The 144,179-nt window shown below is 48.5% G+C and overlaps 1 protein-coding gene across 1 annotated transcript; it reads left to right on the top strand.

Moving 5' to 3' along the window:
- The first annotated feature begins 87,885 nt into the window (after window positions 1–87,885).
- Window positions 87,886–113,080, top strand: LOC147119976 (melanoregulin-like). The gene is made up of 6 exons (XM_085984188.1): window positions 87,886–87,907; window positions 91,756–91,915; window positions 100,342–100,504; window positions 105,760–105,850; window positions 109,114–109,274; window positions 112,740–113,080. The coding sequence occupies exons 1-6, from the start codon at window positions 87,886–87,888 to the stop codon at window positions 112,815–112,817; spliced, it is 675 nt and encodes a 224-aa protein (XP_085840314.1). The 3' UTR covers window positions 112,818–113,080.
- Window positions 113,081–144,179: the final 31,099 nt, after the last annotated feature.

Raw genomic sequence — 144,179 nt, 5'->3', positions numbered from 1 at the left:
ACAATAAGTAAGGCATAATTCCTCGTTTTCTGGATGTCTGTGTTTTTGGTTTGATATTTTTCTAAGTTTTTTCCTCATGTTATGGCAATCATGGTCAAACCATTTTTCATAGTGTTTTGTTTTGGGTTTGTTCTTGCGAGCTTTCAAGTTTGCATTTGTTGCCAAATTATCAAAAATATTGTTTAGTTTACTAACTGCCCGGTTTACGCCTTCTTTATTGTGAGTGTATATGTTATCCAGAAAGGTGTCTAAGAGAGCTTGAGTTGATGCATTGCTAATTGTTTTCTGGTATTTTTCCGTGTCATTTTTGGCCCATCTGTACGATTTTTTGGTGTTGTACAGTTTACTGGGTTGTGTTTCTATGTTGTTTGTTTCTGTCTTTTTGAGAAACATAGTAATTTGACTGTGATCTGACAGTGTTGTTTGTGGTTTGACTGTGAATGCTCTGAAAGAGGATGGGTCTAAGTCTGTAATCATATAGTCTACTGTGCTGCAGCCAAGAGGTGAGCAATAGGTCGATCTTCCTAGGAGGTCTCCTATGAACCTACCATTGACAATGTACAGACCCAGGTTTCGACAGAGCTGTAGTAGCTGTTTTCCGTTGGTATTTGACTGCTTGTCGCAGTTATGCCTGTATGGAAGGGAAGGGATGTCAAAGTGGTTATTCCCGAATACGTAATTGTTTCCCTGATTATTGGTGAAGTCTGATTCTTCGCCCGTTCTTGAATTGAGGTCCCCACAGATCAACACGTTCCCCTGGGCATGGTATTGGATAATTTCCCCCTCCAAACCCTGAGACTCCTCATCAGACCAGCACCCACACTCAGAGATACTTCATCAGATCATCACCCACACTCAGAGACCCTTTTCATATCATCACCAACACTCAGAGTCATCATCAGATCATCACCCACACTCAGAGGCTCTTCATTAGATCATCACCCACACCCTGAGACTCCTCAGCAGACCATCACCCACACTCAGAGACTCTTCATCAGATCACCACCCACACTCAGAGACTCTTCATCAGATCACCACCCACACTCAGAGACTCTTCATCAGATTATCACCCACATTCAGAGACTCTTCATCAGACCATCACCCACACTCACAGACTCTTCATCAGATCATCACCCACACTCAGAGACTCTTCATCAGATCATCACCCACACTGAGAGACTCTTAATTAGATCATCACCCACACTCAGAGACTCTTCTTCAAATCATCACCCACAGTCAGAGACTCCTTCATCAGATCATCACCCACACTCAGAAACTCTTCATCAGACTATCACCCACACTCACAGACTCTTCATCAGACCATCATCCACACTCAGAGACTCTTCAACAGATCATCACCCACACTCAGAGACTCTTCAACAGATCATCACCCACACTCAGAGACTCTTCATCAGACCATCACCCACACTGAGAGACTCTTCATTAGACCATCAGCCACACTCAGAGACTCTTCATCAGATCATCACCCACACTCAGAGACTCTTCGTCAGATCATCACCCACACTGAGAGACTCTTCATCAGATCATCACCAACACTCAGAGTCTTCATCAGATCATCACCCACACTCAGAGACTCTTCATCAGATCATCACCCACATTCAGAGACTCTTCATCAGACCATCACCCACACTCAGAGACTCTTCATCAGACCATCATCCACACTCAGAGACTCTTCATCAGATCATCACCCACTGAGAGACTCTTCATCAGACCATCACCCAAACTCAGAGACTCTTCATCAGATCATCACCAACACTCAGACTCTTCAACAGATCATCACCCACAGTCAGAGGCCCTTAATCAGACCATCACCCACACTCAGAGACTCTTCATCAGATCATCACCAACACTCAGAGACTCTTCATCAGACCATCATCCACACTCAGAGACTCTTCATCAGATCATCACCCACACTCAGAGACTCTTCATCAGACCATCAGCCACACTCAGAGACTGTTCATCAGATCATCACCCACACTCAGAGACTGTTCGTCAGATCATCACCCACACTCAGAGACACGTCAGCACGGTGGCATAGTGGTTAGCACTGTTGCCTCACAGCGCCAGGGACCCGGGTTCGAATCCGGCCTCGGGTGACTGTCTGTGTGGAGTTTGCACATTCTCCCCGTGTTTGCGTGGGTTTCCTCCGGGTGCTCCCGTTTGCTCCCACAGTCCAAAGATGTGCGGGTTAGGTTGATTGGCTATGATAAATTGACCCTTAGTGTTAGGGGGATTAAATACGTGGGGTTATGGGGATAGGGTGGGATATGTGTTGGTGTCGGGGTTACGGGGATCGGGTGGGATATGTGTCGGTGCAGGCTCGATGGGCCGAAATGGCCTCTATCTGCACTGTGGGGCTTCTGTGATTCTTCTGTGATCAGATGATCACCCACACTCAGAGACTCTTCATCAGATCATCACCCACACTCAGAGACTCTTCATCAGATCATCACCCACACTGGGAGACTCTTCATCAGACCATCAAGCACACTGAGAGACTGTTCATCAGATCATCACCCACATTCAGAGACACTTCATCAGACCATCAACCACACTGAGAGACTCTTCAACAGATAATCACACACACTCAGAGACTCTTAATCAGACCATCACCCACACTCAGAGAGTTGTCATCAGATCATCACCCACACTCAGAGACTCTTCATCAGATCATCACTCACACTAGGAGACTCTTCATCAGACCATCAACCACACTGAGAGACTTTTCATCAGACCATCATCCACACTCACAGACTCTTCGTCAGATCATCACCCACACTCAGAGACTCTTCATCAGATCATCACCCACACTCAGAGACTCTTTTTCATATCATCACCAACACTCAGAATCTTCATCAGATCATCACCCACAGTCAGAGACTCTTCATCAGATCATCACCCACACTCAGAAACTCTTCATCAGAACATCACCCACACTCACAGACTCTTCATCAGATCATCACCCACACTCAGAGACTCTTCATCAGATCATCACCCACACTCACAGACTCTTCACCAGATCATCACCCACACTCACAGAATCTTCATCAGACCATCACCCACACTCAGAGACTCTTCATCAGATCATCACCCACACTGAGAGACTCTTCATCAGACCATCACCCACGCTCCGAGACTCTTCATCAGGCCATCACCCACACTGAGAGACTCTTCATCCGATCATCACCCACACTCAGAGACTCTTCATCAGATCATCACCCACACTCAGGGACTCTTCATCAGATCATCACCCACACTCAGAGACTTTTCATCATATCAGCACCCACACTCAGTGACTCTTCATCAGACCATCACCCACAATGAGAGACTCTTCATCAGATCATCACCCACACTCAGAGACCCTGCATCAGTCCATCACCCACACTGAGAGACTCTTCATTAGATCATCACCCACACTCAAAGACTCTTCATCAGATCATCACCCACACTCAGAGTCTCTTCATCAGATCATCACCCACACTCAGGGACTCTTCCTCAGATCATCACCCACACTCAGAGACTCTTCATCAGACCATCACCCACACTCAGGGACTCTTCCTCAGATCATCACCCACACTCAGCGACTCTTCATCAGATCATCACCCACACTCAGCGACTCTTCATCAGATCATCACCCACACTCACAGACTCTTCATCAAACCATCACCAACACTCAGGGACTCTTCCTCAGATCATCACCCACACTCAGAGACTCTTCATCAGATCATCACCCACACTCAGAGACTCTTCATCAGATCATCACCCACGCTCAAAGTCTCTTCATCTGATCAGCACCCAAACTCAGAGAGTCTTCATCAGACCATCACCCACACTGAGAGACTCTTCGTCAGACCATTACCCACACTCAGAGATTCTTCATCAGATCATCACCCACATTCAGAGACACTTCAGCAGACCATCAACCACACTGAGAGACTCTTCATCAGACCATCAGTCACACTCAGAGACTCTTCATCAGATCATCACCCACACTCAGAGACTCTTCATCTGATCATCACCCACACTCAGAGATTCTTCATCAGATCATCACCCACACTCAGAAACTGTTCATCAGATCATCACCCACACTCAGAGACTCTTCATCAGACCATCACCCACACTCAGAGACTCTTCATCAGACCATCAACCACACTGAGAGACTCTTCATCAGACCATCAGCCATACTCAGAGACTCTTCATCAGATCATCACCCACACTCAGAGACTCTTCATCAGACCATCAACCACACTGAGAGACTTTTCATCAGACCATCATCCACACTCAGAGACTCTTCATGAGATCATCACCCACACTCCGAGACTCTTCATCAGATCATCACCAACACTCAGAGACTCTTCATCAGAACATCACCCACACTCAGAGACTCTTCATCAGATCATCACCCACACTCAGACACTCTTCATCAGATCATCACCCACACTGGGAGAATCTTCATCAGATCATCACCCACACTCAGAGACTCTTCATTAGATCATCACCCACACCCTGAGACTCTTCATCAGACCATCACCCACACTCAGATACTCTTCATCAGATCATCACCCACACTCAGAAACTCTTCATCAGAACATCACCCACACTCACAGACTCTTCATCAGATCATCAACCACACTCAGAGACTCTTCATCAGACCTTCACCCACACTCAGAGACTCTTCATCAGATCATCACCCACACTCAGAGACTCTTCATCAGATCATCACCCACACTCAGAGACTCATCAGTCCATCACCCACACTCAGAGACTCTTCATCAGATCATCACCCACACTCAGAGACTCTTCATCAGACCATCACCCACACTCAGAGACTCTTCATCAGACCATCAGCCACACTCAGAGATTCTTCATCAGTTCATCACCCACACTCACAGACTCTTCATCAGATCATCACCCACACTCAGAGACTGTTCGTCAGATCATCACCCACACTCAGAGACTGTTCATCAGATCACCACCCACACTCAGAGACACGTCAGCACGGTGGCATAGTGGTTAGCACTGTTGCCTCACAGCGCCAGGGACCCGGGTTCGAATCCGGCCTCGGGTGACTGTCTGTGTGGAGTTTGCACATTCTCCCCGTGTTTGCGTGGGTTTCCTCCGGGTGCTCCGGTTTCCTCCCACAGTCCAAAGATCTGCGGGTTAGGTTGATTGGCTATGATAAATTGACCCTTAGTGTTAGGGGGATTAAATACGTGGGGTTATGGGGATAGGGTGGGATATGTGTTGGTGTCGGGGTTACGGGGATCGGGTGGGATATGTGTCGGTGCAGGCTCGATGGGCCGAAATGGCCTCTATCTGCACTGTGGGGCTTCTGTGATTCTTCTGTGATCAGATGATCACCCACACTCAGAGAGTCTTCATCAGATCATCACCCACACTCAGAGACTTCATCAGCTCATCACCCACTCTCAGAGACTCTTCAACAGATAATCACACACACTCAGAGACTCTTAATCAGACCATCACCCACACTCAGAGACTCTTCATCAGATCATCACCCACACTCAGAGACTCTTCATCAGACCATCAGCCACACTCAGAGATTCTTCATCAGTTCATCACCCACACTCACAGACTCTTCATCAGATCATCACCCACACTCAGAGACTGTTCGTCAGATCATCACCCACACTCAGACACTCTTCATCAGACCATCACCCACACTCACAGACTCTTCACCAGATCATCACCCACACTCACAGACTCTTCATCAGACTTCACCCACATTCAGAGAGTCTTCATCAGACCATCACCCACACTCAGACACTCTTCATCAGACCATCACCCACACTCACAGACTCTTCACCAGATCATCACCCACACTCACAGACTCTTCATCAGACCATCACCCACACTCAGAGACTCTTCTTCATATCATCACCAACACTCAGAAACTCTTCATCAGATCATCACCCACACTCAGAGACTCTTCATCAGATCATCACCCACACCCAGAGACTTCATCAGCTCATCACCCACACTCAGAGACTCTTCTTCATATCATCACCCACACTCACAGACTCTTCATCAGATCATCACCCACACTCAGAGACTCTTCATCAGACCTTCACCCACACTCACAGACTCTTCATCAGATCATCACCCACACTCAGAGACTCTTCATCAGGCCATCACCCACACTCAGAGACTCTTCATCAGATCATCACCCACACTCACAGACTCTTCACCAGATCATCACACAGACTCTTCATCAGACCATCACCCACACTGAGAGACTCTTCATCAGATTATCACCCACACTGAGAGACTCTTCATCAGACCATCACCCACGCTCAGAGACTCTTCATCAGGCCATCACCCACACTGAGAGACTCTTCATCCGATCATCACCCACACTCAGAGACTCTTCATCAGATCATCACCCACACTCAGAGGCCCTTCATCAGACCATCACCCACACTGAGACTCTTCATCAGATCATCACCCACAGTCAGAGACTCTTCATCAGATCATCACCCACACTCACAGACTCTTCATCAGACCATCACCCACACTCAGAGACTCTTCTTCATATCATCACCAACACTCAGAAACTCTTCATCAGATCATCACCCACACTCAGAGACTCTTCATCAGATCATCACCCACACCCAGAGACTTCATCAGCTCATCACCCACACTCAGAGACTCTTCTTCATATCATCACCCACACTCACAGACTCTTCATCAGATCATCACCCACACTCAGAGACTCTTCATCAGACCTTCACCCACACTCACAGACTCTTCATCAGATCATCACCCACACTCAGAGACTCTTCATCAGGCCATCACCCACACTCAGAGACTCTTCATCAGATCATCACCCACACTCACAGACTCTTCACCAGATCATCACACAGACTCTTCATCAGACCATCACCCACACTGAGAGACTCTTCATCAGATTATCACCCACACTGAGAGACTCTTCATCAGACCATCACCCACGCTCAGAGACTCTTCATCAGGCCATCACCCACACTGAGAGACTCTTCATCCGATCATCACCCACACTCAGAGACTCTTCATCAGATCATCACCCACACTCAGAGGCCCTTCATCAGACCATCACCCACACTGAGACTCTTCATCAGATCATCACCCACAGTCAGAGACTCTTCATCAGATCATCACCCACACTCACAGACTCTATATCAGATCATCACCCACACTCAGAGACTCTTCATCAGATCATCACCCACTCTCAGCGACTCTTCATCAGATCATCACCCACACTCAGAGACTCTTCATCAGACCATCACCGACACTCAGGGACTCTTCCTCAGATCATCACCCACACTCAGAGACTCTTCATCAGATCATCACCCACACTCAGCGACTCTTCCTCAGATCATCACCCACACTCAGGGACTCTTCCTCAGATCATCACCCACACTCAGAAACTCTTCATCAGACCATCAGCCACACTCAGAGACCCTTCATCAGATCATCACCCACACTCAGGGATTCTTCATCAGATCATCACCCACACTCAGGGACTCTACCTCAGATCATCACCCACTCTCAGCGACTCTTCATCAGATCATCACCCACACTCAGAGACTCTTCATCAGACCATCACCCACACTCAGGGACTCTTCCTCAGATCATCACCCACACTCAGCGACTCTTCATCAGATCATCACCCACACTCACAGACTCTTCATCAGACCATCACCCACACTCAGCGACTCATCCTCAGATCATCACCCACACTCAGAGACTCTTCATCAGATCATCACGCACATTCAGGGACTCTTCCTCAGATCATTACCCACACTCAGAGGCTCTTCATCAGACCATCACCGACACTCAGGGACTCTTCCTCAAAGCATCGCCCACACTCCGAGGCTCTTCATCAGATCATCACCCACACTCAGAGACTCTTCTTCATATCATCACCAACACTCAGAAACTCTTCATCAGACCATCACCCACACTCACAGACTCTTCATCAGTTCATCACCCACACTCACAGACTCTTAATCAGATCATCGCCCACACTCAGAGAGTCTTCATCAGACCATCACCCACACTCAGGGACTCTTCCTCAGATCATCACCCACACTCAGCGACTCTTCATCAGATCATCACCCACACTCACAGACTCTTCATCAGACCATCACCCACACTCAGGGACTCATCCTCAGATCATCACCCACACTCAGAAACTCTTCATCAGATCATCACCCACACTCACAGACTCTTCATCAGACCATCACCGACACTCAGGGACTCTTCCTCAGATCATCACCCACACTCACAGACTCTTCATCAGACCATCACCCACACTCAGAGACTCTTCATCAGATCATCACCCACACTCAGCGACTCTTCATCAGATCATCACCCACACTCACAGACTCTTCATCAGACCATCACCCACACTCAGAGACCCTTCATCAGACCATCAGCCACACTGAGAGACTCTTCATTAGATCATCACCCACACTCAAAGACTCTTCATCAGATCATCACCCACACTCAGAGGCTCTTCATCAGATCATCACCCACATTCAGGGACTCTTCCTCAGATCACCACCCACACTCAGGGACTCTTCCTCAGATCATCACCCACACCTAGAGACTCTTCATCAGATCATCACCCACACTCAGGGACTCTTCCTCAGATCATCACCCACACTCAGAGACTCTTCATCAGATCATCACCCACATTCAGAGGCTCTTCTTCATATCATCACCCACACTCAGAGACTCTTCTTCTTATCATCCCCCACAGTCAGAGACTCTTCATCGGACCATCACCCACACTCAGGGACTCATCCTCAGATCATCACCCACACTCAGAGACTCTTCATCAGATCATCACGCACATTCAGGGACTCTTCCTCAGATCATTACCCACACTCAGAGGCTCTTCATCAGACCATCACCGACACTCAGAGGCTCTTCATCAGATCATCATCCACACTCAGAGACTCTTCATCAGACCATCACCCACACTCAGAGACCCTTCATCAGATCATCACCCACATTCAGAGACTCTTCATCAGATCATCACCCACACTCAGATACTCTTCATCAGATCATCACCCACACTCACAGACTCTTCATCAGATCAGCACCCACACTCAGAGACTCTTCATCAGACCATCACCCACACTCAGAGATTCTTCTTCAGATCATCACCCACACTCAGAGACTCTTCATCAGATCATCACCCACACTCAGAGACTGTTCATCAGACCATCATCCACACTCAGAGACTCTTCATCAGATCATCACCCACACTCATAGACTCTTCATCAGACCATCACCCACACTCAGAGACACTTCATCAGATCATCACCCACACTCAGAGACTCTTCATCAGATCATCAACCACACTCAGAGACTCTTCATCAGATCATCAACCACACTCAGAGATTCTTCACCAGATCATCACATACGCACAGATAACCTTCACCAGATCATCACCCACACTCAGAGACTCTTCATCAGATCATCACCCAGACTCAGAGACTCTTCATCAGATCATCATCCACACTCAGAGACTCTTCATCAGACCATCTCCCACACTCAGAGACTCTTCAGCAGACCATCATCCACACTCAGAGGCTCTTCATCAGATCATCTCCCACACTCAGAGACTCTTCATCAGATCATCTCCCACACTCAGAGACTCTTCATCAGATCATCACCCACACTCAGAGACTGTTCATCAGATCATCACCCACACTCAGAGACTCTTCATCAGATCATCACCCACACTCAGAGACTCTTCATCAGATCATCACCCACACTCAGAGACTGTTCATCAGATCATCACCCACACTCAGAGACTCTTCATCAGATCATCACCCACACTCAGAGGCTCTTCTTCATATCATCACCAACACTCAGAGACTCTTCATCAGATCATCACCCACACTCAGGGACTCTTCATCAGACCATCATCCACACTCTGAGACTCTTCATCAGACCATCATCCACACTCAGAGACTCTTCATCAGACCATCACCCGCATTCAGAGACTGTTCATCAGATCATCATCCACACTCAGAGACTGTTCATCAGATCATCACCCACTGAGAGACTGTTCATCAGATCATCACCCACACTCAGAGACTCTTCTTCATATCATCACCCACACTCAGAGACTCTTCATCAGCTCATCACCAACACTCAGAGACTCTTCATCAGATCATCACCCACACTCAGAGACTCTTCATCAGACCATCACCCACACTCAGAGACTCTTCATCAGATCATCACCGACACTCAGAGACTCTTCATCAGACCATCACCCACACTCAGAGACTCTTCATCAGATCACCACCCACACTCAGAGACTCTTCATCAGCTCATCACCCACACTCAGAGACTCTTCATCAGATTATCACCCACACTCAGAGACTCCTCATTAGATCATCACCCAATTCACAATTCACAATTCAAATCGCTTTATTGGCATGATAAGGTACATCTTATGTTGCCAAAGCATCAAAATACATTTATGGTTGAACACATAAACGCGGTTCTATTCATACAGTTTATAAATATACATTCGCCTTGTTTGTATATATTCTTGTCTTAGTTTACTGGTTGTCCCTCTGTTCATGGCAAGCTGTAACATAGTGTGCCGCCAGTGTTACACAGCTTCTCTCCTCCCCCAGTAGGAAAGGGAGTTTTTGGTTGTCATTCAGATTTCTGAATTCAGGGCATATTTGGGAGAATTTTTGGTAGAAATTCTCCCTGATGTCCTGATATTTTCCACAGGCTGTAAGGAAGTGCATCTCTGTCTCAACTACTCCCAGACTGCAGTGAGAGCATATCCTGTCTTCTCTTGGCAGCCTGGTTTGCCTGTGTCTGCCTTTTTCGATCGCTAGGCTATGTTCGCTAAGTCTGTACCTTGTCAAGGTTCTTCTCAGTTTGTTATCCTTTACCATGGTCAGGTAATCAGCTATGTTGTAGTGTCTGTTTAGGGCCAAGTAGCAATTGAGTTTGCTTTGGGTTTTTGTTGTTTCTGCCCAATATGTCAGATATTTTTCCTTTTGCTTAGCGACGATTGTGTTGGGTCGAATTCTTTGTGTTACCCTGTCACTGTCCTGGGACTGGTTATTGTTAGTATTGTTAGTAGTTACTTCACTGAGTCCCAGGACTAGTTGACTGAGGGTATTTTTCTTTATGGTCAGCTCTTGGCATTTCAGGGCGTCGTAGTGATAGCATTGGGGGTTGCTCATTTGTAGGTGATTCCAAAATTTGGTGGCTCTTTTTTGGATAGTGATTATTAATGGATATTGGCCTAGTTCCGCCCTGCATGCATTGTTTACTGTTTTCCTTTGAGTCCGGAGGATACTTTTACAGAATTCTGCATGTAGGATCTCAATTGGGTGTTTGTCCCATTTTGCAAATTCTTGTTGTGTTAGCGGTCCCCATACCTCACTGCCATAGAGTGCAATTGGTTCAATTACTGATTTGAAAATTTTGAGCCAAATGCTAATTGGGATTTCTATTTGGATTGATTTTTTGATGGCATAGAAAGCCCTTCTTGCTTTCTCTTTCAGTTCATTCACAGCCAGTTTGAAGTTTCCCGTAGAACTGATTTTTAAGCCCAAGTATGTGTAGTGAGTGGTTTGTTCAATTTTGGTTGTTCCTACTGTGAAATTTATTTTGGGTCCCTGATGTTTGGATCTTTGCTGGAACACAAGGACTTTGGTTTTTTGGGGATTTATTGTCAGGGCCCAAGTCTGGCAGTACGACTCCAGCAGGTCCAGGTTCTGCTGTAGACCCTCCTTAGTTGGTGACAGCAGAACCAGGTCATCTGCATAGAGGAGGAATTTAACCTTGGATTCATATAGGGTGAGGCCAGGTGCTGTAGATTGTTCAAGTAGTTTTGCCAATCCATTAATGTAAATATTAAAGAGTGTCGGTGAGATTGGTGAGCCCTGCGTCACCCCCCGCCCCTGTGGGAAGTATTTTGTTTGTTTTTCTCCAATTTTAACTGCACATTTATTGTTTGTATACATTGATTTAATTACATCATATGTTTTCCCTCCTACCCCGCTTTCGATAAGTTTCAGGAATAAACCGTCATGCCAGATGGAGTCGAAAGCCTTCTGGAAATTTACAAAGCATGCGTAGATTTTGCTTTTGTTATGGTGAACGTGTTTGTCAATTAGAGTCTGTAGGGTGAAGATCTGATCGGATGTTCTATAGTTTGGCAGGAATCCAATTTGGCTTTTACTCAAGACATTGTGCTCCTCAAGGAAGTTTATAAGTCTTTTGTTTATGATGCTACAGAATACCTTCCCCAGGTTACTGTTTACACAGATGCCTCGATAGTTGGTTGGGTCGATTTTGTCCCCACTTTTGTATATGGGTGTTATGAGTCCTTTGTTCCAGATGTCAGGGAAATAACCGACACTCAGAACCAAGTTGAAGAGTTTTAGGATAGCTAGTTTCATTTTGTCGTCTGCGTGTTTAATCATCTTGTTTAGTATGCCGTCTGTCCCGCAAGCTTTTCCTGGTCACAGGTCCTTGAGTTTTTCAAGAAGTTCTTTTTCTGTTATTATGTCGTCTAGCTGGTTTTGGTTATCTTTTATGGCCAATTCAAGCTTTTCCAGTTTTTTGCGTATTTGGTGTTGCTCTGGTCTTAGTGTGTTTTTCTGGTATAATTTTTCAAAGTGGTTTACCCATGTGTCCCCATTTTGAATGGACAAATCGTCGTGTTGTTTTTTGTGTAGTGTTTTCAAGTTGTCCCAGAAACAATTGGAACCAATGGATTCCTCCATGGAGCTGAGTGTATTCTTAATAAATTGCTCTTTTTTGGTTCTGAGTGTGTTTCTGTATTGTGTTAGTGTCTGACAATAAGTAAGGCATAATTCCTCGTTTTCTGGATGTCTGTGTTTTTGGTTTGATATTTTTCTAAGTTTTTTCCTCATGTTATGGCAATCATGGTCAAACCATTTTTCATAGTGTTTTGTTTTGGGTTTGTTCTTGCGAGCTTTCAAGTTTGCATTTGTTGCCAAATTATCAAAAATATTGTTTAGTTTACTAACTGCCCGGTTTACGCCTTCTTTATTGTGAGTGTATATGTTATCCAGAAAGGTGTCTAAGAGAGCTTGAGTTGATGCATTGCTAATTGTTTTCTGGTATTTTTCCGTGTCATTTTTGGCCCATCTGTACGATTTTTTGGTGTTGTACAGTTTACTGGGTTGTGTTTCTATGTTGTTTGTTTCTGTCTTTTTGAGAAACATAGTAATTTGACTGTGATCTGACAGTGTTGTTTGTGGTTTGACTGTGAATGCTCTGAAAGAGGATGGGTCTAAGTCTGTAATCATATAGTCTACTGTGCTGCAGCCAAGAGGTGAGCAATAGGTCGATCTTCCTAGGAGGTCTCCTATGAACCTACCATTGACAATGTACAGACCCAGGTTTCGACAGAGCTGTAGTAGCTGTTTTCCGTTGGTATTTGACTGCTTGTCGCAGTTATGCCTGTATGGAAGGGAAGGGATGTCAAAGTGGTTATTCCCGAATACGTAATTGTTTCCCTGATTATTGGTGAAGTCTGATTCTTTGCCCGTTCTTGAATTGAGGTCCCCACAGATCAACACGTTCCCCTGGGCATGGTATTGGATAATTTCCCCCTCCAAACCCTGAGACTCCTCATCAGACCAGCACCCACACTCAGAGATACTTCATCAGATCATCACCCACACTCAGAGACCCTTTTCATATCATCACCAACACTCAGAGTCATCATCAGATCATCACCCACACTCAGAGGCTCTTCATTAGATCATCACCCACACCCTGAGACTCCTCAGCAGACCATCACCCACACTCAGAGACTCTTCATCAGATCACCACCCACACTCAGAGACTCTTCATCAGATTATCACCCACATTCAGAGACTCTTCATCAGACCATCACCCACACTCACAGACTCTTCATCAGATCATCACCCACACTCAGAGACTCTTCATCAGATCATCACCCACACTGAGAGACTCTTAATTAGATCATCACCCACACTCAGAGACTCTTCTTCAAATCATCACCCACAGTCAGAGACTCCTTCATCAGATCATCACCCACACTCAGAAACTCTTCATCAGACTATCACCCACACTCACAGACTCTTCATCAGACCATCATCCACACTCAGAGACTCTTCAACAGATCATCACCCACACTCAGAGACTCTTCAACAGATCATCACCCACACTCAGAGACTCTTCATCAGACCATCACCCACACTGAGAGACTCTTCATTAGACCATCAGCCACACTCAGAGACTCTTCATCAGATCATCACCCACACTCAGAGACTCTTCGTCAGATCATCACCCACACTGAGAGACTCTTCATCAGATCATCACCAACACTCAGAGTCTTCATCAGATCATCACCCACACTCAGAGACTCTTCATCAGATCATCACCCACATTCAGAGACTCTTCATCAGACCATCACCCACACTCAGAGACTCTTCATCAGACCATCATCCACACTCAGAGACTCTTCATCAGATCATCACCCACTGAGAGACTCTTCATCAGACCATCACCCAAACTCAGAGACTCTTCATCAGATCATCACCAACACTCAGACTCTTCAACAGATCATCACCCACAGTCAGAGGCCCTTAATCAGACCATCACCCACACTCAGAGACTCTTCATCAGATCATCACCAACACTCAGAGACTCTTCATCAGACCATCATCCACACTCAGAGACTCTTCATCAGATCATCACCCACACTCAGAGACTCTTCATCAGACCATCAGCCACACTCAGAGACTGTTCATCAGATCATCACCCACACTCAGAGACTGTTCGTCAGATCATCACCCACACTCAGAGACACGTCAGCACGGTGGCATAGTGGTTAGCACTGTTGCCTCACAGCGCCAGGGACCCGGGTTCGAATCCGGCCTCGGGTGACTGTCTGTGTGGAGTTTGCACATTCTCCCCGTGTTTGCGTGGGTTTCCTCCGGGTGCTCCCGTTTGCTCCCACAGTCCAAAGATGTGCGGGTTAGGTTGATTGGCTATGATAAATTGACCCTTAGTGTTAGGGGGATTAAATACGTGGGGTTATGGGGATAGGGTGGGATATGTGTTGGTGTCGGGGTTACGGGGATCGGGTGGGATATGTGTCGGTGCAGGCTCGATGGGCCGAAATGGCCTCTATCTGCACTGTGGGGCTTCTGTGATTCTTCTGTGATCAGATGATCACCCACACTCAGAGACTCTTCATCAGATCATCACCCACACTCAGAGACTCTTCATCAGATCATCACCCACACTGGGAGACTCTTCATCAGACCATCAAGCACACTGAGAGACTGTTCATCAGATCATCACCCACATTCAGAGACACTTCATCAGACCATCAACCACACTGAGAGACTCTTCAACAGATAATCACACACACTCAGAGACTCTTAATCAGACCATCACCCACACTCAGAGAGTTGTCATCAGATCATCACCCACACTCAGAGACTCTTCATCAGATCATCACTCACACTAGGAGACTCTTCATCAGACCATCAACCACACTGAGAGACTTTTCATCAGACCATCATCCACACTCACAGACTCTTCGTCAGATCATCACCCACACTCAGAGACTCTTCATCAGATCATCACCCACACTCACAGACTCTTCACCAGATCATCACCCACACTCACAGAATCTTCATCAGACCATCACCCACACTCAGAGACTCTTCATCAGATCATCACCCACACTGAGAGACTCTTCATCAGACCATCACCCACGCTCCGAGACTCTTCATCAGGCCATCACCCACACTGAGAGACTCTTCATCCGATCATCACCCACACTCAGAGACTCTTCATCAGATCATCACCCACACTCAGGGACTCTTCATCAGATCATCACCCACACTCAGAGACTTTTCATCATATCAGCACCCACACTCAGCGACTCTTCATCAGACCATCACCCACAATGAGAGACTCTTCATCAGATCATCACCCACACTCAGAGACCCTGCATCAGTCCATCACCCACACTGAGAGACTCTTCATTAGATCATCACCCACACTCAAAGACTCTTCATCAGATCATCACCCACACTCAGAGTCTCTTCATCAGATCATCACCCACACTCAGGGACTCTTCCTCAGATCATCACCCACACTCAGAGACTCTTCATCAGACCATCACCCACACTCAGGGACTCTTCCTCAGATCATCACCCACACTCAGCGACTCTTCATCAGATCATCACCCACACTCAGCGACTCTTCATCAGATCATCACCCACACTCACAGACTCTTCATCAAACCATCACCAACACTCAGGGACTCTTCCTCAGATCATCACCCACACTCAGAGACTCTTCATCAGATCATCACCCACACTCAGAGACTCTTCATCAGATCATCACCCACGCTCAAAGTCTCTTCATCTGATCAGCACCCAAACTCAGAGAGTCTTCATCAGACCATCACCCACACTGAGAGACTCTTCATCAGACCATTACCCACACTCAGAGATTCTTCATCAGATCATCACCCACATTCAGAGACACTTCGTCAGACCATCAACCACACTGAGAGACTCTTCATCAGACCATCAGTCACACTCAGAGACTCTTCATCAGATCATCACCCACACTCAGAGACTCTTCATCTGATCATCACCCACACTCAGAGATTCTTCATCAGATCATCACCCACACTCAGAAACTGTTCATCAGATCATCACCCACACTCAGAGACTCTTCATCAGACCATCACCCACACTCAGAGACTCTTCATCAGACCATCAACCACACTGAGAGACTCTTCATCAGACCATCAGCCATACTCAGAGACTCTTCATCAGATCATCACCCACACTCAGAGACTCTTCATCAGACCATCAACCACACTGAGAGACTTTTCATCAGACCATCATCCACACTCAGAGACTCTTCATGAGATCATCACCCACACTCCGAGACTCTTCATCAGATCATCACCCACACTCAGAGACTCTTCATCAGAACATCACCCACACTCAGAGACTCTTCATCAGATCATCACCCACACTCAGACACTCTTCATCAGATCATCACCCACACTGGGAGAATCTTCATCAGATCATCACCCACACTCAGAGACTCTTCATTAGATCATCACCCACACCCTGAGACTCTTCATCAGACCATCACCCACACTCAGATACTCTTCATCAGATCATCACCCACACTCAGAAACTCTTCATCAGAACATCACCCACACTCACAGACTCTTCATCAGATCATCAACCACACTCAGAGACTCTTCATCAGACCTTCACCCACACTCAGAGACTCTTCATCAGATCATCACCCACACTCAGAGACTCTTCATCAGATCATCACCCACACTCAGAGACTCATCAGACCATCACCCACACTCAGAGACTCTTCATCAGATCATCACCCACACTCAGAGACTCTTCATCAGACCATCACCCACACTCAGAGACTCTTCATCAGACCATCAGCCACACTCAGAGATTCTTCATCAGTTCATCACCCACACTCACAGACTCTTCATCAGATCATCACCCACACTCAGAGACTGTTCGTCAGATCATCACCCACACTCAGAGACTGTTCATCAGATCACCACCCACACTCAGAGACACGTCAGCACGGTGGCATAGTGGTTAGCACTGTTGCCTCACAGCGCCAGGGACCCGGGTTCGAATCCGGCCTCGGGTGACTGTCTGTGTGGAGTTTGCACATTCTCCCCGTGTTTGCGTGGGTTTCCTCCGGGTGCTCCGGTTTCCTCCCACAGTCCAAAGATCTGCGGGTTAGGTTGATTGGCTATGATAAATTGACCCTTAGTGTTAGGGGGATTAAATACGTGGGGTTATGGGGATAGGGTGGGATATGTGTTGGTGTCGGGGTTACGGGGATCGGGTGGGATATGTGTCGGTGCAGGCTCGATGGGCCGAAATGGCCTCTATCTGCACTGTGGGGCTTCTGTGATTCTTCTGTGATCAGATGATCACCCACACTCAGAGAGTCTTCATCAGATCATCACCCACACTCAGAGACTTCATCAGCTCATCACCCACTCTCAGAGACTCTTCAACAGATAATCACACACACTCAGAGACTCTTAATCAGATCATCACCCACACTCAGAGACTCTTCATCAGATCATCACCCACACTCAGAGACTCTTCATCAGACCATCAGCCACACTCAGAGATTCTTCATCAGTTCATCACCCACACTCACAGACTCTTCATCAGATCATCACCCACACTCAGAGACTGTTCGTCAGATCATCACCCACACTCAGACACTCTTCATCAAACCATCACCCACACTCACAGACTCTTCACCAGATCATCACCCACACTCACAGACTCTTCATCAGACTTCACCCACATTCAGAGAGTCTTCATCAGACCATCACCCACACTCAGACACTCTTCATCAGACCATCACCCACACTCACAGACTCTTCACCAGATCATCACCCACACTCACAGACTCTTCATCAGACCATCACCCACACTCAGAGACTCTTCTTCATATCATCACCAACACTCAGAAACTCTTCATCAGATCATCACCCACACTCAGAGACTCTTCATCAGATCATCACCCACACCCAGAGACTTCATCAGCTCATCACCCACACTCAGAGACTCTTCTTCATATCATCACCCACACTCACAGACTCTTCATCAGATCATCACCCACACTCAGAGACTCTTCATCAGACCTTCACCCACACTCACAGACTCTTCATCAGATCATCACCCACACTCAGAGACTCTTCATCAGGCCATCACCCACACTCAGAGACTCTTCATCAGATCATCACCCACACTCACAGACTCTTCACCAGATCATCACACAGACTCTTCATCAGACCATCACCCACACTGAGAGACTCTTCATCAGATTATCACCCACACTGAGAGACTCTTCATCAGACCATCACCCACGCTCAGAGACTCTTCATCAGGCCATCACCCACACTGAGAGACTCTTCATCCGATCATCACCCACACTCAGAGACTCTTCATCAGATCATCACCCACACTCAGAGGCCCTTCATCAGACCATCACCCACACTGAGACTCTTCATCAGATCATCACCCACAGTCAGAGACTCTCCATCAGATCATCACCCACACTCACAGACTCTATATCAGATCATCACCCACACTCAGAGACTCTTCATCAGATCATCACCCACTCTCAGCGACTCTTCATCAGATCATCACCCACACTCAGAGACTCTTCATCAGACCATCACCGACACTCAGGGACTCTTCCTCAGATCATCACCCACACTCAGAGACTCTTCATCAGATCATCACCCACACTCAGCGACTCTTCCTCAGATCATCACCCACACTCAGGGACTCTTCCTCAGATCATCACCCACACTCAGAAACTCTTCATCAGACCATCAGCCACACTCAGAGACCCTTCATCAGATCATCACCCACACTCAGGGATTCTTCATCAGATCATCACCCACACTCAGGGACTCTACCTCAGATCATCACCCACTCTCAGCGACTCTTCATCAGATCATCACCCACACTCAGAGACTCTTCATCAGACCATCACCCACACTCAGGGACTCTTCCTCAGATCATCACCCACACTCAGCGACTCTTCATCAGATCATCACCCACACTCACAGACTCTTCATCAGACCATCACCCACACTCAGCGACTCATCCTCAGATCATCACCCACACTCAGAGACTCTTCATCAGATCATCACGCACATTCAGGGACTCTTCCTCAGATCATTACCCACACTCAGAGGCTCTTCATCAGACCATCACCGACACTCAGGGACTCTTCCTCAAAGCATCGCCCACACTCCGAGGCTCTTCATCAGATCATCACCCACACTCAGAGACTCTTCTTCATATCATCACCAACACTCAGAAACTCTTCATCAGACCATCACCCACACTCACAGACTCTTCATCAGTTCATCACCCACACTCACAGACTCTTAATCAGATCATCGCCCACACTCAGAGACTCTTCATCAGACCATCACCCACACTCAGGGACTCTTCCTCAGATCATCACCCACACTCAGCGACTCTTCATCAGATCATCACCCACACTCACAGACTCTTCATCAGACCATCACCCACACTCAGGGACTCATCCTCAGATCATCACCCACACTCAGAAACTCTTCATCAGATCATCACCCACACTCACAGACTCTTCATCAGACCATCACCGACACTCAGGGACTCTTCCTCAGATCATCACCCACACTCACAGACTCTTCATCAGACCATCACCCACACTCAGAGACTCTTCATCAGATCATCACCCACACTCAGCGACTCTTCATCAGATCATCACCCACACTCACAGACTCTTCATCAGACCATCACCCACACTCAGAGACCCTTCATCAGACCATCACCCACACTGAGAGACTCTTCATTAGATCATCACCCACACTCAAAGACTCTTCATCAGATCATCACCCACACTCAGAGGCTCTTCATCAGATCATCACCCACATTCAGGGACTCTTCCTCAGATCACCACCCACACTCAGGGACTCTTCCTCAGATCATCACCCACACCTAGAGACTCTTCATCAGATCATCACCCACACTCAGGGACTCTTCCTCAGATCATCACCCACACTCAGAGACTCTTCATCAGATCATCACCCACATTCAGAGGCTCTTCTTCATATCATCACCCACACTCAGAGACTCTTCTTCTTATCATCCCCCACAGTCAGAGACTCTTCATCGGACCATCACCCACACTCAGGGACTCATCCTCAGATCATCACCCACACTCAGAGACTCTTCATCAGATCATCACGCACATTCAGGGACTCTTCCTCAGATCATTACCCACACTCAGAGGCTCTTCATCAGACCATCACCGACACTCAGAGGCTCTTCATCAGATCATCATCCACACTCAGAGACTCTTCATCAGACCATCACCCACACTCAGAGACCCTTCATCAGATCATCACCCACATTCAGAGACTCTTCATCAGATCATCACCCACACTCAGATACTCTTCATCAGATCATCACCCACACTCACAGACTCTTCATCAGATCAGCACCCACACTCAGAGACTCTTCATCAGATCATCACCCACACTTGGATTTAGACTCTGCATTGGAACCCCTTCCCACCCAAACCTGCCTTTTCTCTTTCAGCTGCTGGCTGAGCTGCCGCATATTTCTTGTGATTTGTTTCCTGAATTCTGGCCATCTCCTTTGAAAGGAAATTCCTCTACGGAGCAACTTGCAGTTTTATTGGAAATAGGGGGAAGTGCAATTCGGACAAGATTTAAGTTCTCCTTTGAACAGTTGGCTGATTCACTTCCCCTTTTAGCTCTGGTAGGATGCTTCAAGTAAAATGCCTGCTGAACAACATAACTAGTAGGGATGGCGCTATCACTTCTGGGCTGCTCATTGAAGGTTCCTCAACAGCAGAAATGAACAAGGCAGCCATGCATTTTCTGACACTGGTTGTCAATTCAGCAAACTATTCGCCCTGACCATCAATCTCAGGCTCCTTTTCAATCTAGTGACAAGTCTGGCTCTGACAGAAAGGCTTAGAACAAAATAATAGCTCGTGGAGTTTCTATTTCTAAACGGAGGAGCATATCTCCAGGGATCATGCAATAAACTGGCAGAATCTAGTGGGAGGCGAAGTCTCGAAGTTTCTGACTTACCGCCGATCTTCAAAGGAATTCGTGCACCTTGCTCATTTCTGTTCCTGAAATTGATCAAAATGAATACCATTTATATCAGAGTGAGAAACAAAACCCAATCCAGCCTGAGCTGACCAGTCTGCAACCTGTCATTATCTCTCTCACTCCCTGTCACTCCCTGTCACCAGTTCTCTCTCTCCCTCTCGCTCTCGATGCACAATGAAGTCACACATAGCAAACAAGGTGTGTGGGAGTGAGTCCTTAATCATGTCTGGAATTCAACCCTTAAACTGCCCAGTATCTGTAGTGTATGTACCTTTAAGGGGAGAACTACTTTATACAGCTCCTGTGTACTGTAGTACCGGCAGTGACCACACCTGTATATAAACCCTGAGTAGGGATCTGTACTTTAGTTTTAGAGTAACCTTCATCCAGTAAACACCTGTTGATTGTTCCTCTGCAGTCTCTGTCGATTTATTGAAGGACACCATACATCAAAATTCACGGATTTAACAGTGGCGACGAGTCGATTCGAACCTACCTGCAACTCTGTAGAAGAAGGCCGATTCCACCAGTGCGGGCGTCGACCATCCGGAGAGGACTTGAACATCACAGAGGAGGCTGTGGAGAGCTGGGCTTGGTTCCCCAGTCGCGACGATCCAGCGCAGCGGGCTGGCAGCAGGTACGGTGCAGACCCTTCCCGGACGGCGGCGTCTGGAGCTGACCGACGGCACAGAAAAAGGCCGAGCAGCGTCGATGGGGTAAGAGAGAGGGTATAGCGCACAGGGCGCAGCCGGGATTGAAGACTGAGCGATGTCAACGAGAGAGGGGAAAACATGCAGAGCGCGGCCGGGGTTTCAAGGGCTGAGTAGCGTCCACGGGGGAAGAAAGGAAGCGCGGGAGACGCCATTTTGAGCCAGCGGAAAAGAAGGGAGAGCGCGGGAGATGCCATTTTTAGCCAGTCTAACCACACCCAGGGATGCCGAAGAGTGGCAGTGTCACAGCGTTCGACAATGAAGTTGAAGATTGGGCGACATATATAGAACGCGTAGAAGTGTACTGCAAGGCGAATGAAGTGCCAGATGCCAGGAAAGCACTGGTATTGTTGAATTCCATGGGTGCAAAAACATACGGCTTACTGCGAAACCTAGTAACCCCAGAGAAGCCAGTGGAAAAGGATTTTGAAAGCTTAGTGGCAATCCTACAGGACCACTTAAACCCCACACCGCTGCTGATAGCAGAAAGATTTAAGTTTCACAAAAGGAACCAGCATAAAGACGAAAGTAATGCTGAGTATTTAACGGAACTGCGCAAACTATCGATACACTGCCAGTTTGGAATGGGACTAGCAGGTACTTTAAGGGACAAGTTTGTGTGTGGGCTTCAAAGTGAAGGAAACCAGAAACGGCTTCTATCAGAAAAGGATCTTACGCTGGACAAGGCTTTCAGCATGGCAGTATCACACAAAGCAGCTGCACGGGGCACTGCAGAGATACAACGGAGACCACAAGAATATGGCACAGATGAAATGTCATATGGAGCAGTGAAGTGTTATCGCTGCGGCAGAACAACACACGACCATAAGGATTGTTGGTTCAAGGACCAAGTGTGCAGACAGTGTGGAAAAGTAGGACACATAGCAAGTGTCTGCAGGTCGGGAAAGAAAACCAGCAGCAAGAAATCTCCACAGGAGAAGTACAAAAAGGTACATAAGGTGACGGAGAGTAGTTCAGACGAACAGAAAAGCGATACAGACTCCGGAAGCAAGGAGCTGGGTTGTCTGAAACTACATAATGTAATCAAAATGGAGGATCACCAAACTATCTGGGTCACGCTCAATATAGACGGAGTCCAAGTGAAAATGGAATTGGGCACAGGATCAGCCCTAACAGTCATAAACCGAAGGGACTACAAGCGGCTATTCTCACATATACCCTTGAGAGATACAGAGATTGTCTTGAAGACGTACACGGGGCAAAAATTCTACCCCAAAGGAAAAATAAGGGTGAACATGATATACAACGGCAAGGAAACACCAAAAATGGACCTATATGTATTGCCAGATGGAGGACCACCACTACTAGGGCGTGAATGGATCCGGAAGATACAGCTAGATTGGCATTCCATACAAGCACTGACTGTAGATGCCAAAAAGGATGACGACGTCACACCTGGACGACTGTCAAAAATGCTAACTGACGCACAAGAAGTGTTCCAGGAGGGACTCGGAACACTAAAAGGCGTAACAGCAATGATCAAAATAGAGGAAAATGCAAGCCCAAAGTTTTTTAAGGCCAGACCGGTACCTTATGCGATCCACCCAGCCGTCGAAGCAGAGCTGGAAGGTTTGGAACGTTCAGGAGTACTATCCAAAGTGGACTGGAGCGAGTGGGCTACACCCATCATTCCTGTAATGAAGAGGTCGTTGAGTAATACGCCTGGGGAACCAAAGAAGGTTCGCATCTCTGGGGACTTTAAGGTGACAGTGAACCCAGTCCTTCACACGGTACAATATCCGCTTCCGCGGATTGAAGATATTTTCGCCTCGCTATCTGGAGGGAAATGCTTCACTAAGATTGATCTGGCCCAGGCGTACCTGCAAATGGATGTAGAAGAAGCCTCGAAACAGTACTTCACGATCAACACTCATAAAGGTCTCTACCAATACAACTGGCTGGTGTTCGGGGTAGCATCAGCTCCGGCTATTTGGCAAAGGGCAATGGATCAAGTCCTGCAAGGGATTCCAGGGACCCAGTGTTATTTGGACGACATCATGGTCACGGGCGAAAATGAAAGTGATCACCTCGCCAACCTGAAGCAGGTGCTCACTAGATTGAAGGATTATTGGCTCCGAGCTAATCGCCACAAATGCGAGTTTTTCCAAAATCAGACCTCGTATTGTGGCCATGTTATTGATGAAGAGGGGTTGCCTAAGTCCCCTGAAAAGATTGAGGCAGTAGTCAAGGCTCCAGCACCGGAAAATGTGTCACAACTGAGGTCGTTCCTCGGGTTGGTGAACTACTACCATAAGTTCTTGCCGAATTTGTCTACAGTACTACACCCACTGAACACCCTACTGCAAACGGGGGTACCATGGAAGTGGAATGACAAATGTAAACGAGCTTTCCAGAAGTGCAAAGAATTGATCACATCAAAAGGGGTGTTGGCTCATTTCAACCCAGCACTACCAATTCGGCTGGCGTGTGATGCATCACCCTATGACATTGGAGCGGTGCTGTCGCACAAATTCCCGGACGGCTCGGAGAGGCCAGTAGCCTTTGCGTCTTGGTCACTAACCTCAGCCGAGCGTAACTACGCCCAGATTGACAGGGAGGCCCTCAGCCTAGTGTGGGGAGTGAAAAAGTTCAACCACTATCTGCACGGGCAGAAGTTCACCTTGCTGACTGACCACCAACCACTTGTCTCCATCTTTAATCCAAAGAAGGGCGTTCCGGTGAAGACTGCGCAACGGCTACAAAGATGGTCCCTTTTTCTAGGGGTGCACCATTATGATATCGAGTGTAAGGGCACGAAACAGCATGGAAACACTGATGTGCTATCACGCCTGCCACTGCCTACTGCGGAGGAAGCACCAGCAGTGGATCCTGTCGAAATATTTCATTCGACTATAATTGAATGCTTGCCAGTAACTAACGCTGGGTATAGAGAAGGAGACCCGAAATGACCCGACACTGTCTCGGGTATATGATTTGACGGTGGAGGGATGGCCAGCACATGGCGACTCACTGTTGCCAGCATTCTCATCCAGAAGAGAACAGCTGTCAGTATGCCAGGGGACCTTGATGTGTGGATCCCGAGTGGTAATTCCAACCAAGTTAAGGGAGAGAGTGCTCAATGAGCTTCACGAAGGCCATCTGGGAGGGGTGAAAATGAAAAGCCTTGCTAGGGCTTATGTGTGGTGGCCGGGGATCAATCAGCAAATCGAGGACCTGACAAAGAGCTGCTCAGGATGCCAGAAGGTCCAAAGTGCACCACCACATGCCCATCTACACCCATGGGAGTGGCCCTCATCTCCATGGCAACGGGTGCATATTGATTTTGCTGGTCCATTCATGGACTCAATGTTTTTAAGAGCCGTGGATGCGCACTCGAAATGGCCTGAGGTGATCAAAATGTCCTCCACCACCACGGAGAAAACTATTGCAGTCCTACGGACCATATTTGCCAGGAACGGCTTGCCAGAGCAGATTTGCTCTGATAATGGACCACAGTTTGTGTCCGAAGAGTTTCGAAGATTTATGAGAAGGAATGGGGTAAGGCATTACACATCCGCCCCGTATCATCCAGCCACAAATGGATTGGCTGAGAGGTTCGTACAAACCTTTAAAAAAGCAGTAAGGGCCATGTGCGATGACGACATTCCACTGCAGCATAAGGTGGACAATTTCCTGTTAGCCTACAGAAATGCGACACATGCAGTCACCAACCAGACCCCGGCCATGATGTTCTTTAACCGAAGGTTGAGATCTCGTCTGGATTTGCTCAGACCAAATGTACGAAGAGATGTTGAGAATAAGCAATTCCAGCACATCAATGAGAAGCCGACAAAGAGCTTCAATGTAGGGCAACCAGTCTTGGCCCGCGACTACCGAACAGAGAAATGGCAACCAGGAACGATATGCACACGGCAGGGGCCACTAATGTACACAGTGGATGTTGGGGAGAACATTGTGAGACGCCATGTCGACCAGATCCTAGAGTCACAGGAACGATCAACCCCAGGTCTCGCGTACCTGGTGATGAACCCGACATACAGGTAGCATCTACCCCAGAAACAGTAGCATCGGAAGCTGATGAACCAACCGATGACAGGGGGCCAGAATCGCCTCCGCACCAAGAGCAAGACACTCAGGAAAGGCGCTATGCAGAAAGGATCAGGAAGCCGCCCCAAAGACTGAATTTATAAATGGACTATTTGCAGTTAATGGTGCATGTTAAAAGTGTTAATTTTAAAATGAATATTATGGTACTGTTAATCTAAAAGGGGAGGAATTGTAGTGTATGTACCTTTAAGGGGAGAACTACTTTTTACAGCTCCTGTATACTGTAGTACCGGCAGTGACCACACCTGTATATAAACCCTGAGTAGGGATCTGTACTTTAGTTTTAGAGTAACCTTCATCCAGTAAACACCTGTTGATTGTTCCTCAGCAGTCTCTGTCGATTTATTGAAGGACACCATACATCAAAATTCACGGATTTAACAGTATCTATCTCCGCAGTTGGACGTGTAACATCTGCCTTTTGGACCAAGCTTTTAGTCACCCCCATTCTAATATTTCCTTCTTCGGCTTGGTGCTGATTTCTTTCCTGGTTTCATCTCTATATTGTTGCCTTGGGATGTTTTGCAATTTTAAAGGCGCTCCTTTCAGCAAAGCCTTGATATAAAAATACTCATGCTTGTGTTCAAATCCCTTCACGGCCTCGACATTCCCTGTCTCTGTAACCTCCTCCAACTCTAAAAACACCCGAGATCTCTGCGCTCCTCTAATTCTGGCCTCTTGCGCATCCCCCACTTCTTTCACCCCTCCCTTGGCGGCTGTGCCTTCAGCTGCCTAGGCCCTAAGTTCTGGAATTCACTCCCTAAATCTCTCCGCCTCTCTCTCCTCCTTTAAGGTGTTCTTTAAAACCTACCTCTTTGATCAAGCTTTTAGTCACCTCTCCTAATGTCTCCTTACACGGCTTGGTTTCACATTTTTCATGTGAAGCAATTTGGGACGTTTCACTATGTAAAAGGCGCTATATAACTGCAAGTTGTTGTTCATCGTTCTTCTTCTTCGGAATTGCAAGGTGTCGCCGTTCCAGCAGGAACCCTCGGAAAACATTCCAATGAAGAATCACACGTCTTGGTCGCACAGTCCCCGGCACTAGGCTAAGTTTTTTGGGATGGCGTTCGGACTTTCCTCTTGTTGTGGCCTTGAAGGGTCATTCCTGCTCCTCCTGGCCCCAAGGAAGCAGAAGAGACATAACTCACCTCGCTGGGCATCTTCTGGCCCTGGATCCACGACCAGGCGATATTGGCCTGGCGGGGGAGTCGCCAGGGCTTCCCCCACGTAGGCCTGGGGTTAAGATGACAGTCAGGCCCCGATTGCATCGTTGGAGCCCGATCTGCACATTTGAAGAAGGACCCCACTGGCTTCGGGTGGGTGTCTTGGGCGCCTGCAGATTAAAATTGCAGTCGGTCAGAGTGGGGCAGGAGGCCCACGTGGAGGTCTTTGCTTTAACTGCCGGGTGGTGTGGGTGGGGGAGTTAAAATTTCACCCCCATTACCTCAATTAGCTTTAAAAAGTAAAAAAAGTTTTATAGACCTATCCAAGGCGACTGTTTTCCTCAGTGTTGATTTGAGTAAATATTTGAGCGACACCCAGCCCTAACTGATTTTCCGCCTTTTATCACAGGCCATATTTGCTTGCGTGTTTCTGACGAGTCCAAACACATCAAGGGGCCGTGTAGCCTGATCCTGCTCCTATTTCGTGTGTCTAATTCTGTTAGATTCAGGAGATGGTTCTGTGATAGTAGATTGGCGGTTAGGATCAGATCAGCCATGATCTTATTGAATGGCGGAGCAGGCTCGAGGGGCCGATTGGCCTACTCCTGCTCCTATTTCTTATGTTCTTATGTTCTTAAGGAATAGATTGGTAAACAATTACATTTTCCACGCTTATCTGTGTGTGTTTTAGTCAGGTCCCTCGGGGTAAATACTAAATACAGGTTTGGTATTACTTACAGTCTGACCTCCTCTCATTGCTTTTTCCTGGTTTCTTTCTCTCACTCTCTGCTTCTATTTGTCTTAGCCTCTGTTTGCTGTCCCACAGACTATAACTTTGGGCTCTCTCATATCATCTCCTCCCTATCCTCTGTTTACAACCAGTCCATTTCTCTTCTATGCATGCCATAAAAGAAAGACTTGTAATTCTACAGCGCCTTTCACAACTTTAAGATGCCCAAAGCGCTTTACAGCCAATTAGGTACTTTTAAAGTGTCATCACTGTTGTAATGTAGGAAACTCGGCAGCCAATTTACGCACAGCAAGGTCCCACAAACAGCAATGTGATAATGACCAGATAATCTGTTTTAGCGATGTTGGTGGAGGGATAAATATTGGCCAGGACATGTAATGTTATCTTATATCTTAGTATTAAGAGGCTTACGAGTAGATATCGTTGAGTACTCTTTATTAGGTCTTGAGTCAGTGCCAGCTCGTGCAGTACTGCCGCATGGCCAAGATGGCTTCCTATTTATACGACTGCCGTCAAGCAGCTGTCTTTACTACAGCTACAGTTATCTGTACATCTTTCCCCCTCAACGATGACATAAACAGTAAACACCATAACATAACATAACACATAGAACACATATTAACAACATATAAAAACAGTCAGTGTAACTACTATTAATGACTATTAACACCATGTAAAAACTGTCAGTGTAACTATACCTTGCAATAACTGCCAGTACATATAAACACTACCCACACCCAGAAGTCCATTAGCTGTTTACAGTCTTTCCCTTGTCTACAGGTCGAGTCTAACGACAGGCTTTCTGGTGCACTGTGACCTGCGTAGCTGAGCGGGTATTTGCTGGGCCAACTCAGATGTGTCCATTAAGTTCATGTCTGTACCATACGGATCCCTTGTCTCATTGTCACCCCTGTGTACTTCATCACTTTGTGGTATTGCCCTCGTCTCCTCGTCACTCTGTCGGATTTCCATTATCAGCTCATCCTCTCTGTCCTCCTGCGGCTGATAGGTCTCAGTGGTTTTCAGTAGGTGCCTCCTGTTTTTGCGATACACATTGCCATTTTCTGTCATGACACTCTATGGCCTGGGGGCGACCTGTTGTAGAACGGTGGCTCTTTGATTCCATGACCCAGGCCCTTCTATGCGAACTACATCCTTCTCCTGTAGAGGCACTAGTGCAGTGGCTGTGCGGTCATGGAGCGTTTTTTGTTTCCGCTGAAGTTTCCGGGCCTTGTCTGACCATACCTCATCTCTGTGATCAGGTGTGACATGCCTGGGAAGTCGAGTACGGATTTTGCGACCCAGTAAGAGCTCAGCTGGAGACTTGCCACTTTCCAGCAGGGCCGCCCTGTACGACATCATGGCCAGATATGGGTCAGTGTTGCTGTGTGCTGCTTTCTTTAATAGTCTTTTCACAATCTGTACCCCCTTCTCCACTTTTCCATTGGCTTGAGGGTAGAGCAGACTGGAGGTTACATGCTTAAACTCATACTCTGTAGCAAACGACTGAAACTCATGACTGGCATAGGGAGAGCCATTATCAGAGACCAGAGTTAGAGGGATGCCCTGCCTGGAAAAGATTGACTTCAGGTGAGTTATCACAGCTCTTGACGTGGTGCTGGGTAGGAGAGCAATCTCAGGATAATTAGAGTAATAATCAATAACTAACAAATAGTCTTTTCCTTCGTAGTGAAAAATATCAGTTTCTACCTTTTCCCAAGGTTGTGATGGGAGCTCTGTGGTAATGAGGGGCTCTTTTGTTTGCTTGTAGTGATACCCCTGACATGTAGCACACTCACTGATCATTTGGTCAATATCAGAGTTCATGTTTGGCCAGTAGAGTGCCTCACGTGCTCTCCTTTTTGATTTTTCCACACCCAGGTGCCCTTCATGTATCCTGTGAAGCATTTCTCGTCGCATAGAGATGGGCACTACAATCCTGTCACACTTAAGCAGTTGTCCATTGACCACAGAAAGCTCAGACTGAATATGATGATATTGTTTACATGACCCTTTCTTCCAACCCTCTTGAAGATTTCTCATCACTTTCCTCAGAACAGGGTCCTTTGATGTCTCTGTGGCTATCTTTGATAGTTGTTCCTGTGAGGCGGGCAATGCTGCATAGACCATATCCACATGAAGGGCCACATCCTCTTCTGTTTCACTGTTTTGTGTGGCACGAGGCGCAGCCCTGGATAGTGTATCTGCTATGAACATTTGTGTCCCTGGCACATATGTGAGCTCAAAATCATAACATTGTAGTTTCATCATTAGGCGCTGTATCCGTGATGACATGTCACACAGATTCTTTTTTGCGATCCCTAGCAGTGGCTTATGGTCAGTTTCTAGGATAACCTTGGGAAGTCCATAGATGTAGGTATGAAATTTTTCACACCCAAATGCCAAGCCCAGGCACTCCTTCTCTATTTGCGCCTACCGGCATTCTGTAGCCGTCATGGAGCGTGACGCATATGCCACTGGTCGCCATTCTCCTTCATCTTCCTGTAGAAGGACAGCCCCTAATCCATCCTTAGAGGCATCTGTGGACACTTTTGTCCTCTTTTCAGGGCAGAAGAACTTCAGTAGGGGTTCACTTGCGAGAATGTGTAGCAGCCCCTTCCATTCATTCTCATGTTCATGTCCCCATTGGAACTCTGTCTCTTGGTGCAGCAGTTTTCTCAAGTGAGCGGTTTTCACTGCCAGATTTGGAATGAATTTCCCTAGGTAATTAACTATGCCAAGGGTCCGCTGAACCCCTTTCTTGTCCTTTGGTTTTTCCATGTCATGTATGGCCTTTACCTTTGACTTGTCTGGCTGAATCCCTTCTGCAGAAATCTTGTCCCCGAGGAATGTGATTTCATAGACGCTGAACTGACATTTGTCTTTATTTAGTTTGAGTCCATACTGCCGTATCCTCTGAAGTGTTTTTTCCAGTCTGGTGTCGTGCTCTCCCTGAGTGGAGCCCCATACTACCAGATCATCCACGTACACCCGCACACCATCCAGGCCCTCGATGATTTGCTCCATTGCTCTGTGGAAGATTTCTGGGGCGGAGCTAATGCCGAAGGGCAGGCGCTGGTAAGAGTATCGACCAAACGGGGTGTTAAAGGTGCACAGCTTAGCACTCTCTTCATCAAGTTTCAGCTGCCAGAATCCATGCGAGGCGTCCATCTTGGATAAGAATTTTGCTCCTGTCATTTCGCTGACTATTTCCTCTCTCTTAGGGATTTGATAGTGCTCTCTTTTTATATTAGCGTTAAGGTCCTTGGGATCCATGCAGACACGCAATTTATCAGTCTTTTTTGAATTGACGCAAACCATGGAATTTACCCAGTCAGTCGGTTCCTCAGTCTTCTTTATGACACCTAGTCCCTCCATGCGGTCTAGCTCTTTCCGCAGTTTCTCACGGAGGGCCACCGGAACTCTCCTGGGTGCGTGAATCACAGGTTGTGCGTCATCTCTCAGTTTGATGGAGTATGTAAAGGGCAGTGCTCCGAAACCCTGAAATACATCTGCGTACTTGTGTGTTATAGCATCATACTTTATATTTGTACTGTCTTGGGGGGCACTCTGCACACAGTTCAGTTCATTAATAGTATAGACTCGTTTTACCAAGCCCAAATCCACACATGCCTTATCCCCCAACAGTGACTCATGTCCTTCAGGCACTATAACAAACGTCAATGGGTGAATGTGATTTTTTACCTTTACATTCAGCCTACATGTTCCTTTTGTTTCAATACTTTGTCCATTGCACGCCTTCAAAGCCACTGTCTTGTTCAGTATTTTTGGTCTCACTTTGAGATTCCATGCATCACTCCAGCTTATGAGGTTTGCCTTAGCACCTGTATTTAGCTTGAAGGGAACAATGGTGCCATTTACCAGCAAGGGGGCTACCCAAACTTCAGTCTTTAGTCCTACAGAATGTACTTCCTTTTCCATATCTTTACCCTGTTTTAAGTCATTTTGCACCATTCCAACATACAAAGTCTCCGATTCCGTGTCTTCAGTCTCAATAGCATGCACTGTCTTTTTACTTTCGGTTTTCTCTTCCCAAAAGCACATTTTAGCAAAGCGATTCCTGCCTTTACATTTTGTGCAGTTCTTCCCATAAGCCGGACATTGTCTTGCCATGTGTCTATTGCCGCACCGTCTGCAATCATATGGCATCATAGTCCTGAACTCTGTGCGCCCTCTTGTGTCCCTTCTGTGTACTACATCCACTGGTAGGTTGTCCAGTCCCAGCGCTCACGCCCGTTGCTGTAGTTCTCCCATCAAATGTTTGCGTGTGCATGGCTGAGAGTTCAAGCATGACATATTTTTACTGCAGCATCCAAAGTTAAGTCATTGTCCCTAAGCATTCTCTCCCTCACCTTCTTGTCAAGTATTCCGAAAACGACCTGATCACGTAGCATCGATTCCTTCAAGTCTCCAAAGTTACATGTTTGTGCTTTTGTTTTCAAGTCCGTCAGAAAAACATCAAAGGATTCTCCTTGCTTTTGCACGTGGGAGCGAAAAACAAATCTCTTGAACATTTCATTCTTTTTTGGTCTGCAGTATTTATCAAACAAATCTATCACCTTGTCCAGCTGCAAACGTAAATGTATTATACAGCTCGATTGCCTGCGAGCCAGCCACTGTTAGCAACAAAGCTACCTTACGTGTTCCAGAGCTAGTCGTGGCGTCGATCGCTGTGAGGTAGAGAAGAAAGCGTTGTTTGAATTCGCGCCAATTTTCGTCCAGATTTCCTTCAAGTTGCAGGCTAGTCAGTGGTTTTATCCCTTCCATTGTTGTGGTATGCCCGCATCGTGCATTCTATAAATCCTGGTACCATGTAATGTTATCTTATATCTTAGTATTAAGAGGCTTACGAGAAGATATCGTTGAGTACTCTTTATTAGGTCTTGAGTCAGTGCCAGCTCGTGCAGTACTGCCGCATGGCCAAGATGGCTTCCTATTTATACGACTGCCATCAAGCAGCTGCCTTTACTACAGCTACCATAAAGCAGCTGTCTTTACTACAGCTACAGTTATCTGTACAGGACACCAGGGAGAACTCCCCTGCTTGTCTTTAAAAAAGTGCCATGGGATCTTTTACACCCACTTGAGAGGGCAGATGGGGCCCCGGTTTAACGCCTCATCTGAAAGACGGCACCTCAGACTGTGCAGCACTCCCTCAAAACTGCATTGGAGTGTCAGATTACATTTTTGTACTCCGGTTTCTGGAGTGGGACATGAAACCAGAGGTGAGAGTGCTACCGACTGAGCCACAGCCATGCCTAGGTAACCTGAATTCCCTCTGTGCCCATTTGCTGGCACGTTTTGGCTGCTCCTCCGCATCAGAGCCCATTACTTTGGTTTCCTTTGGTTGGACCACCTCAAGCACTATGGCCCATTAGCCTTTTTGGAAAATATTCCTTGGAAAATAAAGGGGAATTTTAACTCAAAAAAATGGGTGGGTTGGGGGTCGAGTGGGAAGTTAAAGAATTAAAAATCTGAATCCCGACTAGAACCCACCTCCAACCCGCCTACTTCTGGTTTTAATGGAACGTGACGGTGGGGGCAGGCAGCCAACCCACTCCCAGGAGGCGGGAAGCTTATTTAAATATTATAATGAGGCTGGCATGCCTCAGATTTAACCACCATTTTAAATTTAACAGTGGCTGGTTGGATTTTTCAGGCCTCATGCCTTTACACTTACCACCTAGATCCTGCCTAATCTCCACCCCCCCCCCAACCTCCCCGCGATCGGAGACACCCCCCACGATGCATCCGATCCCTGCATCCCCCATCCCCCCCACCCCGGCCTCCAATTCCCACCCCCCTCCCCAGGCCTCTGATCCCTCTGACGAGGTCTCCCCCCACCCACAAATGCTCCTCCAGCCCCTACACGATGAGCCCCCAGCCCTCCAATGTGCACCCAGCCCCCCGAGGTGCTCCTGCCACCCCCCCCCCCCGAAGAGCCTCAGGATGTCCCAAGCCATTTTTACAGCTAATGAAATACTTTTGAAGTGTAGTCACTGTTGTAATGTAGGAAACTCGGCAGCCAATTTGTGCACAGCAAGCTGCCACAAAGAGCAATGTGATAATGACCAGATAATCTGTTTTAGTGATAGAACCATAGAATCATAGAAAGTTACAGCATGGAAGGAGGCCATTTCGGCCCATCGTGTCCGTGCCGGCCGACAAAGAGCTATCCAGCCTAATCCCACTTCCCAGCTCTTGGTCCGTAGCCCTGCAGGTTACAGCATCCCAAGTGCACATCCAAGTACTTTTTAAATGTGGTTAGGGTTCCTGCCTCTACCAGCCTTTCAGGCAGTGAGTTCGAGACCCCCACAACCCTCTGGGTGAAGAAAACTCCCCTCAAATCCCCTCTAAACCTTCCACCAATTACTTTAAATCTGTGCCCCCTGGTTTTTGACCCCTCTGCTAAGAGAAATAGGCCCTTTCTATCCACTTTATCTATGCCCCTCATTATTTTATACACCTCAACAAGGTCTCCCCTCAACCTCCTCTGTTCCAAGGAAAACAGACCCAGCCTATCCAGTCTATCCTCATAGCTAAGATTCTCTACTCCCGGCAACATCCTTGTAAATCTCCTCTGTACCCTCTCTAGTGCAATCACATCTGTCCTGTAATGTGGTGACCAGAACTGCACACAGTATTCTAGCTGAGGCCTAACTAGTGTTTTATACAGTTGAAGTATAACCCCCCTGCTCTTGTATTCTATGCCACGGCTAATAAAGGCAACCATTCCGTATGCATTCTTAACCACCTTATCTACCTGGCCTGATGTTGATTGAGGGATAAATATTGGCCAGGGCACCAGGGAGCACTTCCCTGCTCTTCTTCGAAAGAGTGCCATGGGATCTTTTACGTTCATCTGAGAGGGTTAACATCGGTTTAACATCTCATCTGAAAGACAGCACCTCCGACCGTGCAGCACTCACTATAGTACTGCTACTGGAGTGTCAGCCCAGATTTTTGTGCTCAAGTTCCCTGGAGTGGGACTTAAACCCACAACCTTCTGACTCAGAGGCGAGGATACTACCCATTGAGCCATGGCTGACACTGTGCGATGCTCAGCAGAAATTTACATTGGTATAGAGGTTAATTTGTCCCTACAGAAGATTGCCCTTTAAAATAACATACAGTGAAAAACATTTTTGCAAGCAGCAAATTCTCAAGGCACCTCAATAAAGAAAGACTTGCATTTATGTGTCAGCCTTGCATTTCTGTGTCACTTTTGCCTCTGAATCAGAAGGGTGTGGGTTCAAGCCCCACTCGAGAGACTTGAGCACATAATCCAGGCTGACACTCTATTATGAAGATCATCACTTGCTGCTGAAATCAAGTCAGCATGACTGGGTAGGAATAAAAGGTAGCTATTCAGAGTGGCAGAAGGTGGAAAGTGGGGTCCCACAAGGATCAGTGCTGGGACCACTGCTGTTCACAATTTATATTAACGATTTCGTCTTTGGAATCAAAAACACAATTTCTAAATTTGTGGATGACACCAAATTGGGAGGGATAGTCAATACTGAGGAGGACTGCAACAAATTACAAGAAGACATCAATAAACTTGTAGGATGGGCATATGAATTTTAACACAGATAAGTGTGAAGTATTACATTTTGGTAAGAAAAATAAGGAGGTCACATATTACTTGGAAAATAAGAATCTAAATGGGGTAGAGGAGCAAAGGGATCTCGGAGTACAAATACACAAATCACTAAAAGTAGCAATGCAGGTTAATAAGGCCATAAAAAAGGCAAGCCAAGCACTAGGATTTATTTCTAGAGGGATAGAATTGAAAAGTAATGAAGTTATGCTAAACTTGTATTGAACCCTGGTTAGACCACACTTGGAGTACTATGTATGGTTCTGGTCACCAGATTATAAAAAGGATATAGAGGCATCGGAGAGGGTGCAATAAACATTTACAAGGATGATGCCAGAAATGCGAGGTTATATCTATCAGGAAAGGATGTTCAGGCTGGGTCTCTTTTCTCTTGAAATGAGAAACCTCAGAGTGACCTAATAAAGGTTTTTCATATTGTGAAAGGTTTTGATAGAGTAGATACAGAGAGCATGTTTCCACTTGTGGGGAAGAGCAAAACTAGAGGCCATCAATATAAGATAGTCACCAAGAAATCCAATAGGAAATTCAGAAGAAACTTCTTTACCCAGAGAGTGGTGAGAATGTGGAACTTGCTACCACAGGGAACTGTTGAGGGAAATAGAATAGATGCATTTAAGGGGAAAAAGGAATAGAGGTTATGCTGACAGAGTTAGATGAGGAAAAACGGGAGGAGGTTCGAGTGGAGCATAAAAGCCGGATGGACTGGTTGGGCCGAATGACCTGTTTCGATGCTGTATATTCTGTGTAATTCTATATATTATTCAGCTTGTATTGTCTCTCCTCATTCTTCCTACCAAACTGTATCACCTCACACTTTCCTGTGTTAAATTTTATTTGCCATGTGTCTGCCCATTCCACCAGCCTGCCCATTTCCGCTTGAAGTCTATTACTGCACTATCTTCCTCACTGTTTACTACACTTCCTGTGGTGTATGTAACCTGTTCCACCTTAAGAGAACTTAAGCCTGTTCCACCTTAAGAGATGTACTACTTTCTCTGGCTGCTGTATACGTAATACCGGTGGTGACCACCGGTATATAAGCACTGTGTAGTAATATTGTATTTAGTATAGTCCTGACCTCCAACCAGTAAAGACCTGTTGAACTTTAATCTTGTAGTCTGTGTTAGTAATTACAACTAGAACACACAGACTTAACACTTCCAAGTTTCGTTTCATCTGCAAATTTCAAAATTGTGCCCTGTACCCCCAAGTCAAAGTCATTTAATGTATATCAAAAACAGCAGTGGTCCTAGTACTGAACCTTGTGGAACAACACCACTGTATACCTCCCTCCAGTCCGAAAAACAGCCATTCACCACAACTCTCTGTTTTCTGTCCCTTAGCCAATTTTGGATCCGTGCTGCTACTGCCCCACTTATCCCTTGGGCTTCAATTTTGCTAACAAGCCTAATATATATTACTTTATCAAACATCGTTTGACAGTCCATATACACAACCTCAACTGCACTGCCCTCATCCACCCTCTTTGTTACCTCATCAAAAAACTCAAATCAAGTTAGTCAAACATGATTTGCCCTTAACTAATCCGTGCTCCCTCTCTTTTATTAGTCCATGCTTGTCCAAGTGGCTGTTGTTTCTAAAAGCTTCCCCACCACCGACATTAAACTGACTGACCTGGAATTGCCATGTTTATCCATCTCCCCTTTTTTGAATAAGGATGTAACATTTGCAATCCTCCAGTTCTCTGGTACCACCCCTATATCTAAGCAGAATTGGAAGATTGTGGCCAACACCTCCAAAATTTTTTACCCTTACTTCCCTCAGCAACCTAGGATGTATCCCGTCTGGACCGGGCGACTAATCCACTTTAAGTACTGCCAGCCTTTCTAGTACCTCCTCTATCTATTTTTATCTCAACCAGTATCCCGGCAACCTCCTCATTTACCATAGCTTTGGCAAAGTCCTCTTCCTTGGTAAACACCGATGCAAAGTACTAATTTAATACCTCAGCCATGTCTTCTACCTCCACCAATAGATCTCCAGTTTGGTCCCTAATCCACCCCACGCTCCTCTGATAATCCTTTTACTGTTAATCTTCCTATAGAAGACCTCTGGATTCCCTTTTATGTTATCCGCCAATCTAATCTCGTACTGTCTCGTTGCCCCTCTTATTTCCTTTTTCACTTCTCCTTTGTACTTTCTATATTCATCCTGGTTCTCCCTTGTATTTTCAAGCTGACAACTGCCATACACCCCCTTTTTCTGCTTCATCCTACTCTCCAACTCCTTTGTCATCCCCCAAGTCACTTCCAACTGCACTTTCAAATTCCCTACTATCTAACCTTTGGCCCTCCATTCACCATGACATTTCTGCAGCTACCGATCTGCTCAATCACATCTCGCCTCTACCTTTGATGCCCCAGTCCCCACTCTCTCACCCTGGCCATTCCCCTGGTACAACATTCATCTCTGCTCCCTCAAGTTCAAGGAACACAGTCGTGAACATCTATGGTGGACAACTGGTTTAGCCATTCATCGCCAGATCTAGCTGGACCACATAAAGCACTATCAGGTCCTGCTCTCCTTTGCTAAAAGGGCTCACTATTCCAGGATGATATAGGAAAGCAAAGATAACCTCCGGCTTCTCTTCTCTACTACAAACCATCTTCTTAATGCTTCCTTCCCTGCCTCCTCCACCCTCAGCCCCGACAACAAGTGCAAGGAGTTCATGGACCTCTTTGTCATTAAGATTGAGACCATCCGATCAGCTGCCTCTGCCACTTCCCTCCCTTCCACTAGCCCACCAAGCCAAACTTGCTCTAAGGTTCCCCAATGCCCAAGCCCTGAACTAATATCTTTCTATAGTTTTTCTCTGATTTCCCCTCATGCCCAATTTGAGCTCACCTACTCCATGAGACCCACTTCCTGCTCCCTCAAACCTATTCCCATTAAACTGCTGACCACCCAACTTCCCTTCCTCGCCCCTATGTTAGCTGACATTGTTAACAGTTTTCTCTCCTCAGATACTGTTCCCCTCCCCTTCAATTCTGCCGTTATCACCTCTCTCTTCAAAAAACCAACCCTTGACCCCTCTGTCCTTGCAAACTACCACCCCATCTCCAACCTCCTTTTCTTCTCCAAAGTCCTTGAATGTGCTGTTGCCTCCCAAATCCATGCCCACCTTTCCTGGAACACCATGTTTGAATGTCTCCAATCAGGTTTCTGCCCTGCCACAATACTGATCAAAGCCCTTATCAAAGTCACAAATTACATTCTATGTGCTCCTTCATCAGGTGAAGTGAAGAGATGCATATAGGCACAGCATATATAGTCAGAGAACACTGCCAGATGATTACAGGTAATCTTTCTAACTGCCCTTTATCACACCTCGGCAGTGAGATAATCACAGCAATCAAAGGTGTGAGTGGTGTCCAAACAGATCAGTCAGGAAAACATTACATCAAAGAACAATGAGGTGGGGTCACAAAGGGTCGAATGTTGCAGATGTTGGGGTCTGTATGAAAAACAAAAAACAGACAAAAAACAATTTTAAAAAAATATTTTTTTTGCTGGAAATCACAGCAGGCCCGGCCGCATCTGTGTAGAGAGAACAAGCCAACGACAACTCGAGTCTGGATGACTCTACGTCAGGTGGGGTTACATGTAGCATGACATGAACCCAAGATCCCGGTTGAGGCCATCCTCATGAGTGCGGAACTTGGCTATCAGTTTCTGCTCGACGATTTTGCGTTGTCGTGTGTCTCGAAGGCCGCCTTGGAGAATGCTTACCCGAAGATCGGAGGCTGAATGTCCTTGACTGCTGAAGTGTTCCCCGACTGGAAGGGAACACTCCTGCCTGGTGATTGTTGTGCGGTGTCCGTTCATCCGTTGTCACAGTGTCTGCATGGTCTCGCCAATGTACCATGCTCCGGGGCATCCTTTCCTGCATACCTCATACGTTTTTTTTATTGTTTTTTGTCTGTTTTTTGTTTTTCATACAGACCCCAGCATCTGCAACATTCGACCCCTTGTGACCCCACCTCATTGTTCTTTGATGTAATGTTTTCCTGACTGACTTGTTTGGACACCACTCAGACCTTTGATTGCTGTGATTACCTCTCTGCCGAGGTGTGATAAAGGGCAGTTAGAAAGATTACCTGTAATCATTTGGCAGTGTTCTCTGACTATATATGCTGTGCCTATATGCATCTCTTCACTTCACCTGACGAAGGAGCAGCGCTCCGAAAGCTTGTGATTTCAAATAAAGTTGTTGGACTATAACCTGGTGTTGTGTGACTTCTCACATTTGTCCACCCCAGTCCAACACCGGCATCTCCACATTATGTGATTGTGGGCATGGTAAACTCCTCATCCTTCTCGATCTGTCTGCAGCCTTTGACACGGTTGACCACACCATCCTCTACCAACACCTCTCCTCTGCTGGGTGGGACTGCACTTAACTGGTTCCATTCTTATCTATCCAGTCATAGCCAGAGAATCACCTGCAATGGCTTAGTACCCAGTTACATCCCGCACCATTACCTTTGGTGTCTCCCAAGGATCTATCCTTGGCCCACCTCCCATTTCTCATCTACATGCTGCCCCTCGGTGACATCATCCGAAAACACAGCGTCAATTTCCACATGTACGCTGATTACACCCAGCTCTACCTCACCGTAACTTCTCTCGACCCCTCCACGGTCTCTAAGTTGTCAGACTGCTTGTCCAACATCCAGTACTAGATGAGCAGAAACTTCCTCCAGCTAAATATTGGGAAGATGGAAGCCATTGTCTTTGGTCCCTGCCACAAACTCCGTTCTCTAGCTACCGACTCCATCCTGGCAACTGTCTGAGGCTGAACCAGACCGTTCGCAGCCTTGCTGTCATATTTGACCTCGAGATGAGCTTCCGACCACATATCCGCGCCATCACGAAGACCGCCTATTTCCACCTCCATAACATCGTCCGACTCCACTCCTGCCTCAGCTCATCTGCTGCTGAAACCCTCACCTATGACTTTGTTATCTCTGGATTTGACTATTCCAATGCACTCCTGGCTGGCCTCCCATCTTATATCCTCCATACACTTGAGCTCATCCAACACTCTGCTGCCCATATCCTAACTTGTACCAAATCTTGTTCACCCATCATTTGTATATGTGCTCACTGACTTCCATTGGCTCCCAGGTAAGCAACTCCTCGATTTTAAAATTCTCATCCTTGTTTTCAAATACCTCCATGGCCTCGATCCTCCCTCTATCTGTTACCTCCGACAACTCTACAGCCCCCTGAGCTCTCTGCGCTCCTCTAATTCTGGCCCCTTGCACAGCCTCGATTTTAATCGCTCCACCATTGGTGGCCGTGCCTTCAGCAGCCTAGGCTCTAAGCTCTGGAATCCTTTCCCTAAACCTTTCCAGCTCTCCACCTCTCTCTCCTCCATTAAGATGCTCTATAAAACCTACCTCTTTAACTAAGCTTTTTGCCATCTGTCCTGTTATCTCTTTATGTGGCTCGGTGTCAAATTTTGATAACGGTCCTGTGAAGAGCCTTGGGATGTTTCACTACGTTAAAGGCACTGTATAAATGCAAGTTGTTGTTGTTTCTTCCTTTCTTTCTTTCCTTTCTTCCTTCCTTCCTTCCATCCTTCCCATCCATCCTTCATCATGAATCAGAATCAACTCAAACTAACTGTTAGCTCCCTCTCTTTGATGTTGATTCAACAGGGCCAATTGGTTTTGAGGACCAATCTCTAATTAGAGAGCAAAAAAGAAACAATATTAATAGATAGTTGCAGTTTTTTAGCGTGTTTGCCATGGCATCAGTTTGTAAGTCCAATTATTGCTTAGCTGTGTGTTTTTCTGTTTCACAATGTGGTGTGTAATAGTTTTTGATCTTGAAAAAAAACTTTCTCTCTTCACGGTTTGCAACAGTTTTGGTAAATGGAGCTCGTCTTCTGTGGTCTCGAGGCTTGTGGTTTTCTCTCATCCACAGTTGCAGAGTTGCTTGCCCCACAAACTGACAATTACCACACTTGCAGTAGTTTGCCTCTTATTATAGTCTCATGTTACCTTACGTCGGATTGGTGTATATTAAAAGTAGCCGAGATTTCACTGAGTAAATTAGCTAAAATGTTTATTTACAATTAAGAAAGACTTGCATTTATATAGCGCCTTTCACGACCACTGGATGTCTCAAAGCGCTTTACAGCCAATGAAGTACTTTTGCAGTGTAGTCACTGTTGTAATGTGGGAAACGCAGCAGCCAATTTGCACACAGCAAGGTCCCACAAACAGCAATGTGGTAATGACCAGATAATCTGTTTTTGTTATGTTAGTTGAGGGATAAATATTGGCCAGGACAGCAGGGATAACGCCCTTGCTCTTCTTCGGAATAGTGCCATGGGATCTTTTACGTCCACTGCGGGAGAGCAGATGGGGCCTCGGTTGAACGCCTCATCCGAAAGACGGCACCTCCAACTGTGCAGCACTCCCTCAACGCTGTACTGGGAGTGTCAGTCTAGCTTTATGTGCTCAAGTGCCTGGAGTGGGGCTTGAACCCACAACCTTCTGACTCAGGAGGCAAGTGTGCCATCCACTGAGCCACAGCTGACACTACACTAAGTAGAATTGTAAAGCACAAAGTTCAGCATAATACTACAAAGTATACTATAAATACAAGTAACGTCCATAATGGGTCAATTACCTTTCAGAAGAATTTCTTTGGGTATAAAAAGAATGCCTCTGATAATTGTTGGAAAAGTTCTGTCTCCGAATGGTAAACTGTCACAGGATGATGATTTGCAGCTTATATTTTATCTCAGGACACTAGCCAAGATGATGGCGAGCGGATCGCCAGCATGAACGGGGCAGTAAGTAACCCAATGCTGTTTTAAGACAGCTGTTGCCCACTTACAACGGGCGTGGGGGGGGGGGGTTACAATTGGCCCTTGCACCTGTCAAAATTTATTCCACAACCCTTAAAGTCAATAGATGGAGAAGACTTTAAGCCATCAGTGTGGGTTCGATTGAAACCAAGATCACACAGCTTGAAAGGCCAGTGTCTAACCCAGTGTGCCACTTAATACCTCCAAGAGCCTTGTTTCAAATGTACAGATTTATAATCCATTGTATTTGGTATCAAACAATCAACAATCCTTGCTAATCCCTTTTGTGAAATGAAACTAAATATAAATAGTATTTAAATCTAAAGAAAATAGAAGCAGTTGGTAGCCCATAGAAAACTACAGCAGTGCTATCAAAAGAATGACTGGAGAACAAATGCTGCATACAGCATTAATCTAACGTTACAGTATAGCTGATGACGTAAGCATCATGTGGAAGGAATGTGCTGGCAGAAGTGGGAAAGGACAAATGTCAGCTGACACTTAAAGAGAAACTTCAGTGCAGTACTGAGGGAGTGCTGCACTGTCGGAGGTGCCGTCTTTCGGCTGAGATGTTTAACCGAGGCCCCGTCTGCTCCCTCAGGTGGATGTAATAGATTCCATGGCACTATTGGAAGAGCAGGGGAGATTTTCCCGGTGTCCTGGCCAATATTTATTCCTCAACCAACATAACTAAAATCACATTATCTGGTCATTATCTCATTGCTGATTGTGGGAGCTTGCTGTGCACAAATTGGCTGCTGTGTTTCCTACATTACAACAGTGACTACACTTCAAAAAAGTACTTCATTGGCTGTAAAGCATTTTGGGACACCCTGAGGTCTTGAAAAGCATTGTAGAAATGCAAATCTTTCTTTCGTTATTCCACTGCCTTCAAAACTCCATGGCCGGAATTTTGCCTACCTGGGCGGGTCCAGTGCAGCCGGTGTCCGTGGTGGGTCGCGACCCCGGTGCTGGCTCAATCCCGCTGTTGAAAATGAACTTACCTTAATGGGGCCTAATAAGCCCACCTAGCGCGTTACCCGGCCCAATTAGATGGAGCGGGTCTGGTGACCCATTTTCAGCCGGGATCCTTAAAGGGACCATGGCCACATTAGATTTGAAGTTTAATCTAACATAGTGCTATCAGGGCTATTGGAGTACTGCAAACACTGACAATGACTACACAGAAGCAGAGGGCTGCACCCAGGTTCTCTGATGACTACCTCCATATGCTTATGGAAGGAGTCACAGCACGCAGGGAGGCCCTCTTCCCTTCCGATGGGTGGAAGAGACCTCCCCAGGAGACCAAGACAGCCTAGTTGCTGATTGCAGAGGAGATCACAAGCAGGGATGTCGTCACGAGGACCTGGGTGCAGTGCCACAAACATTTCAATGATCTCATTAGATCAGGAAATGTTAGTACAAAGCCACACTCAACCTCATCCTGCTGTGCCTCTCATCACATCCCCATCACTCTGCCTTCCCTACCCTACTCCTGCACATCCTTACTCACACCAACTTACCTTGCACCTCCACCCATTCCTCTCTATCTACATTATCACATCCCCATCTCACTAGCCACCCCTCACACTCACCCTCATCCTTGTGCAATCATACCAACTAACAATACACAAGGGTAGCCACTTGGGTGTTTTATCCAATGTTTATGTAAAGTTTCTGTTAATGTGGTGTCAAACATAAAAATCTTTATTTTCAACACTTGGACAGATTCGTGTGCACCTTTGGAAGTGGCTTAGCGAGTTGCCGTGAATGGTGAGACATGACAGTACCCCCCACATTACTGCTGAGTGTGAAAGGAATGGCTTGGTCATTGTAGGGATCCTTTATGGTGTTGGTGTGGGGTGGTGCCAACCTGGCGCATCATGTGGCAGCCATTGTGTACAGCATCAAGTTAACTAAATCTGGCCATGATGAGGCCATCCCTGGCAATGTGCTCCGGTGCTAATGCCCTCTGTCCTGTGCAGCATCAGGTGATTGTGGAGAAGGTTGGTGTTGTTGTTGGTGCTGCTGGTGTGCCTGGTGCTGCTGGTGTTGGGGCCCATCATGGTCAGATTCTGAGGACCAAGGTGAGACAGTATAAATGGCACCCATGTTGATGGAATAGATAGCAGGTGAAGTAGAGATGACAGAAGCATGCTGTCAATGGTGAGAGAGTTCTTCCAATGAGGTGAGACTGGATGGAGACTTTGCTGGAAAGACTTGCAGCCTGCAGAATCTGTGCTGGAAATGGACTGAGCAACAGCTTCTGCCAAAGATGTGCGAGTTAGGTTGATTGGCTATGATAAATTGACCCTTAGTGTTAGGGGGATTAAATACGTGGGGTTACGGGGATAGGGTTGGATATGTGTTGGTGTAGGGGTTACGGGGATCGGGTGGGATGTGTGTCGGTGCAGGCTCGATGGGCCGGAATGGCCTCTATCTGCACTGTGGGGTTTCTGTGATTCTGTGATTCTGTGAAAGTGATCGTCTGTCAGGTGGGAGCTTTTTCTGTACATTTGATGCTGTCAAGTAATCAGCTGGAGCAATGACCACTGAACTCCCGCCTCAGGTTGACAGAGGTGCTTTCCAAGCTGTGTGAATCACGTGGCCATGCAGCGAAATTTAAAATGTAGGGGGGGTAAAAGGCTCTTAAGTATCTGTAAACTGATAATGATTTCAATTGGGTTGTCCTCCACTGCCGGTCGGGTCAGCTCCGCGACGACAAACGCGCCTGGGGAAAGGTGCGTGAGAGCAGGATAACAGCAGGTTCCCGACCCACTGTCAAAAATAACAACTTTCCACCTGACCCACCACCAATCGTACCCGCTACCACCCCGGAAAACTCCGGCCCATGTTGTAGCCTCCAATTAATGGCTTGCAATCCCCTTTTGTCCCCTGTTCAACAGTGCTCGCTTCAGGTGCCTGATTAGCTCTGTTGCAACTCAGCTGTTTGACCCTAATCCTGCTTAGCTGGCCAGTATCAATATTCAAGATGGTTCTCTCCTCTCTCATTGAGGGAGTCAGGGCTAACTCTGCCTCAAAGCGCAATTTGAAACGTCTGAATTGCCAGCATTGGTACCTATTCTGATCATAGAGTCCCTTCTAACAGTGACTGAGATAATCCTTGTTCAGACTGGACAGACCTGAAGGCCACAGGCAAACACAAGGAACGGATAGGACAGCGAATACACCTGTTTATTGGGCAAGTGTTAATGTGGAGCTCTAAAGTAATGAACACATACCAAATGTGTTAGTATGGCTCAGTTTGGCATCACATTCACTTCTGGACCAGGAGGTCATGCATTCAACACAATGGCCCGGATTTTGCAGTCAGCGATGAAGTGACAGCGCTCACTGCTGACCTCGAAGAAAGCTACCCACAAAGATCAAGCAATCTCTGTGGCATGGATTTCACCTTCCCCAACATTAATTTCATTCTGGCACCATCTATGAGGGATCTCCGGTGTTCAGCAACAGTGATGTCATCAAGCAGGTGAAGCAGCCAATCACATTGAAAAGTTCTCACAGGCAGCAAACCAGGAAGTAAAAGGCACAGATTAACCTTCATTTTTTGATCATTTTACAGAGAGTGAAATCAAGATTGGGACATACACATGAGATTAAGGTAGAAGCTGAAATATCATAAACAAACTTAAAAAAAGAAATAATTTTTATTATTTAAAAAATCTATAGAATTTTTATCATAATGGGGAAATTTGGCATCCCAAAAATATAACATTACTTTTTCAGGGCCAGAGAGATTGTTCAGATGTAATTATAACTTAATACCCAGTTACGCCTCATTTAACAAGGCTAAACATTTCCTGCTGGTTTACAGCGAGATTAGAGCGTATCAAGTGAAAGTTCATGTCAATTCCAGTGATTTCTAAGTTTTCCATCTGTGAGGACTTCAACAGTGCACTCTGTGCAGGAGCAGGGAGTCATGGACTTCCATGTTTAACTGCGCATGTGCGGACACCAGGTGTTGTTGTCAATTTCACAGAGTAATGATGGCGAACGCTGACAGTTTCGCCATCATTACAACCCCAAAATCCCAACCATAATCTAGGCTGAAACTTCAGTGGAATACTGAGGGAGCATTGCACCAGCAGAGATGCCATCCTTCCGATGAGATGTTAAACCAAGGCCCCGTGGACCTGTCCTGGTGGTACAAGTGGACATTACAGATCCCAAGGCAGGAGTAGGGTGCTCACCCAGTGCACTGGCTAATATTCTACCCTCAAACAATACTATGGCCGGAATTTTCCTTACCTTGGCGGGTCCAGTGCGGCCAGTGTCCGTGGTGGATCACGACCCCACTGCTGGCTCCATCCCACTGTAGAAAATGAATTTACCTTTATGGGGCCTATTACGTCCACCCAGCACGTTACCCGGCCCAATTAGAAGGAGTGGGTCTGGTGACATCATTCATGTTGCGTTTTAAGCCGGGATCCTTAAAGGGACAATGGCCACATTGCATTTTAAGTTGAATCCAACATAGTGGGTGTTGAATCTTTACTGTACAATAATATAATAAAAGTTATATATGAGTGACAAAGAAATGTTTAAATAATATTATCATTAAGTAATATGACTCTACAAATACGATCAAGAACATAATGAAAGAAGTACATTAATTGGGAAGTTATTGGTGCTTTAGTCACAAATCTAAAGGCTTTTGTATCAGTAACTAGTACAAATAAAAGATGTGTGTGTATAGGAAATAAATAAAATTCAGCCCTAAGCAACAAAACAGACTGACTGGTTGTTGATCTCATTGCTATTTGTGGGACTTGGTTGGCAACCTTGCCTATATAATAACAGTCACTATTTCATTTCATGAAGTGACATGAAAGGTGTTATTAAGTGTTACTGGACTAGTAATCCAGGGGATTACTAATGATCACAGAGATGTGAGTTTAAATCCCACCACAAATTCAGTTAAATAAATCTGGAATTAAAAAGCTAGTATCAGTAATGGTGACCATGAAACTATTGGATTGTCGTAAAAACCCACCTGGTTCACTAATGTCCTTTAGGGAAGGAAATCTGCCGTCCTTACCTGGTCTGGCCTATATGTGACTCCAGATCCACCGCAATCTGGTTGACTCTTAACTGCCCTCTGAAATGGCCTAGCAATCACTCAGTTGTCAAGAAGGTGGCTCACCACCAACATATCGAGGGCAAGTAAGGATGGGCAATAAATGCTGGCCTTGCCAGCGATGCCTACTTCCCATGAATGAATTAAAAATTTAGCCCTCTTAAAGGTACATTAGGTTCAGAATTTCCCTTCTGAAAAGCAGCAACTACATAATATCAACACAAAGAGCTAACTTCAACATAACAGTGCACTGTGGTGCTACTGCGATCTGTCAGACTGAAGTGGATTTTTAGAAATCATACTTAGGAGAAGCAGGGCATCATGGGTAAGGATAAATGGCCAAGGCACTTCTGCCTGACAACAGCAGGTGAAATGCATTTAAACTTTGCACACAGGACCAAAAGGGACCTAAGATGATTGAACAATAACAGGTCAAAGGGCTCGCTTGATTGATACTGGCCGTTGGGAGATAAGGCAAGTCACAAGATGAGCACTTGGTGGTTCCATTGTATAAACTTTTGATATAATTTAAAGAAAGGTCACGCGAAAATATGACTCAAGTCACAAGATGAGCACCTGGTGGTTCCATTGTATAAACTTTTGATATAATTTAAAGAAAGGTCACGCGAAAGTATGACTCATTGTGGTTTGGAGACTTAAATACTGAGTTTGTAAGTGATCGAAGAGACAGCCAGGAAAAGAGCTGCGGAGCTCTAAGTTGTCTCCCTGATCAGCCCCCATAGGTACCTTTTGTTTGTCTGTAACTATTTGTCTGTCAAAACTGTTCGTTGTGTGGGAGACTGTTGGAGTATTTGAATCTTAATAAACTGCTTGACTCTTTACCCTTGACAGGCTAGTGTGTGAAATTTATTGAAGTAATATTTTTCGCCACAACACAGACAATACTGTGGACTTAAAGCAGTGTCAAATGGACTCCCGGTGAGGGTCTCACACCCCATGGCTTTAGTACGGTATCCTCCTGAGTTATATTTTGTATACTTTGCACGGTCACAAGAGCAATCATATTATTGTACCCTTAAACCTCACTGCTCTCTAAGCAGTTTAAACCATGGAATTGTTTCATATATTGAGTGTAAGAAAAAGTTTAAGGAGAAACAGCTTAAAAGAGCCTTTCTTTGGCTAGTTAGGAAGGCAAATGGAATGTTGGCCTTTATTGCAAAGGGAATGGAGTATAAAGGTAAGGAAGTCCTGTTACAACTATACAGGGCATTGGTGAGACCACACCTGGAGTACTACGTACAGTTTTGGTCTCCTTATTTAAGGAAAGATATATTTGCATTGGGGGCAGTTCAGAGACGGTTCATGAGGTTGATTCTGGAGATGAAGGGGTTGCCTTATGAAGAAAGGTTGAGCAGGTTGGGCCTATACTCATTGGAGTTTAGAAGAATGAGGGGACCTTATTGAAACATATAAGGTTCTGAAGGGGATTGACAGGGTAGATGCAGAGAGGATGTTTCCCGTCGTGGGAGAATCTAGAACTAGGGGCATAATTTCAAAATAAGGTGGCATCCATTTAAAACGGAAATGAGGAGGAATTTCTTCTCTCAGAGGGTGGTGAATCTGTGGAATTCTCTTCCGCAGAGAGCTGTGGAGGCTGGGTCATTGAATATATTTAAGGTGGAGATAGACAGATTTTTGAAAGGTAAGGGAGTCCAGGATTATGGGGAACGGGCAGGAAAGTGGAGTTGAGGCCAAGATCAGATCAGCCTTGATCTTATTGAATGGTGGAGCAGGCTCGAGGGGCCGAATGACCTACTCCTGCTCCTATTTCTTAAGTTTTTATGTTCTATGGACATTTCACAGTGAGATAAAAAAAAGAAAGAACTTGCATTTATTTAGTACCTTTCACAACCTCAGGTCATCCCAAAGCACTTTACAGCCAATGAAATATTTTTTGAAGTGTAGTCAATGTTGTAATGTGGGAAACGCGGCAGCCAATTTGTGCACAGCAAGCTCTCTCAAACAGCAATGCGACAATGAGCAGATCATCTGTTTTTAGTGATGTTGGTTGAGGGATAAATATTGGCCAGTGTGGTGTATGTAACCTGTTCCACCTTAAGAGAACTACCTTAAGAAATGTACTACTTTCTCTTGGCTGCTGTACACTGTAATACTGTAATACCGGTGGTGACCACACCGGTATATGTGTTGTGTAGGGATTTGCTGGGCAGTTCAGCCCTGACCTCCGAATAGTAAAGACCTGTTAAAAGTTATTCTTGTTGTCTGTGTCCAGTGATTGATCCTAAACATAACTGGGACACACAGACTCAACAGTGGCGATGAGTCCGATCTTACCCTGCGGCAATTTTACATCCAAGGCAGCTTCGTCCTCAAAACGGGCGTCGAGAAGAGGCATCCGCCCTCATCATTCTGCTGAGCACCATCGCACGGGAGGCATCGAGAACCCGGGTTAAAAAGAAAAAGAATTCTGACCACGAAGCCCTCCATCAGCGACAGGCAGTGATCATCCCTTCTACCACGGTGGTGGGTAAGCCGATCAGCGACACGAGCAGAAAGTCGGCCGCGTTGACTGTGGAGCAGGGGAGGGATAACGGAGGAATATGGGCGGAGAGCTCGACCACGGCCGGTAGAAAGGGCCGGGCTGCAATCGAGGCCGAGAGGCGCAGCGACTGGGGCAGCTTAAGGCTCGAGAGCCGCGGAGAACTCAAACGCAGCCGGTGTACAGGACCGGGCTGCAAGCGGGGCTGCGAGGCAAAGCAGCGTCGGGGAGTTGAGAAGCTTAAGGCACGAGAGCCGCGGAGAATTCAAACGCAGCCGGTGTAAAGGACCGGGCTGCAAGCGGGGCTGCGAGGCAAAGCAGCGTCGGGGAGTGAGAACCGCTGGGGAGGCGAGAACGGCAGCAGCAAGGCAATCGCCATTGCAGCCAGTGGGGGAAGAAGACGAGCGCGGGAAAGACCACCAAGCGTGGGAAGCCGCCATTGTAGTCGGCGGGGGAAGAAGACTAGCGCGGGAAGCCGCCATTTTGAAAAAAAAAGAAAAATTTAAAAACTTGCAAGGATGCCTAAACATGGGAGCATTAATACCTTTGATAGTGATATCAAAGATTGGACCACGTATGTAGAACGCATGGAAGTTTATTGTAAAGCAAATAAGGTACCAGATGATGAGAAAGCACTAACCTTATTAAGCTCAATGGGTGCGAATACATACGTGCTATTGAAGCACCTTCTAACACCAAGTAAACCGGCGGATTAGACTTTCACGAATATTGTTACTGTCCTGAAAAATCATTTAAACCCCACGCCGCTGATGATAGCGGAGCGATTTAAATTTTACAGAAGAACGCAGTTGAAAGACGAAAGCAACGCTGAATTTTTAATTGAACTACGTAAGCTATCGAAGTACTGTCAGTTTGGAACAGGACTAACAGATAGAGTCATAGAGTCATAGAGTTATACAGCACGGATAGAGGCCCTTCGGCCCATCGTGTCCACGCCGGCCATCAAGCCCTGTCTAATCTAATCCCATATTCCAGCATTTGGTCCGTAGCCTTGTATGCTATGGCATTTCAAGTGCTCATCCAAATGCTTCTTAAATGTTGTGAGGGTTCCTGCCTCCACAACCCTTTCAGGCAGTGAGTTCCAGACTCCAACCACCCTCTGGGTGAAAAAGTTCTTTCTCAAATCCCCTCTAAACCTCCCGCCCTTTACCTTGAATCTATGCCCCCTAGTTATTTACCCCTCTACTAAGGGAAAAAGCTCCTCAGCATCCATCCTATCTATGCCCCTCATAATTTTGTACACCTCAATCATGTCCCCCCTCAGCCTCCTCTGCTCCAAGGAAAACAAACCCAATCTGCCCAGTCTCTCTTCATAGCTGAAGCGCTCCAGCCCTGGCAACATCCTGGTGAACCTCCTCTGCACCCTCTCCAACGCGATCACATCCTTCCTGTAGTGTGGCGACCAGAACTGCACACAGTATTCCAGCTGTGGCCTAACCAGTGTTTTATACAGCTCCATCATAACCTCCTTGCTCTTATATTCAATGCCTCGGCTAATGAAGGCAAGTATCCCATATGCCTTTTTTACCACCTTATCCACCTGTTCCGCTGCCTTCAGGGATCTGTGTACTTGCACACCCAGATCCCTCTGACCCGCCGTCTTGCCTAGGGTCTTACCATTCATTGTGTATTCCCTTGCCTTGTTAGTCCCCCCAAAGTGCATCACCTCGCACTTTTCCGGGTTAAATTCCATTTGCCACTGTTCCGCCCATCTGACCAACCCATCTATATCATCCTGCAGACTGAGGCTACCCTCCTCGCTATTTACCACCCTACCAATTTTTGTATCATCCGCGAACTTACTGATCATACCTTTTACATTCATATCCAAGTCATTAATGTAGACCACAAACAGCAAGGGACCCAGCACCGATCCCTGTGGTACCCCACTGGCCACAGGCTTCCAGTCACAAAAACAACCTTCGACCATCACCCTCTGCCTTCTGCCACTAAGCCAGTTTTGTATCCAAAGTGCCAAGGCACCCTGGATTCCATGAGCTCTTACCTTCTTGACCAGTCTCCTGTGCGGGACTTTATCGAAGGCCTTACTGAAATCCATGTATACCACATCCACTGCGTTACCCTCATCCACACACCTAGTCACCCCCTCAAAAAATTCAATCAAATTAGTCAGACATGATCTTCCCTTGACAAAGCCATGTTGACTAGCCCTGATTAATCCTTGCCTCTCCAAGTGGAGACAAATTTTGTCCCTCAGAATTTTTTCCAATAATTTTCCTACCACTGATGTTAGGCTCACTGGCCTGTAGTTCCCCGGTTTTTCCCTACTTCCCTTCTTGAATAATGGAACTACATTAGCGGTTCTCCAGTCCTCTGGCACATCCCCTGTGGCCAGGGAGGTCCTGAATATATGTGTTAGAGCCCCCGCAATCTCTTCCTTTGCCTCACACAGCAGCCTGGGATACATTTCATCCGGGCCTGGGGATTTATCCAGTTTTAGGCCAGCTAAAACCGCCAATACCTCCTCCCTCTCGATGTTAATATGTTCGAGCATATCACAGTCCCCCCGCCCTATTTCTATGTCTACATCGTCCTTCTCCATAGTGAAAACAGATGCAAAAAATTCATTTAGAACCCCTCCTACATCTTCCGGCTCCACACACAGATTGCCACTTTTGTCCCTAATGGGCCCTATTTTTTCCCTAGTTATCCTCTTACCCTTAATATACTTATAAAACATCTTAGGATTTTCCTTTATTTTGCTCGCCAGTGTTATTTCATGGCCCCTCCTTGATCTCCTAATTTCTTTTTTAAGTATCCCCCTGCACTTTTTGTACTCCTCTGGGGCTTCCTCCGTCTTTAGCCTTTTGTATCTGCCAAAAGCCCTCCTTTTTTTCCTAATCCATTCTCGTATATCCCCTGACATCCAAGGTTCCCTGTGGTTTTTGGAACCACCCTTGACCTTTACGGGAACATGTTGCCATTGTATGATCTCAATCTCCCTTCTGAAAGCCTCCCATTGCTCCGATGCGGATTTTCCTACAAGTAGCTGATCCCAGTCCATTTTGGTCAGATCCTGCCTTATCCTATTAAAATCGGCCTTCCCCCAATTTAGAACCTTTATTTCCGGCCCATCCCTGTCCTTTTCCATGACCACCTTAAATCTTACCATATTATGGTCACTGTCACCAAAGTGCTCACCTACTAGCACTTTTTCCACTTGGCCGGCCACATTCCCTAGAATTAGATCCAGTACCGCCCCCTCTCTTGTAGGACTTTCTACATGCTGGCTCAAAAAGCTCTCCTGGATGCACTTTAAGAATTCTACACCCTCTGAGCCTTTCACACTCTGACTATCCCAGTTAATATTGGGGAAGTTGAAATCCCCCATTATTATTACCCTATTATTTGCACATTTCTCTGAGATTTGCCTACATATCTGTTCCTCTATCTCCCCCTGACTGTTTGGAGGCCTATAGTACACTCCCAGCAAAGTGCTTGCCCCCTTTTTGTTTTTAAGCTCCACCCATATGGCCTCATTAGAGGAACCTGCTAATATATCATCCCTCCTTACTGCAGTAATTGACTCCTTAATTAATATTGTGACACCCCCTCCCTTTATACCTCCCCCTCTGTCTCGCCTGAAGATTCTGTACCCCGGAATATTGAGCTGCCAGTCTTGCCCCTCCCTCAACCATATCTCCGTGATAGCAACAATATCATACTCCCATGTGTTTATCAACACCTTCAGTTCATCCACCTTATTTGCAAGACTCCTTGCATTAAAATAGATGCCATCCAGCCTTGCCCTTATATATTTGCCCTGTCTACCAAGCTGAATTGTTTTTTTCTCTATAATTGGCAGCACATCACCCCCTATTTCAGCTCCCCTCTGTATCCCATCCCCCTGCCAAGTTAGTTTAAACCCCCCCCAACAGTGCTAGCAAACCTCCCCGCAAGGATATTTGTCCCGCTCTGGTTCAGGTGCAACCCGTCCGACTTGTACAAGTCCCACCTTTCCCAGAAGCAGGCCCAGTGATGCGCTGAGAGATAAATTTGTGTGTGGATTGTTAGAAGAAGGAACACAAAAGGGACTGCTTGAGGAGAATGATCTTACGCTTGATAAAGCTGTCACTATTGCAGCATCGCAAGAAGCCGCAGCGAGAGGCACTGCGGAAATGCAGCTACGGTCACCGGAACTCTGCACCAATCAAATGGTCTTGAGTACAGTAAAATGTTATCGTTGTGGAAAGACAACGCATGATCAGAACCAGTGCTGGTTCAAAAATCAGGAATGCAGAAAATGTGGCAGGCTTGGTCACATAGCTAAAGTATGCCGGTCAGGAAAGAAGACCAGCAACAAAAAGTCACCGCAGGAAAAGTACAGAAAGGTACACAAGGTGACAGAGAACAGTTCGAACGAACAGAAGTCAGATTCAGACTCCAGCAGTAATGAACTGGGTAGTCTAAGAGTACACAATGTTGGTAAGGAAGCAGACCTCCAAACAATTTGGGTCACACTTCAGATAGCAGGAGTCCAAGTGAAGATGGAATTGGACACTGGATCGGCATTGACGGTCATGAATAAGAAAGATTACAAAAGGTTATTCCCACATATTCCCCTACGGGATACGGAGATTGTATTGAAAACATACACGGGGCAAAGAGTATACCCCATCGGGAAGATAGAGGTAAAGGTGGTCCACAAGGGCAAAGAAAGCCGAGGAATGGACTTATATGTGCTACCTGAGGGAGGTCCACCACTACTGGGACGGGAGTGGATTAGGAAAATAAATATGGACTGGCATTCCTTAAAAGCGCTAACGGTAGATTCCGGTACAAAAGATGTCAAACCTAAATGATTGTCCAGAATATTGGACGATGCTAAAGAGGTGTTCCAACAGGGACTGGGAACACTGAGAGGAATTACGGCAAACATCAAGGTTGAAGAACATGCAAACCCGAAATTTTTCAAAGCCAGACCGGTACCTTATGCAATACGACCTGCTGTGGAAGCTGAGCTGGAAGGGCTAGAACGTTCAGGAGTACTGTCTAAGGTAGACTGGAGTGAGTGGGCCACGCCCATTGTCCCCGTCATGAAGCGTTCATCGAGCAACAAGCCGGGTGAACCGGGGAAGGTTTGCATCTGTGGAGATTTCAAGATCACTGTTAATCCGGTGCTTCACACGGTGCAGTATCCGCTTCCGCGGATTGAGGATATCCTCGCTTCGTTGTCTGGCGGGAAACACTTCACCAAGATAGACCTGGCGCAGGCGTACTTACAGATGGAAGTTGTGGAAGAGTCACGCCAGTATCTCACGATCAACGCGCATAGAGGCTTGTACCGGTATAATAGACTGGTTTTTGGAGTGGCATCGGCTCCAGCAATTTGGCAGAGGGCCATGGAGCAGGTATTACAGGGAATTCCAGGTACACAATGTTACCTGGACGATATTCTGATTACAGGAGATGATGACGAGGAACACCTTGCAAACTTGGAACTGGTGCTCACCAGATTGAAAGAATATGGTCTTCGAGTTAATCACCAGAAATGTGAATTCTTTCAGAAGTGGATCTCGTACTGTGGTCATGTCATTGACCAGGAGGGGCTTCATAAGTCTCCTGATAAGATCAAAGCTGTTGTGAAGGCTCCCGCTCCGGATAATGTATCCCAATTGAGGTCGTTTCTAGGGTTGATTAACTATTACCATAAGTTTTTGCCAAATTTATCCACGGTGCAGCACCCGCTGAACGCTCTTTTGCAGAAGGGAGTACCATGGAAGTGGAGCGAGGACTGTAAGAGGGCCTTTCGCGAAAGCAAGGCATTGATCACCTCAGAGGAAGTGTTGGCTCACTTCAACCCAACGCTGCCTATTCGTTTGGCTTGTGATGCTTCTCCATATGGTATTGGGGCAGTACTCTCACACAAGTTGCCAAATGGCCAGGAGAGGCCAGTTGCGTTCGCATCCAGATCATTGACCTCCGCTGAGCGCAACTATGCTCAGATAGATAGGGAGGCTCTCAGCCTTGTGTGGGGAGTAAAGAAGTTTAATCATTACCTGCAGGGCCAAAGGTTTACGCTTCTGACAGACCACCAGCCGTTGGTATCCATTTTTAACCCTAAGAAGGGTGTTTCGGTGATGACAGCACAGAGACTCCAGAGATGGTCCCTTTTCCTAGGGGCACATCAATATCAGATAGAATTCAAAGGTACAAAGCAGCATGGTAATGCTGATGGGCTGTTGCGCCTGCCACTACCTACAGAGGAGGAGGCACCGACGGTTGACCCTGTTGAGTTATTTCACTCGACCATCATCGAATGTTTACCAGTCACCAATGCAAGTATCGAAAGAGAAACCAGGAACGACCCGACACTGTCCAGGGTCTACGAAGTGACAGTGAAGGGATGGCCAGCACATGGTGATCCACTGTTACCGGCATTCTCAGCAAGACGAGAACAGCTGTCTGTCTGTCAAGGAACATTGATGTATGGAACAAGGGTGATTATTCCTCCTAAGTTAAGAGAGAGAGTTCTAAAGGAACTGCATGAAGGTCATCTGGGGGGAGTCAAGATGAAAAGCCTTGCTAGGGCTTATGTGTGGTGGCTGGGTATCGACCAACAGATAGAGGAGCTGACGAAAAGCTGCTCAGGGTGACAAGAAGTGCAAAATGCACCTCCGATTGCACCGCTGCATCCATGGGAATGGCCTTCAACCCCATGGCAACGTGTACATATTGACTTTGCTGGTCCATTCATGGACTCCATGTTTTTAATTGCGGTGGACGCACATTCTAAATGGCCAGAAGTGATTAAGATGACTACCACTACCTCGGAAAAGACGATCGCGGTGCTGAGAACGATATTTGCAAGAAATGGATTGCCAGAACAAATATGTTCAGACAACGGACCGCAGTTCGTGTCAGAAGAATTCCAGAAATTCATGAAGAAGAATGGGGTGAAACATTATACCTCTGCCCCATATCACCCGGCTACAAATGGGTTGGCCGAGAGATTTGTACAAACGTTTAAAAAAGCAATAAAGGCCATGAGCGAAGATCAGATTCCACTACAACACAAGGTGGACAAATTCCTACTGGCATATCGAAACGCCACTCATGCAGTGACAAATCAAAGTCCTGCCATGATGTTCTATAACAGGAGGTTGCGGTCCAGGTTGGACTTGTTAAAACCAAATGTGCGGAGGGAAGTTGAAAACAAACAGTTCCAGCATATAAATAACAAGACCACTCGGAGCTTCGAGATAGGACAACCAGTGTTAGCCCGGGACTATAAAAATGAGAAATGGCAATCTGGAACAATTCAGGCCAGACAAGGACCCCTGATGTACACGGTAGATATTGGTGAAAATGTAATATGGCGTCATGCTGACCAACTGGTAGAATTGAGAACAAGGGTCGAACCCATGGTTACGGCAGAGACAACCGTGGAAGAAGTTAGTGAACCTGAAGCATCTACCTCAGAAGTGAATGTACCTGATGATGATGTCCAATCCATAAGAGACCAACTAGATGAGTCACCCCAGCAACGAGAATCAGAGACCCCTGAAAGGCGTTATCCAACTCGAATCAGGAGGCCTCCTCAGAGACTGAATCTTTGAACTGTTTTGCATGAAGTTGTATATATATATATGTTATTATGTTATGTTAAATGGGGATATAACTGTTAAGCTAAAAAGGGAGGATTGTGGTGTATGTAACCTGTTCCACCTTAAGAGAACTACCTTAAGAGATGTACTACTTTCTCTTGGCTGCTGTATACTGTAATACTGTAATACCGGTGGTGACCACACCGGTATATAAGTGTTGTGTAGGGATTTGCTGGGCAGTTCAGCCCTGACCTCCGAATAGTAAAGACCTGTGTGCTTTTCTGGCTGTCTCAAGCAGCAAGAGGAGAAGGAGCTGCCCAGGCAAGAGAGTGGAGAGTGGTGGTCTCCTGACCAGGTAGTGGAGGAGAACGTCAGATCACCACTTCCACCTCCTCCAACACCATCAACACAGCTGAGGTGCCTGGAGAGACAGGACAGAGGAGGAGAAGGAGAAAGGAGGCCTACATCAACGTCAACCAGGGGAGAGGCCTTTCCTATTACTGCCTCCCCAAATTGGCCTCCACTTCAGGAGAAGGAGAGAGGGGAGAGAAACCAAATGTTTGGAAGGAGGGAAGAAACATCTTCCTGAGTATCTACAGGTGGGTGTTATTTGGGGCACTCTCCCAAGACTTTGTATTTTAGGTGGGGGGAGAAAAGAAGAAGCAAGGCCGGATCATCAAGGGGTGTAGTGTGTGTGACACCCACCCACCATCCTGAGTGGCAACACTGCCCTTTGCGGCCTCCCTCCTTCCCACCCCCCCCTCTCTCTCTCTCTTTGTCTCTCTCTGCCTGTCTCTCTAAGGCACCTTAGTTTCATCTTTTTTATTAATTGCCTATTGAGCAGAGGGGAAGAGGGCCCCTCTCCCAATTTTAATCAATAGGCGGAGAGGTGTGTCCTCATTTTAATCAGCTCCCTCTGCTCAATAGAGGACAAAAAAATATATATATATTACTCGAGGCCATTAAAACCTTCAGGCCTGTGACTTGGGGTGAGTGTAGCCCTTAAAAAAGCACCCAAGAATGGCGACTACATCTTCGCCGGTGGCGGGGCAAGCCAAGACTTATGCGGGAGCGGCAGCCACAGCTGCCCCCGCTGCTTCTGCTGCCCCATCACCATTTAGACTGATAACCAAAAAGCTTGGGGTGAAGAGCTACACTCACCCCACTATGACCATCGAGGCCTGCGTCAAAGCCATGGCTGGGGTTGTCGGCCCCTCAGCCATCGTTGCGGCCTCGAAAATGTATGGGAAGGCTGTGTTCTTCCTGGGGTCGGAGCGGGCGGTGTCCCTGGCTGTCACCAAGGGGTTCACCGTGGGCGGGACCTTCCTGCCGGTGGATCCTCTCGAGGCCACCGCGCAGAGGATCATCATTTCCAACGTCCCGCCCTATATTCCCGGTGAGCTCCTCCTTCCCTATTTGAGTCAACTTGGGGAGGTGAGGTCAGGGATCACGCCTATCCCGCTCGGCTTCCGGGAGGCCAGCCTTCGCCACGTCTTCTCCTTCCGGCGCCAGCTGTTTATCCAGCTGGCGCGGGAGGAGGACACTGATGGGGCGTTCGTCGTCCTCCACGAGGGGACCACCTACCGCGCCTTTTGGACGTCGGACGGTGTGCGGTGCCACGCCTGCAAGGAGGTGGGGCACATTATAAAGAACTGCCCCGCCTCCAAGTCCGCCAGATCGTCTGGCGTAGCCGAGGCTGGCGCCGCCGCCGCTCCTCTCCCCGGGTCTGGCCGCGCACCCCAAACAACTGATGCGCGGTCGTCGTCGGAGGCCGATGCCATCAATGCCTCTGGCGGGGGGGAGGGAGTGCGTCCGGCCGGAAAGAAGGCACGGGGAAAAAAGAAACACCTTGGGGTGGGTCCCCCCGTGGAGGGCGAGCCCCTGGACCTGGTGCCCCTGACACCCGCGCTCATTGTGGAGTTGGTCGGGGCAGACACGAGCAGGAGGGGCCTCGTGCCCGAGCCTGTGGCCGCGACCGCCGCAGCAGTAACGCCAATACCTGCGGCCGGGCTCGGGCCCGAGGAACCCGACAAACCTGCTCTGCCGAAGGGAGCAGAGGAGGAGGCCCCTGTAGGCATGGAGGTCTCCCTCGCTCCCTCCGCGCTAAAAAGAAGGCGCGACACCCTGGAAGAGGAGGAGGACCAGGAGGAGGAGGGTCCCTCCGAACAGGGGGAGTCGTCGCCCGCCGCGGGTGCTGCGCCCCCCCCCACCACTGTCACCATCACCGGCGATCGGCAGGGGTCGCCTGTCCCTCGGGAGGCTAAGGCAGATGTGTCTGTCTAGCACGTGCCTCCCGGGGATGGGGACGAGACCCTGCCCGTGGGGGGGTCGCGGAACAACCCGCGGCTGAAATAGACTATCTATCGGTGCCGTTACCCCTCGACGGGTCGGGTGGCCTGGGGTCTGGGTCGGGCGAGTTCGAAGAAAGTGAGCTCGCCCAAACGGCCCGGACATTTCCCAGGGGCTGCTCGACCTGGTCGAGGATTTAGCCAAAGACGCCCCATCTGCCGGGTCAGAGGCCGGTGGCGTGGAAGAGGAAGGCCCTTTGACTGTGTCTCGGGCGCCGGACGTCCTGGGGGAGTTCGGATTTGTGTTCTCCCCGATTTCTCCGGTCGATCTGGCGTCTGAGGTGGAGGGGGGCTCCGAACCGTCGCCGCCGTCTTCTGGCCCGGCGCCCCCGGAGGAACCCAGGGAGGATTCCTCCGCCACCGATCCTGGGGGTGGGATCCGGGCGGAGGCGGGGCCGGCTGTTGCGGCCGAGCCATTCGCTGCGCACTGCGCGGTGGACGGGTCGGCCGCTGGTGACAACCCCCTGGAGGAGGATGGGGACTCGGTGATGGGCACGGAGGACGAGTCGGACTCCGGCGCCGACGAGGCGGTGGACGGCCTCGTGCCCCTTGCCGAGTCTCCCCTCATTCCCGTAAAGGAACTCCAGGATTTTATGGCCACGTGCCTGGGTCGGCGCGGGAAGGTCCGGCTGGCCCTCGACAGGTGGTCGGAGCTGGCGCTGCTCATTGTATCCGTCCGCGCCGCCGTTAAGATCATGGGCGCGGACGAGGGTGTGAACCCACTTGAGCTGCGTCGGCTCAGAACATTTCTCACTGGGCTGCTGAGGAGGTGGCGGCTGACTAGTGGCTGCGCTTCCTCCCCCCGTTAGTTGTAGGTAGAGGTTGCACTATGCTTCTGACATGAAGATAACCATAGCCAGCCTCAACATCAACGGCAGCGGGGAGGCGCGCCGCAGATTCAATAACTTCTCGGTCCTTCGGGACGGGAAGTATGCGGTGTGCTTCCTGCAAGAAACCCACACCGTACCGGGAGACAAAGCCACGTGGCTCCTGGAGTGGCAAGGAGGGGTCAGCATGAGTCACCTCTCCAATAATTCCAGCGGGGTGGCTATCTTGCTGGCCCTGCATTTTCAGCCGGAGATCTTGGGGGTCAAGGAGCATGTGCCGGGCCGCTTGCTCCAGGTCACTGTTCGCCTGGGGGGCATGCCGCTCCATCTAGTGAACGTGTATGCCCCTCAGGCCGGTGCGCAGCAAGTGCGCTTCTTTGAAGAAGTGTTCGCTCTTCTGGGCTCCATCGACGTGGGCGAGTGCATCATCCTCGGGGGGGATTTTAACTGTACCCTCGAGGCGAGGGACCGTACGGGTCCCCCGTGATGCCCGCCAGCGATGGAGAAGTTGAGGGACCTGGTCGGGTCCTTCGACTTGGTGGACGTCTGGCGAAATCTTCATCCCGACTCCAGCGCCTTCACTTACGTGAGGTCTGGAGGAGGAGGGTCCAGAATCGACCGCCTCTACATTTCCCGGGCGTACGTATCCTGCATTCCGGCAGCTTCCATGCGGCCGGTGCCGTGCACGGACCACAACCTGGTGCGGGCAGAGCTCATTCCGCTGCGCGCTCGGGGGTTCCGCGTACTGGCACTTTAACAACCTGCTGCTGGAGGACGCGCGGTTCCGGGATTCGTTTTGTCGTTTCTGGGCCGACTGGAGAAGGAAGCAGGGGGGCTTCCCCTCCTTGAGGCTGTGGTGGGACGTGGGCAAGGCTCACGTGCGTCTCTTCTGTCAGGAGTATGCGAAGGGGTCGACCAAGAGGCGGGAGGCCCGGGTCGGGTGGTTGGAGAAGGAGGTGCTCGACCTGGAGTCCCGTCTCGGTCAAGTCGTCGGGGACTCGGCCCTGCGGAAGGTGTATGAAGAGAAGAAGGGCGCGCTGAAGGACCTGCAGCTCGTCGGGTCCCGAGGCGCGTATGTGAGGTCGCGGATCCAGCTCCTGCGGGACCTGGACCGCGGCTCCCCCTTCTTCTACTCGCTGGAAAAAAGACGAGGGGTCCGTAAGCAGCTCTTGGGGCTGCTGGCCGATGACGGATCTCTGGTCTCGGATCTGGAGGGAATCAGTGCGGAGACCCGCGCCTACTACGGGGCTCTGTTCTCTCTGGATCCGTCCAGCGAGGATGCGCGCAGAGTTTTGTGGGAGGACCTGCCGAAGGTCAGTCCGGAGGGCGCCGAAAAATTGGACGCTCCGCTAAGCCTGGCGGAGCTGACCGGCGCCCTCCGCCAGCTCTCTAGGGGAAAGTCCCCGGGGCTGGACGGGCTGACCGTGGAGTTCCACAGGTCGTTCTGGGACGTCTTGGGGGGCGACTACGCGCGGGTCCTGGGGGAAAGTTTGGCGACCGGGGAGATGCCCCTCTCTTGGCGCAGGGCGGTCATTGTCCTGCTGCCTAAGAAGGGCGATCTCTGCCTCCTTAAGAACTGGCGCCCGGTCTCCCTCCTCAGCATGGACTATAAAATCTTTGCCAGGGCTATGCCTGCTCGCCTTGGCACCGTGCTGGCCCACATGATCCACCCCAACCAGTCCTACATGGTCCCGGGCCGGACCATCCATGACAACATCCATCTGGTCCGGGACCTGGTCCACCACTCCCAGAGGGCTGGTCTGTTGGTCGCCTTCCTCTCCCTGGATCAGGAGAAGGCGTTCGACAGGGTGGATCACGAGTATCTTTTTGGGACTCTGCGCGCATTCGGGTTCGGGACGCATTTCGTCGCCCAGATCCAACTTCTCTACGCTGCCGCAGAGTGTCTGATTAAAGTTAACGGGTCCTTGACGGTGCCCCTTCGCTTCGGGAGGGGGGTGCGTCAGGGATGCCCCATGTCCGGTCAGTTATACACCATTTGCGTGGAGCCATTCCTGCGCCTCTTACGGAAGAGGTTGACGGGACTGGCTCTGCAAGGGCCGGGTGTGGAGGTGGTCCTCTCGGCTTATGCCGATGACGTGCTCCTCACGGTCACGGATCCCACTGACTTGCGGAGGATGCGGGAATGCCAGCAGATTTACTCGGACGCATCCTCCGCCAAGATCAACTGGGAGAAATGTTCCGGACTCCTGGTGGGTCAGTGGCGGGTGGACTCCCTGCCGGAGGAGTTCAGGCCTTTCGCCTGGAGCACCACGCACCTCCTCTATTTGGGAGTCTACCTTAGCCCTGCCGAGGATGCCTGGCCGGCGAACTGGCAAGAGCTGGAGGCCAAAGTCACCGTTCTCCTAGGATGCTGGACAGGACTGCTCCGAGTGTTGTCCTACAGGGGTCGAGCGCTGGTCATAAACCAACTGGTGGCTGCCATGTTGTGGTACCGGTTGGTCACTTTAATCCCTCCCCCTGCGTTTGTCGCCAAGATACAGAAGAAGCTCATCGACTTCTTCTGGGACAAAAGGAAGCACTGGGTCTCTGCTGCGGTTCTGTGTCTCCCGCTTAGGGAGGGCGGTCAGGCGTTGGTGTGCCTTCGCACCCAGGCTGCGACTTTCCATCTTCAGATGCTGCAGAGATACCTGTATGTAGAGAATCCTCCGAGATGGTGTGCGCTGGCGACGTTTTTCTTCCGTCAGCTGCACGGCCTCAATTACGACACGCAGCTCCTGTTTGTGAAAGTGGGCAGCAGGCGTGCCGGCCTGCGGGAGCTGCCTGTCTTCTACCAGGAACTACTATGGGTTTGGAACTATGTCGCTTCCAGGCGGAGCTCTCCCCCGTCAGGAGCGGCGGCTCTCCTTCGGGAGCCGCTGCTCAGGAATCCGCACCTCTGTGAATGTGGGTTCGGGCGGCTGGCGGAGGGCGGGGCTGTGACTGGCGGTGTGACCAGAGTCGGGGACCTGCGCGATGGCGGAGGAGTGGGCTGGATGGCGCCGGAGGAGCTGGCGTGGCGCCTGTCCTGGGCCAACGTCCGGCTCACGGCCGAAGCCATCGAGTCGGTGAAAGCGGCACTGGGCCCCAATTCCACTAGGTGTATCGAGGCGGCTCAAGCACGTGGGGCGATCCCGTCCGAGCTTACCCCCGTCCGGACGGAATTCCTTATTGGCGCCCGGCCCCAAAACTCCCCTCGGGAGCCGGCGCCTCACAACTTGAGCCGTCTCGAGGAAATACCCTCCGTGCCTTTTCATTCCGCGCGGAGGGGTTTCCTGTACGGGCTGCTCCTGCACACTCTCCACTTTGCCATCTTCGTCTGCCGTCCAGACACGCCTTGGCGTGGCGTCTTGCCGACTGGCGGTGGCGGAGGTCCCCAATGGAGGGCTCTCTATGCAGGAGTCCTCCCTTGTTCCATCGGGGACTTGGCCTGGAGGGTGTTGCATGGAGCGGTCCCGTGCAATAAGGTTTTAAGTAGGTTCACGGACTCCCAGGCCGCCTGTGTTTTTTGCGGCCTGGAGGAGTCCGTGTTCCACGTTTATATGGAGTGTGAGAGGTTGCAGCCCCTCTTTCACTATTTGAAGGGGCTGCTCCTCGATTTTTGGTTGCACTTCAGTCCCACGCTCTTGATCTACGGTCACCCACTGCGGAGGGGAGCGGACAGATTGGAGGACCTCCTTGTGGGCCTGCTCCTGGGCCTGGCTAAAAGAGCAATCAATTGGTCCAGGCAGCGGGCGATCGAGGGAGTCGTCCAGCCGGATTGCCTGCCTCTCTTCCGCGGCCATGTTCGCGCCTGGGTGGCCCTGGAGATGGAGCACGCGGTGTCCGCCGGTACGCTTGAGTATTTCCGCGACCGTTGGGCGCCGCGGGGACTGGAGTGCATCATCAATTTGGAACACCAAATTTTAATTTGATTTATTAAGGATTAGTTGAACTTTTGTTTATTTACAGTTGATTTGGTTCAAATTTTGGTTCAAATAAAAAGAGGACCTCCGAATAGTAAAGACCTGTTAAAAGTTATTCTTGTTGTCTGTGTCCAGTGATTGATCCTAAACATAACTGGGACACACAGACTCAACAGCCAGGACACCGGGGAGAACTCCCCTGCTCTTCTTCGAAATAATGCTGTGGGACCTTTTAATCTTCCTCACCATGACATGAAGACAACAGAGACAAGTAGAGAGGAGAGAGCTTATCCTCCGACCTACTGCGAGCAATGCCACAGGGAGGGCCTTTAGTATTTAGTTGTCTTTGTTGGAAGTAGTACTGAGCAGATTGTCAACAGTAGGATTGTAATATTAGCAAGGCCGCTCCAACTGTGCCTTTCGATGGGGGGATGGTGCACACAGTAGCTGAGCAGACGTGGAGCAAGAACATCGCATGGGCATGTCACGATGATGCATTTGATGATTTTCAATGCAAATGACAGCATTCCGCTGTGGGTTACCTTTGCAAATGATGCCAACTAACTTCCAGCCGCAGCACTGCCCTTTAAGAGCTACAGCTCCCCCTAGTAATTGTCATTAGTGGTAGAGATCACAAGTAGCACAACACCAACAACAACAACTTGCATTTATACAGCACCTTTACCGTAGCAAAACAGCCGAAGGCGCTTCACAGGAGCGTAATTAGACAAAAAAATTTACACCAAGCCACATAAGGAGATGTTAGGACAGGTGACCTAATGCCTGGTCAAAGAGGTAGGTTTTAAGGAGCGACTTAAAGGAGAAAAAGGGGGAGAAACGGAGAGGTTTAGGGAGGGAATTCCAGAGCTTAGGGCCCAGGCAGCTGAAGGCACAGCCACCAATGGTGGAGCGATTAAAATCAGGGATGTGCAAGAGGCCAGAATTAGAGGGGTGCAGAGATTTGGGGGGGGGGGAGTTGTGGAGCTGGTCGAAGTTACAGAGATAGGGAAGGACCCGGCCATGGAGGGAATTGAACACAAGGATGAGAATTTTAAAATCAAAACTTTGCGGGACCGGGAGCCAATGTAGGTCAGTGAGCACGGGGTGATGGTGAACGGGTCTTGATGCGGAGTCAGAATAAGAGCCACAGATCAGGTCAAAAATGAGCAGAGCTGGTTTATAAAGGTGGGCTGTTCCAAATTATTCTGTAATAGACCTCCACTCCAATCAGATTGGGTTAATCTCGGATGAAATTGTAACGGGCGGGTTACTTTCAGAGCGTGTACTCCCGCCCCGCCCGCCGAGTCATTTCTGGTCAGTTTCACACTGGGTGCAGCAGTCTGCGTCCCTCGTCACATTGCACATTGGAAACTGCAATCCCGCCAGGACTGTGCCGGGAACACAGCTGGGACGCCGGGTTCTCACGCCGAGTACACTGTTAAATCACTTTACATACACCTCGGCTTCTCCTGACAGGCGTGTGGAGGCTCAAACTCTCCCGCCGCTCCTCCGAACGAGCGCAGAGCGATAAGCGAGCAGTGTGATTTTGGTTCAAGTGAAGCCGATGGGGCCGAAAGAGTTCTTGTGCTCGCTCTGTCCGTGCCTGGGTGTCGTGAACACACCAGTAACGCTGCCGCTGCTCAGGTACAGTAACGCGACAGCGAGTGTCTGCCTGCGCCCGGAAGCAACCTGTAATATTTTAATGATCTCAGCGCATCTTTCCCGCATTGAGCCCAGCATCCATCCCTTCGCTGTGTCTGTGTGTGAGGAGGGCCAGTCTTTTATCATTCAATCTGACGCTCAACCTCCTGGCAAATCGGTTTAAATCTTAATTTTGATTTGCCCAGTTGTGTTTGAGTGTGCTGTTGGACTGCAAAGTTGATGTTTAAACCGAGTCAAGTTAAATTGCATTGTGTATTTGCTGAGTGTTTCTTAAAGTTCTAAGTGAAAGTCCTGCTTCTTATAAAAGAGGGCTCGTGGCAATGGGCAATCGGAGTGACAACAAGAACCTATCTCCCGGATATCACAGAATCATTGTAAGAAAGGGGAAATCTTCATTCCTGAGTCTCCCTACTAACTAACTGGACTCAGTATTATTAGTTACAGTCTTAAGTTTGTAGTGTTTTTGTTATGTAACTGATACGCAATGCACAATGATGCTTGAATAATCATGCTTTTAAAACTATTGTATTGTAGAGACGATTCGATTTTAAATGCAGGCGTTGACTTAAGATTTTAAAAGTGAAAAAACAGACCTATGTGGCTGGCACTGTCTTGGAATGTTCTGATATCTACAGGGAATTAAAAACATCGGCAAACAGCAAGGACACCATCTCTCTACCGATGGAGACATGTGCCGTTTGTGTTGCCGTAACTACCCTAGATATGAGTCTTGATGGTCAAAAACAGCTGATGTCAGGGTGTGGTGAGATGAGGAGCTGACCGGGCAAGCGGGATCATTAGGTACGTGGAATCCCTGTAATTGGGAGGGGGTTCAGGTGTGAGTCAATGATTGGGTTAACTGGTCCCCATAGGCTTTGCTGAGAAGAAGAAGTATAAGAAGGGGGTCTCTCAAACCGGATGTTAGGTGGTTCTTCTTTTCCCAGAGAGCAGTGAGCCTCTGGAATACACTGCCGGCTGGTGCGGACTCTGTCTTCAAGAGGGAGCTGGGCCAGTTCTTGACTGGGGCAGAGATCGCATCATATAGAAGGTAAGTGACTCTACAAAGAACACTTAGTCCATGTGTTGGTTAAAGTGGACTGGGAAAATCATTACAGGGTAAGACTGTAGAAAAGCAGTTGCAAACATTTAAGGAGATATTTCATTACTTTCAGCAAAGATATATTCCAGTGAGAAAGAAAGACTCTAAGAGAAGGATGAACCATCTGTGGCTAACTAAGGAAGTAAAGGATGGTATCAATTGAAAACAAAAGCATATAATGTTGCGAAGAATAGGCTAGAGGATTGGGAAATTTTAAAACACCAGCAAAGGATGACTAAAAAAATGATAGAGAGAAGTAAGCTAGTGTAGGAACTGGGGTTCCTAGCCGAAGAATTGAGATCGACTCAGAAAATCAAAAACAATAAAATTTAATGAACAAACGAAGCTGTACAGGAAATAGGTTTGGTCTGCTTAAAAGCCTCTCTGAAAACTGCTAGAAAATTCTGAGCTCAACTGCTAGTGGGTTCTGAGCTCAACTGCTAGCAGGTTCCGAGCTCTACTGCTAGAAGGTTCCAAGCTCTGACGTCATGATGTCATCACGTTCTTCCTGCCGTTGAGAGGTCACATGACAGACAGCATGACATCATCACGCGGAGTACAGGAAAGAAGCCCTAGTACAGTTAACGGATACGTTAAAGGTGCAGCCCCCAGCTGTACTACATTGCTGTAAAAGGAATTATATACAATTGTTTGTAATCCTCTGGTGGTTCTGCCACATGTGCCCCCCCAGAATTGCTTTTAACAGAGAAGGGGGTCTGACGAGTCTGTCCGACCGACTGCGATACCCCGGCAGCTGGAACGGAGCGCTAGAAGACGAACTGGCCATTGGCTGTGGTTGGGATGACGCCGCAGGCAGAGGAGAAGAGGCCGGCTGTGGTCGACCCGGTGAGGCGGGCACTGGCGACTCGACGGATGACTGTGGCTGTACTGGACCGGCAGTTGACGGTGGATGACCACGACGAGGCAGCTGAGCAGTGACGACTGGTTCGCTCAGATCCAGATGCGCCGGTTTCAACCGGTCGATGGAGATGTGGTCAGGCTTACCGCCGACGTCAACTGTGAAGGACTTGTCACCTGACAAGATGACGCGGAACGGACCTGTGTAAGGCAGTTTGAGCGGGTTTTTGCGAGCATCCTGCCGAATGAACACGTATTCTGCGCTCTTAAGATCCACCGGGACATGGGAGCACTGCAGGTCATGATGCGACGTAGGCACTGGGATGAAATTCCTAGCCGCTTCCTGGTGGTTGATGAGCTGCTGAGCTGGGGACCAGGGTTCCGTGTGAGGAGGAAGAAAATCGCCAGGCACTCTGAGTGGTTGGCCGTAAACCAGCTCTGCTGAAGAAGAATGTAGGTCGTCCTTGGGCACCGCGCGAAGACCTAGCAGCACCCAAGGGAGCCTGTCCACCCAACTAGGCCCACGGAGACTAGCACACAGTGCGGCTTTAAGGGACCTGTGGAATCTTTCTCACAGACCATTCGCCTGTGGATGGTAGGCGGTGGTATGATGAAGCTTGGTGCCCAAACCTTGAGCTACAGCGTTCCAAAGCTCCGAGGTAAATTGAGGCCCCCGGTCAGAGGAGATGTCAGCCGGTACCCCGAACCGAGCTACCCACGATGAGATGAAGGCTCTGGAGACGTCTGCCATTGTGGTGGCAACCAAAGGAATTGCCTCTGGCCACGTGGTGGTGCGGTCTACCACAGTGAGTGGGTGAGTGTACCCGCGAGAGGAAGGGAGAGGACCAACTAGGTCCATGTGCACATGGTCGAATCGACGCTCCGGAACCAGAAAAGTGGCAACTGGGGCCTTAACATGGCGTTGTATCTTGGACTCCTGGCAACTCACGCAGGTATTGGTCCAGTCGCGGACGTCGAGATGCATGCCCTTCCAGATGAATTTCTTTGCCATGAGTCGTTGTGACGCTCTCATGCCAAGGTGTGACAACCCATGGATAGTGTCAAAAATTCTCCTGCGCCATTCGACTGGAACGATTGGACGTGGGATGCCCATCGAGATGTCACACAGGAGTGTGGTCCCTACGGCCGGGAAACTGACATCAGCCACTTGTAAGCTGGAAGGTGCCTGCACTTCAGGGTCTGCCTTCTGTTCTTTTGCCAAACAAACAGTCGACTCCCAGGTGTACTGCGTGGAGCTGGGCGCGGGAGAGACAATCCGCCACCAGGTTGTCTTTGCCCGAGACATGTTGTATGTCGGTTGTAAATTCAGATATGTACGTAAGATGACGACGTTGCCATGCCGACCATGGTTCTGCTGTCTTGGCCATCGCAAAAGTAAGTGGCTTGTGGTCTACAAAAGCCGTGAATGGGCGTCCTTCCAGTAGGAAGCGAAAATGGCGGATGGACAGAAACAATGCCAACAACTCCCTATCAAAAGTACTATAGTTGCGTTCGTTCTTCCGCAATTGGTGGCTGAAGAAAGCCAGTGGTTGCCATGTGCCGTCGACCCACTGCTCCTGTACTGCCCCGATGGCATAATCAGATGCGTCTGTGGTAAGGGCAATGGTTGCGCCCGGAAGGGGATGTGCCAACATGGTCACAGCAGACAAAGCGTTCTTAGTGTCGAGGAAAGCCTGGTCCATCTGGGGTGTCCAATCGATCGGGTGTTTGCCCGATTTACCTCTGAGGGCCTCGTACAAAGGTTGCATCAACAATGCCGCCTTTGGGACGAACCGATGATAAAAATTGACCATTCCCAGAAATTCCTGGAGGGCCCTGATGGTCTGAGGAAGAGGGAACAAGGTGACTGCTTCCACCTTTGTGGCCAGCGGGACGGCGCCTTCTGAGGTGATTCTGTGTCCCAGGAAATCAATGCTGTGCAACCCAAACTGGCACTTGGCCGGGTTGATAATAAGGCCATGTTGGCTGAGACGAGGAAAAAAGGGTACGCAAGTGCGTAATGGGCAGATCGCGCAACACGGAATCCATGAGACATTGGAAGGCTTGTGCTGCATTCTTCAGCCCAAACGGCATACGAAGGAACTCAAAGAGCCCGAAAGGTGTGATGACGGCAGTTTTGGGGATGTCCTGAGGATGCTCGGGCACTTGATAGCCTCGGATGAGGTCTACTTTGGAAAAGATGGAATTCCCTGCCAGATGGGCCGAAAAATCCTGAATGTGAGGAATTGGGTACCGATCCGGTGTGGTAGCCTCATTCAGACGTCTGTAGTCGCCGCATGGTCGCCATCCGCTGCCCAGCTTAGGAACAATGTGTAATGGCGAGGACCAAGGACTATTCGAACGTCGAATAATACCCAGGCATTCCATTGTATGGAACTCCGCCTTGGCCGCGAGTTTACCAGGTTCCAGCCTTCGAGCTCTCGCATAAACGGGGGATCCTGTCGTGGTAATGTGGCGCGCCACACCGTGCCTCGCGACTGAAGAAAATATGGGCCTGGTGAGCTCAGGGAACTCACTAAGAAGATGATAGAACTCATTTGGAGATGGGACTGCACAGGCAACTGACCAAGACATCGCAGTACTTCGGTGGCAGGGGACAGAGTGAAAAGTGGAGGCACTGCTTAGCCGGCAGTGTCGGACGTCGACGAGAAACCCATTTGCGCAGAAGAAATCTGCCCCCAGGATGGCCTTGTGAGACTGTTGCCGTGATGAACTCCCAAACAAAACGTTGGCCGTCAAAACTCAACTGGACCCTACGCTTTCCGAACGTGCGAATGGCCGCACCATTGGCTACCTCGAGGGGGGACCTTGACCGCCGGATTGAAGATCTAGCTTCGACGCTGGTAGGAAACTGCACTGGGAGCCAGTATCACAGAGAAAACGTCGCCCTGACAGGGAGTCTGTAATGTATAGGAGTTTCCCTGCGGACCCCACAGCCATCGCAACTCCGGCACATCCCTTAGGCCTTATTGATCTTCTCAGAAACCGCTGGTTTGAGGTAGGTTTTTTTTTTGGTGAGAAACTGCAGGGCGGTGGCAATTTCTGGCCTTCGCATCGAAACGAGCATGGTATGCACACCAGCCTGCGGGAGGAGTCGTCAGATTCGCTCTTGTGGGGGATGGGCGCCTCGTGGCTGCACAAGATTGTTGTGAGACGGTGAATATTTTATCCGCTTCCGCGGCGAGTTCGGCACAATCCATGATCACGGAATTGGCCAAGGCCGTCTGTACTGGCTCTGGTAGTTGACAGAGAAACAGCTCGCGGAACAGAAAACATTGCAATTCCGAGCCCAAAAGCGTGAGCATTTGGCTCATGAGCTCTGAGGGTTTTGAGTCCCCGTGGCCGGGCATGGAGATAAGTCTGCGAGCGCGCTCCGACTTGGACAGACCGAAAATCTGCAGTAAACGTGCTTTTAAAGCTTCGTACTTGCTATCGTTCGGTGGACTCTCGAGGCTGACGACCCGCGAGGCCGTGGCACTGTCGAGGGCAGAGACCACGTAATAATAACGGGTCGAATCCGCTGCTACTCCCCGGATTGCAAATTGGGCTTCCGCCTGGAAAAACCACGCGGCCGGTTGTTGCTCCCAAAATTGCGGCAGTTTGAGGGTGACGGCGTTCGTGTCCATGATGTAACTTCAACGAAAATTGTTTGAAGAAATTGGGGTCACCAATGTAGGAACTGGGGTACATAGCCGAAGAATTGAGATCGACTCAAAATCAAAAACAATAAAATTTAATGAACAAACTGTGGTAAACCACTTTTATCATTCACTATCGTTTACACTATGGTTATCACTGTTTACACTGTTGTATCACTACACAAGGTCACCTCTTGCCACGCTGTTATACCTGGGCTGACCACAGCTGACTCCGCCCATGGCTCCGCCTGCTTGCCCAGGTATAAAGGTGGTCGACTGGCTGGTATTCCTCCTTGTTGGAGCCGATCACCCACGAGGGTGGGCTCTGTTATTTAGCCAATAAAAACCTATAGTTACTAACTTAACTCGTCGCTTTTCATGAACTGAATTGATAGGTATATCAATTTTATTGGCTAAATTTTGAAATGTCTACAACGGAGCAGCCAAACGACCAGTCAGACGTACAGCCCCAGCCAAACGGCCATCCACAACAGCCCCAGCAGCCGGCCTGGCTACGAGCCCTCCGGCCGCCGTACCTGGATCTAAACCCACAGGCTGCGAATTCAGCCCTCGACTTCGAACACTGGCTGAGCTGCTTCGAAGCCTACCTGGGAGAATCCGGCGTGCCTCCGGCATCCAAACTAAGAGTTCTGACCGCTCAGGTGAGCCCTAAAGTATTTGCACTCATCCGGGACATTGCCACATACAAGGACGCCCTCAACCTGCTAAAAGAACAGTATCGGAGCCCTGTAAACTCAATGTACGCCGGGCATCTCCTAAGATCCCGCTCGCAACAGCCAGGAGAGTCGGTTGATGATTTCTTACGGGCGCTGCAAATACTCGGCAGGGACTGTGACTTTAAAGCCGTAACAGCTGCAGAACATACAGATGGAAACATCCGAGATGCCTTCGTGAAAGGCCTTCGGTCAGACTACTCACGGCAAAGACTGCTGGAATCAAAGGACCTCGACCTGAAAACAGCTGCTATCCTCGCTCGCTCCTTGGAAGTGGCCCATCGGGACCTCGAGGCGTACTCCAGGTACTGTGCTGCGCGACCCTGGGACTCGGGCCCGACCCCGGCCGCAATACCCCTCGCACCGCCGCCTCTGGGACCTACCACAGCGTCGGTGTCCCGGAAGCAATCGGGACCACCACCCCCGCTACCGGCTGCGACATCGGAGCCCCGCGATCGGGCCGCCGGCTGCTTCTTCTGTGGCCAGGCGAAACACCCGAGGGCGCGCTGCCCTGCAAGAAACGCGACCTGCTCCGACTGCCACAAGAAAGGCCACTTCGCGAAGGCCTGCAGGGGGAAAGCCACAGACGCCAGCAGTGCCTCATGCGAGTTGTGGGGGCGGCCATCTTTCATCAAGGCCACAGATGCCAGTATCCCCTCGTGTGAGTCGTGGGGGTGGCCATCTTTGATCAAGGCCACCGACGCCGGCAGTGCCTCATGTGAGTTGTGGGGGCGGCCATCTTCTCCGCCATTTTATTCAACGTCGTGGGCACCGCCATTTTGCTCACCACACTCGACCGCCACCTTGTCTCCAGACCTGACCACCGCCTCACCCGCAGACTACAGCAGCTCGCTCAGCCATACACTAGCCTCCGTCACACTTGACCAAGCTCGCCCGCATCACCTGTCCAAGTCCATGATGGACATCAAAGTAAACGGCCACGCCACGACCTGCCTGTTCGACAGCGGAAGCACGGAGAGTTTCATCCATCCAGACACGGTGAGCCACTACTCCCTCACTGGCCAACGCGCAACCGGATCTTGATGGCGTCGAGGTCCCATTCTACAGACATCAGCGGCTACTGTGTTGTGACCCTGTCGGTTAGGGGCACGGAGTATAAAAATTTTAAACTTCTCGTCCTGCCCCAGCTCTGCGCTGCCGTCCTACTAGGGCTGGATTTCCAATCCCACCTTCAAAGTGTCACTTTGGCATACGGTGGACCCCTCCCCCCACTCACAGTCTACAACCAGCAGCTTTTAAACCGCCCATCGCGTACCACCTGCGGCCTATCCACCCTCAAGGTCCCGCCCCCCTCCCTGTTCGCTAACCTCACCCGCGACTGTAAACCCATTGCTACCAAGAGCAGGCGGTACAGCGCCGGGGACAGAGCTTTTATTAGCTCCGAGGTGCAGCGACTCCTGAAGGAGGGCATCATCGAGAGAAGCAACAGCCCCTGCCGTGCCCAGGTCGTAGTCGTTAAGACCGGCGATAAACACCGCCTGGTCATCGACTACAGCCAAACCATAAACCGGTACACCCAGCTGGACGCATACCCCCTGTGGTAAACCACTGTTTGTATTCCACTGTGTACATGCCTGGACATGCCTCGGCTGACTCCTCCCACAAGTCCTAGTATAAAGGTGACTGCTCCCCAGCCCTTTGTATTTCTGGACCGGTCAACCACTCGAGGCAGACCTTCATTCTTTTGTTAATAAAAGCCTTTAGTTACTCTCTTAACTCTCAGTCTTTTATGAGTAATTGATAGCGCATCAATTTTATTAACAAAATTTTTATAATGGAGAAGATCCTCACACCAGCATGCCTGGACTTAGATCATCGGGAGGCGGACTCATCCACCAAGTTTACTCACTGGCTTAAGTGTTTCGAAAAATTCCTGACCGCCTCCGCAGCAATCAAATCGGACGAGGACAAACTGGATGTCCTGACCTCCAAAGTGAACCACCGAGTGTACTCGGTCATCCAAGATGCGACCTCGTACACGGACGCTATCAAGCTCCTCAAGGACCAGTACACGTGCCCAGTGAACGAAGTGTACGTCAGGCACCTTCTGGGGAGTCGTAAACAACAACCTGGGGAATCGACCGTGGAATACCTTCAGGCACTGTCTGTGCTTGGCCAGGCCTGTGGTTGTAAGGATGTAAAGGCCGCCGTGTACACAGGAACTTATCCGGGACGCTTTTGTAGCGGGCCACAGATCCAATTACACCCGACAGCGACTGTTGGAGCAGAGTGACCTCGACCTCAACAAGGCCTCTGAACTCGCACTATCATTGGATGCAGCCTACCGGGGCATAGATGCCTACTCCTCTGCACCATGGACGCCGCGGGGAATGACAGCCTGGGACACGGTAGGACCGCCTCATAGCGCCGTGCCACCCCAGCAATGGCCCAACTACCGCAGCAGTGTCCCAAGGCCAGACAGCAGTGCCCCAAGGCCAGAAATGCTACTTCTGTGGCCAGGCAAAACACCCCAGAGCGCGCTGCCCGGCGAAAAACGCGATCTGCTCGGGCTGCAGGAAGAAGGGACACTACGCTAGCGTCTGCAGGGCCAAAGCCACCCCGAACCCCAGCAGCGCCGCGTGTGGGCCATGCAGGCCGCCATCTTGGGCCTCCCCGGCCATGTGCGAACCACCGGTACAGCAGCCATTTTGGACGCCTCCAGCCACATGGGGATCATGGACGCCGCCATCTTGGACGACAGCCGGAACGCAGCAGGCCCCCAACACCGCCTCATCTGATACCCGCAGCGACACACCGACCCCTACGCTGGCATCCGTTACACTGGACCAAGCGAGACCGCACCAGCTGGCCAGTTCCACAATGGACATTAAGGTAAATGGTCACGATACAATCTGCCTTTTTGACTCTGGGAGCACGGAGAGTTTCATCCACCCCGACACGGTGCGGCGTTGCTCTCTCCCAGTCCTGCCTGCGCACCAGCGGATTTCTATGGCCTCCGAGTCCCAGTCGGCGGACATCGGCGGCTACTGCGTGGTGACACTCGTAGACGGGACCGTGTACGATCATTTTAAACTTCTGGTCCTGCCCGACCTCTGCGCTGCCGTCCTGCTGGGGTTAGATTTTCAGTGCCACCTTAAAAGTGTTACGATGGCGTACGGTGGACCCCTACCCCCACTCACAGTCCGCAGCCAGCAGCTTCCAAATTGCCCGCCGCGCACCAGGTGCAACCTCTCCACATTCAGAGTCACCCCCCCACCACTGTTTGCTAACCTCACCCCCGACTGTAAGCCCATCGCCACAAGGAGCAGGCGATACAGTGCCGGGGACAGGGTTTTCATTAAAACCGAAGTGGAGCGGCTCCTGAAGGAAGGGATAATTGAGGGCAGCACCAGCCCCTGGCGAGCCCAGGTTGTGGTCGTTAAGACCGGTGAGAAGCAGCGCCTGGTCATCGATTACAGCCAGACAATAAATCGCTACACCCTGCTGGACGCCTACCCACTCCCCCGCATAGCTGATATGGTCAACCAGATCGCGCAGTACCGCGTCTTCTCGACCATTGACCTGAAATCAGCGTACCACCAGCTCCCTATCCGCCCTGAGGACCGCCAGTATACTGCCTTTGAGGCATACGGCCGCCTCTATCACTTCCTTAGGGTTCCCTTTGGCGTCACCAACGGGATCTCCGTCTTCCAAAGGGAGATGGACCGGATGGTAGATCAAAATGCGTTGCAGGCCACTTTCCCATATCTGGACAATGTGACCATCTGCGACCGTGACTTGCAGGACCATGACGCAAACCTCGAAAAATTCCTCCGCACCGCCCAACTCCTGAACCTGACATATAACAAGGAGAAGTGCATATTCCGCACAAACCGCCTCGCCATCCTTGGCTGTGTTGTGGAACACGGAGTCATCGGCCCCGACCCCAACCGGATGCGTCCCCTTATGGAACTCCCACTGCCTCAAGGCCCTGAAGAGGTGCCTAGGGTTTTTCTTCTATTACGCCCAGTGGGTCCCCTACTATGCGGACAAGGCCCGTCCGCTGATCAAGTCCACCTCTTTTCCCTTGACGGCAGAGGCCCGCTTAGCCTTCCACCGTATCAAGGAGGACATTGCCAAAGCCACCATGCACGCAGTGGACGAATCCATCCCCTTCCAGGTGGAAAGCGACGCGTCCGACTTTGCCCTGGCCGCTACCCTCAATCAGGTGGGGAGACCCGTGGCCTTCTTTTCACGAACCCTCCAAGGCCCGGAGACCAGACACTCCGCTGTTGAGAAGGAGGCCCAGGCGATTGTGGAGGCTGTGCGTCATTGGAGGCACTACCTGGCCGGAAAACGATTTACCCTGCTCACTGACCAGCGTTCAGTTGCTTTCATGTTTAACAACAAGCAGAGGGGCAAAATCAAAAATGACAAGATCTTGAGGTGGTGAATCGAACTTTCCACCTACAATTACGAGATCTTGTACCGGCCCGGGAAGCTCAATGAACCCCCGGATGCGCTATCGCGTGGCACCTGCGCCAGCGCGCAGATCGATAGACTGCGGGCCCTCCACAATGACCTCTGCCACCCGGGGGTCACCAGGTTCTTCCACTTCATCAAGGCCCGCAACCTGCCTTACTCTATTGAGGAGGTCAGGACCATGACCAGGAACTGCCAAGTCTGCGCTGAGTGCAAACCGCACTTTTATAGACCAGACAGGGCCCACCTGATAAAAGCCACTCGCCCCTTCGCGCGCCTGAGCGTTGATTTTAAAGGGCCTCTCCCCTCCTCCGACCGCAATGTGTACTTCCTCAATATTATTGATGAGTACTCCCGTTTCCCGTTCGCCATCCCCTGCCCGGACATGACCAGTGCCACGGTCATTAAATGTCTGAACGACCTCTTCACCCTGTTCGGTTTCCCCAGCTATATCCATAGCGACCGGGGCTCATCGTTTATGAGCGACGAACTCCGTCAGTACCTGCTAACTAGGGGTATTCCCCCGGGGGAACGGACAGGTGGAAAGAGAAAATGCGACAGTTTGGAAGGCCGCCTTGCTAGCCTTAAAGTCTAGGGGCCTTCCAACCTCCCGCTGGCAGGATGTGCTCCCTGATGCGCTCCACTCTATTCGCTCACTGCTCTGCACTGCCACTAACGCCACCCCTCATGAGAAAATGTTTGTCTTCCCAAGGAAGTCCACATCGGGGACATCGCTACCGCCATGGCTGACGTCCCCAGGGCCGGTCCTACTGAGAAGACACGTGAGGACCCATAAAATGGACCCCCTGGTCGAGAGGGTCGACCTCCTCCACGCCAACCCCCAGTATGCTTACATTGCATACCCGGACGGGCGGGAGGACACAATCTCCATAAGAGACCTTGCACCCTCGGGGGCCGCAGTAACCCACTACTCACTGCCACCCTCCCCCCCCGCCCCCCACGATCCGATATCCAGCCCCAGCAGACGGCAGGCCTGGGCCCCGTGACCCGCTCGACATCTACGAGGACGACACGCCTGTGCCACAGCCTACGCAGGACTCGACGCCGGAAGCTCCACTACCCCTGCCGTCGCCACGCCGATCACGGCGGCAGACAAGACCTCCGGAGAGACTCCAATACACTAACTTTTAATACACTTCACCCCGCCGGACTCAATTTTAAACAAGGGGTGAATGTGGTAAACCACTGTTTGTATTCCACTGTGTACATGCCTGGACATGTCTCGGCTGACTCCTCCCACAAGTCCTAGTATAAAGGTGACTGCTCCCCAGCCCTTTGTATTCTGGACCAGTCGACCACTCGAGGCAGACCTTCATTCTTTTGTTAATAACAGCCTTTAGTTACTCTCTTAACTCTCAGTCTTTTATGAGTAATTGATAGCGCATCACCCCCTTCCCCGCATATCTGATATGGTCAATCAGATTGCACAGTACCGGGTATTCTCTACCATCGACCTTAAGTCGGCCTATCACCAACTCCCTATCCGCCCTAAGGACCGCCAGTATACCGCCTTCGAGGCGAATGGCCGCCTCTACCACTTCCTTAGGGTTCCCTTCAGCGTCACCAACGGGGTTTCGGTCTTCCAAAGGGAGATGGACCGGATGGTTGACCAGAACGGGCTGCCTGCCACGTTCCCTTATCTAGATAACGTCACCATCTGCGGCCGCGACCGGCAGGACCATGATGTTAACCTGGAGAGATTCCTCCATACGGCCCAACGGCTGAACCTCACCTACAATAAGGAGAAATGTGTGTTTAACACCTCGCACCTTGCCATCCTCGGCTGCATAGTAGAGAATAGAGTCATCGGCCCCGACCCCGAAAGAATGCGCCCCCTCATGGAGCTTCCCCTCCCCCACTGTCCAAAGGCGCTGAAGAGAACCCTGGGGCTCTTCGCCTACTATGCCCAATGGGTGCCCAATTATGCGGACAGAGCCAGACCCCTCATGAAGTCCACCTCCTTCCCCCTGACGGCAGAAGCATGCGCAGCCTTCTCCCTCATAAAGGGAGACATTGCTAAGGCCACAATGCACGCGGTGGATGAGTCTATCCCTTTCCAAGTGGAGAGCGATGCATCCGACTTCGCCCTAGCTGCAACCCTTAACCAGGCGGGGAGACCTGTGGCCTTCTTCTCAAGGACCCTCCAGGGCCCTGAGATCCGACACTCTTCGGTCGAGAAGGAGGCCCAGGCGATCGTGGAGGCAGTACGATGCTGGAGGCATTACCTGGCAGGCAAACGATTTACCCTCCTCACCGACCAGCGCTTGGTCGCTTTTATGTTTAATAACAAGCTGAGGGGCAAAATCAAGAACGACAAGATCTTGAGGTGGAGAATCGAGCTCTCCACCTACGATTATGATATCTTGTACCGGCCTGGTAAACTGAACGAACCCCCAGATGCCCTATCACGAAGTACATGCGCAAATTGATAGACTGCAGACCCTCCACAACGACCTCTGCCACCCCGGGGTCACCAGACTTTACCACTTCATTAAGGCCCGCAACCTGCCCTACTCCATCGAGGAGGTCAGGACCATGACCAGGAACTGCCAAACCTGTGCCGAATGCAAACCGCATTTCTTTAGGCCGGACAGAGCAAGCCTGATCAAGGCCACCCGCCCCTTCGAGCGCTTGAGCATCGATTTTAAGGGGCCCCTCCGGTCCTCTGACCGTAATGTGTACTTCCTCAACATTATTGATGAGTACTCCTGTTTCCCCTTTGCCTTCCCCTGCCCAGACATGACCAGTACCACGGTCATCAAATGCCTGAACGTCCTCTTCGCCTTGTTCGGGTTCCCGAACTATATACATAGCGACCGGGGCTCATCCTTCATGAGCGAGGAACTTCGCCAGTTCCTACTAGCGAGAGGTATTGCTGCAAGCAGGACCACCAGCTACAACCCCCGAGGGAACGGCCAGGTGGAAAGAGAGAACGCGACTGGAAGGCCGTTCTCTTAGCCTTAAAGTCTAAGGGCCTCCCAACCTCTCGCTGGCAGGAAGTCCTCCCGGCAGTGCTGCATTCCATCCGGTCACTGCTTTGCACTGCCATTAACGCCACCCCCCATGAACGAATGTTTGTTTTCCCCAGGAAGTCGACTACGGGAACCTCGCTACCAACATGGCTGACTTCTCCGGGGCCCGTCTTGCTGCGAAAGCACGTGAGGGCCCATAAAATGGACCCCCTGGTTGAGAGGGTGGACCTCCTGCACGCCAACCCCCAGTATGCCTATGTGGCATACCCAGACGGGCGGGAGGACACAGTCTCCTTACAAGACCTCGCACCCTCGGGCACCCCTGAGACACCACCGTTACCCCCCACCACCCCCCCAAATCCAGCCCAGGTAGACGGCATGCCGGAACCCCACGAGCCTTCGCCGACCACGCAGACACCAGCATTAACATCGGATACTGCACCACCGCCGCCGCTGCTGCGCCGATCAGAAAGGCTTACGAGGCCTCCGGACAGACTGACATACCCGAACTGGTAGTACACTTCACCCCGCCGGACTCAAATTTAAACAAGGGGTGAATGTGGTAAACCACTTTTATCGTTCACTATCGTTACACTATGGTTATCACTGTTTACACTGTTGTATCACTACACAAGGTCACCTCTTGCCACGCTGTTATACCTGGGCTGACCACAGCTGGCTCCGCCTGCTTGCCCAGGTATAAAGGTGGTCGACTGGCTGGTATTCCTCCTTGTTGGAGCCGATCACCCACGAGGGTGGGCTCTGTTATTTAGCCAATAAAAACCTATAGTTACTAACTTAACTCGTCGCTTTTCATGAACTGAATTGATAGGTATATCACAAACGAAGCTGTACAGGAAACTGTAGGATACCATGCAAATACGTCTGGTCTGCTTGAAAACCTCTCTGAAAACTGCTAGAAAGTTCCGAGCTCAACTGCTAGCGGGTTCCGAGCTCAACTGCTAGAAGGTTCCGAGCTCTGACATCATGATGTCATCACGTTCTTCCCGCCGTTGAGAGGTCACGTGACGGACGGCATGACGTCATCACGCGGAGTACAGAAAAGAAGCCCTAGTACAGTTAACAGATACATTAAAGGTGCAGCCCCCAGCTGTACTACATTGCTGTAAAAGGAATTATATACAATTGTCTGTAATCCTTTGGTGGTTCCGCCACACTAGCAAGAAATATAAAAACAGACTAAGAGCTTCTACAGGTATATAAAAAGGAAGAGAGTAGCTAAAGTAAACGTTGGTCCTTGGAGGATGAGTCTGGGGAATTAATAATGGGAAACAGGGAAATGGCGGAGACTTTGAACAAATATTTTGTATCGGTCTTCACGGTAGAAGACACCAAAAGCATCCCAATAATGGGTAATCAAGGGGTTATTGGGGTGGGGAATTTAATAGAAGAGTTCACGGGGTTGGGGGTAATATATTAGTATGGATAGAGGATTGGCTAACTAACAGAAAACAGAGAGTCGGGATAAATGGGTCATTTTCGGGTTGGCAAACTGTAACTACTGGGCTGCTGCAGGGATCCGTGCCGGGGCCTCAACTATTTACAATCTATATTAATGACTTGGATGAAGGGACCGAATGTAATGTAACCAAATTTGCTGATGATACAAAGATAGGTGGGAAAGCAAATTGTGTGGAGGACGCAGAGAATCTCCAAAGGGATATAGATAGGCTAAGTGAGTGGGCAAAAATTTGACCGATGGAGTTTAATGTGGGAAAATGCAAGGTTATCCACCTTGGTAGGAAAAATAAAAAAGAAAATTATTATTTCAATGGGAAGAGATTACAAAATGCTGAGGCACCGAGGGATCTGGGGGTCCTTGTACATGAATCACAAAAAGTGATGCATGGCTGCGGGATGGGGTAGGAAGCATTTAGTCAGGATGCTTCGGGCATCATGGTGAGGGGCAGGCTCGATGGACCAGCTGGTTTTTTCCTGCCCTGCAATTTCGTATGTTCTTATGTTTGTTCGCCCCCCTGCCATCTGGGAGACGCTACAGATGCATTCGCACCCGAACGACCAGATTTAGGAACAGCTTCTTTCCCAGGGCTGTCATCCTACTGAACTCTACAAATAAACTCTAAAGCCTGCACATCTGCCAATGCACTTTATTATGTTTATGTTTGTGTTACAAGCCAAATGAATGTTGAATGTTAAATGTCTTAATCAAAATGTACACTCTCGGGAGCTGCAAGCCTACATTTCGTTGTACTGCAATTGTGCACTAACAATGACAAAGTTGATTATTATTATTATTATTATGTAAAATGCATAGCAAAGTAACCGAACAATGAGCAGAAAAAAATCGGCAGGGAAATTCACAGAAGGATGAACCTAAATGATAAGTCCAATTATCTTGAAATGGAACTTCCAGCCTGCAGTGTTATTACAAATTATTTGGTTCTGTGCACATTTATTCTTCACATTCTCTCCAAGGAGCTAACCCCGGGGCTGTGATCCCACAAGAACTGGTTATTCCCCTGTCTCACTCAAGTGGCCATTACCGACATGTGAGCATGGACATTCAGCATTGACAGGCTATTCAACCATGTTGTTGAAAACACCCGAGCCTGGAACCAACCTCACCCAATGTCCATGTCATCACTTCCAGCAAGCGAACCTTATACATTTTTCCCTTCCCCCAACTGAGAAGCACTGGAACCATCTATAATGGTTCATTACTGGCCCAAGGTCAGCTAACCAAGCCAACCGATAATGCCGGGTTATGCAGTGCGTCATCTGACTGGACCTTTACAGGGAGCTCTGTAGAGATCTCCAATGCTGCTTCATAACATTCATCATTAGGAATGCGCAGGACTTTTTCAACAATCTTGTCAGAGTTGAGAATTCTTGGTTATTGTGAGCCTTGATATAACTTGATACAAGGAAGTTATGCTAAATCTTTATAAATCACTGGTTAGTGCTCACTTGGAGTATTGTGTCTAATTCTGGGCACCACATTTTAAGAAGGATGTCAAGGTGCAGAGGAGATTTACCAGTACCATTACCTACATGTGAGCACGGGCATTCAGCGTTGACAGGTTATTCATCCATGTTGTAGAATACACCCTCGCCCGGCCCAGGGTTCCTGGTACCAGGGATGTGGGATTTCAGTTATTTGGAGAGACTGGAGAAGCTGGAATTGTTCTCCATAGAGCAGAGAAGGTTAAAGGATTAAATAGAGGTGTTCAAAATTATGAAAGGTTTTGATAAGAGTAAATAAGGAGAAACTGTTTTCACTGGCCGGAGGGTCGGTAGCCAGAGGACACAGATTTAAGATAATTGGCAAACGAACCAGAGGGAAGATGAGGATAGAAAAACTGAAAATGCTGGAAATACTCAGCAGGTCAGGCAGCATCTGTGGAGAAAGAAACAGTTAACATTTCAGGTCGATGACCTTTCATCAGATGAGGAGAGTTTTTTTACACAGTGAGTTATGATCTGGAATACACTGCCTGAAAGGGTGGTGGAGGCAGATTCAATCGTAACTTTCAAAAGAGAATTGGATTTATACTTGAAAAGGAAAATTTTGCAGGGCTATGAGGAAAGGGCAAGGAGAGAGGGACTAATTGGATAGCTCTTTCAAAGAGCCGGCACAGGCACGATGGGCCGATTGGCGGCCTCCTGTGCTGTAAGATTCTCTGATTCTCAGTGTTGGAAGGGTTAATTAGATTGTAAATACCGTCACCATTTCTATGAAGCTGTATCGCAGGAATGATTGCAAGCAATGGTCCCATTAAGCAGTGCCGCACAGTGATCTGGTGGTCCCGTGCAGGCCGCTCGATGGCTTTATAATGGAAAAAAACGCACGCAGGATAATTTGAATGGGCCTCCAAGCCCGTTAAAGGGGGCCGCGTACCCCCAAACACTTAGCGGGAACATTGTTTGCAAGTCATGTTGGAACTGTGTCTATTGCCTTACCACACGGGCAACAACGGGTGAGAATGTTACAATCGTATGGAGATTAGAGTTTAAGCTTCTTGTGAAACTGACTGCGAGAATCAGTACTGCTTGGAGGAACATGGCCAAGATCCAACCCTCTTTCAACTACTCCTGTTTAAAATGTGAAAAGTTGATTTTTATTTTGTGTTGTACTGAAACTTCAGTATAAAATGGCGCAGGTATCTCGGAACATAAAGCTTTAAGGTTATAATAGCAAAATATTGCGGATGCTGTTAACCCTGTTTTTCTCTCCATGGATGCTGCCTGGCCTGCTGAGTATTTCAAGCTTTAAGGTTAATTCTATTATCCTGGGAAGCCATATAATGGCACACTGAAGACTCTTTATTTTGGATGAATTAAGCTGCAGAAGTCCAATTGACAGCTGACATGGATTACTGGTCGGTTCCCATGTTCTAATCTTATTTTAAATGTTAGAACTATATTAGTTCTTAAAGGCCATCAAGGAGGATTATGAGGGGCGGGGGTACAGAAGGATGATAGAAATGCTGATTGCAGACAGCAATAAGAGGGATCAAAGAAGGTTTTAAACAAGTCTATTGAAGGAGTAGATGAAATAACTTATTGTAACTCAACCTTAAGTGACCCGATCGCATCACTTCATGTGATCCACAAGTGGTTGTATTACTATTGTTGTAAATACCAGCTGCCATATTAGTTATAAATACTATAAAACAACAGAGGAGCCAGAGAGGCTGTTATTTAAAATATGGAATATAAAATCTAAAGACCACCTGGGTCATGTCCCTGACCATCTGACCCCAAGATCAGAGGGTGGCAAGCTACTTCTGACTGCAGACAAGGTTTTTTCAATCACATTGCGTTGCCAATTCATGACAAATGAGCATACTTGGAGATCAACACTTAATATGTATGTGTCATAAAAATATATAAAGATTACAGAATCAGGCCATTCAGCCCAAACAGTCCATGTCAGCATTTACTCTCTCTGCAAGCAAATAGTCCTAATCACCAGTCCCATATCTCTTCAGCCCCCTTTTTTCTTCATCCACATATCCATTCTAATCGTGAATATTGACATTGGGGGGAATTTTAACTTGCAGGAGCGTGTAGGTTCAGGAGCGGATGGGAGGTTAAAAGTGCGGAAATTGACCGCGTCTGGATGCTGGCTCCAACCCGCTGACTTCCGCATTGAACTGCAGCGCATTAGGCTGCGTGCGAGCAACCCCTCGGGAGAGGCAGGATGGCAATCAACATATGTTAATTGCTCATCAAGGGCGATATCAACATGGGTTTTGGGATTTAACTTTGGGTGCATGGGTTTCCCGGGCTTCCTGGGACTCGCCAGTGAAAGCAAGGCACATTCACCATGGCAATAGAGGGGGCTGAAGAAATAACAGGCAAAGATTCCAATAACTACTAAAACCTCACCACTACTTTCTTGCCTGATTGTGTGAAAGGCTTTTGTTCACAATGCTGAGGTTATTTTCACAACTTTACAGGTTACTTTCACTATTTAAGGTGGCAAATCAAATCAACTCAATTTTATTTGCCATATGTATTACTACAATGGAATGTTTTTACTCCCCGATCACTTCCACAATAGGCTGTGGGAGCTCACAGAGGCACATCGCTATTCTACAGCGCCATGTTCAGTAAAAGTCAATTCAATTGCGTCCAATGGCAGTGGCAACGCGATGTCCATCAGCCGCTCCGTCTCCGCGGACGACTCCTCCCTATTGCCGGCTCCACAATATGGTGTCCTTCTTCTCATGCTTACCGTCTGGCCTCCGGTCTCCATGCCCGGCTCTCCCTCCTTCCCCTCGAACTGCGAGCTTCCTGCACTGTCGCCGGTTCAAATTTGCAACGGGCCGGGGCCTGCCTCTCACGCTCACGTCCGACCTCCAACCGCCATGCCTGGCTCCCCCCCCTCCTAGTCCGAAACAGAAATTCACGACGAGGAGCTGCCGGGTGACGTGCCGAAGCGAGTCTTCGTGGCTGCTGCTGCCGCTTCCCACTGCTGCGCTGCCTCCACCCGACTCGCTGAACTCATCGCTCCGGCATCGGGGGTTGCGGGCCATCCGAAGCAGGAGAGCGCTTAGCTCCGGACCGCCTCGGTCGCCATCTTGAATCGAAAAAGATTCAATGTGTGCGAGCCACTGGTGAGGGCCTGCATGAACTTGATTGATTGCTGCGTTCGATGCTCCATGCAGGTGGCCACTCTTCCATGGATGAAGACATCATCCCAAAGGCCTGCGACATCATGCCACTCATGCTTGAGACGGACTCCTCCAATCTCTCTGCAAGCATGCACAGTGCGGCTGGAATGCCTGCCAGTACATCGCACATTATCTGTTGCTGCTCAATGATTCTCCTCTTCATCGACAGCCCCCAGGATACAGCATCTGTGTCCAGCTGAGCAGAGTTTGGAGAGGGCTGCGACCTCCGATGCGGACTCTCTACTGCTGTTCCTGTCTCCGCCATCTGCTCTTGCTCACCTTGCGATGTGCGAGTCACCAGGTGAAAACTCAACTATCTGCCTTACTCGTCCCACCAAAGTGTGAGCATCTGAGCTGGTGCCTGGTCTGCATGAGCACCCTCAGAGTGAGTGGCCTCCTCTGAGGAGTCATCCTCCTGCACCATCTCCTGTGGGCTGATTGTAGGCCCTGTGGGAGATTAAAGACATGAATTAGAGCTGGCAAGGTAAGAAGATTTTAAGTGATGATTATGCTCATGATCATATTTCACTCGCTGCTGACATCAAGTCTACATGAGTGAGTGTTGTATGCCTTGTGGCTGTGTGATAGTTCATTCTGTCACCCGGTAGCTGGGAGGCCCCCATCTCCCCATCTTCGACGGCCAAACACGCTGATGTCCAGCACCACCGCCTCCGCAGCTGTCAGTAGTGAGATTGCTGGAGGTCCACCTCCAGTTCTCTGCCTCTCGCTGGTGTTCTGTGCTCTCTTCTCCTGCAAGGATGGAAAGAAGAGACCTATGAGCAATGTTCCCTTTTAAGCTGTGCGGTCGCATGGCCACGTAACGCTCTGCAGCTCCCGCGCAGCCGGCTTACCGGCTTTTAAATAGGAAAAACCGCGCATGCGCAGTATTTTGAATGGGCCGCGCAGCCCCTTAAAGGGGCCGTGCACCCAAAAAAAATTAAAGGGAACATTGCCTATGAGTGAAAGTACTGAAAAGTTGAACGGATGGTTGGACACCATTTGTTGAGGGTGACTAAGAGAGCCATGACATTCCATAAAGATGAGGGTGAGTGTTAGCGATGGATGGCCAGATGGGGATGTGAGGAAGTGTATAGACAGAGAGGGATGGTTGCACCTGCAAGGTAAGTTGGTGTGAGGAGTGATGTGCTGGAGCAGGCTTGAGAAGGCAGCGTGACTTAGAACTGTCAAGGTAAAAATATTTAAAGTGATAGTTATGCATGGATAACGTGTATAACATGGATAAATGTGAAGTTATCCACTTCAGTAGGAAAAACAGAAAGGCAGACTATTATTTAAATGGTGATAGTTTGGGAAATGTTGATGTACAGAGGGACCTGGGTGTTCTTGTACACCAGTCACTGAAAGCAAACATGCTGGTGCAATGAGGAAGGCAAATGGTATGTTGGCCTTCATTGCAAGAGGATTTGAGTACAGGAGCAAGGATGTCTTGCTACAGTTGTACAGGGCCTTGGTGAGCCCACACCTGGAGTACTGTGTGCAGTTTTGGTCTCCTTACCTAAGAAAGGATATACTTGTCATAGAGGGAGTGCGGCGAAGGTTCACCAGACTGATTCCTGGGATGGCAGGACTGTCGTATAAGGGTCAACTAGGCCTGTATTCACTAGAGTTTAGAAGCATGAGAGGGGACCTCATTGAAACATATAAAGTTCTGACAGGGCTAGACAGACTGGATGCAGGGAGGATATTTCCCTTGGCTGGGGAATCTAGAATGAGGGGTCACAGTCTCAGACGTTTAGGACTGAGATGAGGAGAAATTTCTTCACTCTGAGGCTGGTGAACCTGTGGAATTCTACCTCGGAAGGCTGTGGAGGCCAAGTCACTGAATATATTTAAGAAATAGATAGATTTCTAGACACAAAAGGCATCAAAGGGTATGGGGAGAGAGCGGGAATATGGTATTGAGATAGAGGACCAGCCATGATCGTGTTGAATGGCGGAACAGGCTCGAAGGGCCAAATGGCCTACTCCAGCTCCTATTTTTCTATGTTTCTATTGACAGGATTGGTGTGATACATCAGGATGTAGTTGAATGTGCCATTGCTCTCACCTTTCCGGTCCTGCTTAGATCATTGAAACGCTTCTTGCACTGGATCCAGGAGCGTGGCACCGCTGCTGACCTCACGAGCAACCTCCAGCCCCCAGCAGCACATCCAGGGAGGCGTCTCTAAAGCGCGCCACAGACTTTGAATGGTGAGACTCCATTCTGACAGTTCCTTGTGTTCTCCCAACTGCAGAATCCATCAAATGTCATCTTTGCAGTGTCCCTTTAAATACTACAGTTGAAATCGACTCATGCGCCTCGTCATCATGCCCGCTCAACATAATTGGTTGGGAAACTGGAAGTTTGATGCAAATGCAGCGGCTGGGTTAAAAAGCCACTGACGGACCCGCTGCACTTCTGGGTTTTCCACGTGCTACCGGACCCCCCTCCCCATCACTCCCAGTGCGTCGGCAAGTAAAAATCCCCCCAACCACTAACCCTCGAAGTGAATTCTACAGCCACACAACTCTGAAGAAGTTTCTCCTGTGCTCTGTTCTAAATCTCTTGCATTTAACCCTGTATCAATGGCCCCTCGTTCTAGACCCCTCAACTACTGGAAACGGTCTGCTTCCATCCTTTCATAATTTTACACACCTCCCCTTAATCTGCGTTCTAATAAAATAACCCCACTTTTCCCAGTCTTTCTTTATAGTTGTATTCCTCAGACAATCCCCACCACTTAAAATGTCCACGTTTGAAATGAGCAGTTGCTTATATCGGCCAAAAAGGGACAACCATCAACCATTCAATTTAACATCAATCTCAAAGTTGTCGGTTGTAGCGTCTTATGTGCTCCGTTTAATTTGGGCAGAAACAGCTGTATTAATGAATTGTTATCTTCCTTTTTCACACTGATCATTGTGGAACTTTATTTCAATTAAACTCAGATTACATAAGAACATAAGAAATAGGAGCAGGAGTAGGCCATAGGGCCCCTCGAGCCTGCTCCACCATTCAATAAGATCATGGTTGATCATCAACCTCAACTCCATTTTCCCGCCCGATCTCCATATCCCTTGATTCCCCTAGAGTCCAAAAATCTATCGATCTCAGCATGTACCCTGTCAATCCCCTTCAGAATCTTGTATGTTTCAACGAGATCACCTCTCATTCTTCTAAACTCCAAAGAGTATAGGCCCATTCTACACAATCTCTCCTCATAGGACAGCCCTCTCATTGAATTAAATTAGTTGGATTATGTAAATTAAAATGTAACCTGTTTGTTCAATAGTACAGTATCTTTGTTGAGGAATTGCTGCCACTCAACGCTAACACAACGGGCGGTGTTTTTTTTATTAATTAGTCTTGTTCCAATTAAAATTTGGGGGCAATATTAAAACAGCTGGAGAATATCCCTTTAACGGAGGGACATTACTGCAGCCCATTTGTGGTTAGTGAGATGTGGCCTGCACCAGGCTGTGAACAATGCAGGGCACAGGGAGAACAATAGGGGGCGATGTTATTGAGCAACAAATGGTTCCAAATATCTGTAATAGGATCGCGCCGGCAGATCTAGTCACCGGCCATTCCATATTTACAGCCCTTGAACTGCAGGGTGCAGACAATCTACTCCTTGGTATCCAGAGAGAGCGAGAGAGGCAGAGTTGTTTCTATGTATGGCATTGCCGATATTACAGCACTACCCCGTTATATGGACCATCACATATATGGACCATCACATATAGCAGGCAAATCGCGCGTGAACCAGGCAGCATCCGAGTGAATCTGTGCTGTAACCTCCTCTAAAGCCTCAATATCCTTCCTATAGTGTGGAGCTCAATACTGCACACTGATGTCTTGTTAAGGTGTTATGTAGGTGTCACCACCAGGCATGTCTTCAATACCTCAGATACCAGAGGGACTGGTGATTTTATTCAGTCCTCAGCGTTGATCTTCTCTTACATTAATTTTTCTCAGATGCTTCATTCCACATTCTGAAACAAGTGGCCTGCATGTAGCTTAAGATCAATCTAGCTCCCAACAACCCTACGGTCATCTGTTCTGGTGTCATACACATGTTAAGCTGTCCCTTATTACACATGTAGTACAGTAACAATGCCCCCCTTGAGTAGCTGAATCATTCAGGCCAGTCCCAGGTTCAATCCCTGCTCAGTGCGGAATGAGCTGACCTCGGGCAGGGTAGCAGTTAAAGAGCTGCTGCCATTGGCCTCATTGCTGTCGAGTTAGAGGGGACAATGTAGCTGTGGCCCACATTTCCTGGTCCTGCTTGGTATCCAGTGGCCCCTGCTGGAAGTGTTCATGGGTGGAAGCCAAGGATCAGATCAGTGTGATGTCTCACTGATTGAATAGCCTGCAGATGCTGCAAAGACTCACACATCGCTCAATAATGGCCACTTGAGTGAGATACCAGAACTCAAATGGCTCCCATGGAACCGTAACCCAGCAATGAGTCACCACCTTCGGGGAGGAGAGGGGAGAAAACGGGCAGAAAAAATTGTGAGGGCAAAACAAGGATCAATTGTCCAAAATGAATTAAAATAAAAGACAAAGGGCAGTTGAGTGTAAAACAAGCAGCCAAGCTTTATTTGGTTGCCTGATGTTTAGGATTATCAATTGGCATTCAATTAGCCTTGTAATTTCATGGAGCGTCAGTCACAGTTCCATTGAAGTAATTATGCTGGATTGATTTTTTTGTCAATGAATCATTCCTGTTGCCATCCATTAGGAATAGGGTTTAGATTTTGGGAGCTGACTCAGCTCATTATATGACTTTGGCCTCACACACATGATTACATTGTTCTGGCAATGAGATAGCGCCAATCTTCACAAAGCTTTTCTTTTGCCCTAACCGTTTGTGTGGATTGCGAGAGTCCTCCAGCCACAGTTGGAAAAGGACCAGGCTATTGAGATCAGGATTCCATTCAGCGGACTCTGTGCCGCGGAGATCAATATCAGGGGACCTCAGGAGATGCCAGGTGAATGTGTGCCACTGGGCAGGAAGGTTTTTGGAGCCATTGGCAATTGTTTTTGGCAAGTATGGAGAGCAATTGTGGGAATTGGAATCTGGAGGAACTTGGAAGCAAGCCAGTGAGGCCGCTGAAGGATAGCGTTCTGGGAAGATTTACAGACTGTGATGTGAGGACTAGCTAAAGGAAAGGAAGCACAGGGCAGTAAAATGAGGGAAAGAGCAGCAAAGTCACAGTGGGGGAAAGAGTAACTCGGTTACAATGGTTGCAATAGAGGAAAGAGGGGCTAAGTTGCAATTAGTTGGGTTACCCAGGGGTCTATAGTGGGATTGCTCCCTATTCTGCAGCTAAAGTTGCAGCTGGACCAAGCTAGGGAGAACTGTAGCCTTGGAAAAGATGGTCAAGACCTCACAAAGAGAGCTCAACAGTGTTTAAGCCTGGGCTGACCAGTGGCAAGCAAAGTCCAATACGTACAAATGCAGTATTAAAAGTAAAAGTATGGCACATGTGCATATAATTATATGGAATTGCTTAGAATACACAGCACAGAAACAGGCTACTTGGCCCAACTGGCTTGTGCTGGTGTCTATGCTCCACATGAGTCTCCTCCCACCCTACTTGATCCTATCAAAATGTAACACCTCACTCTTGTCTATATTAAAATTCATTTGCCAATTACATGCCCTTTCTGCAAGTTTGTTAATATCATTATTAACAGTCCCCACCGGTTATATTGGGTGCTTTGGCCATAGAATGTGGTTTGCATGCTATGAGGTGGGTGGTAAAACTCTAATAGGTTGCTTCATGCTGTAGTTCACAATGCCAATTGCATTCAGAGTATTTGTACTCACAACCTCAGTTGTTGCAAAGGGCACTCTTGCGCTGGAGGCTGATTAACAGACACAACTGTAAGTATCCCAGGTAATCACACCTTAATGAAGTGTGATGAGCTAATAGAAACATAGAAGATAGGAGCAGGAGTAGGCCATTCGGCCCCTCGAGCCTGCTCTGCCATTTAATGAGATCATGGCTGATCATCCAAATTCAGTACCCTGTCCCTGCTTTCTCCCCATATCCCTTGATCCCTTTAGCCTTAAGAAATATATCTAACTCCTTCTTGAATATATTTAATGAATTGGTCTCAACTGCCTTCTGTGGTAGAGAATTCCACCGGTTCACCACTCTCGGTGAAGAAATTCCTCCTCATCTCAGTCCTAAATGGCTTACCCCTTATCCTTAGACTGTGACCCCTGGTTCTGGACTCCCCCCGCCATCGGGAACATCCTTCCTGCATCTAGTCTGTCTAGTCCTGTTAGAATTTTATAAGTTTCAATGAGATCCCCTCTCATTCTTCTAAACTCCAGCGAATATAAGCCCAATTGACGCAATCTCTCCTCATATGTCATTCCTGCCATCCCAGGTATCAGTCTGGTGAATCTTCGCTGCACTCCCTCCACGGCAAGAACATCCTTCCTCAGATAAGGTGACCAAAGCTGCACACAATACTGAAGGGGAGGAAAATTCAGTTGGTAGCGCCACCCGTTAGTGCTTTAAGAGGGCGCTAAGTGGGGCGCAAACCAACTAGCGCCCGGGCGCGGCGATATTTGCGTCTCTCGCGAAATTGACCAGACATTTTGCGGTGGCGCTAAACAATACCGCCCGATCTCCTGCGCACACAGATCTTGATGTCATTCGAGAGTGCAACACCCTTGGGGCAGCCCGGACCAGAAATTCAGTGGCGCCCCCCTCCTTTCCGCCTGGCGCGACCAATGACCGGTTGACTGGAACGCTTCCCAGTCACTGTGGGGCTGGGAGCACTATTTAAAGGGGGCCTCTTCCTGGCTTTTGTGTGGTAGCCATTTTTGCACCACTCGTTCTGAGGGAGAGACTTGGAGAGAGAGAAAGAGAGACTTCTGCATTGAGTCAACGCTGTCTGAGGTAGTTTTGGCTTCTGACCATAACTTTGCAGGTACTTTGCTTTTTGACCGTCATAACTTTTGATTGCCCAGATACTATGGGGGCTGCAATGGATGGGAACGTCGTCCTTCTCCATCGCATTCAGAGGGCACAAAGACACAGAGAGAGAGTGGCAATCATGGCCAGACAGAGGAGGGCCAACAGGCATCGGTACAGGAGACCTTAACATCCCAGGGTTTTTCGCCAACGGTTCTCATACATTAACATGTCTGAGGAGTAGTGTTTGTGAAGGCTGCGATTCAGCAAGGAGGTGGTCACTGAGCTCTGCCACCTGCTTCAGCCAGATCTGCAGCCTCAACTGAGGAGCAGGATGTCTCTGTCGGTGGCAGTGAAGATAACAGTGGCTCTCAACTTTTATGCTACTGGCTCCTTTCAATCCGCTACTGGGGACATTTCCAATATCTCCTGGTTCGCGGTGCATTGCTGCATCTGTCAGGTCACAAATGCCCTCTTTAAAAAGAAACGAGAGTACATCTCTTTCCCCATGACCCCGGATAAGCAACAAGAATGCGCAATGGGCTTTGCAATGATAGCGGGCTTCCCCATGGTGCAGGGCGCCATTGACTGCGCCCATGTGGCTTTGCGGGCCACACAAGAGAATGCCGAGGATTTCCGCAACCAAAAGGGCTTCCGTTCCTTAAACGTCCAGTTGGTCTGTGACCACAGACAGCTGATACTCGCTGTCAATGCCCACTTTCCAGGCAGCAGCCACGATGCCTTCATCCTGCGCCAGACTTCTGTGGCAGACCTTTTCGAGGCACCGCTTCACCCAGGAGGTTGGCTTCTCGGGGACAAGGAATATCCTGTGTGCACCTGGCTGATGACCCTGCTCCGTTCGCCCAGCACCCCTGCTGAGCTACGATACAATGAAAGCCATTAAGCTACCAGGAACATCGTTGAGCACACAATCGGCATGCTCAAGCAACGGTTCCACTGTCTGGACCATTCTGGAGGAGCCCTGCAGTACTCGCCTGAGCGCGTCTCTCACTTCGTTGTTGTGTGCTGCATGCTGCATAACCTGGCAATCCTCAGGACCCAGCCAATGCCACCAGACATTGGAGCACCAGCTGAGGAGGATGGGCATCAGCAGCACCAAGGCGGGAGGGAGGCACAAAGTGGAAGGGCCGTCCATCAAAGGCTCATAGCAAGTCTCTTCTAGGCCCCCTCTGAGGGAATGGCTTCTGCCATTCAAACAACCTGAATGAAACCATCCCGCAACCCCTAAGCCGGTCAAGGCAACAATGAGTGCAAAGACCAAACATTCACATTTTGAATACAGACACTTCTTTATTTCCCAAACTGTGTCTCATTTCCGCATGACAAAGTAATAGAAAGAAACACCAAAAAAACAGCCATTCACATAACTGGCTCTCACAACATGGTGACAATGTCCAAAACAGTAACAAAAATTTGACCACAACCCTCCGCCTTCAATAAAACAATGAAATACATTTTGTGACACCTCCTACTTTTTGCCCTTCAAGTGTGATCTGCCTCCCTTGCAAAATTGCCCCCTTCCCACCCTGCAGCTCCTCCGTAATGGGACCCCAATGGCTGCAGCAAGGCTGGGGGAAGGCTGCCGAGTGTCAGAAACTGAGTCGGCAGATGCCCTTGAGGGATGGCCTGGACCAGCTCTGGGCCTGGAGGGCCCGGCTGCTGACTGCTCCAACTCTGCATAGGCAGCAGCAGTCTGTCCTACAGGTGGTGGCAGCTGCAGTGGAGAAGTGACGAGTGTTGGCAGCAGGAATGTTGTCCTCTTGAGCGAGGATAGCAACTCCCTGCTCGACCAACACACTGGCACTCCGACAGGGCAGCACCTCAGCATGCGGAGCAATCTGCTGGAGCACAGATTGCTGGCCTGCTGCGGCGCCGTGAGAGCCCCGGGGAAATCTGCCCGATCCAGCGAGGGTGGCAGCAGTCAGTGCTCGCGTGACCTCAATCTGTGTCTGCATGAGACCAGCCACTGACTGCATTGCAGCACTTAGCATTTGCGTGGCAGCCGCCTGTGCTCCAGCGAAGTGCTCCACACTCCTTGCCAGTGATTCAATGGATTCAGGCATCCTTGCCACTGCAGCCATGAGCTCAGTGTGCCTTTGCTCCGCCTGGGCGCTCATTTCAGCGAGGACCCGCTCTTCGTCTGCATTCAGTGCAGCAGGACTCGAGGCCACACTCTCCGTCCGGGGAGAAGGCCCCCGAACTTCCCTAACCCCCTCGCATTGTTGCAGCCTGCTGGGTCCTGGAGCTTCACCCTCACCAGACCATTTCCCCCCACCCCGCTCCCCTCCAGGGAAGTCGTGTCCCCAGTATGGGCATGGGCTGCCTCGGCAGAGGGTTGCGCTGATGGTCCGGTTTCCTCTTCCTCCTCGCCTTCAGCTTCACAGCTTGAGGGCCCGTTTCCTCACCTGGTGAATCACCATCTGAAAGCAGGGAGGTACAAGAGTGGCTTTAGTGTGAGGACAGGGTGGCAGCAAGGGAGGCATGAGTGCAGCGATGTACTGATTTGGATTGAAAGTGTCAAAGGCTGCTGTTGTGAGGAACAAGTGGAAGGAGAGAGGACAAAAAGGTGATGACCTTACCATTGCTGGCCAGAACGGGGTCGGCGTCTCCAGTGGCGACGGGACCAAGAATCCGGCTTGCCACAATCCTGTGGACGCGCTGCTCAAGATCGCTGAGGGCTTGAAGGTGAGGCCGCCCTCCACCGGTCCGTTGCTGCTGTCTCCTATTATATGAGCCAGCTTGGCCTGCAAGAAAAAGGACGGCGTCTGAGCAAATATGCAGCCCTGATCTTGCCTGAAATGCCTCCCATGGTTGAATAGCCATTACTGTAAGCAAAGTGTGGAATGTGCGTGTGTGTTTCATGAAAGGGCCATAGGTGTTGGATGGGTGCTGGGCATTGGGGCTTTCAAGACCCTCTGGCCATAAAGTGAGGTGGAGATGGAGGGATGAGGAGGTTTTGAAAAAAGGCACTCACCCTGACAACCCGAGTGAGGTCGTTGAACTTTTTCCTGCATTGCACAGGGGCCACAGAAATCACAGAAACCCCACAGTGCAGATAGAGGCCATTTCGGCCCATCGAGCCTGCACCGACACATATCCCACCCGATCCCCGTAACCCCTACACCAACACATATCCCACCCTATCCCCGTAACCCCACATATTTAATCCCCCTAACACTAAGGGTCAATTTATCATAGCCAATCAACCTAACCCGCACATCTTTGGACTGTGGGAGGAAACCGGAGCACCCGAAGGAAACCCACGCAACCACGGGGAGAATGTGCAAACTCCACACAGACAGTCGCCCGAGGCTGGATTCGAACCCGGGTCCCTGGTGCTGTGAGGCAACAGTGCTAACCACTATGCCACCATGCTGCTTGAGGTCACTCTGTAAGCCACCTCCCTCCACGCTTTTCTGTATTCGCTTGGCAAAGGCCTCTTGCCACTCTCTGGGTACAGTAGAGATCTTCTGCGCTCCACCGTGCCAACCAGAGCCTCCAAGGCATGCTCGCTGAAGCGCTGTGCTCACTCCCTGGCCCCCTCCATAGTCCCTGGCTGGAAGATTTCGCCACAGGTCTCTCTAGGCTGAGATTCAAGGCTCCAGTGAGCAGGGCGTGGCTGCAGAGCAAGATCGAACCTCCCCTTAAGAAATGACCGGCGCCAGTGTGTCTGTGTTCAATCGCTAACTGACAGCACCTGTGCTGCACCCGCCCTCTGAGGTAGCGCCTCGCTCCTCGGGCTTAGCGCCTTAAGAGAGTTGTGTAGCGCCCGATTTAGTGCTCCAATCACCTCCAGGGGCGAGAGGCGAATTTTGCAGCCGGCGACGATAATTTGCGCCAGGCGCTAAACTTTGCGCCCGGCCGATATTCACACCTCAAAATGGGCGATACCGAATTTCTCCCCCAGGTGTGCCCTGTACAACTGCAGCAAGGCATCCTTGCTCCTGTACTCTAATCCTGTCGCTATGAAGGCCAACATACCGTTTGCCTTCTTAACCGCCTGCTGCACCTGCATGCTTACCTTCAGTGACTGGTGCACAAGGACACCCAGGTCTCGTTGCACTTCCCCTTCTCCCAATCTATTGCCGTTCAGATAATAATCTGCCTTCCTGTTTTTGCCACCAAAGTGGACAACCTCGCATTTATCCACATTCTACTGCATCTGCCATATCACCCAACCTGTCCAAATCCTACTGGAGTTTCTCTGCATCCTCCTCACAGCACACACACCCACCCAGCTTTGTGTCATCTGCAAACTTGGAGATATTACATTTAGTTCCCTCATCTAGATCATTAATATATATTGTGAATAGCTGGGGTCCTAGCACAGATCCCTGCGGTACCCCATTAGTCACTGCCTGCCACTCGGAAAAGGACCCGTTTATTCCAACTCTTTGCTTCCTGTCTGCCAACCAGTTCTCTATCCAAGTCAGTACCTTACCCCAATCCCATGTGCTTTAACTTTACATGCTAATCTCTTATGCGGGACCTTATCAAAAGCCTTCTGAAAGTCCAAATACACCACATCCACTGGTTCTCCCTTATCTATTCTACCAGTTACATCCTCAAAAAATTCCAGTAGATTAGTCAAGCACGATTTACCTTTTGTAAATCCATGTTGACTTTGTCTGATCCTGTCACTGTTTTCCAAGTGCTCTGCTATTACATTTTTTATAATGAACTCTAGCATTTTCCCCACTACCGATGTCAGGCTTACCGGTCTATAATTCCCTGTTTTCATTTTAATTGAACATCTGCTTGAAGACCTGCGTTTGCCTGAAATAACCAGAGCAGTTAACTCGGTATAAGCGATGCCTTTGTAATTGACATCTATGGGAATGGCAAATGGCTACTGCTAGTTGGCCGGTATAAACAGTTGCACCCTTCCCCCGCCCCCCATAACCATGGGTGGTATTAGTGGTGGGGACTGTATTCCATTGGGCACAAAGGCAGAAGTAAAAAGAGACCCCTGGTTGTTTGTTCACTAATCACACACATGAAGCAAGAACTGGATTTCTATAGCACCTTTCCTGACCTCAGGATGTTCCAAAATGTTTTACAGTCCTTTAAAGAACTTTTGAAGTGTAGTCACTGTTGTAATGTCAGAAACACAGCAGCCAATTTGGCTGCAGCAAGGTCCCACAAACCACAATCTGATGCTGACCAGAAAATCCATTTTAGTGTGGAATAAATATTGGCCAGGACACCGAGGAGAACTCCCCTGCTCTTTTTCAAATAGTGCCATGGGATCTTTTACTTGCACCTGAGAGATCAGAGGGGGCCTCAGTTGAACACCTCAGCTGAAAGACAGCATCTCCAGTAATGCGTAACTCCCTCAATACTACACTGAAGTGTCAACCTGGCTTATGTGCTCAAGTCTCTTGAGTGGGATCTGAACCCACAGCCTTCTGACTCCGAGGCAAGAGTGCTACCCACTGAGCCACGGCTGACACATGTCAAAATAATGTAAGTCACCAATAAGCAAAGCATTTGGGAAGCTGGATTATTATCAAATCAGTTGGGTCCACATCACCCAGAGATCATGTTGAGACTGTACAGTGCTGAGGCTGCAACAGGGGTACTGGGTACAGTTCAGGCTGCAGTGAACTAAGAGGGCCTTCCAGTCCCCAGAGGCAAATCATAGGCGAGCAACAATGCTGATCTCCAGTTGTCAGAGAGAAGAGCTATGAGGAGTGCTTGATAATCTGGGTTCTTCAGCTTCAAAAAGAGACATCTCTGGGTGGATCTCATAATGGTAGATACGGTATGTAGCAGGATGGAGAGAGTAAACATGAAGCAATATTTTCAAATAAAAACAGAAGATGCTGGAGATACTCAGCAGGTCAGGCAGTATCTGTGGAGAGAGAAACAGAGTTAATGTTTCAGGTTGATGACCTCTTGTCAGAACTCGGAACAAACGAGCAATATTTTCAGATGTCCTAGGGCAGAAGGACAAGAGAGGATAGGTTTGGGATTGTGATGGCCTAACTTAGGATGGCTGTTAGGGTATATTTCTTTACACTGAAGGGGTCTGTTGGTGTCAGGAAGAGTGGTTGAGGCTAGGTCACCGGTCTCATTTAAGAAACAAATAGATGCCCAAATGGGAAGATGGTAGGGTTACTATTTTGTAAGAATGAGATCAATGGGCCGAAGGCCATTTTTTAACCAAACCTATCTTGTGATTGTTTGAGGACTGCTCACTGGGGAGGTGATGAGAGAGACTGAGGGCCAGACAAGGAAGAAGAGGCAGACCATGAGTTGTATGGATGGAAAATCACGGGCAGCGATCCCACAAGCTCCTGATATGAGCCAGCGGCAGATGAGGGTCCTGCCCACAGGAGAAGGACTCGGACTATTTACCCTTATTACCTGACTTTTAGAATGTTGCAATATTCCATTAGGACATTGCCCGTGCACCATAACTAAAGTTGCTCCTGTCCAGAAGTTGCACTAGAATACGACTACACCTGTTTAAATTGAGTCCTCACAAGGTACATATGTTTTTTTTTTACACAGTGACGGCAGAAAGAGGTTTGTATACAGCATACTGGAAAGTCCCAGGGACTATGAAAGGAACTTATGGAGCTCTCCACATGACCCCTCTCACACTCAAGCAGACGACGATCGGGAACTGCTTAATCTGCTTACCAAAAGAAAGCAAGCAGACAAAGATTCTGAGGTACATGTGCTGCAGTAACCTGGGAGTGAAAATTGAAGGAAGGAAAGGAAATTGCAGCCAGTCATAAATTGTTAATAAATCTCAGGATGTGAATGTCACTGACGACCTCTGGACGTCCCAAAGCATTTTACAGCCAATGAAGTATTTTTGAAGTGTAGTTACTGTTGTAGTGTAGGAAACACGGCAGCCAATTTGTGCACAGCAAGCTCCCACAAACAGCAATCAGATAAATGACCAGAAAGTAAAAACATAAAAAGCTGGAAACACTCAGCAGGTCAGCAGCATCTGTGGAGAGAGAGAAACAGAGTTAACGTTTCAGGTCGATGACCCTTCATCAGAACTGGAAGAAGTTAGAGATGTAACAGATTTTTAAGCAAGTGTAGAGGCAGGGAAAGGGGGGGAGTGGAGGAAAGAACAAAAGGGAAGGTCTGTGATAGGGTGGAAGGCAGGAGTGGTTAAATAACAAAAGGGATGATGGTGTGAGGCGAAAGGAGATGGTAATGGGACAAGTAAAGAAACAAAAGATGAGTTTAGAGGAGGTGTAAATGGGTATTGCAGTACAGGAAACTTTTGATTTACCGGAACCTAAATAACCGGAAATCTCGGTTAACCGGCAAAATTCAGGAGTAGGTTTTACTTCATATTGTACTTGCATTCCTCCATCTGTTGCTGTGCAAGGGTGTGGCTGCAGCTGTTGCTAAGCTACAGAGACGCTTGGAACCTGTGGCCATTGTTCTACACTTGTTGCTAAGCAACAGGGTTTGTTGCTTTATACGGAGCTGTCAGCTCTCCCTATCTTTTACTATAGCGTTCGGTTATCCGGAATTATTGATGAACCGGCACCACGTCGGTCCCGTCCATGCCGGATTTAAAAAAAGTTTCCTGTACCATTATCACAAAAATGGGAGTGATGGTTATGGTCTGAAATTGTTGAACTCAATGTTGAGTCCAGAAGGCTGTAAAGTACCTAATCAAAAGATGAGGTGCTGTTCCTCGAGCTTACATTGAGCTTCATTAGAACAGTATAGGAGGCCGAGGTCAGAGTAGGAGTAGAGCGGTGAATTAAAGTGACAGGCAAACGGAAGCTCGGGGTCACCCTTACGGACTGAACGGAGGTGTTCCGCGAAACAGTCACCCAATCTGCGTTTGGTCGCCCCAATGTAGAGGAGACCACATTGTGAGCAGCGAATACCGTATACTAGATTGCAAGAAGTACAAGTAAATCGCTGTTTCACCTGGAAGGAGTGTTTGGGGCCCTGGATGGTAGGAAGAGAGGAGGTAAAAGGGCAGGTGTTGCATCGCCTGCGCTTGCACATGAAGGTACTGTGGGAAGGGGAGTAGGTATTGGAGGGGGGGGTCATTGAAGAGTGGACTAGGAGAAAATGGGGAATTATAGACTGGTAAGCCTGACATCAGTAGTGGGGAAAATGCTAGAGTCCATTATGAAAGATGTACTAGCAGAGCACTTGGAAAACAGTGACCGGATCGGACGAAGCCAACATGGATTTACAAAAGGTAAATCGTGCTTGACTAATCTACTGGAATTTTTTAAGGATGTAACTGGTAGAATAGATAAGGGAGAACCAGTAGATGTGACGTATTTGACCTTTCAGAAGGCTTTCGATAAGGTCCCGCATAAGAGATTAGCGTGTAAAGTTAAAGCACATGGGATTGGGGGTAAGGTAGTGACTTGGATAGAGAACTAGTTGGCAGACAGGAAGCAAAGAGTTGGAATAAACGGCTCTTTTTCCGAGTGGCAGGCAGTGACTAGTGGGGTACTGCAGGGATCTGTGCTAGGACCCCAGCTATTCGCAATATAAATGGTCTAGACGAGGGAACTAGATGTAATATCTCCAAGTTTGCAGACAACACAAAGCTGGGTGGGCGTGTGTGCTGTGAGGAGGATGGCGAGAAACTCCAGTATGATTTGGACAGGTTGGGTGATATGGCAGATGCAGTATAATGTTGATAAATGCGAGGTTATCCACTTTGGCAAAAACAGGAAGGCGGATTATTATCTGAACGGCAAAAGATTGGGAGAAGGGGAAGTGCAACGAGACCTGGGTGTCCTTGTGCATCAGTCACTTGAGGTAGGCATGCAGGTGCAGCAGGCGGTTAAGAAGGCAAATGGTATGTTGGCCTTCATAGCGAGAGGATTCGAATACAGGAGCAAGGATGTCTTCCTGCAGTTGTACAGGGCCTTGGTGAGACCACACCTTGAGTATTGTGTGCAGTTTTGGTCGCCTTATCTGAGGAAGGATGTTCTTGCCATGGAGGGAGTGCAGCGAAGATTCACCAGACTGATACTTGGGATGGCAGGAATGATGTATGAGGAGAGATTGGGTCGATTGGGCTTATATTCGCTGGAGTTTAGAAGAATGAGAGGGGATCTCATTGAAACTTCAGGACTAGACAGACTAGATGCAGCAAATATATTCCCGATGGCAGGGGAGTCCAGAACCAGGGGTCATAGTCTAAAGATAAGGGGTTAGCCATTTAGGACAGAGATGAGGAGGAATTTCTTCACCCAGAGAGTGGTGAACCTGTGGAATTCTCTACCACAGAAGGCAGTTGAGACCAATTCATTAAATATATTCAAGAAGGAGTTAGATATATTTCTTAAGGCTAAAGGGATCAAGGGATATGGGGAGAAAGCAGGGACAGGGTACTGAATTTGGATGATCAGCCATGATCTCATTAAATGGCGGAGCAGGATCGAGGGGCCGAATGTCCTACTCCTGCTCCTATCTTCTATCTATGTAAAATGCAGCCACCTGTATCCTTTCTCGCTCACCCCTCATCATCAGTGACTGACATTGGCCTTCCTGATCCCCAACACATTGGAAGCCAGTTTAGCTATTGGCGGTAGTGTAAAATTCATGAAATCGGAGTGAGGAAGAAAAAACACCGTCACTCAATTTCACACTCCTTACCCCCAATCCCATGTGCTTTAACTTCACACTCCCACCTCAAGGTTGACCAGCAAGGCCACTTGCAGTGTCCCCCATTGAAATTCAGCAGCCTTCCACCAGACATGCTGCAGCCACTGGGATAGCACTGTGTGACATCAGTAGAATAGGCAAAGGCACACACAAGACAGTCACTAAGAGAATGCACAGGGGTGATGAGTTGATTACTTGATGTCATATTGGATGGATGGATGTATAAAGTTGGATTGGAAAGTTTGCTTTTTGGTGGCTTTTATCTCCGCATTATGGCCAAGAGGACGCTGTGATGGTCAGTAACAGAGGGAAGCTAAGGTGTGGGACTGTTGAAATGGGAATTGGGGTTGTGGCCACTGTACTGCAGGCGGATCATTCCATCCCGGATATCACGGCCAGAAAGGGACTATCTGGGTTGCTTCCTCCTCTTCTGCGTCATCCTCCTCTTTCTGCGAGCGGATGAAGTAAATCTGAAATAAAACATAAAATGCAGGAAATACTCAGCAGGTCAGGCAGCATCTCGACCTAAGACATGAACTCCGTTTCTCTCTCCACGGATGTTGCCTGACCTGCTGAGTATTTGTAGCATTTTCTGTCTTCAGAGGCCTTCCTTTACCATCCGAGGCCTTGCAAGCGTCCGGCAGCACTCCCTGCGCATTTAGACAAATTTTAAATGTATTGCACCAAGCCACTACTTCAAAAAAATCGAGTCCGAAAGCTTAAATGCAAACTTACCTGAAAGATGTGTGTGTCCCTTTAAGATGTGCTGACCGTGCCTCAGTGACTGCTGAATGCTGGGTGTTCATGGTGAGCTTAGGACCCAGAGCTGAACTCCGCACTAAGGTCCAAGTTCGCTGAGGCAGGGCCACCGCTCTTACCGGCAGCGCTGCCGAACCTCGGAAAATGGCGGATGCTGCAGGACCCACCACCAGCTGGCAAAAGAGCGGCGGCCGCCATCTTTTTACTACATTTTGACGGTAACTGGAGATGTAAAGCACCCAAATTATTAGCCCCATATTCCTTAATACCCTTACCCAACAAAAATCTATCAATCTCAGTTTTGAAATTTTCAATTGACCCCCAGCCTCAACAGCTTTTTGGGGGAGAGAGTTGCAGATTTCCACTACCCTTTGTGTGAAGAAGTGCTTCCTGACATCACTCCTGAACGGCCTGGCTCTAATTTTAAGGTTATGCCCCCTTGTTCTGGACTCCCTCACCAGAGGAAATAGTTTCTCTCTATCTACCCGATCAAATCCTTTAATCATCTTCAACACCTCAATTAGATCCTTGCTTAACCTTCTATATTCAAGGGATGACAAGCCTAGTCTGTGCAACCTGTCCTTAAATTTAACCCTTTTAGCCCTGGTATCATTTTGGTGAATCTGTACTGCACCCTCGCCAAGGCTAGGAGTAGGACTTGCAGCCCCTCAAACCTGTTCCACCATTTAATTAGATCATGGCTAATCTAGCTCAAGGTGTCAGTGTAGTTCCACCACTAGATGTCTCTAGTAAGCAGCTTGTAATTGATATCACAGCACACTAGTGTATACTAAATTCTTTCTAATGGTGACAACTCCCCTAGTAGCTATTTGGTATATTACTGAGCCCTACTGGACCAGAAAGTCCATGGTCCAATCCCCAGTCTGTGCTGATCTCAGTATTTGGGGTGCTACAATTAACCTCTAGCCTAGAGGGGGGAAGTATTCAGCCAGGGTTCCCACTCCTGGAAGTGTTTGGTGTGGGCTAAAGTGAGGATTGTGCATGGCTGTGCTGGCACCCATAACCCATGGTCGATTGGCCCGCCCGTACTCATCATCCAGGCTGGCACATGGACATTGGCCACTTGGACTTAGATATACGAGATACAAGAGATGGCAGTCAGGAGAGGTAAAGGCAGACATAGAGGAGCAGGCCTGGGCTTTGAGTGGGGATCGGATGATGCGCTCCATGGTTGAAAGCACTGCGCTGATGTGATTTCCTGGTGGGTGTGGCTTTGAACCTGGAGTGGGCATTCATCAAATTTACCCATTACTGTCTAGGCTCATCATTAAGATGGCCCTTTGGGTTAGGTACCAAGGTCAACCAATGGTCCTACCAAGGGTTCTTAAAGAAAGGAAGGGAGAAAACTTGCAAATAACCTCTTGGCAGAATTTCAATATCCAAACCAGCCTTCCATCTTTGACAAGGACACGCTATTCAGTGTAGGGGGTCGACACTACTCTCTGTACTGTCTAGTTGGAGGGTAGTTCACTCGCTCGATCATTGGACTTGCGGCTAAGTCACTGGTAACAATTCCCATTTTCTCTTAAACAGGAGTGGCAGAAACTTAACTACGACATACACACTTTACGACAGACACGAAGACAACTGAGAAACCGCTGGAAATGGATCTTAGAAGAATTAGGTAAGGCCTTTGGCGCTGAGTACAAGTCTCTTGTAGTTGGGTTACTCTGCGAGCTGGAGCTACATTAACCTTGTACTGTGCCTCACTCCCGCAGTGGTCGCATTGAACAGGGCCCACCCCATGGCTGCCTCTGGGCCGGTCCTCTCTTAAGACAGTTCTTCTCTCCAGTTTCCACTCTGCCTTCCATCCCTTCCCTCTCCTCCTCCTCCGTAAACCATCCCCGAACCTCGCCCAAGCCCGAGCGGCCAGCCTTCACATGGGAACCTGGACAGCAGGTTTTGATGGGCTAATCAACCATGGGGGCCATCACAGCCCACCCCAATCATATATTTTAATCTTATGGGGGGTGGGGTGGGGCGGGTGGTCACTGAATAACTATCTGGAGCATGAGCCTGGGAGGGTGAGTGTGATGAAGTTAATAGTCGCACTGACACCTCAGAACAGATGGAGAAGTGACACTGGTACCCTCCTGGCCTGTATAGCCATGCATTGGAAATTGCATACAGTTGGCATACTAGGTCAGTACGATAGTGTTGCATTCAGCATCCGGATTGGGGTCGGCTGTGACAGTCCCATTCCCCCCCATAGTTGAGCGGCATATTGACACTCCCCATCCAGGCACCCACACGACGGGTGGTCATTCAGACTGATGCGAGGGGGAGAGGAGAGGAGAGGGGATGAGGAGATGGGGTGGGTGATGAGGGGAGGGGAGCAGGGGACGGATGAGGCCCATAACAGGTGAACTACATTAAAATCACGGCACTGGGTGTCCAGAATAAAATGGCTGGCCTGCAGGAGAGTAATGTTGCCGCCCACCATTTTCCTTTACTGCTGCTGACGTTTTGCTCCCACGCTCCCTCCCCCACTCCCCCTTCCCCAGGCCGGAAACAAAAGCACTCCCAAGGGGTGGAGTGCCCACTCCTGTGCAGTGCCTCATCAGTATTGCAGCACTGACTTCTGAATTCAGGTTGTCCCCAGAGGTCGTGTGGCAAATATAATTAAGCTACAAAACCAGTCCGTGTGCCCCTGTGATAACAGCAGAATCGTTGGCTTCCTCTAGGCGAGATACAACGAGTAGTGAGCACTGGTGGTACCAGCGGGCTTGGGGCCCATTCCTGGTATCCTTCAGAGATGCAGACAATGATTGCCCTGTCTGTGGAGGGGGAATGAGGGGAGCAGGGGACGGCAGGCTGGGGGAGCAGCCCCTAGCCCACTGTCACAAGGGCAGTCTTCAGATGTTCCTGACTGCTGCCAATAAAAACAGGGATCAGTGTTATCTCAGAGAATTTTGTCAGCACAGAAGGGGAGGCCATTCAGCCCATCGTCCCTGAGCGCTCTCTGAAAGAGCTCTCCACTTGGTCCCATTCCCCTGCCCTTTTCCCATCACCCTTTTCTTTTCAAAATACCTCTCCACATCCCTTTTAAAAGCTATTATGGAATCTGCTTCCCCTCGTGACTTCAACTTGATGCCGTCTAGTTGGTGACTCACTGGCCAGTGGAAATAGGTCTTCCCCATTTAACTCATCAAACCCCTTATCATTTTGAACACCTCTGTCACATCTCCCCTCGACCTCTGTTCTAGTTCCATATTGCCATGGTGATGCCGAGTTTGTTCATTCTCCGTCCCCACAATGTCCTTAAATGGGAAAAGCTGATAGGCCTGCACTGTTGAGCCCGTTTTGCTAATGGAATGTTAGCCTTTATCTCTGAGGGCTGAAGTGTGGAAGTTATGTTACAGTTAGTTATATAAAGCTCATGTTAGATCTCATCTGGCGTATTGCATTGAGTTCTGTGCACAGCAGGAAGGATATACTGGCCTTGGAGGGCGTGCAGCACAGATTCACCAGAATTATACCAGGGCTTAGAGGGTTAAATGATGAGGACATGTTGCACAGACTAGGCTTGTACTCCCTTGAGTATAGAAGATTAAAGGATGATCTAATTGGAATGGTTACAATGCTTAAAGGATTTGATAGGGTAGATATACTTGAATTTTCAAAAGGCCTTTGATGATAGTAAACTCATGACTAGGGTCAGAACATGTGGAGTCAGCACAAGTAGCAGAACGGATCGCAAGCTGGCTAAACAACAGCAAGCAGAGTAGGAATGAAGGGTAGCGACTAAGACTGGCAAAAGATAGGAAGAAGTGTTCCACAGGGATTAGTGCTGGGATCACTGTGGTGCACAATTTGCATAAACGATTTGGACTCTGGAATCGGAAGTACAATTGCAAAATTTGCGGGTGACATCAAATTGGAGGATATAGTTAATACAAAATACAAGAATACAACAAAATACAAGACGTTAACAAACTTGCAGAACGGGCATGTAATTGGCAAATTAATTTCAATATAGATAAGTGTGAGGTGGTGCATTTTGGTAGGAAGAATAAAGAGACCACATATTCCTTAGATAGTAAGAGTCTAAATGGGGTAGAGGAATCGAGGGATCTAGGGGTACAGATACCCAAATCACTAAAAGTAGCGACGTAGGTTAACAAGGCCATAAAAAAGCAAACAAAGCACTGGGGCCCATTTCTATAGGGATAGAATTGAAAAGCAGAGAAGTTAATTTTTAAACGTCTATCGAACCTTGTTAAGACCACACTTGGAGCACTGTGTACAGTTCTGGTCTCCGTATTACAAAGAGGGTATAGAAGAAATTCAGGAGAAACTTGTTTACCCAGGGAGTGGTGAGAATGTGGAACTCGCTACCACAGGGAGTGGTTGAGGTGAATAGCATAAATGTAGTTAAGGGGAAGCTAGATAAGCACATGAGGGAGAAAGGAATAGAAGGATATGCTGATAGGGTGAGATGAAGAGGGGTGGGAGGAGGTTGGTGTGGAGCATAAACACTGGCATAGATCAGTTTGGTCAAACTGGCCTATTTCTGTGCTGTATACTCTATGTAAGATAGTGAGAAACTCTTTCCTCTGGTGAGGGAGTCCAGAACAAGGGGGCATAACCTTAAAATTAGAGCTAGGCTGTTCAGGGGTGATGTCAGGAAGCACTTCGTCACACAAAGGGTAGCGGAAATTTGAAACTCACTTCCCCAAAATGCCGTTGAGGCTGGGGGTCAATTGAAAATTTCAAAACTAAGATCGATAGATTTTTGTTGGGTAAGGGTATTAAGGAATATGGAACCAAGGCAGGTAAATGGAGTTAAGTTAAAAGATCAGCCATGAGCTAATTGAATGGCGGAACAGACCGGAGGGGCTCAATGGCTTCCTCCTGCTCCTATATTTGAGTCGACTGTTCCTTCAGGTTTTCAGAATGAAGCTGACACCTTGCTGTTTGTGAACAAATCGAGTACAATCCACTCTTGGAACCTGTACACAGTCCAAGAGATGTTACACAGACTGACAAAAGAAACCAGCATCTTCCTGAATGAAGGTCAAGTGCCAGAGAGCTATCTCTTCGTGCTGGTAAGTGTTTTTATTATAAAATCTTGTTAGTAAAAGGGAGATGGAGAGCTGCTCAAACCTGTAGTTCATAGGGTATCGGCGGTGGCTCAGCGGGTAGCACTCTCACCTCTACATCACAAGGTTGTGGGTTCAGTCCCCACTCCAGGGACTTGAGCACAAAATCTAGGCTGACACTCCAGTGCAGTACTGGGGGAGTGCCGCACTGTTGGAGGTGCCACCTTTTGCATGATAAACCGAGGATCGTCTGCCCTCACAGGTGGACGTAAAAGATCCCACAGCACTATTTCGAAGAGGAGCAGGGGAGTTCTCCCCGGTGTCATGGCCAATATTTATCACTAAAACAGATGATCTGGTCATTATCACGTTGCTGTTTGTGGGATCTTGCTGTGCATTAATTAGCTGCCGTGTTTCCCACATTACAACGGTGACTACACTTCAAAAGTACTTCATTGGCTGTAAAGCATTTTGAGACATCCTGAGGTCGTGAAAGGTGTTATAAATGCAAGACTTTCTTCCCCCCTTTTTTTCCTATAAATATTGAACTGAAGGGAAAATGAAAGATTGATTTGGAAATCATTGAGCTAACAACTTTCTGGTGATGATTCAGGGAAGAGGATCATGGGTAAGGTCTCTTGCTGGAAAAGAGTTATCAGTTGACCCTTCGTTTACTTACCAAGTCAAAGCATGCAACAGTGAATATTCCTTCTCCAATTATTTGGTATAACAGAACAACAAACTGCTTGCATTCATATAACGCCATTAATGTACGCAAATGCCCAATGCACTTCCCAGAGGTGGGAGTAAAAATGGACGCCCAGCCAAAGGAAGAGAGCTTAGGAGGGGGCGTGACCAAGAGCTTGGTCAAAGAGGTCCATTTGAAGGAGGATCTTAAAGCAGGAGAGGGAGCTGGAGATGTAGGGGGCAGTCAGGCGATGTTAGAGGTGAAAGTAGCTGGTCTTTGTTTGGAGAGGACATGGAGTCAGAAACTCCGCTTGGGAGTGAAGGGGATGCCAAGGTTGTGAACGAAGGGGACAAGCTCTTTAGTAACACACCAAATTCAAATATTGTGCAGAATCATTGAGGCCGGTGCTGGCTCTTTAATGCAGCAGTATCGATCTGTCTGGATTGTGCTGATTTGAATATCTGTGACACAACAAGCTAATGAACTTCATAGAATCATTCAGCACAGAAGGCGGCCATTCGGCCCATTGTGCCTGTGCCGGCCCTTTGAAAGAGCTCTCCAATTAGTCCCACTCTCCGTAGTCCTACAAATTACTCTTTTTCAATATATGTCCAGTTCCCTTTTGAAAGTTACAATTGAAACTGCTTTCAGGCAGTGCATTCCAGATCATAACAATTCATTGAGTAAATAAATCCTCCTCATCTCCCCCTGGTTCTTGTTGGATCTGGCCAAGCTATGAGCTTTGAGGCATGTTTGATACCTGCCTCCAGGTTTGAAGAGAGCAACAAGCAAACTGACCTCTGTGTGTTCATCCTTCTGGGATTATGCAATGCCGTGTGGCGGTCCAGGTGGATGTAAAAGATCCCGTGGTGCTATTTCGAAGAAGAGCAGGGAAGTTCCCCGCCCCCCCCCCCCCCCCCAAAGTGTCCTGGCCAATATTATATATATGATATATCATTACCTCATTACTATTTGTGGGACCTTGCAGTGCGCAAATTGGCAGCCACATTTCCTACAAGTGACTGCACTTCAAAAAGTACTCAAAAAAACAACCCTTGATCCCTCCGTCCTTGCAAACCACCGCCCCATCTACAACCTCCCTTTCCTCTCAAGTCCTTGAACATGTTGTCACCTCCCAAATCCATGCCCATCTTTCCCGCAATTCCTTGTTTGAATCCCTTCACAATCAGGTTTCCGCCTTTGCCACAGTACTGAAACGGTTCTCATCAAAGTCACAAATGACATCCTTTGTGACTGTGACAAAGGTAAACTATCCCTCCTCATCCTTCTCGACTAGTCTGCAGCCTTTGACGTGGTTGACCACTCCATCCTTCTCCAACGCCTCTCCACTGTCGTCCAGCTGGGTGGGACTGCACTCGCCCAGTTCTACTCTTATCTATCTAATTGTAACCAGAGAATCACCTGCAACGGCTTCTCTTCCCGCTCCCGTATCATTACCTCTGGTGTCCCCCAAGGATCGATCCTTGTCCCCCTCCTATTTCTCATCTAGGTGCTTCCCCTCGGTGACATCATCCGAAAACACAGCATCAGTTTCCACATGTACGCTGAGGACACCCAGCTTTAACTCACTGCCTCTTCTCTTGACCCTTCCATGGTCTCTAAATTGTCAGACTGCTTGTCCGACATACAGTTCTGGATGAGCAAAAATTTTCTACAATTAAATATTGGGAAGACCGAAGCCATTGTTTTCGGTCCCCGCCACAAACTCCGTTCCCTAACCACTGACTCCATCCCTCTCCCGAACATCTGTCTGAGGCTGAACCACACTGTTCGCAACCTTGGTGTCATATTTGACCCTGAAATGAGCTTCCGACCACATATCCGCAGCATAACAAAGACCGCCTACTTCCACCTCCGTAACATCGCCCGTCTCCGCCCTTGCCTCAGCTCATCCGCTGCTGAAACCCTCATCCATGCCTTTGTTACCTCTAGACTTGACTATTCCAACGCACTCCTGGCTGGCCCCCCACATTCCATCCTACATAAACTTGAGGTCATCCAAAACTTGGCTGCCCGTGTCCTAACTCGCACCAAGTCCTGTTCGCCCATCACCCCTGTACTCGCTGATCTACATTGGCTCCTGGTTAAGCAGCGCCCCGATTTCAAAATTCTCATCCTTGGTTTCAAATTCCTCCATGGCCTCGCCCCTCCCTATCTCTGTAATCTCCTTCAGCCCCACAACCCCCCGAGATATCTGCGCTCCTCTAATTCTGCCCTCTTGAGCATCCCTGATTATAATCACTCAACCTTTGGTGGCCGTGCCTTCTGTTGTCTAGGCCCTAAGCTCTGGAATTCCTTCCCTAAACCTGTCCTCCTCGCTACCTCTCTTTCCTCCTTTAAGATGCTCCTTAAAACCTACCTCTTTGACCAAGCTTTTGGTCACCTGCCCTAATTTATCCTTATGTGGCTCGGTGTCAAATTTTTTGTCTTAAAATACTCCTGTGCAGTGCCTTGGGACGTTTTACTACATTAAGGGCGCTATATAAATACAAGTTGTTTGTTGTAAAAACGGTTTGGGACGTCCTGAGGTTGTGAAAGGCGCTATAGAAATGCAAGTTCTTTCTTCATTGTAGCATTTATATTTACGAATTGTGATATTTTTATAAATGCAAGTTATTTATCGTAGGTTAGGCCACAGCTTCAGCCTCTCAGTGAAGCTCCCACAATGTCCATGTGTACTGCTGTACTATGACTACGATGTGTGTCAACTTGTTGTAGCCCGAGGACAATTGTAACGTAATAAAGTGCCTTACTGTTCACAGGACCGGCTGTTCGCTCTGGATGCTGCGGAGGATTTCTTTCTGAAGGCTGGCCAGAGATACCCCAAGGACGGTGAATAGAACCCCCCACCCCCCCCGCCGGAATGCCAGAGCTCGTACCTGCTAGGCGACCGTCCAACTATTGGAAAGTGTGGCCAAGAGACGCAGCCTCTCCGCCTGAGTGACGCAGCCCATCGTGGTGAGATTGGGCCCAAGGGCTCAATCAGGCATCAAATGGGAGGGCTTCAGCAAAAACCTCAGCTGCTCAAACATTGCTTTGAACTTGTGAACCGTCCCCAATTGAAAGGATCTGGGCACGTGTTTACTCAAGGTTTTCCCCTCAGTCTTTGAGTGTTTGTCGCCCTCTCCTTCAGGATCAACCACCACCTGGTCCTTGCTGCCGCCGCCTCCCTCCCTCCTCTAGGATTCACAGGCCTGGAAATCCTGGTGGGAGGTCGAGGGCACAAGTTGAGCAGACTCGCCCTTGCCATTTTGGACTTAAACCCTATTATGTCCGTGAATGATTGAGACACGGACAGCAGGAGTTGAACAAAACAAGTCTTTACTGATTGAAGTCAATCGGGAAACTGAAACTACAGAGGCTCACTAGCGCCTTTTATACAGGGGTGGTCACTGCTGGTACTGCAGTCTGAGACCAGTTATTCTCTTAAAGGGACATACACAACAATTCCTCCCCTTTTAGATAAACAGTACATAACATTCATTTAACAACTAAATGATAACTAATTACAATCACAATTACGGTTGCTAGATACATTGGTTAAGTTTAAGCAATTATAAGTTCAGTCTTTGAGGAGGCTTCCTGATTCTGTCTGGATAACGCCTCTTTGGGGTATCAGGTTCTTCTGGCAAGGTTGAGTCGGGATCACTGTCGTTGTTTGGTTCATCTGCTTCCAATATCACCGATTCTGCGGTAGCTGCAATTGGTACGTCGATTTCATTGCCAGGTGTATCAGATCGTGGTGTGGAGTTGACGTTTTCCAGTGACTCTAGAATCTGGTCAGCATGGCGTCTTACAATGCTCTCTCCAACATCCACGGTATACATGAGAGGTCCTTGCCGTGTACAGATCGTTCCTGGCTGCCATTTCTCAGTGCGGTAGTCCCGGGCCAAAACTGGTTGACCTATCTTAAAACTCCTGGTCGGCCTTTCATTCATAGTCTGAAACTGCCTGTTCTCCACATCTCTTCGGACGTTTGGCTTAACCAAATCCAAGCGGCATCATAGTCTTCGATTGAAGAACATCATGGCTGGAGTTTGGTTGGTAACCGCATGTGTCGCATTCCGGTAGGCAAACAAGAAGTTGTCCACCTTGTGTTGTAGGGGTATATCTTCATTACACATTGCCTTGATAGCCTTCTTGAATGTTTGAACAAACCTCTCGGCCAATCCATTAGTGGCTGGATGATATGGGGCAGATGTGTAATGCTTAACACCGTTGTTCTTTAAGAACCTCCGGAACTCTTCAGACACAAACTGTGGTCCATTGTCAGAGCAAATCTGTTCGGGCAGCCCATTCCTGGCGAATATGGTTCGTAAAACTGCGATAGTTTTTTCCGTGGTGGTTGAGGACATTTTTATTACCTCTGGCCACTTTGAATGTGCATCCACCGCAATTAAAAACATCGAGTCCATGAAGGGACCAGCAAAATCAATGTGCACCCTTTGCCATGGAGATGAGGGCCACTCCCATGGATGCAGAGGAGCTTGTGGTGGGGCGTTTTGGACCTTCTGGCATCCTGCACAGCTCTTGGTCATCTCTTCGATTTCTCTATCGATTCCCGGCCACCACACAAACGCTCTGGCTAAGTTCTTCATTTTTACCCCACCCAGATGACCCTCATGAAGCTCATTGAGCACTCTATCTGTCAACTTAGGTGGAATTACTACTCTGGATCCACACATCAAGGTTCCTCTGCACACTGACAGCTGTTCTCTTCTCGGCGAGAATGTTGGCAGCAGTGGTTCGCCATGTGCTGGCCATCCCTTCACCATTAAATCATAGACCCGTGATCGTGTCGGGTCATTCCGTGTTTCCTTTTCTATGTTTGCATTCGTCACAGGGAGACATGCGACTATGGTCGAGTGGAATAACTCCATTGGATCCACTGCAAGGTCGTCTTCTTCCACCGTCGGCAACGGTAGGCGTGACAATCCATCAGCATTTCCATGCTGTTTAGTTCCTTTGTACTCGATGTCATATTGGTGTGCCCCTAGGAAAAGGGACCACCTCTGCAGCCGTTGTGCTGTCATTATCGGTACGCCCTTCTGAGGGTTGAAAATGGAGACAAGAGGTTGATGATCGGTTAATAGAGTAAATTTTTGACCGTGCAGGTAGTGATTGAACTTCTTCACCCCCCACACTAGGCTGAGGGCCTCTCTGTCAATCTGGGCGTAGTTATGCTCAGCAGAAGTTAACGAGCGTGACGCAAAAGCTATCGGCCTCTCTAAACCATCAAGGAATTTATGTGACCGTACCGCCCCAATGCCGTAGGGAGACGCATCACACGCCAGTCTGATCGGCAGTGCTGGGTTGTAGTGAGCCAATACTTCTCTTGAAGTGATTAAGTCCTTACTCTTCTGAAAGGCCCGCTTACAGTCATTGCTCCATTTCCATGCTACTCCCGTTCGTAGCAGGGCGTTCAGTGGGTGCAGAATTGTCGACAAATTCGGCAAAAATTTATGGTAGTAATTCACCTATCCGAGGAATGACCTCAGTTGCGACACATTTTCAGGCGCTGGGGCCTTAACAACCGCTTCAATTTTGTCAGGGGACTTATGTAACCCCTCTTCATCAATCACGTGGCCACAATACGATATCTGTTTCTTAAAAAACTCGCACTTGGGGCGGTTGGCTTGTAGCCCATGTTCGCGTAGTCTAGTGAGCACCTGTTCTAGGTTGTTAAGGTGTTCACTGTCATCTTCACCTGTCACAAGGATGTCGTCCAAGTAACACTGAGTCCCCGGAATCCCTTGCAGGACTTGTTCCATCGCTCTTTGCCATATCGCCGGAGCCGATGCTACTCCGAATACCAATCGATGATACTGGTAAAGACCTTTGTGAGTGTTTATCGTGAGATACTTCCTAGAGGATTCTTCAACCTCCATCTGCAAATATGCTTGTGCTAGGTCAATTTTTGTAAAACGCTTCCCTCCAGACAGTGAGGCGAAGATGTCTTCTATCCTTGGAAGAGGATAGTGCACTGTGTGAAGGACTGGGTTCACCGTCACCTTGAAATCCCCACAGATGCAAACCTTCCTTGGCTCCTCAGACTTATTGCTTAACGTTTTCTTCATGACAGGAACGATGGGTGTCGCCCACTCGCTCCAGTCGACCTTGGACAACACGCCTGCCTTCTCCAGATTCTCCAGCTCTGCCTTGATGGCTGGGCGAATTGCATATGGTACCAGTCTTGCATTGAAAAACTTGGGAATTGCATTCTCTTCTATTTTTATCGAGGCGGTTACGCCTTTAAGCATGCCCAGTTCTTGTTGAAATACCTCTTTGGCGTTAGCTAAGATTGTTGACAATCGTCCAGGAGTGACGTCGTCATCTTTTTTACCGTCCACCGTCATTGCATGAATGGAGTGCCAATCTAAGCTTATCTTCCTGATCCATTCACGTCCCAATAACGGTGGTCCACCATTTTGCAGTATGTAGAGATACAATTTCCGTATTTTCTTGCCGTTGTATTCGACAGGCACCCTTATTTTTCCTCTGGGGTATACTTTTTGCCCCGTATACGTCGTCAAGACGATGGATGTCTCTCTCAAGGGTATGTGTGAGAATAGCCGCTCGTAGTCTTGTCGATTCATGACGGTTAGCACTGATCCTGTATCCAATTCCATTTTAACTTGGTACCCTGCTATCGTGAGGGTGACCCAAATGGTTCGGTGATCCTCTTTTGCGATTACATTGTGAAGTTTGAGACAGCTTAGTCTCCTGTTCCCGGATTCACTATCGCTCATCTGGTCTTCGGAACTACTGTCCGTCATCTTTTGTACTTTCTTGTACGGTTCCTTAGTAGCCTTTTTGTTGTCGCTGGTCTTCTTCCCAGACCTGCAAACTCGTGCAATGTGTCCCATCTTTCCGCATTGCCTGCATATTTTGTCTTTGGACCAGCAGTCCTTCTGGTCATGGTTAGTTCTGCCGCAGCGATAACATTTTGCAAATCCCCGTGTCATTTCGTGGGTGCCGTATTCCTGTGGCTTTTGTTTAATTTCCGCAGCTCCCCTGGCTACTGCTTCTTCGTACGCTACTGCCATGCTGAAAGCCTTATCTAGCGTCAGCTCTTTCTCTGAGAGTAACTTCTTCTGTGCTCCTTCACTCAGGAGTCCACAGACAAATTTGTCCCATAGGGTATCTGCCAGTCCTGCTCCAAACTGGCAGTGCTTTGATAGCTTGCGTAGTTCTGTAAGGTACTCAGCATTGCTCTCATCTTTATGCTGAGTTCTCCTGTGGAATTTAAATCTTTCTGCTATCAACAGCGGTGCAGGGTTTAGGTGTTCCTGTAGGACAGCAACAATTTCGCTAAAACTCTTCGCCTTCGGTTTGGCTGGAGTAATCAGGTCCCGCAATAGGCCGTACGTTCTAGCGCCCATTAAGTTTAGCAATACCGATGCCTTTTTCTCATCGGCTATTTCGTTTGCCTCGCAATATACCTCGACTCTTTCCACATACGTGGTCCAGTCCTCTATTGTATTATCAAAAGCAGTGATACAGCCAGTCTTCGGCATCTTGAAAATCTAAAATGGCGCCTCCCGCGCTTTGCCTTCTTCCCCGCTGTTGCTAGTGCTGCTTTCCGTGGTTCCCGTTGCAACCTGCAGCTCCTCACGGTTTCTTGCGCGTTTAATATTTCTTTTTTTTATTATTTTCCCGTCGTGGAACAACCCTGTGGGACTCTTGCCTCCCTCTTCTCGGGTCTATACGCAGCCCGGATTCGTAGCACCGGCCGCGCCGTGTGCTCCACCCTCTCTCTCTCCTCTTCCCGACAACGCTGCTCGGCCCCGTTGCAAGCCACCCGCTCGAGTTCGCGAACGCCGCAGCCCAGGAAGGATCAGTGTACTACCTGCCACCAACCCGATTAGCTGAAGCACCGTCGACAGGAACCAGGCCCCGCATTCGACAGCTTCTCCAGCAATCTTCAACTCCGCTAACACGGGCGGATGCCCACGGTCGACGCCCGTTTCTACTGCTTCTTTCTTCCTTCTGGCCTCGACCTCTGCTCACTTCGCTGCAGGAATGGATCCCAGGAGGTGGTGCAGACTGTAAGTAAGTTCGTATCTGCTCGTCGCCAGTATTATGTCCGTGTATGATTGAGACACGGACAGCAGGAGTTGAACAAAACAAGTCTTTACTGATTGAAGTCAATCGGGAAACTGAAACTACAGAGGCTCACTAGCGCCTTTTATACAGGGGTGGTCACTGCCGGTACTGCAGTCTGAGACCAGTTATTCTCTTAAAGGGACATACACAACAAACCCGTCCTGTGTAAAAAGCGCCCCAGTCTCCGGAGGGCAGGAGTGAGTCTAATGCCTGAGCCGCACCACCCCCCCCCGCCTCACACCTCATGCCCCGCCCCCGCTCCCCCCCACTTACGTCAAGGCACTGATTTGCAGGGATTGGGGGCATTTGAGGGGTGATTCCAAGGTATCCTGGGAATTCCACCCAGTCTGCCACCAATCGGAATAGTGGAACCCATGCCAGCTAAGAGTCAGAAGATCGTGGTTTCAAGCCCCACTCCAGAGACCTGACCGCACAAATCCAGGCTGACACTCAAGTGCAGTACTGAGGGAGTGCTGCACTGTCGGAGGTGCCGTCTTTCGGATGAGATGTTCAACCAAGGCCCCGTCTACTCTCAGGTGGATGTGAAAGATCCTGTGGCACTATTTCGAAGAAGAGCAGGAGAGTTCTCCCTGGTGTCTTGGCCAATATTTATTCCCTCAACCAACATTATTAAAACAGATTATCTGGTCATTACCACATTGCTGTTTGTGGGAGCTTGCTGTGTGCAAATTGACTGCTGCGTTTCCTACATTGCAACAGTGAGTACATTTCAAAAGTACTTCATTATAAAGTGCTTTGGGATGTCCTGAGGTTGTGAAAGGTGCTATATAAATGCAACTCTTTGGGGGAGACATTCATCATAGCCCCGTTTGGGGCACTAACTTTTAAAAGTTGAAAAAATTAGCGGCAGGTGCTAATGTCTTTCAACTTTTAAAAAATGTGGGTTTTGTGGTCCAAGAAGGAAGCTAAATCAAGCACTCCATTTCTTCCCTGGAGCGCAGCAGACGGGGTGGTAGGTGAGCAGCGCTGCTCACTGGGCTGCCCAGCGCTGCCACGTTGGAAGGTTCCTTCCCTCCTCTGAAGAGAAGGATCCATCGCTGCAGGCTCTGCAAGGGCAAAACTTACCTGGTCCCCGACGGCAGCTGCCCTCCGGCCCGATCAGCCTGATGCACTGCAGCAGAGTGCCGGGCCGATCGATCGCTGGCGCAGAAGAATTGGAAAAAAAACCCAGAAAGAGCATTGCAGAATTTTTTCCACTTACCTCGGCCACCTCGCCTTTAAGTATCGCCCCCGAAAGCGCATGGCCTCCCGATGAACGTTTCCTGCAGCGCCCGGCGGAACCGAAGTTCGGGTCTGGGGCGTTACCGGGGTAATGCGCACGGCGATGACGTCACGATTTCCGGGCGAAGGAAATCGGGGCGCAACACCACATTGCCACCGCAAACCCCCCGCCGAATATAACAAGAGTCGATCTGCTCGCCATGCCCGGTCGGTAAATGATGAGCGCCCTGATATAGCCCCCCGGAGGTGATAACGGGAGGCACAGAGATACCCAATTTCTCCCTTTTCTTTTTACAAGATGCACTGGAGAAGCAATTTATTTCAATGTGCAATAACTGAACCTAGCCACGGGGTGGCGCTAGATGACCATTCCACTGACTCTTGCATCAAAGTACAACAACAACTTGCATCTGTATTTAACGTAGTAAAACCTCCCAAGGCTCTTCACAGGAGCCTAATCAGACAAAATTTGACACCGAACAAAAGAAGGAGATAATAGTTTAGATGAAAGAGCTAGCTTTTAAGGAGTGATTTAAAGGAGGCGAGAGTGGGGGTGAGGCGGAGAGGTTTAGGGAGGGAATTCCAGAGCTTGGTGCCTCAGCAGCTGAAGTCGCGGCCACCAATGGTGGAGCAATGGAAATCGGGGATGCTCAAGAGGCCAGAATTGAAGGAGCGCAGAGATCTTTGAGGGTTGTAGGGCTGGAGGAGGTTACAGAGATAGGGAGGGGCGAGGCCATGGAGAGATTTGAACATGAGAATGAGAATTTTTAAACCGAGGCATTTGCTGGGCTGGGAACCAATGTAGGTCAGCGAGCACAGGGGTGGTGGGTGAACGGGACTAGTGTGAATCAGGCCACTGGGAGCTGAGTTTTCGATTAACTCAAGCTTACGGAGGATGGAATGTGGAAGGCCGGCCAGGAGAGCATTGGATTAGTCGAGTCTGGAGGTAACAAAGGCATGGATGAGGGTTTCAGCAGCAGATGAGCTGAGTCAGGGTCAGGGTCAGGGACGGGCGATATTATGGAGGTGGAAGCAGGCGGTCTTGGTGACGGAGAGGATATGGAGTCAGGAGCTCAGCTCAGGGTCAAATAGAATGCCGAGATTGCAAAGAGTCTGGTTTCGCCTCAGGCAGTGGCCAGGGAGGGGGATGTAACCGATGGCTAGGGAACGGAGTTTGTGGCTGGGTCTAAATATGATGACATCAGTATTCCCAATGTTTAACTGGAGGAAATTGCTGCTCATCCAAGACTGAATGTTGGAAAAGTAGCGTGACAACACCGAGGCAGCTGGGAGGTGGAGAGAGGTGGTGGAGATGTAGAGCTGGGGGGCCATCAGCCCATGTCTGTAGATGATGTCGCCGAGGGGCAGCACGTAGATGAGGGATAGGAGCTGGCCAAGGATAGATCCTTGGGGGACACCAGAGGTGACGGAGCGGGAGCGGGAAGACAGCCACTTCAGGAGATTCTCTGGCCATGATTGAACAGGTAAGTGGAACAAGCAAGGGCTGTCCCACTCAGCTGGACAAGGGAGGAAAGTCATGGGAAGAGGATGGTGTGGTCCACCGCGTCGAAGGCACAGAGGTGGAGCAGGATGAGGAGGGCGTTGCACCACGGTGACTTTGGATTGGGCTGTATCAGTGCGGTGGGAGGGGCAGAACCCTGATTGGAGCGATTCAAACATGGAGTTGCGGAAGAGATTGGCATGTTCAGTGACTTTGGAGAAGAAAGGGGAGGTTGGAGATGGGATGGTAATGAGGACAGAAAGACCGAGGATGGGTTTTTGAGCAGGGGGCAATGGTGCCTAATCTGAAAGGGCGGCGGATAGTGCTTACAAGAGGAAATCATTTACACTTGGCCTCCTTATAAACTCTATTATGAATATAACACATGTCAACATGATGTAACCAAAGAGGCAAGAAGAGAATTTGAAGAAAGAATGGCCCAGAACTTGGTGTCGGGGGCTTGCAGCGCGTGCAAGCCCCCGATGTGCACTTACCCGGCGCGCCGACATCTGAAACCTGGCCCGCAGTGGATTTCCTGTCAGTGGCCCGGTTCTGATGTCGGCGCGCTGTGCTAACCTGACCCAGCGGCGTAGTTAGTGCGATGTGCCGGCTGGGATCAGGTGAGCACTGTTCAGCCAATCAGGGGAGGGGAAACTTCATTCATAAGTTTGAGAGTAAGAACTGTCAAACTCATGAAAAGTACTGCACCCCAAAACACTACTTAAACTTTAAATAAAAATTTAAAAAACATCCCAATCATTAAATTAAGTATAAATAAGTTTAAAAAAATAATTTAAACAATTTTTTTTTTGAAAAAAATAAATTTTTAATAAAAAGGGTCTAAAACTAAACTTACCTTATTGTAGATTCTTTAAAGTAATAAACCTGTGGAAAAAAAAATTCTAAATTGCACTAAAACACCACTTACCTGTAAAAATAAATACTTACGTGTGCTTTTTACAAGCGTAAAGACCGGAGGCCTTTACACATGCGCAAATCCCCCAAAACAGAGGAAATCCAAGACGCACGCGCTGCCCCCTACAGCGCACGCGCTGCCCTCTTCACCTCTTGGGTTAGAGGAGAGGAAATGCCGGTTTTCAGCGCATGCGCTGTGCATGCTGAAAACCGGCATTTCCTCTGGCGAGACGCGTGAGTACCCTTTCCGTACTCACACGTTTGGGGAGGAATTACTGCCCCAATGCGTTTTATATAGTACACGTCCCAGCTCCACGTTCAAGCAAGTATTTTTAACAAACATTTTGGTTGTGGTCTGCAAATGTCCCTTTAAGGACCGCATATAAACCCAGGATAATCTGCGTTTAGGGCAACCCAATTTTGCACAGAGTGCCTCAAACAGGCGCTAAGCCCCCTCATGTACTTATCTTGCTTCCCCTTAAATGCCTCTATACTATTCACCTCAACTGCTCCCTGTGGTTGCGAGTTCCACATTCTCGCCACTCTCTGGGTAAAGCAATTTCTCCTGAGTTCCCTATTGGATTTATTACTGACTATCTTATACTTATGACACCTGGGTTTAGAAACTCGGTTGCGTTTCGCCTGTTTAACGCTGATTTGACATCAGTGCTGTCATTTTTGTCCTCAATGCATGGCTGCAGCATGGCTGGTGGAAGGCTGTTGACTTTCAATGGGGGAGACTGCAGAGGGCCTTGGAGGACGAGCTCAAGCAGCTCTGGGCCAAGAAGGCCCGGCTTCAGGCTGCACCATTTTGCCATGGTCAGCAGCAGTCTGGGCTGCTTGGCTGGCTGGCTGACAGACAACAGCAAGGGCACTGACGGAGTGATGGTTGTGGGAGGACGAATGCGGTCATCTTGAGAGAGGACAGTAGGGTCGGCCTCTATGGATCCATTGTCATTCCCCAAGGTCAACACCTCAGCAATCCTAGTAATCTGCTGGAGTACAGACTGCTGGACTGCTGTGACACGTGCAAGCCCCTTTCCACACTGGTAAAGCCAGCCATGATGGCAGCAGTCTGGGCTGGCTGGCTGACGGGCAACAGCCAGGGCTCTGGAGGAGTGGCAGTGGTGGGAGGCTGAATGCTGTCATCTTGAGAGGACAGCAGGGTCGGCCTCCATGGAGCCACTGTACACCCCCGGGGCGGCAATTCAGCAATCCTACTCATCTGTTGGAGGACAAATTGCTGGAATGCTATGACACCCTGCAAGCCCCTTTCAACACTGGTAACCGCAGCCACGATGGCAGCAGTCTGAGCTTGCTTGGCAGCACTCAGATGTTGGGTGGCTTGTGCTTTTGCTGCAATGGAAGCTGAGACTTCGGCCATCAGACACTGCATCATGGTTGGGTCCACAAGTGTGCTAATGGATCTACCCGCCCCGTCCATGCTGGAGATCATGGGCTCCAAGCTCTGCGCAAAGCCCTGTGCAAGGTTGGTACTGGACTCCTCCATGCTCCTGACATTACACGCAGGCTTTCTGGCAGGCCTGCCAATGCACCAAGCATTTAGCTGTCCATACCCATCAGTGTTCTTCTGTAGGCCGCCCCATCAAAGTCCTCATCTAGGTCCTCTGCAGCAGAACTCGTATGCGACCTTGCCCTCCAGGGAGCTGGCACCTCTACTATCCTATCCCCCTGCCCTGGCTGCAGTCCGCTCATGCCTGGTGACTCACCGTGTGCAGATCCCACCTCTAAGCTACCCTCTAAAGTCCGCAGAGTGCCTGTATCTAAGCTGGTGGCTGCGAGTGTCAGATCAATTGACGGTGTTTCTTCTTCATCATCACTCTCCTCTCTTCTTGCACCATTGGCTGGGCAGGTTGGATTTCTTGGGTCTCTGAAATGAGAAAGACGTAAGGGTAGGGTTGTGAAGGGAGGGGGAAAGCAAGTGGTGCATGCTTACACCATGTGCAGCTTGTAAATCAGAAGGGATTGTGGGATGAGGGGAAAGTGGGATGTGAGACGGAGGATTACATTTGAGGATACCGGCATCTTTTATTCTTTCAGCCCCGCCGCTGGCCATGGGTTCACGGATGCCCCTCCCAAGAATGGCCAGCACCGTCTATTCCATGGGGGTCAGGTTATGCAGGCGCACCTGTCCCCCGCCGGTTAGGTCCTGCTGGCGTGGTTTATGCGCCACCATTTCCTGCAAGAGAAAGGGAAGTGTGTCCAGTGAGTGTGGTGCAATGTGTTTGGGTGGTATGCCTGTCCTGGTTGAATAGCTGACAGTGTGTGCAAGCTGTGAGATGTGGGTATAAGACTTGCAGCAGTGCTAAATGTGTGAGGGTAAGGTGAAGCATAGTGAGGTATGAGTCGTGGTTGATAGGGATTGTTGGTAGGTGAGTGATGGGGGTGTGGTGCATTGAGCAGTGAGTCAGGCTAGTGGTGCAGAAGGTGGAATATGGCATTTGAAGATGCATTCACTGACCTTGACCACTTGTGTGAGATCATTGACCTTCTTCCTGCACTGCGTCCACGTCCTCGGGGCAACACCACTGGCATTCACCACTTTGGCTATCTGTTCCAATTGCACTTTTGTCCATTGCCTCAAGGGCCTCCTGGCCCCCCTGTGGGAAGAGGACCTCTCTCCATGAGTTCACCTCTTGCACCAAGGCCTCCAGCGTTGCATCGGAGAACCTTGGTGCACCCTCTCTCCCCCTTGTGCCAATTGAATGATGATTTGCAGGCAGCATGCACCTCCCCTTTAAGAAGTGCAGACTGCCTTTAGGTAGTGCAGACTAGCTTTAAGTGGTGCTAGCATCGCGCAAATTGGGGCCCCCTGCTGAGCGTTCAGCCACTCAGCAGCACGATTAGCGCTGGGCTGAACGTTACAATCATACAACTGTGTAGGCAGCGCAAAATTCCTGTGCTACCTGCAGAGCTCCGAATGGGCACGGATTGCTGGTACATCGTGAGCCCAGCACTCGTTTTCAGCGGCATACCAATTTCTAGGCCCTAGTTTTAGATTCCCCCACAAGTGGAAACATCTCTATGTCGACCCTATCAAACCCCTTCAGAATCTTGAAGATGTCTATCAGATCTCCTCTCAGACTTCACTTTTCCAGAGAAAAGAGCCCCAGCCTGGTCAGTCATTCCTGATAGTTATAACCTCTCGGTTCGGGTGCCATCCTAGTAAATATTTTTTGCACCTTCTCCAGTGCCTCTATATCCTCTTTGTGATATGGAGACCAGAACTGTTCACAGGACTCCAAGTGTGGTCTAACCAAGGTTCTGTACAAGTTTAACCTAACTTAGCTGCTTTTCAATTCAATCCTTCCAGAAATGAACCCCAGTGCTTTGTTTGCTTATTTTATGGCGTTGTTAACTTTAATAATTTGTTTGTCTGTACCCCGAGATCCCTTCGCTCCCCTACCCCATTTAGACTCTTTCTTACTTTGCAAGGAGTATGTGGCTTCCTTATTCTTCCTACCAAAATCTACTACCTCACACTTACCTATATTGAAATTCATTTGCCATTTACATGTTCATTATGCAACTTTGTTAACGTCTTCTTGTATTTTGTTGCAGTCCTCTTCTGTATTAAACTACACCCCCCAATTTGTGGTTGTCTGCAATTTTTGAAATGGTACTTCCGATTCCTGGGTCCAAATGGTTTATGTAAATGGTGAACAACAGTCTACCCAGCACTGATCCCTGTGGAACATCACTTCCCACCTTCCGCCAGTCTGAGTAACGACCCTTAACCCTTGCTCTGTTTTCTGATTTGTAGCCAGCTTGCTATCCATTCTGTTACTTGTCCCCTGACTCCACATGTTCTGACCTTATTCAGGAGACCTTAGCGAAGGCCTTTTGAGAGTCCATGTCGTAGTCGTAGCAAATTCCCGTCCGTCAACTCCGCAGTGACGCTGGGGCCGAATTAATGCCCATTCCCTCCATTGTTGTCAGTTCTCAACTAGCCTGGTTTTTTCAGTCATCTGTATCCCTTTCTGTGACAGGTCGCTCTTGACTTTGTCTATCCGGCGGCTCTTAGGTTTTCCTCGACTTCTTGCTCCATGTACCTCTGAGTTCAGGGCCATGAAACGTATCCTAGCTGTTTCCATTCCTGAAACATGCCCAGACCATTGTAGTCACCTTCTCTGCCCTGGTTCATGCACGTTCAGAGGCCTGGACCTCACCAAGTGCCCACCCATTACTCCTTGACTACTCTCACTAGCGTTTAGCATTCCAACTGAGGCATGGTGTGGCACCTGGAGCCACGAGTGAGAGCTGGGTGAGTCGTCAGGACCAACTGCTAGGAAGACCACCCTTCTGGGTGGAGTTGTCTGCTACCTTTAGGGCTCACCCTCATATACCAACAACAACAACTTGCATTTATATAGCGCCTTTAACATAGTAAAATGTCCCAAGACGCTTCACAAGAACAGAATCAGACAAAAATTGAAACCCAGCCACATAACATGATATTTGGACAGGTGACCAAAAGCTGGGTCAAAGAGGTAGGTTTTAAGGAGCAACTTGAAGGAGGAAAGAGAGGTAGAGAGGCGGAGCTTTAGGAAGGGAATTCCAAAACTTAGGGCCTAGGCAGCTGAAAACACAGCCAGCAATGGTGCAGTTATGAAAATTGGGGATGTGCAAGAGGTCATAATTCCCCACCATTTAAAAAAAAAAAAAAAAAACCTACCTGAACATGGAGCCGAGACTTGCAGAACAATGCTCACATTTGAGAGTCAGGGGCGTGGCCAGTTTTGTGGGTGGAGATTCATTGGGACAAAGGGTTTGATGGACAGACGTAAAAGATTTAGGTGAATTGTAGTTATGCACATAACTCACGCCCAAAATTATGCAATCTTTTAAGCAATAGAATTGGTTTGTGTCCAGATTCCATGACCCTCTGCGGGGGAAACTCCAGGCCTGCACACTTCTCTTGTCTATAAAATAAAGCAGCTTAACAATTCATATCTGGCCTCGTGCCACTACGGTGTTTCTCAGCTCACTTTCGGAAAGGTACGATACTCAATTCAGATCACAAGGGGTGTCTACTGTTATACTCCCAGGTTACTCTATATGAAGATTAGATATTGGGCAGCATAGGTGCGCTCCTGAACGTAAGACGATCAGACCGCTTATGCGAATGGCATGGTAAGAGCTGAACCAGGTAACAGCTGACTCAGTATCATGTACATGGAAATGATTAAGGGGACCTCGACCTTATGTGGAAATGAGACCAGTTTCAATCTTTGATTTGCTCCTAATTCTTCTGCCAACTGTTTTGAGTTGTGCTGTGAAGGAACATGAACTCCTTGCTTTCTCTCAGCCTGATTATGTGATTGTGGCCACAATAATATCCACCTGGGGCCCTTCTCATGGGGAAACTAGGCCCAAGTGAACTAATCAGACCTGAAGGCAGCGAGCTGAGTTTCAACGGCCAATGTTGGGATAAACGCAGCAGCATGTTGCTCTGACTACTTGGCTGGGTTTCATTCAATTAAAGCACGTTATTGTTTGGGGGGCTTTTATCTGCTGCGGTTTGGCTTGGTTGTGCTGACCCCTCCTCGGTACCTCACCCGAGTGGTCCTTCTTCACGTATGAGCTGAAACAGTTGAATGGTGGTGGGCTATTCACTGAGAGAGATCCAGTTCTCACCTAGTGTCCGCACGCATGCGCGCACTTACACACACACACGTACACACAGGTAAGCATGCACATGCGCACTTACACGTACATGCATGAATACACTTGCACAGGCATGCACACATTTACAAATGCGCATGCATACACTTACACATGCGCATGCATGAATACACATATGCATGTATGAATGCACATGCATGCACACAGGCACACACATAAGCAGACACATACATACACGCATGCACACACACACACACACACACAGACATAGACACATGCGCACTCACACTTTCCACCCTATATAAAGATACCATCTCCCTTCCCTTTTTAGATGCCCACTTGTATGCACCAGCCCTGCAGGCTTGCTGTCTAGTCACAGTCTTCTAACATTGCTGTTCCAGAGCTGATTACTATGTTGAGAGTGACAGGCAGATATAGCTGGCTGATTTCCCTCCTGGCAGCTTCCCCAACTGAGAATGGCTAATTCAGCACAGACTAGGGCCAGAACGTTTGGCCTTCTGCCACGTTGCTTATGCCTTTACACACTGGGCTGCCAAGGACATGTTCCTCTTAACTATGAATGTCTGACAATAGGCAGAACATCGGAGGCTTTGGCTACTGACTGAGCCAAGCTGCGTGGTCTCGACGTTACTTGCAACAATGTGAAATGATGTTAGCAGCAATCAGTAAAAACATAGCTGTGTCCACAGGGGAGATCTCCCATGTGTAGCAGCTACTAGAAGCTCAGCCGTGTGATGGTCTTCATGGAGAGAGAGAGAGAGAGAGAGAGTGACTGCTGCTGGAATGTGGCCTCTTAGACATCAGGGAAAGACTGGCTCACGCTCAGCTACGAAGCCCTCTATGGCTGGACGTCCCGCCAACACTCGATGTCTAGGCTCACACAGGAAGAGCGGGTGAAGAACTTTAAGGTAATTGACAAATGCACCAAAGGCGGGATGAGGAGAACATTTTTTTACGCAGCGAGTTGTTGTGATCTGGAATGCACTGCCTGAAAGGGTGGTGGAGGCAGATTCAATAATAACTTTCAAAAGGGAGTTGGATATATGCTTGAAAAGGACTAATTTGCAGGGCTATGGGGAAAGGACAGGGGATTGGGACTAATTGGATAATTCATTCAAAGCGCCAGCACAGGCATGGTGGGCAGAATGGCCTCCTTCTGTATCATTCTATAAAGAACCTGAGTGCATCTGGCATCCAGAGGGCCATATCACAGCCGAGGGTCAGGAGAGGAGGGTGGACAATTGGAAGGCTGGAAATGCATTTTCCCTCTTAATGGAACCAGATTGTCTGAAAACGAGTCTGAACCATTTATGAAAGGAAATGTAGGAACATTGACGGACAGGGCACGTTATTCCTCATTTTGGAGCAGAGTTCCAAAGCAGCGTGCGTTTGTGTAGCGCCTTTAACTTAGGAAAGGGCCCCTAGCAACGTTCCCTTTAAGCTGCGTGGCTGTGCAGCTGTCTCGAGGTCCCACGCAGCCCGCGAACCGGCTTCCCAGTGCAAAAAATTGCGTATGCACGGAAGTTTGAAGGGGCCGCGAAGCCTGTTAAAAGGACCGTTAAAGGGGCCACGCAGTCCAAGAAAAGTTGGGGGGAAAATCAACACAGAGGAGGAAGGCACTCTGGGGGGTTCGTAGAAGTCCAATTACAAAGATTCATCTCCTCGGTGAACTTGACACAGTCCTAAACGTGCAATGTCTAAACATGGGTGTAGGTGGAGCAAAGCCTGCCAAGAAAAGTGGACCAAAGGGAATCTTTTGAGGTTTGTTTTGAATGGCACTGTACCATCAGGTCAAAAATGGCACTTTTGTACCAGGCATACATAGGCCAGACGGATGGCCAGAACTGGTGCCAACTGCTGGTGTATCGATATAAGCAGGGCTATTATATGTGTGGCAAGCTGCTGACCCAGGGGTTACAGAGGGGTCACGTGTACGAGACTCTTATAAAATGTTCCTACACCTGCACTGGATGGTACGACATAAGGGTCAATATTGACACGCTGCCCAGCGAGCTCCCCAAAATGTAAAGCCTCGTCCCTGTCTGACTCGCACAGGGAAACGGGCAGGAGACAGCAATGGTTTGACAGGCCAGGGCGGTGATTCCAGCTTAGCCCGTGGGATTGAAGGAAGTTACAGGGATAAGGAGGGGTTGAGCTCATGAAGGGATTTAAACACAAGGATGAAAACTTTAAATTTTGAGGCCTTTGGGGACTGAGAGCCAATGTAGGTCAGCGAGGGTGAAGGGTCAGCCGGTCCCCATGGAGCGGAGCAACTTGCTAGTCATGTGAAACAGTCAAGAGTACGAAGTATCCAGAACTCCTCAGCAAGAGAGGGCCCACCTCAAGTGACATTAAGTGCAGTCAACCCAATCCCACCGAACGCCACATTGGACTTGGGGGTGATTTACTAAAGTTTTTTTTTTTTAATTGTCAGGCTCGCTTTCCATCAAAGTGAAGGGAAAGGTTGGGTATGCAAGCGGGGTACCCCGGATCTCTGATCCAGGCCAATTCTTTGATCCTGGGATTTGCAGTGGGAAATCCCAGGGGCTGCAGAAGTGAAAGGCAGAGGATGCTTTGCTGCATCTTTGTTCCAACATCTCCATTTGTCTTGTGCTACGTTTGGGCAGATTTCCATTTCCCCGCCACTGTTCCCCCACTTCCTTTGAACATGTTACAAATAATCAAGACGCTGTTCAGCACGCAGCACCTCAACAAGATGGAACCTTCTGGAAACAGGCGGACGCTTTGGACGCCCAATGGTCGACTCCTTTCAAAATGGTGCAGGCCACATCGCTGGTGTTAATGGCAGGGGCGGGGGGCGGGGGGGTGCAAGGGCTGGTAAGGCCATTTTGAGTCCATTAACACCAGGCAAAGGAAGCAAAAAGCAAGCCCACTGAATTTAAGACCAGGCTGGTATCAGAGACCTGTCACTACAAAGGAACTAGTGACAGACAGGAAACTGAGCTCTGGATCCAAAGATGACCCATATCACGCAGTTTCTGGTCAATTGCTTACTGCCTGGAGTTGGCCAGGTTCTGATCATGTTGGATTCACTCTCAAAGTACGCCGTCATACCACCTTTGAACTCGACGGCAAGTTCTGGAATTCCGCATGCACTTGCGCTGAATCCCGAACTTGCGACCCTGTCAAGTTCCGACTGTGCATCGGCTTCGCTGCATGTTTCACCTGCCCATTCAAATCAACGTGCTGGAGAAAAGTTGGGCTAATTGCCCACCTACTGCGCGTTAGTTACCCTGAAAATGTTTACGTCTGGTGAAAACAGGCGCAGGAGCCTGTTGCACAGCGTAAGGGGAGGGAGGGTGAGAAAATTGTATTAGTTTATGCTACAGCGAGGCACTGGTTCATGTCTGAGCGGATACAAACTTTGAAAGAAACTTTAATTTGTTCCAGTTTGAAAATAGAGCCTTTTTGTGTCACTGTCTTTGCTGCCCAAAAGTCTTTTGTACTTCAGTTTAATTATTTCCCAACTTCTATTTAGATAGGATTTAATTCACTTTCATGATTTCCTCATGTTTTCAGACATTTAAACTCTCGATTTTAGACTATATAAGTTAATCAAAAGTTAGTCGGTCTTAACAGAGGAGAAACTAATTTGTTAGGACTATAAGACTGTAATTATAGGTTTGTGCATTATAATCTTAGTTTGTGTATTAAATACTATTGCAATGATTGTAATTTATTAATAAAATAGCATTTCTGGCTGCTACATTATTTAAAAGGAGTTGTGGGCACATCGGCAATCTCCTCTGTTTCCTGATTGGCTAAGAGTCAGGAAGTGAAAGGAGCACCGCCCCATGTGATCCCAAGTTCACATACGCACAACGGTGCGCCCCTGGGATCCGTGGGCCACTACACTGCGCACAACTCCACTGCGTCTGAAATAAACTTTTCGAAGGGGGGTTTGCATGAGGTAAGTGCAGATTTTGTTCGGATGTCGGCAGCATATTCCTTAGCTATGCCGCCGACCGCCAATTCAGGGCCAACGTTAAGCAAAAGGCTGAAGAAAATACTTGGCAGGACAAAATGCGTGAGGATATTGTGGCTGTCTGATGAGGAGCTCATGGTCAAAGAATGCAGGTATCAGTAGAGAGAGCACTGCATCCAGTTAGGCTGTGACGTGAAGGGAGTCAGCCAGGCTAGGCAGTGACTGATAAAGCAGAAATGTGCTGAGATTGGAAAACACGCAAAGAATGTTCAGAAAGAGCAATTTGTATTTTAATGAGTGATAGTTAAACCCACCGTTGCGAAATGGGACAAAAATGGGTGAAGAATGGTTCCAAGGTTGAGGAATTTCAGTTACATGGATAGACTGGAGAAGCTGGGGTTGTTCTCCTTAGAGCAGAGAAGATTGAGAGGAGATTTGATAGAGGTGATCAAAATCATGATGGGTCTGGACAGAGTAGATAGAGAGAAACTGTTCCATTGGCAGAAGTGTCGAGAACCAGAAGGCACAGATTTAAGGTGATTGGCAGAAGAACCAAAGGCGACATGAGGAAAAAAATGTTTATGCAGTGAGTGGTTATGATCTGGAATGCACTGCCTGAAAGGGTGGTGGAGGCAGACTCAATCACGGCTTTCAAAAGGGAATTGGATAAGTACCTGAAGGAAAAAAAATTGCAGGACTGTGTGGAAAGGGCGGGGGAGTGGGACTAGCTGAAGTGCTCTTGTAGAGAGCTAGCATGGGCTCGACGGGCTGAATGGCCGCCTTCTGTGCTGTAACCATTCTAAGATTCTAAAGTGAAAAGAAAGAACTTGATGATAAAGAAAGAAAGACTTGCATTCCTATAGCACCTTTCACGAGGTCAGGATGCCCCAAAGCGCTTTACAGCCAATGAAGTACTTTTGAATTGTCATCACTGTTGTAATGTAGGAAACACGGCAGCCAATTTGCGCACAGCAAGCTCCCACAATCAGCAATGTGATAACGACCAGATAATCTGTTTTAGTGATGTTGGTTGAGAGATAAATATTGGCCAGGACACCGGGGAGAACGCCCCTGCTCCTCTCCTTCAAAAAGTGCCATGGGATCTTTTACGACCAGCTGAGAGGGCAGACATCTTATCTGAAAGACAGCGCCTCTGACAGTGCAGCACTTTCACAGTACCACACTGGAGTGTCAGCCTAGATTTTGTGCTCAAGTCTCTGGAGTGGGAGTCAAACCCACAACCTTCTGACTTTGAAGTGAGTCACGACTACCACCATAGATATAGAAAGAGTTATTGTAATAGAACTCACATCTCTAACCGTGGCACTTTAAAAAGGCAGAAGAGTCTCACAAGGGCTTTGAAATATATTTAAGGGAAACCGGTATCAGGTTTAGCATTTACCGAACGCCGCCGTTGGGGACATTCCTGAACAGTCAGCAGTGTTGGAGGACGCAGTTAGATGCAAGTGTGTAATCTTACACTGATAGGTTTTCAAGCTAACATTGATAGGAATTAGTAATTCAGTAACACCAACCATCTGATCTATTTGGACAATACTTTCAACCAACTCCACTACGGAGATATGGGGAAGTGAGACAAAACAGCACTTAAGGGTCCAAGGACCAACAGCAACAACAACTTGCATTTATACAGCACCTTTAACATAGTAAAAATGTCCCAATAGCTTCACAGGAGCATTATCAGACAAAAAGTGACATCGAGCCACATAAGGAGATAAGACAAGTGACCAAAAGCTTGGTCAAAGAGGTAGGTTTTAAGAAGCAACTTAAAGGAGGAAAGTGGTAGGGAGGCAGAGAGGTTTAGGGCGGGAATTCCAGAGCTTAGGGCCCAGGCAGCTGAAGGCACGGCCACCAATGGTGGAGCGATGAAAATCGAAGATGCTCAAGAGGCCAGAATTAGAGGAGTGCAGAGATCTCAGAGGTTTGTAGGACTGGAGGAGGTTACAGAGATGGGGAGGGGCGAGGCCATGGAGGGATTTGAACACAAGGAAGAGAATGTTAATATCGAGGCTTTGCTGGACCGGGAGCCAGTGTAGGTCAGCGAGCACAGTGGGTGATGGGTGAACAGGACCTGGTGCGAGTTAGGACACGAGCAGCCGAGTTTTGGATGAGCTGAAGTTTATGGAGGGCGGAAGATGGGATGCCAGCCAACAGAGCGTTGGAATAGTCGAGTCTGAAGCTACAAAGGCCTGGTTGAGGGTTTCAGCAGCAGATGAGCTGAAGCGGGGCAGAGACGCGCGATGTTACGGATAAACTGTAGTGGTGGAATGGTAGCTAAGAAGAGAAATGTATCTGGATGGTTCAAAACAGCTCTTCTGCCAGCTTTGAAAATGCCTGATGTGAAGAGGGGTGATTTTTTGGAAAAAAGGAACAGAAAGCTCATTTTCACACATTATTTGTGGGCGGGAACCTGGCAGGTTACTCAAAGCCTTGTTACCCAAAGCCTTGTTACCTACAAGCAACTAAGACATTCTCAATACTCTCTTCCCCGAATCCCTGACATATCTGTAGAATGACTCTGCCTGGCCCGCTCCCCAATCCCCTCCTTACCTTGTTCTCTCCCTGCCTTTAAAAGCATCCTCAGACCTTCGTGCTTGCTTTTTGGGTCATCGCTCCTGACCTTTCTGTACCGTTTAAGCCCATTCTCTCCTGCATAAGTCTTCTTGGATCATTTTGTCATGTTAAAGGCATTGGGGCAGAATTTCCGCGTTGGCGCAATCAGGAAATTGGGTGCAAATTGCGTCGGTTAGTTTACAGTTCAAGTTTCCGCTAAAATGCATTTGCTTAATCACAAATGTAAAATCCTCCATGAACCAGCGTAAGCAGTCCGCCTAATAGAACATAATAGTTTATTATTTTTCCTTTGCATTAAAAAATATTCCTTGATATATTTAAGACTGGTAACTTGGTGCAGTTTGACTAATACAGCTGAAAATGGGCTTATCAACAAAAAATAAGCATTTTTAGTGTCCAGTCCACCAGCTGTGAGTAACCCGGTTTTAAATCACTGAAAATCACTTAATAAAAAACTCTACTGAACCAGTTACTGCTTTCATTGGTGTACACGAGACAGTTTCTTAGTAAATTTAATATTTTTTAATATGTAAAAACTTTTAAAACGTGTCGACTAATGCCTGCGCGCCTAAAAAAAAACTTTGCTTGAAGAGCCTCCTCGAACGGCTGCAAACGGGCACAATCGGTGGAAACGCGCCACGCTCATGTTTTGTGGGCAGTTTTGTGGCCGCAATGATTTTGAAACCAGCGGTAAAGAGCGCGGAAACTCAATTTGTGCTTGATGTAATTTACGCTTCAGTTTGTGCGATCTTTTACACTGGTTCGGCCTTTTGAGGCCAGACTGCGCTGATAAAACCAACACAAACTAACGCAAACTCCAGACCGCTATATAAACGCCAGCTGTTGTCTAGCAGTTTATGTTCCTGAACACTGAAACTGAACAGTTGCTTAAAATAACAGAACAGATTACTTTCCCATTAGTAATGAGGGGCTCTCCAAATGCCCCTCAGTTCACCCTAATGATTCATGGCTGCTTATTTCATCACCAGTGCATTTTCTTTGACACTATATTGAAAGTTTTCTCTATCCAGGGTATGATGAGCGTTATAAAAAATCAACTTATTGAAATTTGGCTTATAGCATATCACAAATTTTACAAAGTAGACTTTATCCAAATAACATTGCAAACTTGAAGTGATCCATGAATATAAACGAAAGAAGGAACTTGCATTTATATAGCACCTTTCACGACCTCAGGACGTTCCAAAGCGCTTTACAGCCAATGAAGTACTTCTGAAATGTAGTCACTGTTGTAATGTAGGAAACACGGCAGCCAATTTGCGCACAGCAAACTCCCGCAAACAGCAATGAGATAATCACCTTTTTTTTGTGATGTTAATTGAGGGATAAATACTGGCCAGGACACCGGGGAGAACGCCATTGCTCTTCTTCAAAATAGTGCCATGGGATCTTTTATGTCCACCTGAGAGGGCAGACGGGGCCTCAATTTAATGTATCATCCAAAAGACGTCACCTCTGACAGTGCAGCACTCCCTCAGCACTGCCCTGGGGTGTCAGTCTGGGCTGAGGAGATTTGCCCCTTGGGGCACCGTTCCCCCATGCCTGACTGCTTTCTGGCAACCCTTGCTGGGAAGCGTGGGTGTCGAGCGAGGAAAGGATCGGGTCGCCTGTGACGCTCCCCCTGGTCAAAGAGCCCACAGTCAGTCACTTGGGCAAGGTGTTAAAGGGCCCACAGCATCCGTGGAACTGTGCCCATGGAGAAATCAGCATCTCCGGGAGACGAAGGGGGAAAAACAAGGGGACAAAAGAAATTGAGATGCATTTCAAGGTAGAAAACTGTGGGAGTGGAGATTTTTTTTAAATGTAACTTGTTTAACTGCTTCTATTAGTTCTTTATTTTACTACTAACCTTAACCCTCATCTGACCCTTGTTCCACTCCTTGAATAACTATTAAACCCTCGATTAATTGCTGCACCAACAAATTCTGACCCACCGCCCCAGACAGTCTAGAATTTTGCAACCACTAAACTGTTTATGTTTATGTATCCAGCCCATGCGCGCTCCTCGCCTTTCCCTCAGCTGATTGCATCTCCCTGTACCAGCTCTCCCAACACCCGAGAGAGAGAGAGAGAAACACCGAGATCAGCAATCAATTCCTAACCCTAACCCTGTCAGAAATTCTTCACAGGTGACCAGGCAAGCCCCAGGGAGCCCCAACCTATTAATAATTTTCCAGCATGATTTGCATCTAAGTTACATGTAGCCCCCAGGGAGCCCCAACCTATTAATAATTTTCCAGCATGATTTGCATCTAAGTTACATGTAACATTGCCACGGCAATGATTAAAAGACACAAAATGCGCTCCAGTGACCAGTTACGTTTTGACTGCCAGAGTCTGCCTTGTTACTTCCCTGCTCTTTGAAGTTAAATATGGAGTTTGTGGCCAGGAGTTTCTGTCATAATAAGGAGAGTAAGGTTCCTTATCTGATTCCATTTTTTTTTGGATTGAGAAAGTGAGGTGAAGGGTCAGGACCCATCGTGCGCGACACCAGCTAAACCAAAACCACAGACCTGCAGATTGAAGGAGGAAGACTGAGGGATGTAAGGAGCTTTTTAAGAAGTGAGAATGTCACCAGCTGGGTAAAGGAACTACCAATTGCCCCCCCAACCCCCCACGGCAAAAAACTCCACTCCTTTAGCACAACTCCATTGCCCTCTCCTGACTGCTCACTCCGGCTGAACCAGACTGCACAAAACCTCAGTGTCCTGATGGATCCCCAGAGGTAGGCTTCCAACCCCATATCCAATTCGCTGCCAAGACTGTTAACATCACCAATGCAAAAAAAATGTCCGCCCCTGCCCCCACCTCACTTCCACTGCTACTGAAACCCTTACCCATTGACGTCCTCACCTCTACACTCGATCTCTCCAATGCCCTCCTCACTGGGCTCCCAGCCCCCAGCCTCCATAAACTTGCCCAGAATATAGCCGTTTACCTCCTAACCCTCAATAGGTCCCACTTGCCCATCGCCCCACTCATTCCTCCCTGATATACACTAGCTCCCTATACATCAATATGTCAAATTTAAGATTCTCAACCTGAGCTACATACCCCTCGCAGCCTCAACGCACCCTAACTCTGCAACCATCTACAGCCTTGCCTACCCTCCTATGTCCTCCAGCCCTCTGACTCAGGCTTTGAGTGCAATCCTGCCTCCCTCCAGTCCACCATCGATAGCAGAGCCATCAGCCATCTTAACCTTATTCTGTGGACTTCCCTTCCAAAACCACCTCCGCTTCTCTACTCCTCTCCACCTTTAAAAACCTCCTTACAGCCCATCTCATCGACCATAAAAACATAGGAACAGGAGGAAGCTGTTCAACCCCTCAAGATTGTTCCCCCATTCAATTAGATCACGGCTGATCTGTATCCTAACTCCATTTACCAACCTTGATTCCATATCCCTTAATACACTCACCTAAAAAAAAACTAACCATCTCAGTTTTAACATTTTCAGTTGACACCCCAGCCTCAACAGCTTTTTGGGGGAGAGAGTTCCAGATTTCCACTGCCCTTTGTGTGAAGAAGTGATTCCTGACATCACCCCTGAATGGCCTAGCTCTAATTTAAGGTTATGCCCCCTTTGTTAGATCCGTGTGTTAATGGAGACACGGAATGCAGGAGTTGATTTAACAAGTGTTTACTGAACAAAGTCTGGAGGTGAACTAACAACACAAGACGCTACACAGGCTTATATACCCGAGTGGTCACTACTGGTACTACAGTATACAGGGGCTTCAAAAACATAGTTCCTCTTAAAGGTACATACACTACAATTCCTCCCCTTTTAGATAAATAGTACATAACATTTTAAGTAATCATTAAATAAAATTTTTACAAGAACAATAATATACACATTTGCTGAAGTTAATCAATTACAAATTCAGTCTCTCTGGAGGCTTCCTGACTCAGTCCAGATAACGCCTCGGTGGTGTAGTAGGTTCTTTTGGCAAGGTCGATTCGGCTTCAATGCTAGTGTCGGGTTCATCTGGTTCCAGTATCACCGGATCGGAGGTAGATACTATGGGTATCTCTGCTTCATCACTAGGCGTATAGAGTTGTGGTGTAGGTTGTCCTTTTTCGGATGACTCTATGATCTGGTCAGCATGGCGCCTTATTATGCTTTCTCCAATGTCCACGGTATACATCAGCGGCCCTAGTCGTGTGCAAATAGTTCCAGGCTGCCATTTCTCGGTACGGTAGTCCCGGGCCAAAACTGGTTGACCTATCTGGAAGGTTCTAGTTGGCCTTTCATTCATGCTTTGAAATTGCCGGTTCTCTACGTCCCTTCTGACGTTTGGCTTGACCAAATCCAGCCAGCATCTTAGTCTTCTATTGAAAAACATCATGGTGGGGGTTTGGTTTGTAACCACATGTGTTGCATTCCTGTACGCAAACAAGAAGTTATCTACCTTATGTTGTAGATTTATGTCTTCATTACCCATGGCCTTTATGGCCTTCTTGAAGGTCTGGACAAACCTTTCAGCCAATCCATTGGTGGCGGGATGGTATGGGGCGGACGTGTAGTGCTTAACCCCATTGTTTTTTAAGAACTTCCTGAATTCTTCGGCTCCAAATTGCGGTCCATTATCACAACAGATCTGTTCAGGCAGCCCATTCCTGGCGAATATGGTCCTTAATACTGTGATGGTTTTTTCCGTGGTGGTGGAGGACATCTTTATTACCTCCGGCCACTTGGAGTGTGCATCCACCGCGATTAAGAACATTGAGTCCATAAATGGACCAGCAAAGTCGATATGTACCCTTTGCCATGGAGATGAGGGCCACTCCCATGGATGTAGATGGGCTTGTGGTGGGGCGTTTTGGACCTTCTGGCATCCTAGACAGCTCTTGGTCATTTCTTCGATGTCTCCATCGATACCTGGCCACCACACAAACGCTCTGGCTAAGTTCTTCATTTTCACTCTACCCAGATGCCCCTCGTGAAGCTCCTTTAGCACTCTATCCTTGAGTTTGGGTGGAATCACCAATCTGGATCCACACATCAAGGTTCCTCGGCACACTGACAGCTGTTCTCTTCTTTGCGAGAATACTGGCAACAGTGGTTCGCCATGTGCTGGCCATCCCTTCACCGCTAAATCGTAGACTTGTGTGAGGGACGGGTCATTTCGCGTTTCCTTTTCAATGGTAGAATTTGTCACCGGTAGACATTCCACTATGGTCGAGTGGAATATCTCCACTGGGTCCACTGTAAGCGCCTCTTCCACCGTTGGCAACGGTAGGCGCGATAACCCGTCAGCATTCCCATGCTGTTTTGTTCCTTTGTACTCTATGTCATATTGGTGTGCCTCTAGGAAAAGGGACCACCTCTGTAGCCTTTGCGCTGTCATAATGGGAACGCCCTTTTTAGGGTTGAATATGGAGACGAGGGGTTGATGGTCAGTCAACAAGGTAAACTTTTGTCCGTGTAGGTAATGGTTGAATTTCTTCACTCCCCATACCAGGCTGAGTGCTTCCCTGTCGATCTGGGCATAGTTACGCTCAGCTGAGTTCAATGAGCGTGACGCAAAAGCTATCGGCCGCTCCGAGCCATCAGGGAATCTATGCGATAATACCGGTCCCACACCGTAAGGGGATGCATCGCACGCCAGTCTGATTGTCAGTGATGGGTTGTAATGAGCCAAAACTTCCTTGGACGTGAGCAAGCCTTTGCATTTATGGAAGGCACGTTTACAGTCTTCGCTCCATTTCCAAACTACTCCCGTTTGTAGCAGTGCGTTAAGCGGGTGCAGAACCGTCGACAAGTTTGGTAAAAATTTATGATAGTAATTTACTAATCCCAGGAATGACCTTAATTGTGAGACATTTTCAGGCGCTGGGGCCTTTACGACCGCTTCAATTTTTTCAGTTGACTTATGCAACCCTTCTTCGTTAATGACATGGCCACAATATGATATTTGTTTCTGGAAAAATTCGCATTTGGGGCGATTTACTCGTAGGCCCCGTTCTCTCAGCCTCGTGAGCACCTGCTCCAAGTTGGCAAGGTGCTCGTTGTCATTTTCTCCTGTTACAAGGATGTCGTCTAGGTAGCATTGAGTCCCCGGAATCCCTTGCAGGACTTGCTCCATAGCTCTTTGCCAGATAGCCGGAGCTGATGCCACTCCGAAAACCAGTCGATTGTACTGGTACAGGCCTTTGTGTGTGTTTATCGTGAGATACTTTTTAGAGGCCTCCTCAACCTCCATCTGTAGATATGCCTGTGCTAAGTCAATTTTGGTGAAACGTTTCCCTCCGGATAGTGAGGCAAAAATATCTTCTATCCTCGGAAGAGGATACTGTACCGTGTGAAGAACCGGGTTTACAGTCACCTTGAAGTCCCCACAGATGCGAACTTTTCTCTGTTCTTCAGATTTATCATTATTCAACGTTTTCTTCATGACCGGGATGATGGGTGTTGCCCACTCGCTCCAATCTACCTTGGATAACACGCCTGCTTTTTCCAAATTCTCCAGCTCTGCCTCGACGGCTGGACGAATTGCGTATGGCACCGGCCTTGCCTTAAAAAACTTGGGAATTGCCGCATCTTCCACTTTTATTGAGGCGGTGGCACCTTTCAGGGTTCCTAGTTCCTGTTGAAACACTTCTTTGGCGTTAGCCAAGATTTCTTTTAATCGTCCAGGTATGACGTCATCATCGGTTTTTTTCTTACTGGTCACCGTCAGTGCCTGAATGGAGTGCCAGTCTAAACGTATCTTTCTGATCCATTCACGTCCCAACAACGGTGGACCACCATCTTGCAGAACGTATAAATACAACTTCTGTATTTCCTTGCCATTGTATACAACAGGCACCCTTATTTTCCCTCTGGGGTATACTTTCTGCCCCGTATATGTCTTCAAGACAATGGATGTGTCTTTCAAAGGTATATGCGGAAATAGCCGCTCGTAATCCCGTCGACTCATGACGGTCAGAGCTGATCCTGTATCTAGCTCCATTTTGACTGGGGACCCCGCTATCGTGAGGGTAACCCAAATGGTCTGGTAATCTTCTTTGGCAATTACATTATGTAATTTGAGACAGCTTAGTCTCTTGTTTCCGGAGTCACTATTGCTCTTCTGGTCTTCGGAGCTACTGTCTGTCATCATTTGTACCTTTCTGTACTTTTCCTTATTGACCTTTTTACTGTCAGCGGATTTCTTTCCAGATCTGCATACACGTGCAATGTGTCCCATCTTTCCGCATTGCCTGCATGCTTTGTCCTTGAACCAGCAGTCCTTCTGGTCATGGGTGAATCTGCCGCAGCGATAACATCTCTCGAAACCCCGTGTCATTTCATGGGTGCCGAAGTCCTGTGGCTTTTGCTGCATCTCTGCAGCTCCTCTTGCTGCTGCTTGGTATGATACAGCCACACTGAAAGCCTTGTCCAGTGTCAAATCTTTCTCAGAAAATAGTCTTTTCTGTGTTCCTTCACTTAGGAGACCGCAGACGAATTTGTCTCGTAGAGAATCTGCCAGTCCTGCCCCGAATTGGCAGTGCTTTGACAGCTTTCGTAATTCGGTGAGGTAATCAGCGTTACTTTCATTCTTGTGCTGATTCCTCCTGAAGAATTTGAATCGTTCCGCTATCAGCAGCGGTGTTGGGTTTAAGTGCTCCTGTAAGGTATCAACAATCTCCTTAAAATTCTTGTCCATCGGTTTGGCTGAGTGATCAAGTTTTGTAACAGCCCGTATGTCCTTGCGCCCATCAGATTTAGAAGTACCGATGCCTTTTTATCATCCGTTACTTCATTCGCCTTGCAATATACCTCCACTCTTTCCACATATGTGGTCCAATCTTCTATATCACTATCGAAAGCTGTAATATTGCCAGTCTTCGGCATCTTGAAAATCTAAAATGGCGCTTCCCACGCTTTTCTTTCTTTCCCGCCGAGTTAAGATGGCGCCTCCCGCGCTTTCCCGCCGCTGCCGCTGCTGCCAACGTTGTTGCTGGCGATTAATTTTTTTTTTTATATATCGCTTCAATAGTTTCTCCGTTACTTGGAGAACCATTCCCATTGTGGAGCGGACCCTCTGGGACTTTCCCCTCCCTCTGCTTTGCAGCACCGGCCGCGCCCTGAGTGCTCCACCCTCTCTCTCTCTTTGCTTCTGCTTCCCGACTCGCTGCCTGGCCCCATTGCAGAGCCACCCGATCGAGCTCTAGCCCGCCGCAGCCCAGGAAGGATCAATGCACTACCTGCCACCAGCCCGTTTAGCTGGGGAAACCACAGACTGGAGATCAAGCCTGGCCCTCGTTTTCGAGTTTCTTCGAGTTATATATATATATTTTTTCCTCACTTCTGGCTTCGACCTTCGTCTGAGGAATCGATCCCCTTGAGGTGCTGCCGAATTGCAGGTAAGTTCATTTCTAACTCGTCGCCACTGTTAGATCCGTGTGTTAATGGAGACACGGAATGTAGGAGTTGATTTAACAAGTGTTTACTGAACAAAGTCTGGAGGTGAACTAACAACACAAGACGCTACACAGGCTTATATACCCGAGTGGTCACTACTGGTACTACAGTATACAGGGGCTTCAAAAACATAGTTCCTCTTAAAGGTACATACACTACGCCCTTGTTCTGGACTTTTCCACCAGAGGAAGAAGTATCTCTCTATGGACCCTATCGAATAATTTAATCATCTTACACACCTCGATTAGATCACCCCCTAATCTTCTATATACAAGGGAATACAAGCCTAGTCTATGCAACCCGTCCTCATAATTGAACCCTTTTAGCCCCGGTATCATTCGGTGAATCTGCACTGCACCCCCTCCAAGGCCAATATATCCTTCCTTAGGTGCGGTGTCCAGAACTGAACGCAATGCTCTCAATTGGATCTACCAGCGCTTTATACAATGGTAACAAAACTTCCACCCCTTTGTATTTCAGTCGTCTTGAGATAAAGACCAACATTCATTAAATTACTATTTTGCATTAGTCTGTACTCCTGCAGGTGATGCTTATATTCCTGAAAGGGGTGCTCAGTATTGAACAGCATTGTTAATATTAAATTAATATGTCACTTTAATTCCCCGCCCCACTCCCACTCAGACCTTGCCATCCTCGGCCTCTTACATTGTTCCACGGAAGCTCAACGTAAGCTCGAGGAACAGCACCTCATCTTTCAATTAGGCACTTTACAGCCTTCTGGGCTCAACATCAAGTTCAACAGTTTCAGACCATAACCTGGCACCTGTCCTTTTTTTCCATTTATTTTATTATTTTTTTCCCTCTCCCACATGGCAGCTGTCTTTCATTCTGGCATTGCCATTTACACTTCATCTAGAGCCATCCTTTGTTTCTTAACTTGTCCCATTACCATCTCCTTTTGCCTTGCAGCATCTCTTAATCTCTCTTAATAGGCCACTAATTCCGGTCCCAACGCGTGAGTACTGGACGGGGTACTCACACGTGGGCCTGTTGGAAGTGCCGGATTTCAGCATGCACAGCGCATGCGCGGGAAACTGGCATTTCCTCCAAGGGGTTCAGAGGTCCAACGCGTGCGCACAGGGCTCTGCGCGCACGCGTTGAACTTCCTTCTTTTTGACAGGTTTGCCCGTGTGCAAGGGCCTGAACTTTTTAGACATATAAAAAGGAGGCGTAAGGACTTGATTCTTGAAGGTAAGTGGTCTATTATTTAAAATTATAACATTTTTTCCACAGCTTTATTGTTAAGGACTTTACAGTAAGGTAAGTTTATTTTTAGACCCGATTTCTTAAATTATTTTTTTCAAAAATTTGATTAATTGTTTAAAATAGTTTTTTAAAGTTATTTATAGTTTATTTAATTATTGGGATGTTTTTTTAAATTTTATTTAAAGTTAAACTAGTCTTTTGGGCGCCCGTACTTTTCATGAGTTTGACAGTCTTTACTATCAAACGCATGAATGAAGTTTCCCCTCCCCTGATTGGCTGCACAGTGCTCACCTGATTCCAACCGGCACATCGCACTAACTACGCCGCTGGATCAGGCAAGTACATCGCGCCGACATCTGAACCGGGCCACTTACAGGAATTCCAAGCAGGCCCAGGCTTCAGATGCTGGCGCGTCGGGTGAGTGCACATCGGGGAGCTTGCACGCGCGGCAAGCCCCCGATCCTAATTTCTGGCCCAATGTCTCTTAATCTCTCCTGCCTTCTATCACATCACAGACCTTCCCTTTTGTTCTTTCCTCCCCTCCCCCCTTTCTCTGCCCAGCTACGTTT

The sequence above is a fragment of the Somniosus microcephalus genome, chromosome 4 (assembly GCF_052327205.1).
Source record: "Somniosus microcephalus isolate GS21.2 chromosome 4, FLI_Smic_1.0, whole genome shotgun sequence".
Lineage (NCBI taxonomy): Eukaryota > Metazoa > Chordata > Chondrichthyes > Squaliformes > Somniosidae > Somniosus > Somniosus microcephalus.
The sequence above is the reverse complement of the archived record's forward strand: the minus strand, read 5'-3'. Positions and strand labels throughout refer to the sequence as shown.

Coding starts and splice junctions, on each gene's coding strand:
- LOC147119976 (XM_085984188.1), top strand. CDS start 87,886: ATGACATTCCATAAAGATGAGG. Junction 91,916..100,341: donor GCCATTGGCAATTGTTTTTG/GCAAGTATGGAG, acceptor TTTTTTACACAG/TGACGGCAGAAAGAGGTTTG. Junction 105,851..109,113: donor ATGGATCTTAGAAGAATTAG/GTAAGGCCTTTG, acceptor CTGTTCCTTCAG/GTTTTCAGAATGAAGCTGAC.